This window comes from Coffea eugenioides, chromosome 11 (assembly GCF_003713205.1).
Source record: "Coffea eugenioides isolate CCC68of chromosome 11, Ceug_1.0, whole genome shotgun sequence".
Taxonomy (NCBI): domain Eukaryota; kingdom Viridiplantae; phylum Streptophyta; class Magnoliopsida; order Gentianales; family Rubiaceae; genus Coffea; species Coffea eugenioides.
In genome coordinates, this window is record NC_040045.1 from 48,244,882 (window position 1) to 48,383,836 (window position 138,955).

General features: G+C 37.4%; 16 protein-coding genes and 1 non-coding gene across 19 annotated transcripts; 10 read left to right on the forward strand and 7 right to left on the reverse strand.

Annotated features, from left to right (window-relative positions):
• Positions 1–6,905: 6,905 nt before the first annotated feature.
• On the forward strand, positions 6,906–8,527 carry LOC113751626 (zinc-finger homeodomain protein 9-like). The gene has a single exon (XM_027295696.1). The coding sequence runs from the start codon at positions 7,167–7,169 to the stop codon at positions 8,250–8,252; it is 1,086 nt and encodes a 361-aa protein (XP_027151497.1). The 5' UTR covers positions 6,906–7,166; the 3' UTR covers positions 8,253–8,527.
• A 7,857-nt stretch (positions 8,528–16,384) lies between these two features.
• LOC113754268 (mini zinc finger protein 2-like) lies at positions 16,385–17,186 on the reverse strand. Its single transcript, XM_027298647.1, has one exon. The coding sequence runs from the start codon at positions 16,951–16,953 to the stop codon at positions 16,663–16,665; it is 291 nt and encodes a 96-aa protein (XP_027154448.1). The 5' UTR covers positions 16,954–17,186; the 3' UTR covers positions 16,385–16,662.
• A 12,476-nt stretch (positions 17,187–29,662) lies between these two features.
• On the reverse strand, positions 29,663–31,381 carry LOC113753430 (myb-related protein 306-like). The gene is made up of 3 exons (XM_027297575.1): positions 30,926–31,381; positions 30,659–30,788; positions 29,663–30,548 (listed from the first exon to the last, which is right to left on the reverse strand). The coding sequence occupies exons 1-3, from the start codon at positions 31,056–31,058 to the stop codon at positions 29,837–29,839; spliced, it is 975 nt and encodes a 324-aa protein (XP_027153376.1). The 5' UTR covers positions 31,059–31,381; the 3' UTR covers positions 29,663–29,836.
• Positions 31,382–40,957: 9,576 nt separating this feature from the next.
• LOC113751407 lies at positions 40,958–45,692 on the forward strand. 2 transcript variants are annotated; one of them, XM_027295417.1, is made up of 5 exons: positions 40,958–41,411; positions 41,503–42,827; positions 44,348–44,761; positions 44,900–45,126; positions 45,343–45,692. In XM_027295417.1, exons 1-5 carry the CDS (start codon positions 41,293–41,295, stop codon positions 45,595–45,597), a joined length of 2,340 nt encoding a protein of 779 aa, XP_027151218.1. In that variant the 5' UTR covers positions 40,958–41,292; the 3' UTR covers positions 45,598–45,692. The 2 variants fall into 2 exon arrangements, with proteins under 2 accessions (XP_027151218.1, XP_027151219.1); XM_027295418.1 differs by lacking the exons at positions 44,900–45,126; positions 45,343–45,692 and having other exon boundaries at positions 44,348–44,401; positions 44,530–44,677.
• A 4,117-nt stretch (positions 45,693–49,809) lies between these two features.
• LOC113754295 (60S ribosomal protein L34-like) lies at positions 49,810–52,264 on the forward strand. Its single transcript, XM_027298675.1, has 4 exons — positions 49,810–49,972; positions 50,344–50,423; positions 51,773–51,882; positions 51,972–52,264. Exons 1-4 carry the CDS (start codon positions 49,894–49,896, stop codon positions 52,063–52,065), a joined length of 363 nt encoding a protein of 120 aa, XP_027154476.1. The 5' UTR covers positions 49,810–49,893; the 3' UTR covers positions 52,066–52,264.
• A 2,277-nt stretch (positions 52,265–54,541) lies between these two features.
• Positions 54,542–54,622, reverse strand: TRNAL-CAG. Its single transcript has one exon. It is a non-coding gene; the product is annotated as a tRNA-Leu (tRNA).
• Positions 54,623–55,734: 1,112 nt separating this feature from the next.
• LOC113754237 (protein FEZ-like) lies at positions 55,735–57,699 on the reverse strand. The gene is made up of 3 exons (XM_027298608.1): positions 57,460–57,699; positions 56,696–56,997; positions 55,735–56,582 (listed from the first exon to the last, which is right to left on the reverse strand). Exons 1-3 carry the CDS (start codon positions 57,638–57,640, stop codon positions 55,860–55,862), a joined length of 1,206 nt encoding a protein of 401 aa, XP_027154409.1. The 5' UTR covers positions 57,641–57,699; the 3' UTR covers positions 55,735–55,859.
• A 4,226-nt stretch (positions 57,700–61,925) lies between these two features.
• On the reverse strand, positions 61,926–67,095 carry LOC113753221 (protease Do-like 8, chloroplastic). The gene is made up of 13 exons (XM_027297322.1): positions 66,811–67,095; positions 66,536–66,675; positions 66,096–66,178; positions 65,876–65,974; positions 65,630–65,696; positions 65,087–65,162; positions 64,887–64,993; positions 64,197–64,374; positions 64,043–64,110; positions 63,772–63,851; positions 63,176–63,262; positions 62,954–63,061; positions 61,926–62,281 (listed from the first exon to the last, which is right to left on the reverse strand). Exons 1-13 carry the CDS (start codon positions 66,987–66,989, stop codon positions 62,156–62,158), a joined length of 1,398 nt encoding a protein of 465 aa, XP_027153123.1. The 5' UTR covers positions 66,990–67,095; the 3' UTR covers positions 61,926–62,155.
• Positions 67,096–68,647: 1,552 nt separating this feature from the next.
• Positions 68,648–69,471, forward strand: LOC113754181 (non-specific lipid-transfer protein A-like). The gene is made up of 2 exons (XM_027298535.1): positions 68,648–69,079; positions 69,235–69,471. The coding sequence occupies exons 1-2, from the start codon at positions 68,748–68,750 to the stop codon at positions 69,242–69,244; spliced, it is 342 nt and encodes a 113-aa protein (XP_027154336.1). The 5' UTR covers positions 68,648–68,747; the 3' UTR covers positions 69,245–69,471.
• Positions 69,472–70,451: 980 nt separating this feature from the next.
• LOC113751742 (NAP1-related protein 2-like) lies at positions 70,452–76,256 on the forward strand. Its single transcript, XM_027295857.1, has 10 exons — positions 70,452–70,760; positions 72,895–73,017; positions 73,119–73,169; positions 73,385–73,456; positions 73,588–73,701; positions 73,790–73,851; positions 74,476–74,542; positions 74,785–74,841; positions 74,924–74,968; positions 75,973–76,256. The coding sequence occupies exons 1-10, from the start codon at positions 70,635–70,637 to the stop codon at positions 76,033–76,035; spliced, it is 780 nt and encodes a 259-aa protein (XP_027151658.1). The 5' UTR covers positions 70,452–70,634; the 3' UTR covers positions 76,036–76,256.
• A 329-nt stretch (positions 76,257–76,585) lies between these two features.
• LOC113753814 (thyroid adenoma-associated protein homolog) lies at positions 76,586–87,171 on the reverse strand. The gene is made up of 4 exons (XM_027298063.1): positions 83,766–87,171; positions 82,029–82,282; positions 80,497–81,093; positions 76,586–79,185 (listed from the first exon to the last, which is right to left on the reverse strand). Exons 1-4 carry the CDS (start codon positions 87,078–87,080, stop codon positions 76,743–76,745), a joined length of 6,609 nt encoding a protein of 2,202 aa, XP_027153864.1. The 5' UTR covers positions 87,081–87,171; the 3' UTR covers positions 76,586–76,742.
• A 1,720-nt stretch (positions 87,172–88,891) lies between these two features.
• On the forward strand, positions 88,892–91,262 carry LOC113753431 (transcription factor bHLH47-like). 2 transcript variants are annotated; one of them, XM_027297576.1, is made up of 5 exons: positions 88,892–88,988; positions 89,324–89,434; positions 89,809–89,927; positions 90,251–90,378; positions 90,644–91,262. In XM_027297576.1, the coding sequence occupies exons 2-5, from the start codon at positions 89,382–89,384 to the stop codon at positions 91,058–91,060; spliced, it is 717 nt and encodes a 238-aa protein (XP_027153377.1). In that variant the 5' UTR covers positions 88,892–88,988; positions 89,324–89,381; the 3' UTR covers positions 91,061–91,262. The 2 variants fall into 2 exon arrangements, with proteins under 2 accessions (XP_027153377.1, XP_027153378.1); XM_027297577.1 differs by lacking the exon at positions 88,892–88,988 and adding an exon at positions 89,079–89,111.
• Positions 91,263–92,594: 1,332 nt separating this feature from the next.
• LOC113753094 (40S ribosomal protein S9-2-like) lies at positions 92,595–94,775 on the forward strand. Its single transcript, XM_027297184.1, has 3 exons — positions 92,595–92,736; positions 93,078–93,459; positions 94,337–94,775. The coding sequence occupies exons 1-3, from the start codon at positions 92,709–92,711 to the stop codon at positions 94,518–94,520; spliced, it is 594 nt and encodes a 197-aa protein (XP_027152985.1). The 5' UTR covers positions 92,595–92,708; the 3' UTR covers positions 94,521–94,775.
• Positions 94,776–100,709: 5,934 nt separating this feature from the next.
• On the reverse strand, positions 100,710–102,862 carry LOC113753736 (tubulin alpha chain). The gene is made up of 4 exons (XM_027297969.1): positions 102,591–102,862; positions 102,249–102,483; positions 101,705–102,075; positions 100,710–101,614 (listed from the first exon to the last, which is right to left on the reverse strand). The coding sequence occupies exons 1-4, from the start codon at positions 102,681–102,683 to the stop codon at positions 100,964–100,966; spliced, it is 1,350 nt and encodes a 449-aa protein (XP_027153770.1). The 5' UTR covers positions 102,684–102,862; the 3' UTR covers positions 100,710–100,963.
• An 8,462-nt stretch (positions 102,863–111,324) lies between these two features.
• Positions 111,325–119,828, forward strand: LOC113753865 (ABC transporter B family member 19). The gene is made up of 10 exons (XM_027298128.1): positions 111,325–112,157; positions 112,291–112,345; positions 112,995–113,170; positions 113,631–113,831; positions 114,374–114,633; positions 114,722–115,038; positions 115,128–115,351; positions 115,571–116,390; positions 116,528–116,769; positions 118,382–119,828. Exons 1-10 carry the CDS (start codon positions 111,909–111,911, stop codon positions 119,588–119,590), a joined length of 3,753 nt encoding a protein of 1,250 aa, XP_027153929.1. The 5' UTR covers positions 111,325–111,908; the 3' UTR covers positions 119,591–119,828.
• Positions 119,829–128,662: 8,834 nt separating this feature from the next.
• Positions 128,663–130,012, forward strand: LOC113753667 (transcription factor PRE5-like). The gene is made up of 2 exons (XM_027297885.1): positions 128,663–129,067; positions 129,514–130,012. Exons 1-2 carry the CDS (start codon positions 128,945–128,947, stop codon positions 129,670–129,672), a joined length of 282 nt encoding a protein of 93 aa, XP_027153686.1. The 5' UTR covers positions 128,663–128,944; the 3' UTR covers positions 129,673–130,012.
• A 2,566-nt stretch (positions 130,013–132,578) lies between these two features.
• LOC113753348 (binding partner of ACD11 1-like) lies at positions 132,579–136,223 on the forward strand. Its single transcript, XM_027297479.1, has 5 exons — positions 132,579–132,774; positions 133,272–133,437; positions 134,188–134,263; positions 135,288–135,401; positions 135,634–136,223. Exons 2-5 carry the CDS (start codon positions 133,322–133,324, stop codon positions 136,063–136,065), a joined length of 738 nt encoding a protein of 245 aa, XP_027153280.1. The 5' UTR covers positions 132,579–132,774; positions 133,272–133,321; the 3' UTR covers positions 136,066–136,223.
• Positions 136,224–138,955: the final 2,732 nt, after the last annotated feature.

The following is a 138,955-nucleotide window of genomic DNA, read 5'->3' on the forward strand; positions in this document are numbered from 1 at the left end:
TGAGTTATTTTTTAAAATATATTTTGGAATATATTTATAATTTACACATTTTTTGGGATTTTTTTTTTTCAAATTTTACACCACTCACCACCACCACAGCCACCACCCCCTCCCTCCTCCTTCCCCCTCTCTTCTTTTTTTCCAATGATATATTGTATGAATATAATGTTTTTTGAGTTGTTTTTGTTTGTGTATTAGTATATAGCATTATATATGAAAAACTTATTTTTAAAAAATTGAGAAATCCAAACATAGCAATGAAGTTGTTGGTCCTATAATTTCAAGAATTTTGGAAAAGCTTATTAATTCAAAAAGAATCGCACTTAATTTCTCTCGTTTTACAAAAACACGAAAAGAGATGTAGGAATAGGTTACAGATCATCACTAATCCAGCAGAATTTTGCGACAGCAAAATCAGAGAAAATGCGACTCTTTTTTTTTTTTTTTTTTGCACGTACGTACTTGTCCGCAATAGCAAGCGAGATATCTTTTGCCCTTTATTTTTGTTTCTGGGTTCTGATCTGTTGGAGCACCCCAACTTGTACAGGACCCATTTTCTAGAAATAGCAATACCATGTTGTGCTAATCTCAGAAGGAAGCATGAGACCATTTAGCTATTTAATGACGTTCTAGAATCCTCCCCGATACAACAAAGGGCACCAATAAAATTGCTAAGTTGGATACAGGAATAGCATCTATGACGCATCCTCTCGATTACCACAAATAAAAATGCAATTCTGCTGCAAGACAGCTGATTATAGGATTAACGAACTGTTGTGATAATTTGCGCTCCCATCAACATGACAAACTTCGCACACGACAAATTTGAAAGCAGAACATCCATGACAGGTTTCCTTTGTTGTTTGATAGCTGCTAAATCATCAACATTCTCATCATTATCTTCAGGTAGAAAAAAGAGCACGACGACAATTGGCAGGGATGTCTTTAGCATTCTATCAGGTGTTGGATATTCTGAAAGTGTATGTATGTATACAATAATATACTTGGAAAAACATATTAGCATTCACCGGTGACTATCGTTTCGAGATCTATATATGTTTACTCAGAAATAGAAAAATTGATCAAAATTGTAATAAAAGACAGATATTAGTATAAGGTAATTACAGTATACTTGGGGAAATTTGTCCCTCTCATAGATCCATTAAGCTGATTCGTTTACTCTGTAGTACCTCCCATGAGAAGGGGGTCGCAGGTTCTAATCCTGTGACCTTCTATCAAATGCCAGGTTATTGGCTTGTTAAATCTAGTGGATGCAAATGCGCTTGTCTAATTTGGAGGTGATTCGATCTCTTCCAAGTCTCCGGCAATCAGCACAAGCTAATTGAACGATGGGTGTTATTTAACACTTCCAAGTTCCGTGAGGTTGAATGTCTTGTTTGGAAAGGCTTTTTTTTTTTTTTATTTCGTGAATATATTTTTCTAATCATTTTTTTATTTTATATATATTAAATCGTCACATTATATTTTTTTTATAAAAATTTCAGAAAATTGCAATTCAAACAGAAAAATCTCTCTGTCTAGACCGTCTTCTGATGGTCAATAGTGAAGTAATTGTCTCCTTAAACTTAGAATAAAATCAAGTGCCGACCAAAAATAAAATAAAGACATTAAAGAAGCTGTTTGTTTTATGGCATTGATAAACTTGACCTCAATGAACCGAAGTTCACTTTATAAGCATGTTATGGTCAATCTAAAATAATTTAAGGTCACATGTCGCTATCTCTCTATTATATATAAACTAAATAAATAAGGTAGCCAGCTTACCGGTTTAATAAAACGTAGTACTAATACTCTACTATCAGTTACTTAATTGGTAGTATTACAACTAATTAATCTCATGACTTCTTGGGATTAGTATCAGGTCATCCGTAGACGATAGCGTATTTGCGAGTTTCAAGGTTTGGTTGGAGTTGGATACACACACATCGATGATTAAACCTTAGCTACTGGCACCTGCATGATTGGATTGATGATCTCACCCGACCCGCTGACGTGCGAACCTCACTGCAGGTAACGCGCACTTTTCACAATATTTTTGTGCCGTTGCTAAAATAAATTAATTACCACCTTCCTTGTTCAGTGCAATCAACCGTTTGCCTTTTCTTTTTCTGTTTGTAATTTTTTTCCTCTGAAGTAAGACAAGACCTTCTTAGTGTACGGAGGGCAGGCGTTCCAGATGCCCATATGAATCCTTTGCTTGAAGGCAGGTGTAGTTAGTACACACCACATTCCGTGTTTGGATTGTGAATTTTTACGTTTCTTCGTGAATCAATTTTTCAGTGATCCTCTTATCTCGCATATATTAAATTATTTTAATATATTTTTTAAAAAAAAATTATAAAAATAGCAATTCAAACAAGAATTTTGGTTATATGAACATTTTTGGTCCATCTCTTGTTCACAACTCAAGGAGTCTAATTTTCTATTGTACCAACCCCGTCCCTCCTACAATAGCCTTCACCCTTGATTGGCGGATGGATGCATACTGGAGCATAATATATTTGTGATGTAATACGTGTTATAAACCGTCTATTTTGGTTGAAGATTATTTAGAATATTACCATTATATATTTATGTGATGTAACGTATGAGAGAGATTATAAAAAAGTGATTAGAAAATGTGCTTACATTAAAAGAAATTTCTTCACAAGTAATTATTTGGAATCGTATAAAAAAAGTACAAGGAAACAACTCGAAGTTTTTAATTGGGGAAAAAAAGAAGTATAAGGAAAAGCAAATTCCAATAACAAAATTCTACTAACCACGATCTATTAGCAATTTTATTCAGTGGTTAATAAATTCAATATTCTAATACGACAGACTTTGATAAGTTAAAAAACTTTCGAAAAAGGAAACAACTAGCAGTCAAAGAGGAAGAGCGTTCAAGCATAAAATTAATTAGTTTTCGACACCAGGCTGGAAAAGATTTTGAAGGAAATTATCGTTTTCATCGAGTACAATCCTATGTGTTTGGATAACAGATTATTTGGAATATATTTTTTTAAATAGTGTAATATTTTTTTGATATGATATAGAATGATGGATGAAAAGTTTGTCGACGACGTGAGCAAATAAATTTTTGTTAATAATCCACTGACCTAACAAACCCACATGTACAGTTTGTTGCATGCTCACTCACAGATACATAAAATTAGTATTTATACGCATTCCCAGTCGTTTGTATCGAATTTGCCTTTCATTGTCATCGTCCCAGTATTGACTCATCCCTTCCTTGCCTTCGGTGGAGCAATGGCAAACTCACTCGGGAAAGCCATGGTCGTATTTAGTTCCTGCGTACAATCTGGTATCATATATAGATGTATAATCTGAACAAATTCACTTACCCAAAAAAAAAACAAAAGTATAAATTCATTTATTACAAAGAAAACCGTGTATCTTGTTAGCTAAATCCCTTTTGAATTGTTATATTCTAGAACTTTCTTTTTTGTAAAAAGTTACTGTAGCAACGTAACATATATGAGTTAAAAAAGGTAATTAACAAATATGATCAAGCAAAGCCGAGTAATTTTTACCCAAAAAAATTTCAATTCAAACATGCTTTTCAGAGAAATAATCATTGCATGAAGGGTCTCTTTATACGCACGACTCTACGTAACGCGATAGAGAGAATATACACATGGTTATGAATTTTTGACATTACCTGCAATTCATAATTGATGTTTCACTCTCTAAATCTCTTTACCCGTTGGGCACTTACAAACATGTATACATGTTTGGATCGACTATTATTTACAATAAATAAATGAATGAAAGATCTTTTAATCATATTATAGATATATTTTTAAATTATTTTTATTTTATATACATCATATCACACGATAAGATAAGATAGTGTTTGTAAGTGTTATTTAAAAGAAAATTAAATAATTTTCTATCCAAATAATAGTAGTACATTATTGTGCTTTAAGAGATGGTTAAAACTTGGATAGATCTGATCTTTATAGATTTGATCTTATACAAGTGATGTGACACGATTTGAAGCATTGGATCTATGAAGATCAGGTCTACTCAAGTGAGATTTGTGAATTAGGACAGCGTTTGAAGGAGTTGTTAGTACACAAGCAATTAATCCCAGCAAAACACGGAAGGAGCATGGTGAGTGATACGTGGCAGCTGGAAATCAAAGTTCAAAAGTACTGCCGCCCCACGTGTCGCCGCATAAGCATGCATTGAGCATACGTGGCTCGATTTCATCATGCTTTAGGAGGCTTAATTGCAGGTTATTTAATTAATGGCGAAGTACTCAATTTCTCATGCACTAAAACTCCAAAAAAGCTTACGTATGGAACACAAAGGTACAACTGCGATTTGTTGGAATACTGCTACCACTACACTTAAAAGGGCAAGTACAGTAAATATCAGGCTGCGATCGAATAGGAGCGCCACGACGTCGTTTCTATCACCTATTAGTACAGGTTACCGCTGCTGGTGGTGGTAGGAGTATCAGACAAAGCGTTCAACGTCTGAAAATTCTGCTAGCACGACCAAACCAAATACTACTCCATAAATAATGGTGGGGTGTTGGCGGGGGGTGGGGGGCATGGCGACTGTGTTGGTGCTGTCTTTGACGAATGCTGGACTTGCGGTGAAAAGACTAATGTTGCCTGCAATGTGCTCAGCCTTTAGTGCTTAGATGAAAAGACAAAATGTTGCACGCTGTGTAGAGCAGTGAGAGGTTATTTCGGTAACTTGAGGTGTTTAGATGAAGATTTTTGTGCTCAGTAAGAGGTGATCATCAGACGTCATGGGTACCAAAAACTGGGGGTGGACTTCTGGTCAAATTCTGCAAATGGTGTGGTTGAGTGTTACAAAGGGTCTGCTGTTTGCTTACTGCCAACTTTGACAAATTAAGGGCAGTAAATGCTGCAGACCTGCGTGCATTGTTTTCCAGTCTTGCCTCTATACTGAAAAGGTTTTTCAAGAAATTCAAAGGAGAATGAATGAAGAAATAAAAAAAAAAAAGGCAATAGTTTTGGCACCTGTTCGAACTCAGTAGTGACTATGAAGTAATGGATCCGGGCTGGAACGGTTATCAGAACAACCATTCCGGAAGGTGACAACCATTCCGGAAGGTGTAACATCATAAGGTGTAACAACAGAACAATAGCGAGTAAATAATATTTTTGTGGATCCCACACGACGTAAAAATCGAATTACAAGGAGTGATCTGAACCGCATAAATTTTTTTGACTTAATCATGGCCGTGAACCTTCCGAGATGAGACAACCGTTCCAGTCCCTCCTCCTGAAGTAATTGGTAATGAACTCAGCAATTTGGCCATGTTAGAGTACTGTAGTATTATATCTAAATTCAGTTTTTTTTTTCTTTTTTTACCCTTAAACTGACCTACCCTAGCTACAGTTTAAAATGAAGTTAGCCAGTCTTTGGAGGTTGACTGATTGAGCAGCAGAACTAATGAGTTGGCTGAAAAGTGTATGCACCCTTCACTACGACTGTCCAACTTTAAAATAATCCTTTTGTGGCCGGCCCAAACCCGCCCATTAAACTGCAAGCAACCGGCTTGAAATTATTACAACTATATATATGTTCGCTTCAAAAGTGGCCTTAAAGTTGATACTTTTTCTCATTTTGTAGGGCAGAGCATGTCATACCCTTCGGGAAAAAAAAAATAATAAAATCTCACAATGTGTGGTTATTAGAAAGAAAGCTATGCCACAAGTTACAATACTGTCCCTACTAAAAATGAAAAGTGATCATTGATAAACTACGAACACTCGTACTTCTTTGCAAAGTTAATTGAGGAGGAGGAAATCTTGAACAAATGCTAGCCTCTATTCTACTCTACATTTACTTAGGAGGGAGGAAAAAAAGCGAAAAAGAAGTCCAGTTTCCACACTAATAATCTTCTCCCACTAGTTTGATAAATGTGGTACTTAAGGGGCAAGTCAACTGCATTAGAGCCTAGATGCATTCCACAAGCCCATCACTCGCTCAAATCAAATGTACCAATCAATTCCCATTATTGAGACTGCTGAAACTCTAATAATTAATTATTAATTTATCTCAATTTGGATAGTAACTATCTTGGAAACTAATTTTTTTTTTTTGGGGAGGGGCGGGAGGGGTCAATTCTGTGAACATATTTCCAATTTCTTGTTTACCATCTCAATTCTGGTTCGAGTGTGTTTGGATAGTAAAATGTTCGCTGAGGGTTTGTTTGGATTGCTTCATATTTCCCCAATTTTATTTGCTTACATCATCTTTATAATTTCCAATACACCTTTTTATCTTCCCAATATCTTTTTATCTCACATACATCATATCACAAAAAGTGCTACAGTAAAAATATCCCAAATAATCCCAAATAACTTACAATCCAATAGTGCTACAGTACTATTTTGCTTGCATCGCAATTATATATACTAATTCTTAATCAGCTTTACCTTATGTATCACTGCTCTTTTTTATTTTCCTGTAAACATATTTAAAAATTGCAATCGACTCCAAAAGGAAATATGTGAAAGAAAGTAATATATGTCTTATTTCTTTCGTATTTTATTTTTCCCTTTTTAACCACTGAATTCAGAGATTATTGCATCACAGAAGACGAAATGGGGGTAGAAAAGATAAAAGAGTGGTATATTTATTAGACACGGATGAGAGAGCTGATGGCAGCAGGAGGAGCAGCATTAAAACTTATAGCAGCGGTTCATGACATGGGGGACGAGGAAGTTAACCAGAGATTAGAACTCGGGTTAAAAAAACAAGTGGTTAAGAAGGACGACCACAAAACCGAGATTTTTATTATCTACAGTCATCCATCCTCCAGCCAGCAGCATCAATTTCCATCATCAACCCATCCATAACTCCAAAAACACCCCTGCCCCCCACCCCTCCCCCCTCCCCTTCCCATAACCACAGCTCCCTCAGTCTTTCATTTCTTTTCTCTTTCCATCTATCTTTCCCCACCTTAACCCACTGAAGCTTAGCTACATCTCTCCTCCTCCTTTCTTCTTCCAGCTCCATGGAGAAAGCTCCACATCTTTTTCGTCCAAAACCCTAACCCTAACTCTAATCCTCAACTATCTTAAAGGAAAGGCACCCAAAAAAAAAAAAAAACAGACTAGCACTTGTAACTAAAAATTCTTCTACATGTTTGAGCCATGGACTTAACTGTCACTAATACCACAATCACCACCACTGCATCTGTCAAAACCCCCGAAGCTGAAACCGAAACCCCAACGCGGATCCAACCATCTAAGCCCTCTTCTTTCTCTAACGGCGTCCTCAAGCGCCACCCTGCTGTCCACCACCACTTCCACCACCACCACGCCAGCTTCAACAACAACAACAACCACCACCACCACCCACATGCTACCCTTCTGGTTACTTACAAGGAATGCCTCAAGAACCACGCCGCCAGCTTGGGAGGCCACGCCGTCGACGGTTGCGGCGAGTTCATGCCTTCCCCTACTGCCACTCCCACTGACCCCACCTCCCTCAAATGCGCTGCCTGCGGCTGCCACCGCAACTTCCACCGCCGGGAGCCTGAAGAGCCGCTCCCACCTCCTAACACCACCGCAGCTCTCGAGTACCAGCCCCACCACCGCCACCATCCTCCACCTCCGCTCCCACCAGCTCAACGTAGCAGCGGTGGACACAGCAGCCCCAGTTCTCCGTCTCCTCCGCCGATCTCCTCGTCATATTACCCCTCGGCTCCCCACATGCTTCTCGCCCTCAGTGCAGGCTTGTCGGGCCCGCCCCAGGACAGCAACATCCCCATAACCCCCACGGCCAACGCGGGCGCCGCTGTCACGGCTGGAAACTCGAATGGGAGGAAGAGGTACCGGACAAAATTCACTCCGGATCAGAAGGAAAAAATGCTGGATTTCGCTGAGAAAGTTGGATGGAAAATTCAGAAGAGAGACGAAGATTTGATCGCGGAATTCTGCAACGAAATTGGGGTGGATAAAGGGGTGCTCAAAGTTTGGATGCATAACAACAAAAACACTTTTGGAAAGAGAGATCAAGCTAACATTTCCTCCGGCGGGGCCAACTCCGCGGCCGCAGGAGCAGCAGCAACGACAGACAACGGCAACGGTATGGAATTCACTATCCACTACCACCACCAAAATCATGAAAACAACAATGACAACAAAAACGGGAGTCATAACCACGAGTTAATGCACCATAGTGATAGTGTTAGTGCTCATGTTGTGGCCACTAACGGGTCATCCTCTTCTTCTTGATCTTTTGGAATGGATGGATGGATGAAGGATGAATAATAAGTTTTAGTAGGTGATAGCTATCAGAAAGAAAAAGAGAGTGGAGACACTAAGCTGAGACTGCTACTGTTAGTTACTGCTTTATTAGATTTTCTTTTGTTCCTTTCTTCCCCCTATTTTGAGAATGTTGTTCTTAGCTAACGAACGACTAGCGATCCGTGAAAAAGATTTAGTAAAAGATAAAAATGGAGGGCTATTGTTCAATTGGGAATTTAAATTTTAAATTTTTCGTTTTGACACATTGATTTGCTTAAAATCCTTGCATTTTCCCACCTTTTCTTGGTTTGTTTTTTAAGTTTTGCTCGTTCTGGGGATTCTGCTGCTGCCTTGAGTTCAGTGACACCACTCTTGATTATGGTGGTTCTGTGGGGGAGGTGATGGTTAAAAAGTGATCCACCACTACTTCTTCCTTTTAATCTTCTTTGCATGCTCTAAGATGAGATTTGATTCCCTATCCAGCTATCCTCTGAACCGACTGCCAAGGGGTGGAGATTCGAGAGAGAAAACAACAAGTGTTTTAATGACTCTTGTCCGATTTTCAGTAGCAAAGAAACCAGCAAGCGGTCTAGTCTGAATTAGCTGCTGTTTGATTTGGAGCGGCAGTAGCATTACGGGCGCCCTTAGAAAACTATTATCGTCATCAGTCACCCCGATTACTTTTTCTTTTCAGATTTAATGCATAATACCGATCCGGAATGAAAAGAGAGAACTTTTTAAAAAAAAGTAAAAAGAGAGTCTCTTATCCTCAGCGCTAGTAGTATTAGTAGTATATTAATAACTTTTGTGGTAGACAATGATTGGGAAGGGGGGGGTTTAATTAATTAAATGGGGTTAATCAAATAATTAGCGGTTCCCAGTTGCAACAGTTCTAAACTTGGTGGAGAGAATCTCTTTTAATGTTTGTTAATTCCGACAATCTCTTTTTATGAACCTTAAACTTAATTTAATCAAGTAGTACTAGGCCACTAATTCAAGGGGTTGCTTAAAGTAAAGATTATGCATGATGTGGTTTTGACTAGTATTTGTTTAAAGCCCTTTTGTTTAATATTTAATTAGAAATCACACTCTATCCATTCCATTGGTTGTAGAAGAGATTATGTTGTTGCTAACAAAGACAATCAAGCCTTTGTTTAGCATTTCTTTTAGGACACTTGTTTCTTTCCTTTTAAGGGAAGCAATTCTTCTTCTACTAATTATTATGCTAGGGGCTAGGATTAGGCAGACGACGGAAGTGTAGTGTCTTGTCTGTCAACTTCCGTTGTGTGGGTTGTTTGGGTTTTGGTGAGGAGTGAAGTCAGTCAGGAATGTTATTGTTTTCTTGAGGTGGTGGGGGGCTCCTTCGCACAACTTGTGTCCGAGTTCCCAACTGTTTTAAGGTCCAACAACAACCTAAACATGGGTCTGTTCCCCATTTTAACTCAAAACGTTGTGGGGGGATATTCTTGAGATTTATACAGCTGGGCTGGGAACACCTATCGTTATCACGCACAGAGTACTAATTATTGTTCCTTTAGCCACTGCCAATCATCAAATCCTAATCGGGACCTAATTTTGTGGAATGGTTCCTTTAGTTCGTGAATTTTTCTCATCAGCAGCCAAACAATAATATTAATTGAGTGTGTTTGGATTGTAAGTTATTTGTCCAAATATATTTGCTTACATCATCATTACAATTTCCAATACACCTTTTTATCTTCCCAATTATCTTTTTATCTCACATACATCACATCACAAAAAGTACTACAGTAAAAATATCTCAAATAACTTACAATCCAAACATATTGATTATTAACTTCGAGATGCTAGTGCTCCTATTAGTTTGGTTTTGCCTTTTGGGTTCGTTTTGTTGATTATAAAAAATTTTCAGCTATCTTGAGGGATGTTGATGGCTGGCTGCAAACGCGAGATAGGGGGCCAAAAAAAAAAAAGGGGGGGGGGGGGGGCGTCCGGTGGTGGGGAGGATCATAGATTGGAAATGAGTTGTCGCGCGACGTGATAACGATTTGAGTATTGATCGGACCAAACATACATTGTCCCGGGGAAAAGGATTAAAGGACGACGAGGCACTAAATAGTAATGATAAAATAATATCTTGCTTGGATTCTCTTCGCCTGCCTGGGATTACAGCTTTTCGCCTCGATTATAATAATGTCACTGCATTATCATTCTTCACAGCTATGGAAACAGGATGGGGTAAATGGCAATTTGACAAAAAATCATTTTTTTTCCTTGATGTATTTATTCAAAGTAGGAAATTGTGCTAAATGCAGCTTCGATCCACGGATTTTTTTTTAAAAAAAAGAGAGTCCAACTCAAATATCACGGCTCGAGTGCTAATCAAAAAGCAAGAGATGTGTCCTTTGGCAAATGAAAGAATGTTTAAGTTGGATTTCAAAAAAAAAAAAAAAAAGAAAAGAAATGGACCACTCAAATAATTCTAGTCCAAACGCAGGGCTTGGGAAGCCACGAAGCTGGGAATGAATGGTAACAAGTTTTATATCCTTTAAAAGATGATGGTAATAATAACATTTGAAAGCGTGGCTTTGAAATTTATAATAACGAAATTTAGTACTAGTATAACTGAAAAGGGCCACGTGCCCCTCATCCGTCCCTGCAAAAAGAGCAGTGCACTTTATTACACCCCTTTGAAAGCGGTCCCCATTGTTGTGTAATTGAGTGAGACGCTAGGCACATACGTGGTTGCGGTCGCACCAATTCAATTTCCTCTCCGTCTTACAAAGGATGTATGAGTGGTACTTACTAGTTACTTTCACTATTTCAAGCTGGCGACTTGTTGTACATTTTCGTTGGTTCCCTAGGCTCCATTTCATTTCTGCGAGACTCCAGAAAACCTGTTAGTTTTAAAATACTACTATAGAACAATTCTCCCAAGTTGATTATTAACCGCCATTCATTGATCGCATCGTTTCAACATTAAAAATCAAAAGTTAAAATTTTAACTCTTCGAATGATGAAAATCTCGTCCTTCTAAATTTGTTCGAGGGCACTGTTCAACCATGTACTGCTTAAATCAATTTGATCGATGCATTAGAGCAGTTGATTAATAAACTTTTGAGTGAGTGCTTGGCAGTCACCACCACCACCACCGGGGCAAAGAGCTGGTGGCTTGATCCCTAATGTTCAGAAGGGAAGCGTATTCATGTTCACATGGTCCGTACAAAGCCGCCATTAATAGTTTTCGCCACTCGTCTAAGCACGGTGGTCCAGTATTCAAGATCTCTCTGCATCCAGGAAAGCTACTGCACGCTACCTAAATCACAAAGAGAGACAGCTCCCGATGGGTTCCATGCGCGTCTAATTAAGTGAAGTAATGTTAAAAACGTTTTTAAAGGCGCATTCTTATATTATTATTATTGAAAAGTTATGTGTTAAAAAGAAGGGGCCAAAAAAAGAGGAAAAATAGAAAAAAGAAAAAGCTTTCTTTGTCTAACCAAAATCGGAAGCAAATTTGATGATAGGCCTATTTTCGTTGTTGTTGTTGTTGGCCGGCCATGTGATGTCGCTGGAGATGATTCACTACCGCCGAGTGACTTTTATGTAACATATGCATGTATGGATTACGGACTTGAGCAGACCGCTCAATTCTTCTCTTAACGGTCGTTCACTTCCTTAATTTGGCAAATTTTCTTTTCAATTAGTGGACTTTGAATAATGTGGGTCTGTATCCTCAGGGAGGGATTAGGACTAGGTGCATAACAGCACGTTTTAAATTTCAAAAGCTCCTAATGATCTTGACCTCTCAATATCGTAATTAATGTGTTTCAAAGTTTCACTAACTCAAAAACTTTTTTATGGAATACGCCTAATTAATTACGATGACTTCTTTCACACGGAGGGGGAGGGGCCCTTCTCCCCTAGACTTTTCAAAAATTCCTCATAGACTATTATTATTAGTTCTTAAATTGTTGTTTATAAGTTTCAAATATTACTTGAAGGAAATGCTAATTTGTCTTTATGTAAATTCCTAAAATAAACAAACTCTCAGTTCAAATGCCTAATGAGCCAAACCATTTTATTAATTAACATTAGGAAAAAACATTATACAAATATAAAACAAATGACAAATTAAATGAAATTCAACCAGCTACAATTCTTATTTGTACACGATTGACTTAATCAGAAAAGAACTGTAGTCTAATTTTTATGTTCTGCACATGACTTTTATTAATAAAAAATATTTATTTGTTAGTTACTATTTATTGACTTTTTTTTTTTTTTTTTACTCTACTATTTGCATGGTTGCATTTGACAAGATCTACGAGGAACATGGCTTGAAGGAAGGGCATTTTTATATGCTTATCGTTGTCAACAATTAATGCGTTGAAGCAAGTATTTGTTGGTTTAGCCAGATTGGCAAGTAGCCCAGCTTCTGGTTTGGTCATTGGTGTTGTTTAGTTAAGGCCTTGTTTGGATTGCATTTTCTTGGATTTTTTGTAGAAAAATCACTGTAGCGATTTGATGTATGTGAAGAAAAAATGCAATTGGAAAATGTGATCACGAAAAATGACGCAATTTTTCGGCGAAAAATGGCTGTCCAAAGTTTACCGGCAGCTAGTGACTGCTTAATGAAAGAAAGATGCTTTCAGGAAACCCCGCCTCAGAGCGCCATCTTATAAGTTATAACCCCACCTCCATTTCTCATCCTTTCTGCCATATATACGCATATATTATATGTCTATGCAGCTATGTAGGAGTACTTGTTTTCTTCTACAGGAACCCTTTTATGTGATCAGAGTTGAACCCGGCCGTTATCTTGAATTCCGTAGGTAACATATTTTTTGTTTGTTGTTGTTTTTTTTGCTACCCGTCGACAATTAAGGAAGGTACAGCTAGCATATATACTTTGTTATGATGTTTTAATTATATATAAGGTAACGTAGGCATGGGTTGTGGGGTTTGTGATGGATTCGATCTGTCAAATATGTTAGCATACAGAGACAGCAGTAATATTCATACGACAGGAATCATGCATGCAGTCCTTAACAAGGTTTATAAAATGCTCAATTTAGTATAGCGTTCACGTGATGATTATGAACTTGTTCCGCACTTTGGTTGTCCAGAAAAGAGTTAGAAACTTAACTTCCTCATGATTCACGTGTTACAAATCAAATTCCCTCCTCTCTCTCTCTCTCTCTCTCGTATCCCAGCCAAGAGGGGGGATGTAATTGAAATAAAAAAAAAGAAAAAGAAAAAGAAAAAGAGAAGGGTACATATATAATTGTTTTCCGATAACCCTCACTGAATTTTCCACCGGAACAGAAGATGCTCTAGCGACAACGCCGACAGCCAAACACTGTAAAATTGTAGATGCCACATACCTACCTAAATATACACACACACATGCATCCGTCTAAATTTTTTAAACAACGCCACATTTAATTGTGACAAATTGGTAGGAGGAACCTTTGTCATCCACCCCACCAAGCCTTAATGTGTTGATGGTGGCCATTAACCCAAAAATATGAGTAATTTGTGTAGTCGTTTAGGCATTCAAAATTGATACAAGCACCCCCAAAAAATGGTTTTAAAAAACAAAAAAATGGGCTCATACCCAATCAATCAACTCAGTATTGATGGACACAATGGCAAATCAGGCAGTACCTTTTAAGAAAGTTTCTTGTCAACCGGCAGAACAAGAAAGTAAACGGACTAGTACTCTCTTCTTCTCTAATTCAATGAGACCTCAATATATGCAACATACTAAATTATATTCTTGAAGTTACATGAACTAGGAAAAATTTACGTGCTGTCTAATTGTCTTGGTACTTAATCTATCGATCATCTGGAATTCAAAAGTTGAATTTGAAAAGGACACACCCCCACCCCAAAGCCCAAAAAAGGAAAAAAAAGAAAAAAGAAAAAGGAAAAAGGTATGGTTGCGAACAGGGAATAGAATGTGTATAAAGATGTAATCCTTTTTTGACGGTCTCGTTAGTGCAGCACAACTGATGGGATCTTCGGGTCCTTGTCGAGAATAACAGATGCTAAAGGGATAACAATTGGCTAAGGGGATAATAAAGGAAAGCTAAAGGAATGAGAGTTTTTTATCCCCCTCATCTTCTGTCACAATATAAGCAGAACCTCAATCCGTCTTTCTCGAGATGCCTGTAAATCTAAAAGCACCCTTACGCTAACGATGGACCGTAGGCCCAATTTTGCATTGGGCTTGCCAGTGTCCATCTTAACCTCTCTGTTTTTAGTCTGACGCTTCGATTTATTCTGTTTCACATCTGACGGGTGATCTGGGCCTTTTTTTTTTCTCAAAATTTGGGGGAGGGGGGGGGGGGTGCAGATTTTGATCATGGTAAAATACTAAAAACTTAATAGATCAACAGATTTCCTTTAACAAAAAATGGAAAATGGAACCGACGGTTAATGGAATTTCCAATTTTAGACCAAGATTTTAGGTGAGTTGAAGATCCAATTCCAGATGTAGCGATACATATGTCCAAAGAAAACCAAGAAGTTTGCCAGACTCTTTCTGGCCCTGATGGCCCAACAACGTCGGACATTTTGATTGAGTGTCGCGTTTGGGACAATGGCACCCCTAATTAATTAAAGTCGCAAACGAAAAACACACTTCAAAACTCTCAGAGCCCTTGTTACAAGTTGCGAGTAGTAGACGAGATATTTGCTATTCTTGTATATTTTCTTGATCATAGTAACGAATGGCAATATACCAATCATGTAGTACTTATTTTGCAATGAAGGAATCGAATTGCGACGCAGTACTCTTTCTTGGTTTCTTTCATCCTTTGAAAATGAGAGCCAAGAAAAGTTACATTCACATATCCCGGCTGAGCAGGCGACCGATATATTCCTTGGAAGGAAGTCATGCGACTCCAGGTAACGAGGGGATCGTCAATAATGCATAATGAAGCTCCGAGATTCTCCGGCCAAGTTGTAACGGGAAAAACCATACTGTGGATTGTAAGACTCGGCCAGTGCATAAAGAGAATGAAAATGGAATTTGTGGTTTCTGTGCATCTGATCCGTGCGTAATGTCTCACGCTTATATCCCGGAGCTGGCCAAAGCCAGGAAGCCTTTCTCCGCCGGCATTCGGGACAAAGAGCAGCAGTCCAAAACGCAAAAACATACAATGGCCACAGTTTTGGGAGGATTTGACATTCACCTGATTTAAATCAACGCATACCTAATAATTGCTCCCCCCCTCCATACTCAATTACCTAACTTGGGCACTTTTTGCTGATCCATAGCACATGGCATATATTAAGCATGTTTTTGGAAGAACACAAACGTGGCTATTCTTCCAATCTTCTTGGTTCTTTTTATTCCCAAACTCATCCGTTTGGCACTACAGAAGCCCCACGTCGATCACAGGCACGTAGGGTAAGACTTGGACATTCAGTTGCAGAAAACCTTCATTACACGTATTATCGTATAAGAGAAATACTACTCCTGCAGGTTAGGTTACGCGTATTATCTTGAGAGAAAGACTACTCTTGCAGGTTAGGTATACTATAGTTGTAACATATCCAAGCAATCAGTTTTGTGGCCTAGAACTTCTAACACCTCATCAGCACAATCAGGAACCCACTCATCCTGACCACCAATATATATTTATCATCGTGTTTGACGTGCCAAAATGTCCAAGAACCATGGCAAAATCCAAAGCCACCCAACTCTAGACGTGACTAGCGTCATGGTCTGTGTCACCAAACATAGCCATGGTTAAAGAAGGTATCAGGTAAATGGCATAACAGATTCGCTGTTTGTTTGAAAAAAGGGACGTTAAGGATGACCATACGATACTAATAATTCATTAGTTAGGTCATCTCATAGTATGTTGTGGTAGTTCTGAATGAGATCAATCTTGTGTTGTTTCACATCAAGCATTCATGCAACATTCTTTGCATTTGAAGGATCAATGATCAATCGAAACAACTCAACTACAAGGAGAAAAGACGGGTTCTTTGAGCACAGATAAATTGTAGAATTCGATTCCATAGCAATTAAGAATCAAGGGAATGAACTCACGGGACTTCCGCTTAATCAAATTTCAAGGTACAACAAAAAAAGAAAATCACAGAATAAGGCAATCATATATATATGTTTCTGAACAAAGGACATAGCAAATTTAGCCCATGGCAATGCCTAGTTACCACCCACTTCACCCTTGGTAATAAACCATGAAAGGCAGTTTGACGATCTCATAATTTAGTAAAGACATAAAAGAACTCCTGCTTGTTTCTTGAGCTTCCACACAAAAACACAAACGCAGACACGCAATTCAACTCAACCCCTGGTTAACATAGTAATAACTAATAAAGCAAACAACAAACCATCAACATACTTGTATTTTGGAGATAGAAAAATATTAGGAGAGTTTATCTATGTACGCCCAAGCGAGGACGGGGAAGAACCTTCGCAGACGGCCTCGGTTTCCACTTCCCTTCTGTGGAAGTTCCTGTGACAGCCACAAGCAGCACAAGAGAGTGCAGCATTTGTCCCCTCCTCCCCACTAGCCATGAACTCCCTGCATCCATCCACAGCATAACCTCCAACGCCAGCCGCATGATTCTTCTGGCACTCTCCATATCTTACATTCCTTACCGTAAACGACGAATTCGTCGCGTTTTTTGAAGATTCATCTCTCTTTACCACCACTTGGCGCTTCTTCATGTCTTCTACCAGCTCTTACTACAAGAACCCTTATGGATGTATATGTTCAGACTACTACGGTGAATCAGCCAAGAACCCTCCTGCAGGATTGAAAGGAGATCAATTTAGAAGGAGATGTTCGCTAGCTAGTAGATCACATATACATAAATCTATTCTTACTTCTGGGGAAAACCCTAACCCTAGGGGGCAATGCTTATATACAGCTCATAAACCATTCTCTTTTCAACACCTTGTGGAAGAATTATTTTTTATTGGAAATGAATCACTGTATATTGACTTGGAAAGTTTCTGGTGGAGCTACTATCTGTCCACGTTTACCGTGGAAGGAACAGTTTACTGGTTTAACTACTGATACATCGAATCCCCCGGTTTTTAAAGCCAAAATGTTCAATACTTGCTAATTTTTATCAATAAAACGATTGGGTTTCAATACAATTTTTCAGGCTTCAAATCCATTAAATATTTTGGATTGATCTTATATACACTAAAAGTGCATGCACTAACGAGCATGGACTTATATCGTGCGTACAAGAATTGAAGTTAAAATTCAAACTAAAAATTAAGGGTATTTGAAATTAATCTGAATTCATTAAATTGCTGAATTGTTAGTTACTGAAATCTTAATAATTGGAAGCATTCTGCATTAAGTAATAAGTGAATAATGTATTACTTATTGTTTTCAGTAAGTTTTGCATAAACAATTCAGAAGCACTTAATTAATTAAGACGTTTTTATTGTTTTGTTATTAAACACATTTCAGCATATTAATACTCTATTTGAATTCATTAACATGAAGGGTTCAATTAAATTATTAAACACGGCCTCAATAACATGCATCCATATTTGTTAGTGTATATACAAAATTAACTCAAATATATATTTTTTTAATCACAACCACACGTTTAGGACCAAAAACAAGCAAAAGGGGAAACATATAATAAGCTATTCCGCCCTCACTAATTGATGGTGGAGCTCGTTCCAAGTCTACAATCTCCATGTGAAGAAGAAAAATTATATCCAATTACATCCACACTCACCACGAGTCAATTTGGCAATAATAATACTAATAATAATAATTTTTTAAAAAAAAAAAGGCGTTACTATTTTTCCTATTTCATATGGAGGGAGGGAAAATTGTGCCCGGAAAGCGGTCCCCTCGAGGAATTCTTTGCTTTGACATTCAGTTTCAACTTTCAGGAGATGTACGTGACTCGCCTTATCGCTATTGGCTACTGATCAAACTCTAAAAGATTCCCTGTAAAATCATGATCACAACTTTATTAGGATGGGGTTTATTGGGTTCGATCTTTACAATGAAAATTTGTCAGTTACAAAAAAAAAAAAAGCTTCCAAATGCAGATGCTACGGTTCAGCTAGAGGCACAAGATCTTGGCCTAATGCACTTAGGTTTAAGGACACAATGACCGATTAGCACTCCAATCGAAGCACTAAATCCAACGAATTCGATTCAACCTTTTCTGTCAGAGGCTATTTGTCATTTGCTCCGTCAATAACTCGCACTCTATTATTTTGATAACGATGGAAACAGTTCATACTCTGTTTTGGCGTAACAATTTTTTGGGTTAGCGATCCGTTGGCCTTCTAATTTTACGGAAACACCAAAATCTAACGTGGCCGTCAGTACCGAATGAATCGAAGTGGATGGAGATTTGTTTCTCGGGATGTGGATTATGTCCTTTGCTTTCTCTCTCTCTCGGTCCCAATCAATCAAATGTTTTGGGTAATGATGATGGCAAATATTCGCATGCATCATTGTCTTCAAAGCAATAACTTGAATCTTTTTCAATCAAAATTTTAATCATTCCGTCTGTAGTCTATACATATCTCTATTGGTTTTTTGTTTATCAAACGGTCGATTTTTTAAAGTATTAATCCTATTTTATTTTGTAGAAATTTGTAAAAAGAATACAGGAATAATAAGAATTTTTTAGGTCAAATACAATAATATGGAGATTTGGAACGCTAATTTCCTGAGTGTCATCGATCGATGAGAGCAAAAACACCAGACATTCGACTTGACACAGCTTTGATTTTAAATCTGTTTAATGAGTATCCAGTGACTAATTATTAAGTTGTCATTTAAGGATTCAGGTAAAATTAACTAAAGAAAATAATTATGAATAGATATCCGTATGATAGGTTAGATGTATATAAAATACCTGATAAAAATCCTTTAATTTGATGATAAAATGCAAATTTCACAAAAATTTCCGACAAGTGATAGTTGATGGTTGACACTACACACCAGCGGTCATTTCTCCTATGTGGCTATGTATGTCGTGGCAGAGGAGTGATCCCTGTTCTGCTGATTCGACGTCGGATCGACTTTCCAGGTAAACATGTACCATATTTATTTTAAGCTATGTACATTGACCGACTGATGCAGTTAACAAAGTCCACGTTTATTAGCTTTTTGGCGGCCTTCGATGAACTCATAAACTCAGCGTAAAAGCTGCTTTCGAGTATTAAGTCAATGGTTTTTCTTTTCCCCTCTAATTATTACTCCCTCCATCCCACTTTGATAGTCCTATTTTCCTTTTTCGTCTATCCCAAATTATAGTTCACTTTCCAATTAAAGAATATAGTTGTATTTTAATTTTTCTAAAATGCCCTTATTCAATGTAGTTGTTGTTACTATAAACCTACCCCATTTAATGAGAGTTGATTCTTTTTTTACCATCAATTCAAGTTCCCATAAAGTTGTACTCTATTTAATGTGAGGGTATTTTAGGAAAATAGCAATTTAAATTTACTTTTCCAACAAAGTTAACTACTTTTTCTTAAACTGTGTGAAAAAAGAAACAGGACTATCAAAGTGGGATGGAGGAAGTAATTACCGGGGTGAACTTTTCTCTCTCACTTTCTAGCCCCTTGTAGTTAGTTGCCCTACTGCGCATTCCAAAGGATAGCTCAAAGCATTAATAAGTAAATGCGGAGATCTCTGGGAGCTTAAAGAAATTCTGAACATACACAGGAAGTAGTAGGAAAGACTTCAAGCATGTAGTTAAAAGAATTATACTCCCTCCATCCCACTTTGATAGTTCTGTTTTCCTTTTTCGTCTGTCCCAAATTGTTTTTCGTCTGTCCCAAATTGTAGTCTGCTTTCCAATTTAAGAATGTAGTTGTATTTTAATTTTCCTAAAATGCCCTTATTCAATGTAAGTTATTGTTACTATAAACCTACCCCATTTAATGAGAGTTGATTCTTTTTTTACTATCAATTCAAATTCCCATAAAGTTGTACTCTATTTAATGTGAGAGTATTTTAGAAAAATAGCAATCTAAATTTACTTTTCCAACAAAATTAACTACTTTTTCTTAAACTGTGTGAAAAAAGAAACAGAACTATCAAAGTGAGACGGAGGGAATAATTACTGGGGTGAACTTTTCTCTCTCATTTTCTAGCCCCTTGTAGTTAGTTGCCCTACTGCGCATTCCAAAGGACAGCTCAAAGCATTAATAAGTAAATGCAGAGATCTCTGGGAGCTTAAAGAAATTCTGAACATACACAGGAAGTAGTAGGAAAGACTTCAAGCATGTAGTTAAAAGAATTATACTCCCTCCGTCCCACTTTGATAGTTCTGTTTTCCTTTTTCGTCTGTCCCAAATTGTAGTCTGCTTTCCAATTGAAGAATGTAGTTGCATTTTAATTTTCCTAAAATGCCCTTATTCAATGTAAATTATTGTTACTATAAACCTACCCCATTTAATGAGAGTTGATTCTTTTTTTACTATCAATTCAAATTCCCATAAAGTTGTACTCTATTTAATGTGAGGGTATTTTAGAAAAATAGCAATCTAAATTTATTTTTCCAACAAAGTTAACTACTTTTTCTTAAACTGTGTGAAAAAAAAAACAGCACTATCAAAGTGGGACGGAGGGAGTATTTGGTTCGAACACATCGAGTTGTGTGCATAGATGCATGTCATCGTTCATGCACCCAAAAAAATGTACTATAACTATGGTTACGTATGGATTAGATGTCTTTTTAGAGTGTTTTTCAAAAATTTTATCATAACAAAATATGTGAAAAACAACTAATGTAGATTATTTGTTTGAATTAAGTGTTTTTTCTAGATGTATTTTAGGATATTTTTTAAATTCGAATTTTAATGAAATATTTTTAAAAGTTTCACTACCCACCACCATCCCTACCTTCCTCCGGTGTTACCACCGACCTTTCGGTCCTCCTTCCATCTACAACCCTCTCTCCTCCCCTATCTGTGGTCACGCTAGTTGCAACTAGATATGATCGTGAGCAACACAACTAGAGAGCTCTTTGGTCCATCCTTCCCTCTCTCCCCTTACTCCTCCTCTCTGGTCACGTTTGGATTGTTTACGGCTAGCGCATTAGAGAGGAAGAGAGAGAAGAGAGGAAGGAGAGAGGGAGAGAAGAAGAAGAAGAAGAAAAAAGATGAACGCCCGTGGTAGTGGCATGTGGAAGAAAAAATAAAGTTCAAGGTTCATTTTATTTTTATTTTTTAGTGAATTTGAGAGTGTGTTTTTGGATTTATTTTTGAAGTTTGTTACTATAAATTTCACAGAAAAAAGGTAGTCAGTGAGAATAACTCTCAATCCAAGATGAGCCTATATTAATCATCCTAGTTTAACTAGGAAGAGGAAAAGAAAACGGCTCATTCAATAGTATAAGAGGAAAGCAAAGAAGGATTGATTTTAAATATATTGTCGATGTATATACTAACTTCTATGGATGCATATCATTTAATCTTGATTTGAATTTAAACTTCAAATTTTAACGCGTGATATGCATCCATATTCTCTAGTATATACATCGTGACTCCGTCAATATATACAAAATTAATCCTATTTCGAATACTAATTTACCTGTAGCTCTTTCAAAGAGAAAAAAAATTCCTCAGGCTTGGGTCCTTAAATATTAAGGCTGCTAGTTTTCGTTCTGATGCAGGTGCCAAAGTCAGAAATTAGTTTCATCAGGAATTGGGATCGTTGGTAGTGCAGAAAAAAATAGTACCAGATGAGAGTGAGGGTACAAGGTTTTGTTTTGGAGGTGACAGGTGCTAAGTGGAATGTAAGGGTACGACAGCCAACAGGAAAGCTGCAGGGGGTGAGTAACGCAGTTTGATCAGGACAGTAGTTAGTGGGGGTTAATGGTGATTAAGACAGGCAAAGCAGGTAGTTAGTCTGGATTCATGACAGAGTAGAAGTTTGACAGAGACTCACAAGCATGATTGTGCTTTGGGAGAATGATGAAAGCTGAGGGCAAATTTGCTTCTCACCAACCCAACCCATCCAAAATTTGATGCCCACAAGAAAAAGATTTTACCGTCGTAGCTGTTTTTGGGACCATTAATAGAGCATCTTAGGCTTCTAAACCAGCTTTTCCTTCTTTTGGTTTCCGGATAAATCTGATTTGACAAAACAAATCACTGTAACAGGACAATAATTATGGTCTTAATTAATTATGGAACTAAAGGCGGGGGAAAATGCTTACTTAGTTGTAGAAAGTTTGGCGTTGATTGATGCAACTTGACAAACAGGACACCCATTTCTGTATTTGTTTGTTCACCATATCGTGCATTCACAGTATGCATCACTTTGATGGCTTTCTTAATCCCGAAGCAAACAGTGATTGTGGACCAGCCTCAAACCATATCAACAACGACACAAGGCCATAATCTTCGAGGCCTCATCTAGTTTTCTCCTTTTTTTTTTTCCTTTTCTTTTCCTTAGTTTGAGATATCCTCGTAATCAAAGATAAGAAGATTGGACGACTGTGTTGTTTTGGCAACATCGATTTGCGTTTTTCGAATCAACATAAAAGCTCAAATTAATTAAAGCAGATTGCACTACGTACACAACAGAACGAGCAACATTTATCAGATGAAGAAGAAGATACCTCCTCCTATGTTTTTTATGGCAATCTCCATTCAGCTTGCAAATGCTCAAATGGTTTTACAATTGAAGAAGATACACAGACACAATTTGAATTAGGGCCAGAGAGCCCTGACAGATATGAAAGGAAACGACGCAATACTGATGCAGAGTAGTTCAGTTGCTTCACTTCTTCGCTTGGCCTTTCCAGGAAAATGCTGATTCGGGATATCGAATAGAAAATTATCTCGTTTTTTGTAGTAGTCGAACAGCAAACGCGGTTCACGAATTGGATCTCATTTGTAACAGCGGACAATGCTGAGAAAGCCCTGGTGCAACTCAAGAGCGTCAACCTTCTTCGATCTTTCAGTTATATCAACTAGTGACGACGTTCAGAGGAAAACCTTCTTGTGTTTTCTTTCTTGAGATCCCATAAAACCTTCTTGCTACTATATTAAAACTACATAATACGTTAGATATATTTTATTTTCTTTTTCTCTCTAATTAAACACACAGTGAAAAAATCGTTTTCCACATTGAATATATACAACCTACATATGAAATGCACACAATGCACATTCACTGTGTGCAATATATGAATTTTCTTGTCTTACTTTTATTGTTTTTATTCAATTGTTACTGATTATATTCTATCAGTTAGTCTCTGTCATAATCATCCATGCGGCCACTAATGTCACGGTGGTGAGAGTGAAACTGATCGTGGACTTATGCGGTTGCCAACAATCGCATCTCATGATTAAGGATTCAATCTCGGCTAGCTCAAATTCGCCAGAACTAGGCTATCCAATTCAAATTAAACAAAAAACAAAAAATTTTGAATGAACGACCCAGATTTGATCAATTTGAGTTCGACCAGTTAATTAGTGTTTACAGTGGAAAGACCTGTGTTCAAAGCTCAAAAAAAAAAAAAAAAAAAAAAGTACTCCATTTGTCGGAAGAAAAAAGAGAGCAACATATTAAATGTACTCTCTCCGGCCATTAACATTGTCGCTTCTGTTTAAGTAAACAAATTTCCAAAGCTCGCCTTTTCTTTTTCTTTTGTTAAGGAGAGATTACAAAGCTTACAACAAGAGAATTCTTGAGTCGAACTAGAAACTTCACATATGTCTTATTAATATCTCTACCAAATCTTTTTTATGTGCTTTCTACTTGTTTTGAAAATTTCAATTTTTTGTATGATAATGCTCGATAAAAATTATCCAACATTGAAATCTTTCACTGTGAAATTTTAGTTTAGAGAAAGTTAATCCTGCATAATTTCTTTTGGGTAGGAAGGGAGATTGCAAACTTTACAAGAAACGGAAGAACAAGAAATGTTTAATGATTGGAACCTCACGTCATCTGAAAATTGTACCTATCACCTAAGTTGGATCTTGAGTTTTAACTCCCAGAGTTAAAACTAGCCCAACCCACAAAAAGAACAACAACATCCAACAAAGGAGAGCACCTTAATCCATGGTGCATTAAGGCCCAGAGCTAAGAGTTTGTATCAATTCATTTGGGCCTAGTGCCTCACTCAACTTCCACTTTTATCCAAAGACAGATCTTGCACCTCGGGCTCAGGCCTTTGAGGGCAGCTCGCAGGCCAGCGGGCTGACTAAAGAAACAAATGACAGAATAGAAATTTCCATATATTATATGTCATCGTTTATTGTTTTAAAAAAAGCAATTTTAATAAATGCATAGGTGTTCTTAAAGAATGTTAAAAAGCTTATTTTGATAAGAAAATGACCACGTTGCTCCTTATATGCTACATAGATAAATTTTTTTGCTAATTAATTAATTTTTTTATAAAGATTAAATGGTGGATGAGAAAAATCAGAGTCGCATAGATGAATTTGGAAGTGAGATAAGAATAAGAAGAAAATAAAAAGACCATAAAAGGTTATATAATTTTTAGATAGTTTAGTAATTATGCTGAAATTTGAAGGGTAATTCTGTCTACATAAAATAATAGGCCAGAATCAAGATCCAAAAGCACATCACGGCTTGCTTCTTCTGATTACAACTTTTTTGAGCCCAAAAATTCTAAAATTAATTTTTTAAAATTAGTTGAGAGTATAACAAAATAATTGTTCAAAAATAAAAAAGCAAAAATCAATTGAGAATAAAGCCATAGTAAAAAAATGGGATTGGTAGTGCTTTTTGAACAACATATTTTTTTCCCCGAAAAGTACATACAATTTAGGATGGCAACGGGGGCGGGCACCCGCGGAGGGTCATTGGGGCGGAGGATGGGGCGGGTGGCGGGGGTATACTCCCCCACCCCACCCCCCGCCCCGTCACCCGTTTGAAATATATATGTACATAATTATATATAATATGATATTATCAATTATATTACTAATTATACATGTCTATTAATAAAAATTATTAATTGTTTATACTAAATTTATTAATATATTTATATTAAATTCCTAACTACACTTAATACAATAACACTTTTTCTAAAAAAATACAATAATAATTTAGTAATTATAGTTGTATCAAAAGTGAAAACTTGATTATTTTAGTTATATTTGTTTTATTATATTAGATTGTATTCAAATAATCTTTGTTTAATTATTTTTATGAGTTTCAATTGTGAAGTTACAATGAATAATAATTTGATGATGCGTTGATATTTTAGTACTTGATTATTTGCTCAAATTTAATTATAATTAAATTATATAATAAATTTTTTTTTAACTCCACGGGGGAAGCGGGGCGGGGCGGGGGCGGCGGGAATTAAAATGCAACGGGGCGGCCCATTGCCATCCCTACATACAATTTAGGATGTCAATGGTTATTTAAGAGTTTTCATGGTAAGCCCTATCATCTTTTTGTGGTATCACTTGTCTCGTGTTTTTTTTAAGCGAACAAAACATAAAAAGTCTTTGTTTATTTTGGTTGTTGTTATATTGAGAGGACAAAACCAAAATAATTATTTAGGGATGATGCATCCAGAATACTTTTGATTTGCAGTGATTTGACGTCATGATAATATACTATTATGGCAGCCCATTTTTTTAATGTATTTCAATTGGACTTTTTTTTTTTTGAGTAAGTGAGAGGTTTGGAACTCCCTGTTCTGGTATGAGTAACACCTAACTCATCCCTCCCCCTATCGGAGGGAAGGGGTGGTGGCAGTGGAGAGGAGTGGTGGAATGTGATAGGTGTTATATATATAAATTCTAATAAAGTTTTAAATTTTAAAGACACCCTAATAAATAATTAGAGTGAAATTTTTTCCTAGACAATGTTACAATAAAATGTTTTGGAAAACAACTAAAAAATCACCTAATCCATAGGGAGCCATTAATCCATAGCCGTTTACTTCCAACTCTAGTTTGGGAAAAATGAGGAGGAAAAAGAGAAGATAAAAAGAATGACAAATTATCCATTTGGCCCTTGAACTTTTAGTTTAAGTAAAATTAAGTTCTTTAACTATTTTTAGGCAACTTTTAGCCCTCAAACTTGTAAAATTGTGCACCCGTGACCCTTTTGGCCAGTTTATCCGGTTTTACAGCTGAAAAGTCAATTTACACGAATGGCAGTAATCGAAGCAGGAGGGCTTTTTTGTCCGCATATTTTATGCAAAAAAATAACTACTCCTCCGGAGCCTCCTGTCTTTCTCCTTCCTTCTAATGGGAATGGGTGAGCGATGCTACCATACCAGTAATCCACAACTACCATTTCAATAGGTCTGGGGATGAAGATGAAACTTCAGAGGAGGAGGACCAATCCCACCCCCACCTCCCCAAATGTAATAGCTGTCCAGTTTTCCACTACACAAACCCATAACCGAAAAACTAACATTCTAACAACACACCCGACCAATCCCCCCGCCCCCTCCGGCCGGAGGCGGTACTAATTTTGATTGTGATTTTCCAAAGAGTATAGAGTAGAGACTCTTTTACCGCTGCCCGCCTTTCCAATTTGTTCAATCATTGGATGATTTAGTACGCCTGCCTGTTAATTCCCACAACCAACTAACCCCACCACCGCCACCTGTTTCCGCAATCCGCTTCTAAATTCCCTTCAATCTGCAAGTTGTAATAGTAGGAGGGACTACAGTTGAGTAGCTGATTGAAATGTGGGAATGCAGCTGAATTTTGTTGATCCGGCTATTCTTGTTTCTCCTTTCCTGTTACTACAACTAGCAGTGGCAATCATTACCGCCATCGACAAATGAAGCTGCCCATCATCGGGATCTCACTTCTGCTAGAAAGGTTCTCTGGCCATCACCACCAACTAGGTTAGGAAATGGGAAGGAGGAGAAGTTGTTCTCTTTTTGCTTAGAATATATGTGGACAAAAATGCCCTCCCACTCAGTTTATTGCCATTCGTGTGTGAATTGACTTTCCGGTTGCAAAATTGGATAAACTGGCCAAAAGGGTCACGGGGGCACAATTTTACAAGTTTAAGGGCTAAAAGTTGCCTAAAAATAGTTAAGGAGCTTAATTTTATTTAAACTAAAAGTTCAAGGGCCAAATGGATAATTTACCCTAAAAAGAAAGGGGAAAAGGATACCTGAATGGAACAACGAACAAGGATGTGTACTGAACAGTCCCAAGCGTAAAGGGTTCACGTGCCTCTCACTTAATACAATTACAAGCACAGCAGGGGGAGGTGACTGGGTGACGGTGGTTAACATAACAAGGCCAATTCGTTTGGAGGGGCACATGCCTCTGTCGTCCTTGCGTTGCTTGTTTGCTGTAGCTGCCCATAGGCGATGCCATGGATGCGCCACCCGTAAGAGATATTGGCTGCTGGAAGTAGGGTCCCTTGCCATGTGACAATTCTTGAATCGACTCTTCAAGTTTAATACTTTCCCCTTCTCTGCTTGTCAGCGTCCATATCTCTCTCCATCTGGGTTTTCAATGCCTCTCTTCTCTGCTTGTTAATTTGTATTATTATTTGGGGAAAATTTTGTCAATTATTTTCTAAACACAAAGTTTCAAGTTTCTTTCATTTTTTTAACTCATATCACAAAAATACTCCTTCCGTCTCATTGAAAGTGTTGTACTTTCTATTTTGGAATGTCTCGAAACAATTATCATGTCAGAAAAGTTAAAACACCTTTTAGTCTCTTTTTCCAATATAACCCTTATTTCTAATCATATGCATGTTACTATTCAAATTTAAATTATGAATTTATGGGAATAAAATTAGAAAGAGAAGCATAAACATTACAATCAAACTATTATTCTTAAAAAATTGGATTCCCCAAATATGACTGAATAAATGGTACGATGGGAATACTAATTAAAAAAAATCATGTAACTTAAATCCAAATGGAATCAGTTACTTAACAACTAAGAAGGGGTTAAGTTAGTGATTAAATGTCTCTTAAATTGGTCAAGATGGTAGAGTTGGTGTCATGTCTTTCTGACCACTCTGAATTCAAATCTCTCCTAAAACATCTGTCTATCACACATGGTCTGCTTAATGCGTCTTATTCCTATGTGTGGTTGGCGAGTTTTCGTACGAAATTGAATTTATCTAGTATATACTCTCGAAGAGCGGCTGATTCTCTTATCAACAAAAAAAAAAAAAAAAATTTCCAATTAACTGTTGCCGTGAATTGACTCGGACCAATTGGCAAAGAGTGATGCTAAGTGTATGGTTTTACAGGTAGGATAACTTCCTATTGCGGCGCTTCAAGCCACTTCTTTTTTTTTTTTTTGCTTTTTTATGAGAATTCAAACACTTCACATGTAAGCATTTAAGGCTGAACTGTAGATGTCCAAGGAGATTGCTATCCACACATCCTCAAACAATAATCTGACAATTAATTAATTTTCTACAACCTGTCGAGCACTATTAAATCAAGAAAACAAGAGTCCATCCTTTTCAAATTAGTAGTACAGTACTTCTTTGAAACACTACAACTCCTTTTCAAATTAGTAGTACAGTACTTCTTTGAAACACTACAACTTGTGAGTTTTCTTTTTTTTTTTTGTTGGACGTGGGGATCAGATACGGATCAGCGGCCTAACAAGTTTCTGTTCAAACCCGTTTATCTTTTTAAGCTGTAAATAGATACGATACGAGGCATGGAATTAAGCAGAGTATATAGGCAGAAAGTATAAGAAAGACCATTTTGTCCTCAACTAATACATCAGATAAGACGCAAAAAGGGCATTCAGCCACTGCTTTTTCGTTGCTTATTTATTTCTCGCCTGGTTTTTTGAGTGTTAAGCTGAAACTGAAGCCCACAGCTCTCCATCCTCCATTTGTTTTGGCTTCAGTATTTACTATTAACCGCTCTCATATTATCAGTTGGGTTAAAAAAGAAGAAGATCTTGGTGCTTCTAGTTTTGTTTCATCAGCCTGTTCGTCTTCTTTAAATCAATACCAGTTTGTAACAGATGGTACTAAAAATAAAACATCTTCTACTAACTCCAGGTAACACTCACAATATTCTATGACCCCTTTATGTAGCGTTCAATCTGCCCTCCTAAATATATACAAACTTTGCCATTTCAGTAACCCTTTCAACATAAAGTAAGTGCCAATCTGCCTACGAATTCAACCTGCCGTAAAAGGCAAGTACCCTTTTTTTGTTTTGGCATGTCAAAGTATGTATACTAACAAAATAAAGTTTTCCTTCTGAGATAGGATCAATCATCGTTTCAAGAATTAATTGTTGCAGATGTCTATTCTGTCGAAGAGGGTGACATTCCATACATGATAAACCTAAATGGTTTATATCCTTTTGGTAAAATTTCCTTTCTAACGGTAAAAGGTAAAAAGTAAAAACTGTTAGCAGGTGCAATTTGTATAATCAAGAGCTAGAATTGTATTCACTTAGCATAATTAGCTTTTACACACGAGTTTCAAGGCACAGAAGATGATTCACTAATAAATCTCTTAAATCTGTAACGGGCGGGCAACACTAGGACTCAAAAAAAGCGTTCAAATGTCAATGCCTAAAATTAACAAGATAATGGTAAGAGTTAATTCTCAATATCTCACCAAGAATCAAAAGGAGAATTCTTACTACTAAAACAAATTTGCAGTTTCATCGAATGAGAAGTTAGTCAAATCATCTTTCCCGTCGAGCAGCCAATTCTCCAACAACATAGAGAATGGAACTTGTGCCCCACCTTGGTCCGGTTTGCTTTCCCCTTGGAAAATGCTGGCCTCAGGAGAGGTGGATTGAGAAAATTCAGAGGTTGAAGACTCGAAAGACTCAAATCCAAAAAGGGACTCAAATGCTTCGGATAAATCTATTCCGCTTTTGCTCTCGGCACTAGGAGTCCCATCGCTGGAGGTACAATCCGTGGCGGCATTGCAGAACGATTGCTGAGTGCTGGAAGATTTTGATTGCTCAGATTTACGAGGTGAAGGATTTTTGACCCAACCCTTGAGCAATCTTGCTATATTCTCTGTACTTGATGCGTAAGTAGACGATCCTTGGCCAGGTTCTGTGTAAGACAGATGACCATCGCAGGGCTTGGAATCAGGCGCAGGGATAGATCCCTCCAATGACAAGGCATCGTGCAAGGCTTGTTTGGCGGTTTTGATATCAGTTTGGAGCCTTCTTTCCCACTGGCCTTTAGAAATGGAGTGGGAAGATGACAACGCGTTTCTTGGGGAGCTGCTGTCTGAGCCCGTTTGAAGCTTTTTAAGCTTCTTCTTCAAATGGGTGTTCCAGAAGTTCTTGATATCGTTGTCCGTTCTCTCAGGCAGGTAAGCAGCTATCGCAGCCCACCTGTACCCAAACCAAAACACCAGTTTCATATATACATTGAACCCAAACGCTCAACGACGTTATCATTATCGTCAGTAAAAACGAGAAGGGCTAGAAATTTAGAAGCATACTTGTTCCCTAAAAGGGCTTGAAGCTGAATGATCATTTTCTCCTCCTGATCCGTGAAGTTACCCCTCTTGATCCCAGGCCTCAGATAGTTTGTCCATCTAAGCCTACAACTCTTGCTGCATCTACGTAAACCTGACGGGTCAAAATCATGTAGCAAACCAAACTCAGAAATCAGAATTCTGCATCCAAATATTTTAGAATTTGTAGTAAAAAAAAAGAAAGAAAGAAAGAATATGTGAGATTAATGTAAGCAGAAGAGATGAAGAAACCTGTGTTAGCAGGAACAGCCCTCCAGTTGCCAGGACCATGTTCTTGAACGTAAGTGACCAACATTATATCCTCCTCGGGAGTCCATGGACCTTTCTTAACTCCCACCTTATCACAGCAAGGAGGTCTACCCATCTCTCCCTCTCCCTCTCTCTATTCACCTTCCCTTTGTCTTGTAGTCTGTGATACCGTTTGATGATCTCTTCCTGAGATATCTATCCCTCGGTGCACCCTAAAACTTTGCTGGACTTGGGGCTGTGTTCTTCTCTATTTTGACAGCTATTTCTGCACCACTAGTCGTGATCCGTGCTTATTTTTCTCTTCTTGGGAAAAGCTGAGACAATTGTCCAACGCTAAGATTTATTGATCTGCAAAGCATATATAGAAAAAAAGGAAACCCCTCCGCCACCTCCTAACTATAAACGCTGACCTAAAAGAAGCAAAGGGTGTATTCAAAGAGTCAAAAGGTGACAGCAAGCAAGAGAAAGAGCATTTACTGCAATGGCCTATCTATCCATCCATCCATCTTAGCTAATGTGCTAAGGTCAGCAGCTGGGTGACTGTCTGTAGCTCCTCTTCTCTAATCTCTGCCTCACCAAAACCGCGTAGCATTCAATGTGCTGATTCATTATTTATGATCCATTACTGCAATTCACCTTGCTAATTATGGTTTCCATGCAATATTAACCAACTTCCTTAGTCACCTATTCGTATGAACTACGTACTACTGCTAATGAAAGTCGATTTCTAGCTAGTAATAGAATAGTTCTCCTACAAGTTTCAAAATCTTTTTTACGAGCAACTTTCTCAGATTTTTATCCCTTTTTTTGAGTAAAAAACATTAAATTGCTTTCATTAATAGGTGCAGAAAAGGTTGTACAAGAGAGTTATAACTAAAACTATACATTTAAAAAACTCTTTTACAATTTGTGCATCACGAATCATAATGATCAAATTGGTTGGTAAACTAGTAAAGTCGACGGTGATCGAGGATGATGATGATATCTATCCTAGTAAAAACAAGAAGATATGGTCATGATGGCGGTGGTGAAGATATATATATATATATATAGATATACACACACACACACATTATACTGATTCTATGATACACACACCCACAGATATGTATATATATTTAAGTTGATTCGAGATGTTGCTGGCTGGGCTTGGGATGAAATGATTGTATGCTAGGGTATTGTAATGTATGTACGTATGTTCAGGGTTCATCACGAAACATCCTGAACTTTGAGGAGGATTGATCAAAGACATAAAGATGTTTGGGTCAGATGGAGGAGGGGCGACTCGTCGCCAAGTCAACCACAACCAATCAGATGACAGAATACGTTTCTGTCTAAAATATTTCGTTTCATCATGCCCCATGCATGTGGGCCAATTGAATGAGAATTCCCGTGTGGCGACCAAGTCCTCTGTTCATGTTTCATTAATCCTGCGGCTCATGGAAAAGGACCGATTACCCTTTGAGAAGGGATAATTTTTCAGAAACCTCCCTTTCAAGGTTTCTAACAGTTTCACTCCGATGCTATAAAAATATCACTCATCTCTCCGGACAATTATGCGGGACTCAATACTTAGCTCGCTAATATTGAAACCATTATTATTTTATTTTTTCTTCTGAAATTATCCCCTCTGGAAAACATTAGCCTAGCTGCAATGATCCAACACGAGCAGATAGTCAATTATGAATAATAAGCGAATGATATCAATTGAAACTTTGGATACCAAACATGCTTTGGATGACTTTGCATCCCCGAAAGTTGGATCCAGGTAAATTCGATTTACTTTATAGGTATGAAGGTCCGTCCAATTCAAATGCTATTTAAGGTCTTGCCACTATACTGTTTTGTGATACAATTTTTTTTTTCTCTGGGTGTAGTTAAGATTTTGCCGGGAAAAGATGGCGGTATTTTTTTGTTACAATAAATGTCTTTTTTCTTAATATTAACGGGTCTGAACGTACGCATGTTATATGTGCAAAACCAAAACAATACAACAGAGTTATATTCAATTATTGAAGGATTATCTTGGAACCACTGCCTTCTTAATTGTGTAACACTACTTATTTTCAAGGAAAAAGAAGAACAATTCCATATTGATCTAGAAAGAAGAACACTTCCCTTGCATGATTTTGAATCATGACTAACTGCTTCAATTCCTAAAGTTCAAATACGTACTAGGTAACCACTGGGTCCGAAGGTTCAGTGGCCAAGGCTCTCGAAATCTTTTTTACCATTAAATTTAAAATTTGAATTTTATATATGACAACTGAGAGTGAAAAAATAATAATAATAAAAAAAATGTTGAACTACTAGGCTTGTGTATTAAAAAGCCTCTTTTTTTGGCCTCTCGGAAAATGAATTGACAAACCATGGAAATCTAGGTTCCTCCCTTCCGAAGGAAAACGCTTCTGTCTGACCTGTTCAACATTTTGTAATGAATTTATTGGGTTAATCAGGACCCAGGAGAGACTTCAGGCCCACATTCATGCAAACTCCAAAACTCCTTGAAATCTGAGGGGGATTAGCAGCCAGTAGCAGTAGTATCATCCTTCTTTTATTGCTTTTACATTTTTTTCTTGGTGTGCTGTTAACATCTTTGAGCAGCATAATGATGAGTAAGAATTCCATAGTTGTGATGCAGTACTCCATTGCCTTGACTTGCTGAGATATTCAGCCCCGCTAAACTCCACGCAATCCAATGCTCCGTCGCCTTCTCTTTGAAAGAAATACAAGTAGTATTTTACTACTAGACTCGTAGTATTTCATTTCATTTCATTTCCTTTCCTTTCTTGAACACATAAATAGGTTTATATGTCCCGCGTCACGTCAACCACCACCGAATGATTATGATGCTGCTACGCTTCTCCTGCACATGGCTCATGGCACCCGATAGAAATTGAAATTGGACTTCATCGAAAACTTTCCAAGTTGCGGCCTTCTGGCTGGCTAATCTATCTATGGGTGCGTTTGAATAGAAAATTATTTTAAAATATTATTTGATATAACATTGTAATATTTTCTATGATATAATATACATGAGATGAACCGGAAGGTTAAAAAAAATAAATTATAAGAAATGGTGAGAGGAGAGAAAACCCTCTTAGCATGTGTGCACATTAAATTGTGGTCCATGGAAGCCTATGATTAGGCATGGTGCCCCAAGGGGCTAATGGGACGAGGTGGGAGGGAATTTTTTCCCTCCATTTAGAAACGGGGCTAGGTATATCCCCCGCTTCGCCACCCGCTAAAATATATATAAATAAATATATATGTATATAATTATATATAATATTTAATTTAATTAGTTACAACTTATGATAATGATATTATTAGTTATATGTATTATATAATGTATATTAGTATATGTGATATAATTGATATTATCAATTATACTAATAATTATATATATCTACTAATAGAAATTTAATTAGTTATACTAAATTTACTAATACATTTATACTAAATTTCTAATTACACTTAATACAATAACACTTTTTTCTCAAAAAAAAAAAGCACAAGTACAATAATGAATTAATGATTGTATTTGTGCCAAAGTAAAAATTTGACTATTTTAGTTATATTTCATCATGTTGGATTGTATTCAAATAACTTTTGTTTGATTGTTTTTGTGAGTTACAATTGTGAAATTACAATGAATAATAACTTGGTGATGTGTTGATATTTTAGTACTTAATTATTTGTTAAAATTTAACTATAATAAAATTATATAACACATTTTTATTAACCCCGCGAGAGAAACGGAACGGGACGGGGAGGGGGGAATTAATAGGCAGCGGGGCGAGGGACGGAGAGGAGTCCTTTGCCCCAACCCGCCCAGTTGCCATCCTTACCCATGATGCGACTCATGACCTTTCAATGTTGCGCCGAATCATCGATCATATGCTCTGAAACTGAAACCTACCCTTCAATATGTGTTCTCTCTCAGAAGATATGTTGTTTACGGAAAATTTTTCTGGATAAGAAGGAAACCGAAACAGTTTCGTGCCACGATGTTCCACCAAAACCACATCTGGGATAGCTTTGAAAAAAAACGTATTGCACATCTTAAAGCAACAATTGTCCGAGATTTAACGAGTGGGCTAGAATATGCTTGAGCATTTTGTAAACTTTTGTCAAGTGTCTTGTCTGAGGCCGAGTCACGGGCTTCCTCTCATGATATCTAATTGGGCTAGTAAACTTGTGGGGAAGACAGAGAGCTACAAAAGAAGATGGTCCATTTGTGTGTTTGTATCTTACAGGAACTGGGCCGGCCGAAAGCAATAAATCCTTGAAACGCTCCCGGATCTCACCGCAAGTTCTAAATGATGAAAATGAGACACGCACCAGTACGACTAATACGCGTAAATTAATAAGAACCGCCAAGATGTGAAGAGGGATTAGTTTTTGTTGAGTTGAGTTTATTCCACGTCGATTTGTAAAAGAGTCAGAGTGCTTGATTAAAATGGATGGAATCTAGAAGCGTGAAAATAAGACCACTCGGGTGCCCTTAACTTGGACTTTGACCTTTGTATTGTCTTCAGAAAGTCCACAACGTGACTTGCAATAAATGAATGTTTGGAAATATGTGTGCACCAATTTTATTTGTCTCCATTTCAATTTTCTACGATGACTAGTTCATAAAGGAGGACATGCAATGAAAGCCTTCTGTATAGTAAACTAAACTGTTGCCGTCGAGGAGTTTGCTTACAAGGAGGTCGGCGTCGGCTTATTAGATACTCCCACCAGTACCAGTAATTCTGATTTCTCGTTTATTTTGTCAGTAGTAGTAGACCAGTAGCACAAGATTTGCCGTCTTTTTTTAGTCTCAACGCTGTCGGTTTTAACTTTTAACTTTCCCACCCCTTTAAGCTACCAATACTAGGCGGCAAGTTCTTCGTCAATTTATTATCGTTTTGTTTTTGTTCTTGACTTCGCGTGATGCGTGTCTGCTGCTGTAATCTTTTCTTCTTTTTGTTTTTTTTTTTGGGAAATAGTAGCGTAGCTTCTCCTTTAGTCTGCTGGTATTACCGTAACACGTCTTTAGCCGAAAAAAAGAACACGATATTATAGGAAACGCGCAAATGTGGGTCGACAATCACATATGATGTGGGAATTATCAGTTTCTGGGTTTTTTTTTCCCTCACATAAACTGCCTGCCTTGTGCCTACCAACTGATCATCTATCTTAGAGCTGGCAAAAAAGTCCAAAACTCAACAACCCGTTCAACACGTCCATTAATTTTAAAGGATGGGTTGGGTTAATTGGATTATGGATTTTGTTAGGTTGGGTAAGAACAACCCAACTTATTCATTGGCGCAAGTTGGGTTTTTTATTTGAGTACCCAATACCCAACTTATTTAAAAGTAATTCAAAATAATAAATACAAGATTCAATACACATATGCCTAACTATTTGCATTTATACATGTGTTAATAATTCATTGATTAATTTGTATTCAAAATTCTCATATATATTTTCAATCAATTTTTTAAATTTTTATTTAAAAGAAAAAAAACTTGAAATAAAAATTCATGCTTATTTTACTTTTATAATAATAGTTAAACTTGCTCAACTTCTATAATAATTTATTATGTCTTTTAAGACTATGTTGTTTTCCTCCCTTTTTTTTTTCTTTTTTTTTTAGTTGTTCTCAAGTTGCTACTTGCTTTTGTTTGTTAATATTTCGTGTACGTAAAATAGAGTTTTAAATTTATTCTAATTGCATTATTTTTAATATTTCGTGATTGCTTTTGTTTGTTAATATTTCGTGTACATATAATATTGTACAAATTTCTTTTTTAACATTTTAGCATTATATAATTTCGGATTCTTCAAATTTACAAACAAAAGCTTACTTTGTATCAGCCTAATTTTTCGCTAATTCAAAATAATGCGATCCCGATGTGGTAAAAATGTCAGAATAGTTCATGAATTCTCCTCTCATTTATTTCTTAAAAAGTTTGGGATTTTCCTTAATAAATTTTTGGGGAGTAATACCAGTACTTTTTACAAACATATAATATTTTCTACTTTATATCAAACCTGTGGTAATTCTAAAAGATTAATATGACCATAGCATCAAGTATAATCCTGTATGTTCTAATTAATCAGGTGATAAATTATCTAACTGTATCAAATCAATAAAAAAAAAATACATTCTAATATATATTACATGTATATAGATCATGATATTAACTTCGAATCAATATAGTTGATTTGCATGTTCTATTTTGTTTTGATTAATTATAGCAACTTGGGCATGGTTAGTCCAACGATTTCATTTTGTCTAAAGCAAATACCTCTAATCTTCAACTTCATGAGAAGCTCACAATCAGTAAGACAATTAATTTTCCTCTTAATTAGCGAGTCCAAGAACCAAAATGCAGTAATGTCTCCAGTCATTTAATGGAAGAAAGCAATTTGCATATTATCCTCGTAATGGAGTTCTGATGCATGGAACTTTCACAACAGTTTGCAAAATTTCTAGAGTCATGAATCATAAAATTTTTGAGAATATAAATACTAAAGTACAAACTTATTTCTATAATTTCAATATTAGTATACAACAAATTATATGTTTCTTTCTTACATTTTAAAGTATAATATAATCTATCATTCAATAATTTAAATACATAGAATATTACAATTTACAATAAAGCAATATGAATAGTAAAAGTGTTAATAAGTTGTGACAAAAATAAGTTTCAATCAATTAGCAGTATTAAAAAGTACAAAGTAAACATTTTTTTTAGCTAATCTATTTAAATGTACAATTTATTATCTAAAATTCACAATACAAGCAATATAAAATAGTATTCTATTTATGATGTGTTTTCAAGGACCTTAAGAAGTGAGTGTGTGTGTGAAAATACATTTATGTATGTGAAAATGTGTTTATATGTGTGAAAAAAATCTTTTTTGTATGTTAAAATGTATGTGAAAAAGTTTATGTATTAAAATGTATTAATTAATATATTGGGTCATGGGTTTGAGATAACTTAATATGATCCAACCCAAAATTAACCCAATCTAAAGTTGAACGGATTGAGTATAATCCATTTAAGTGAAAACGCAATATTAAAGTTAGACGGGTTGGCAGACATATTCTATCTAATCCACTTAAAGAAATTATTGGACCACACATTGCTAATAGGAAATGAAAACTGATGGAGCTATTTCCATCTTCTGTCTTCCCTTTGTATTGTATTTTTAATCAACTGATCGAGACTCAACTGAAGTTGTGCTCGTGCTTATGTCCCCGTAATTTGTGTGACAAGTCCAGAGGCACAATGTTACTAATCAACCCAATTTCTCATGCTACAGTACGACCGCTCTGGCCGCAACAGTTAATTTCCAAGTACTTTATACCTTGGACCAAACTCTCGTCGTTTTCCCATTTAGATCTTGGTTGAACTAAATATGGGATGATACTACTATTAGTCACTAACATGCAATCACAAAAAAAAAAAAATTTTTTTTAATTGCCAAAAAATTCACCCAAAATTCATAAGGAGATTTGCTAAATTTTTTTCTTTTCCTCTCGAAAGTTGAATCTCCATTTATTTTCTTGTAGTTGAAATGCTTGTAGCTGGGGTTCCTCCATGCTGATACAGATAGTGAGTTTGTTTGGACAAAGGAAATTTGGAAAAAAAAATTTGGCCTCACAAATCCCAATCACCTTTTTATCTTCCCAACCACCTTTTTATCTCACATACATCACATCACAAAAGTGCTACAGTAAATATCTCAAATAAATCATCCAAATAAACTCTTATCCAAACAAACTCACTTGTGTTTTTTCCTCGCTTTGTTTTGCTTGGGTGGGTAATAAATGGGAATAAAATTGGATAGGGATTGTTAGTTTTTGAGAATGATTTTGAGTTTGTGTTATTATTTAGTTATTAAACGATTGTGGGAACTGTAATTCAAACGGACTCTTAAAATTTTGCAAATGTGATTTGCGTGGTGGCCGGTTATTTTCAATTATTTGGATTTTGGTTGTTGAAGTTAGTGGAGTCACTTAAATTTGAATGCCCCAAAAGGAATAAGGGTTACTTAATAATATATTTGAATTAAAATAAACATAAAATTGTAGAAAAAAGAGAATGGAATTTTGGAGGCTTCTGATAGATTAAAAAAAAAAAAAAAAACTCTCCCTCCAATAAGTACTACTAGAGGTGGCAAAATGGGCGGGATGGGTGGGATTTGCTTGGGTTTAAGATGGAACCGAGTCATATGGGTTTGGGTCCAACCTTACCCATATATGTTTTGGGACTAACTTGGGCGAGATCACTTTGGGATCGGTTTAGATTGATCCCACCCAATACCCAAATCTATTTTCTACATATTTGTTTCCTTTAATTTATTTTTTATTTTTTTATATAATTTTAATATTTTTTATTTATTAAATTTCTTTTAGTTTTATTAAATAAACATACAAGTGCTTTATACTCAGGATTATCACAAAAAATTGGATTAACAAATAAAGAAAAAGATAGATACACAATCATGACTATAAAAATTGTTAAAGATAATTTTTGAATCTAAGACTCCGTTTGGATTGGCTATTTTTTCAAAAAATAAGTTTTTCAAATATAATGTTACAGTAATATACAATAACTCAAAAAACATCCCATCCATATTAGTATATCAAATATTTCAAAAAAATTTTATAGTAAAAATTTTTCATATACACTACTATAATAAAATATTTCAAAAATACCCCCCAAAAATAGTTAATCCAAACGGAGCCCTTGCTATTTGAGCCCAATGGGTACCCAAGCATTTTCCAAAATTTCCCATCAAATAATGGGTACAATTGGGATTTGTCCCATTTTAAACCCAATATCAAATTTCAATACCCATCCGCCCAAAGTCTCAATGGGCATGGGTAACCCATTGGGGTTTGGGACAAATTGCCATCTCTAAGTATTACTATATTATATAGATATGGACACTAATGAGGTTAAGTAAAGTGAATGCCTAAAACTGCAGAGAGTTTCTTCTTTTCGTTTTGGGCACGCGATTTTGTTTTCCAAGACTAAAAACTTGCTTCGACACTCCTATTTGACCCATTTTATTCACGAAAATTATCCCAGTCTTAACTAATTACACACCGTATGTAGATAATACGTACAAACTCAAATTTACATCTTCCGGATTCTTTTGTTCAAAACTCAAAAACACACAGATTTGGGATTTCGGAACGAAGTCAAGGGTGGTTGGGCAAATCAAGTGGTCTACTATTTGTATTGCATTTGCTGACAGGAGAGATATCTGAACTTTGTCTTGTTCTCAGGAATTTTAAAAAAAAGGAATGCACAAAAATTAAACGCGAGCTCCAACCTTTTTTTTTTTAAAAAAAAAAAACGAATTGAACGTTCACATTTTTGATACTGTGGATGTGGCTTTTTTTTTTTTTAAAAAAAAAATGGAAAGTCAACTAAGTGATAACTGGAAAAGGAATGTGGAAGTGACTGGTCCATCTGCCGGTACTATAATCTTGGAAAAGGACGTAGTGGTAAGTGCAATAATCAATGCAATGAAACCAGGCAAGCGGTCCAGCCCTTGGTGCCCACCACAAATCTCAAAAACCAATTATGTCAGATTGACGTAAAATATCAACATTTTAATTTACCAATCGCCCCCCCCCCCCCGCCTCCCCGGGGTCCTGCCCCTCCGGAAGAAAGTGTAAAGGCGTAAACTTTCTAATGGACCCACCTTTTTCATTTTTCTCATCTTTCTCAGATTTATCATTGCCCCCGCTCCCCGATAGCTATTAACTACAGAGAATAGAACAGAATCTTCTATTCCCTTCAATTCTCCTGGTGAGACTGAGAGCATCATAAATAAATGATATCCCCTGCTGCTAATATCATCCGTTCATAATTGTAGCAGTTTCTCTGGTGAAGGTGTCACACGACTCACTAACAAAGCAACCAAACCTCCCTCCCTCGGCGGGTGTTCTTTTTTTTTTTATTATTTATTTATCTTTTCGCCTAGGCCTGGTCGCTGATGGGTAACTTTCTTCCCCCCTGAATATTTGCTTTCAAATCTCACCAGCCCTGAAACTTCTCCAATTAGGTCGGATTTCAATGTCTCCTGACTCAGATTTTGATGGGAATGGTTGAAGTTTTTTGGGGATACGGGGTTTCTGGTTCTTGTTTATAGGTATCAAGTCCGTGTCCGCTCTTGAATTATTCAAAGGAGCCATGAGTTCCATGAACTACTCCTGCTCTGTTTCCCCCGGTTTCTTTGCTTCCAACTGAATTTACTGATTGATTTAAAGCCCATGGTGACTGGCCTGGCGTTTACATCCTTTAATCGCGGTCCTCTTTCGAACAGTGATCATGGGTGCTTTCACCCAATTCCTGTACAAAAAACTCGTTCTCCTAGTGGGATCCTCTCTATTCTCTGTGTCCAGACTTCTGCTTCCTCTGTTCAGCTTCATCAGCCCTTTTCTCTTCAGGTATTGGAATACTAGATCTTTAGTCCCCTTGCTTGTTTATCGCATAGTTTTTTCATCGATTAACGTGATTTCGTATTGGATACCATTACAGGTTGCATGGCAATGGCAGCCCTTTGAGGCAAAAATTTGAGATGAATTCAGCCGAGATTATCGACCAGAAGGATTTCAAACATGTGCCGTCAGAGCCTACATTAGAGCCCCAAACAGACCCGGAGCCGGAGTTGAACGATGTTGGATTTAAGGAGCTAGAGACTGGATCACATTTCGAGCCGGAGAAGAAAGCAAAAACGGACGAGGTTGGGTTCACGGAATCCGAGGCTGATTGTGAGGGAGAAAATTTTGACACCTCTTTCACTTTCAGATTCCCTACTTTTGAAGAATACATCAGTAACAGTAAGAAAGAAAGCGCTGAACTTTTCAACTCTGACCAGGTCTCATCTACGAGTTCTAGTAAGTCCGATTTTTTCATGTCCTCCGAGAGCTTTAACGTCGAAGAAATTGATGCTGCTTCACATAAGCATTTCACCGTGGAAGCTGCAGAAACTTTTGAAGTGCAATCAAAGAAGAAGCCAGTTGACGATGGTCCGCGTGATGAAGAAAAATCTGAGGAAAATGAGGCCACCAGTTGTATACCACAGGAGACCGGCGATTATGATTTTCGCAATGAGATTCGTTTTGATTACACTGAGAGAGACTGCGTGATCGTAAGTGATGGCCATTCAGAGTCGATCAATTCTGAGCCCGATCAAGTTTCAGTCACGAGTGACTCGTACAACGATGGCTTTCTGTCCGACGAAGATTTTGGACAAGAATACAGCAGTGTTGTTGATCTCGAAGCCTCGATGGATGTCAATGGCGAGAAAGTCAAAACCACACGCGGTGAAACGGCAGACTTTGGGGACAAAGATGGGGAATCCGACGATTTTGGTGAAGAAGATAGTGACATATTGGGCGAACTTTCGAAGCTAGAGGGAGAATTACTTGAACAGGATCTGGAACGTAATCCAGATGCAGTGGCGTCGCGATTTTTATCCGAGGATGATTTTCGTGAAGATTCAATGGGGGCCGAGGCCGACCAAGATGATAAGCCATTGAATGGTTCTTATGACTCTGAAAAGGCGACGTCCAAGGATACGTGTGACTTTGAGGATCCAAACAAGTTGGAGACATTGTGGGAACATCAAGATTTGATTGAGCAGTTGAAGATGGAGCTTAGAAAGGTCAGGGCGACTGGTCTGCCCACTATTCTAGAGGATTCTGAGTTTCCCAAAATTACGGAAGACTTGAAGCCCTGGAAAATTGACGAGAAGTTCCAGCGTGAAGATTGCATGGGCGAGCTCCACAAGTTCTACAAGAGTTACAGGGAGAGGATGCGGAAATTTGATATCTTCAATTACCAGAAGATGTATGCAATAGGTCAGTCAAATTCTGCGACATCTTTTCTTCTATTTTAGAGCTTTTTTTTTTTTTTTTTATAAAAAAAAAACCCTAAGGAGTTTCTTAGATTACTGGATTTTATAACAATTCATCATGGCCATAATTGCATTTTTATTCCTCTTGCTTTTCGTAGGTCCTTTGTGATTATTGCCCAACAGCCAATTAGCATCATAAGTCACAGCTGGTGTTATATAGAGTGCCAATTAGTGCTAATTCATTTTCATGAATAACGTTACCCACCGGCTATCTTTCTCATAATTCCGACCATGACCCACAAAATCAGGTTAGTTGGGGTTTTTTTTTTTTTTTTAGAAAAAAAAAACCCTATTCTCTTTTAGAGTTTCTTAGATTACTGGATTTTATAACAATTCATCATGGCCATAATTGCATTTTTATTCCTCTTGCTTTTCGTAGGTCCTTTGTGATTATTGCCCAACAGCCAATTAGCATCATAAGTCACAGCTGGTGTTATATAGAGTGCCAATTAGTGCTAATTCATTTTCATGAATAACGTTACCCACCGGCTATCTTTCTCATAATTCCGACCATGACCCACAAAATCAGGTTAGTTGGGGTCCCTATAAACGCAAAACTGATGGGTCTTGCTCAGTTGCAAAGCATATTAGTGAGATGACAGAACCAGCTTTTCTTTTTAGGTGTAAAAAGGCTTAACTTGTAGAAGAAACGTATACTGACTACTAGTTCAATTGACAATCCGTGCCTTGTGAAGTAAAGTGATTTCCTTTTGCCATAGGCGTAGTCTGAAACCTCCTTTTGCCAAGGAATTCCCATGTTTTCAAGTCACCTCATAAGATGGTGACGGCCTCTTTTCTGGTTGGGCTGCGGATGTTTGGTTCAAGAAGCAATAGACAATTGAATTGAGTAATGCATGGAGAGCTAACCCATTTTTGTCCCTCACTTTTTAAGTTAGAAACTGGTATTTGCCTTTTGAATTGAAATTTTAGGCATCCCATTTTGACGATGTATTCATTCGACTGAGTGAGAAGCATGCATGCAGACGCAGTTACTATAATTTACTCTGTTATTTTTTAAAAAGAAACTGATTTGTTCCAACCACACATTTGTTTTCTAGCTCTTTAAGTAATCGACCACCACTGAAGTGGCTCAACGCAATACCCAAGTTGTCATCGTCCCTTGAACCAAACCAAACCATATCATTTGCCTTCGTCTAAGCCTTTCCTCCCTCGACAATAGGACCCTGAATCTAAAGTCTTATTACTTTTTAGCAGCAAGAGACATATCATGTTCCCATTTTCCTAGTCATTCGGTGGTGAGGGTTGTTGTCCAAATAAAAAGTAAGTAAAGCATTGAAAATCCATGTAGTAATTAATATTCATAAATAATTTTTAGCTAATGAAATCTTAGAACTAAAATAATACTGAAGAGCAGAGCATCTATGATTTTGTTCTTTTCCCCTTTCTACACATTACCCCAAAAAAAAAAAACCAACTAACTAATACAGTGGATTGGATTTACAGGTTTTCTCCAGCTGAAAGATCCGCTTGAACCAATCTCAAGTCCGAAAACTTCAGGTCCAATACTCAAATCCCTTCTTTCACAAAATTTTTGGCAACTCAAACATAAAAGCAGTGAGAATGAGCCAATGATAAAGTTTGTGAAGGAATTGCAGAGTGATCTGGAAGTGGTCTATGTTGGACAGATGTGCCTTTCGTGGGAATTCCTACATTGGCAATATGGGAAGGCCTTAGATCTCTGGGATTCTGATCCACGTGGGATTCATCGGTATAATGAAGTTGCCGGAGAATTTCAGCAGTTTCAAGTGCTCTTGCAAAGATTCGTAGAAGACGAGCATTTCCAGGGGCCAAGAGTTCAATGTTATGTCAAACGTCGGTGCTTACTTCGAAACCTTCTTCAAGTTCCGGTAATCAGAGGTATCTATAGAATCGCTATAGCTGATTGCAATGGCCAGTGAACTCTGTTGTATTTGTTTCATTGTTACTTGTCGTTTCGAGAAAATTTGGGTAATCGCATCACACTCAACATGCATGTCATGTATTCTGATACTGCAGAAGACAACTTAAGGAAGGGAAGACGAGGAGAGAGAGCCGAATATGTCATCACGAGTGACATGATGGTAGAAATCATCGAGGAATCAATAAGAATTTTTTGGCGATTTGTTCGAGCTGATAAACATTGCAACAGCGCAATGTCTAAAGGTCATAAAGGAGCACCTCCAGCGCTTCAAAATCCTGGCGACTTGGAGCTTCTGATGGAGATCAAGAACATCCTTCAAAAGGTTCTTTCTGCCTTTAATAATAAGTATTCATTCTTAACTATACTTCAATTGCATGAGTGCAGCTTCATGGATTGAAATCGTAATTTCTGGAGAAGATGGTTTGGATTCTGAATTGAGTATTAGTGGCTTAGCGGATGTTTTCATGAATTGATCCATGAGGTTGCGATAGTAAAGTGGTTCTTCTTTTTTTTTTTTGGCCCCCCCTTGGGGATGCAGAAGGAGAGGAAGCTTAAAGACGTGGTGAGAGGTGGAAATTGCATTTTGAGGAGACTTCGCAAGAGCAGAGAAGATGAATCAGATCATGTTCTTTACTTTTTCTCTCAAGTAGATTTGAAGTTAGTAGCTAGAGTCCTAAATATGTCAAGACTAACAACTGAGCAACTAGTATGGTGTCACAGTAAATTAAGCAGGATTAGTATTGAGAGTAGGAAAATACAGGTAGAACCCTCATTTCTGCTGTTCCCTTGCTGATAATAATTGCTGCTTTATTATGTTTGATGTAGAGGAGAGACACTCTCAGAAAATTTACGTGGGGCTTTATAACCACACATGGGTTGCACAGATGGCCAACTCTACTGGTGGATGCAAATTACGCAACAAATTCGCAAAATAACACCCCCCCCCCTTTCAGCTAAAAAAAAAAAAAAGAGTGTCAAGAACTGATACTCGAACAATTTCAGAAAAAAATTCCAGCTTTGAAAGTACGGATAGACTATTAATTTGTACAATTTGAAACTATCGACTCAATATCGGTTAATTTCGTGTAAGTTGCCATTTATCTTCCTTAACTTTGATGATACCGTGGAGTGTTATAGATGTGATTTGAACGCTTCTTTACAGAACGACGAGCACACAATGAGTACTCCTTCAGCAATTTCATACATGATTCTTAAAACAGGTAGGTGTTCATATAGTTCTAACAAACCTTATGTCAAGAAGGTAGTATTTCGATATCGAAAGTGTGCAATTTTCAGAAATCAATACGTGTGGTTTTGCTCGAAACTTACTCAATAGGAGGTACCAAGTATCATTTCATTGTCATTGTCATGGTTAGCAGGCAGGCTAACACATTGTTAGTATTGGCAAGCCTGGAATCATTACTATTTTGACTCGGGTTTAAAGTTTTCTGGCAAGTTCCTTCAGAAAAAGTTTTCTGGCAAGTTGTGAAAGTTGATTTCTCAAGTCAACCTAGTACCGCTGATTCTTCTTCATTCACATCCAACCAATGCCCATGGGATTCTTCCTTGCGGGGTTATGCTGCAGACCTAGTCAACGACACAATTACATCGGCAAAGCTTCATGCACAGAATATCTTCCTCATCTAGAAGCTTGCGCGAGAAAATGTGTCAATCAGGAGGGGACTCGAACGGTAGGCAAAATTGTAGAAAACCGTTTTCGTTTCCAAACTCACCAACCCAGCCCCCAGTGGCGGGGGGACACACCACGCCAACCTCACCCCTTCTTTTTCTTCCCCGATCATGGCCTTGTTTGTATCGTGATTTTTCACTAACGAAATTTTTTTTTATTTTTTTCATGAACATATATATATATTTTTTATCTTACACACATCATATCGCTACAGTACATTATTTCATAAAAAATCCTAAAAATAGCAATTCAAACAGGGAGGGTCTTCTGATCGGGCGAATCTATGATTTGAACACACTTCAATATGTTTAATTCAATTGAATGCTAGTTCTTCTTCTTTTTTTTTTTTTTTTTTTTAATGTATACAGCTTTTTGATCAACCTCACACATTGACATAGTGTTAAAATTGATGCTTTTATTTTTTTGGGTCAAATCTTAGCCCGTAAGCTTCCTAGACCCTTGCAATCTGAAACCGTCCCGATCCTCATTCATGTCAATCACACTTATCTTGAAGGTAATTCTCTCTTGTCAATTATCTTTTTAAGAATCTGATTCAGTCTAATTCAAAAAAAAAAAAAAGAATCTGATTCAGTCAAAGGCAATTATCTACCGTTTCTGTTAAAAAAAAAAAAAACAAAAGAAAAAAAGTCAAAGCGAATTGACCCAGACGATAAATAAGGCCCAAAAAGGCAATTGACCCAGCAGCCGGCTCCATGAAATGGATGCCCTTCTGCATACAAATGGCTGGGCAAAAAGTTTCTTGGGTCTTTGCATGCGTAGCAACCCGTAGATAAAGGATCGTTTACTATCTATCCACCAAAAAGAACGCATCGCTCTCAAAAGTGGAGGGTCCATGCGTTGATGGGGTTTGCACAAATTATACCACACAACTGTTGAATTCGAATTATGTAAATTCAAAAAAGAACAAAACAAAAATACTTAATTTTTTTTATATACTTCAGGTATGAATGCTTGACTTTAATTCAAATTTGAATTGAAAATTGAAAATTTACATATTTGTAGTACATTCAACTATCATGGTGCATAAATCATCATCAGTGCATACAAAATTTAATCATGTCAAAAAGAATTTTATATGATTTTAAGTGCTTTTGTGTCAACAAATCATTCGAATCCACATGCTAGTTAGCTACATTGTGCATAATATTTATATAAGGCAATGTTGTAAAATTCGACATCATAAATGTTACCTGAAACTCCATCCCCGATCCCCACCTCCCTCCAAATATATATATATAAATTTTTTTTTTGAACAACACAAATATTGAGACCGTACCCTTCTTTAGCTAGACATCTTTAGGACGACTAAAAGCCGGGAAGAAAAACCAATAATGTTAACAAATTTGGTTTAATTCATTTTTTCCCAATAAAATCAAGAGTCGAAAATTCAACCTAGCTTGCTCGGTCTTAACACCGTTACCGACTAAATCGAGATGTCTACCTGGAAATTTGGGTTGGCTAGCAAATGCTAGTTCTTTGTATTTCCTTTTGATCTCTTCAATCCAGGCAATTGGAAACACAAATTTCGTGACATTTGTTAGTGGCAGAAAGAGTTGGGAGGGAGGAAAGAGGAATTCTCTTTAGAAATTGACCACGTAATATGTCCGTGACATATTCTTGCTAAAATTCGACTAGAACGACGAGTAGGGATCAAAACTGATAATTGTTTATTTGTTAGAGACTAACATCGCTTATTTTGACTATGAAGGACAAAATTTTCACATTAGACAATTGGTATAATTTCTCCTTATTAAAAACAATTTTACAATTTAAATAGGTTTAAACGAATGTGACTCTAATCTAAACTGTCAACTGTGAAATTCAAATATATTGTTTTCAAAATTTAAGAGCCAATTTGGATTGTACTTTTTGGAGAGTTTTTAGAGAAAAATTACTATAGCACTTTATTTTTTTTGTAATATGTGATGTATCATGTATGTGAGGAAAATTGGTAATTGAAAATGTAAAAAAAAAGAACAGTGGTTTATTAGAAAAAATTTATTTGCTTGTATTATTAACACATTTTTCAATCATCTTTTTATTTCACATGCATCACATCAAAAAAGTGCTATAATATTTTTTATAAAAAATAATCTCAAATATTCTATTATCTAAACACACTCAATATTCTTACGAAAACCTAAAAAATTTTTATACAAAGAAATGCAAGATCAATTGCACATGACCCAAATTGAGGAACCAAAAACCTCCCTCGGTAATTGCAAGTGCAACCGCAACTGCAAGGCCTCCAATCCTGGAGTTGGGTTTGGGTTCATTTAAAATACTCAGAATAGAAGGTCTAAATTGTTGAATATATGAGTTTATAGGGGCGTAAAGTGAATTAGCCCCGAATTAGTGAGTCATTGAGAGCGTGGCTTCCGTACAGCCGTTGGATGTAGGGTTTTGCTGTGGGAGAAAGTCCATATAAATACCATATCTTGCATTTCCTCAATTTCTTTTTATTTCACATGCATCACATCAAAAAAGTGCTATAATATTTTTTATAAAAAATAATCTCAAATATTCTATTATCTAAACACACTCAATATTCTTACGAAAACCTAAAAAATTTTTATACAAAGAAATGCAAGATCAATTGCACATGACCCAAATTGAGGAACCAAAAACCTCCCTCGGTAATTGCAAGTGCAACCGCAACTGCAAGGCCTCCAATCCTGGAGTTGGGTTTGGGTTCATTTAAAATACTCAGAATAGAAGGTCTAAATTGTTGAATATATGAGTTTATAGGGGCGTAAAGTGAATTAGCCCCGAATTAGTGAGTCATTGAGAGCGTGGCTTCCGTACAGCCGTTGGATGTAGGGTTTTGCTGTGGGAGAAAGTCCATATAAATACCATATCTTGCATTTCCTCAATTTCTTTTTATTTCACATGCATCACATCAAAAAAGTGCTATAATATTTTTTATAAAAAATAATCTCAAATATTCTATTATCTAAACACACTCAATATTCTTACGAAAACCTAAAAAATTTTTATACAAAGAAATGCAAGATCAATTGCACATGACCCAAATTGAGGAACCAAAAACCTCCCTCGGTAATTGCAAGTGCAACCGCAACTGCAAGGCCTCCAATCCTGGAGTTGGGTTTGGGTTCATTTAAAATACTCAGAATAGAAGGTCTAAATTGTTGAATATATGAGTTTATAGGGGCGTAAAGTGAATTAGCCCCGAATTAGTGAGTCATTGAGAGCGTGGCTTCCGTACAGCCGTTGGATGTAGGGTTTTGCTGTGGGAGAAAGTCCATATAAATACCATATCTTGCATTTCCTCAATTTCTTTTCGTTTTCTCATTCATTGTTCTACTTACACTCCGAGAGAGGAAGACAGAGAGAGGTGGAGCTGGTGGATTGAAGGAGATGGCGCAGAGGCTTACGTATCGAAAACGGCATAGTTATGCCACTAAATCCAACCAACACAGGGTCGTCAAAACCCCTGGTATTGGTTCTCTCATGTCTCTTCCTGTTCCAAAACCCTAGCTTCAATTCTTAATAGCATTTCGTTCGTTTTTTTTGGGTTATCGGTTGTCTTTATTTTTAATTTAATTTTGGTATGTTAGCCGTTAACCTACTGATTTAGGTATAGAATTGGTGATACTGATAGAGTGATACGCTTGGTTTTGCCTGGGTCCCTACTGATTTGGAGTACTAGATTGGGGACTGTCTTTAGCTTTTGACGTAGATTGGGGTTATTTAGATCCGAAGTTATTTGTTTTTGTTGACTGCAATATGTGGCAACTTATAATTTCTTGATTTTGTTAATAATGGAGTGTGTCAGCTAATGTGAGTTGTATATGAATGGGAATTTAGGGGGGAGGCTTGTGTATCAGAGCACCAAGAAGAGAGCCAGTGGTCCTAAATGTCCAGTTACTGGGAAAAGAATCCAAGGGGTACGCCATTCTCTTCCCTTCTTCCTTTGATTTCCATGTTTTTCTGTTTGCGCGGGTTAAAACGTGGTCGGTCACAGTTATGCTTCTGGTCCCATAATGTGCCTTTGCACACCTCTTATCTTTTGTGGTCGTGTTTGAATTATAAACCTGATTCTGTTAGTTGGGCTGGGGGTTTGACATTGACCGTCTGGCTAAGAAGTGTTGGAAATAATCTCATGTTATGAGAGATGATTATTTCAAGCTAGTGAAAGGTTTATTGCACAGATATCTTTTTTTTTTTTGAAGGGGGTTGCGGATTTGTGAATCAGTATGGTTAACCTGAATGGTACTAAATTATGATTGGGCCTTATGTTTCTCCAGCTCTTAATATATTTGTTTTGTGAACCTTTAATTGGTTGAGCCACAGTTGTGATAGAGTTACTTTGCATAAAAAAAAAATTAAAATCACTCCTTAAGTTGCAGAAAGATTATTTACCACAAATCACTCTTAAGGCAGATCAATACGAGCCTTGTAGTTAAAAACATCCTCAAGAAGTTGAAGATAATTATAGCTAGTGTGCTACTTGTAAACCTCGTTTGGTTTGGACAAAACCAAGACATGTATAAATCTCAATACAAGACTAAGTCCTTCATAAATTTAAATAGCCTGTGCTGAAATGGTAATTTCCAGATGCAAATTTGAGTTATATCCATTTATTACTTCTGCATTATATTTGTCAAGACCTATTGCTGAAAATATATTTGTTGTCTTTATTGACATATCTAATTTCTAGGTTCAGTTTTTGATGTGTTGGGTATTGTTCTAATGTATTTTAAAGTGGTATTTACTGTTGTTAGACATTGTACTGATTGGGTTATTTAAATCATTTTTACTTTCACATGCGTGCATTTAGGAAGAGTGATAAAAGCTTAAAATGAATCTGGTATCATGCATGCTGTATCAGTTTGATCTTAAGTTGTTGAGTTTAACGATTTTTCGAAGTGTATAAAATGTATGAGATTTCGTGTGAAAAATTGGATATTATTCAGCTTATTATCCTACAACTGAAGATTCAATAAGACATGGAATCTAGCTTTCATTTTATCTGAACAATCCGTGAAGAACTACTGCAATTGACATTCTAAGACTCTCCATGGTATGATGCAAATCCAGTTATATTTGATTACTCTGTATTAGATAGCTTTTGACATTCATTGTTTGTGTGTTTCATGTTACCGCGTTGCTCCTGGTGGTAGTGTAATCATGCAAAGAATCTAGGGCATTTTTCATGTTTCTCTTGTGAAACAATGTCATTGATAATGTCAGACTGCGGTTGGTTAATTGTATCTATTTCGCTGTACTCTTGTAGATTCCTCACTTAAGACCTGCTGAATACAAGAGGTCCAGATTGTCCAGGAACCGTAGGACAGTTAATCGTGCTTATGGTGGTGTATTGTCTGGAAGTGCTGTCAGGGAGAGGTCTGTTATGGACATGTTATTATATACTCCTATTTCTTCAGAATGGTTGTACAAGTAACTAATCTGATTCACCCCTCTTCTCCTTGTAGGATTATCCGTGCTTTCTTGGTTGAAGAGCAAAAGATTGTGAAAAAGGTTCTGAAAATTCAAAAGGCAAAAGAAAAGCTAGCTTCGAAGAGTTGAAATGGAACAACTATTTAGCCGCAGTTGTTTTGTTTAAGAAAAATTTATGATATGTTTCAAAGTTTTATCTTTTGTGATGACGATGAAGAAATGTTCAATGATCGGTAATGGAATAGTTTGAACAAATGCTTCTTCAACTTTTGTTTCATGCTTCCGAAGTACAATTTATTCAAGAATCTTGTGGTGTCTATTTGTCTGATGTCTCCGAAGTTTGTTTTGCGAAAACTAAGTCTGGCTAGAAGATGCTTGAGTACTCGGGGAACCATTCTGGTGATCACAAATTATTCCGACTCCTGGGAACACACTCAATTTTGGGCTCCCGCTTGTCCGAACGTATGTAAATAGAACAATCGACATAATCCCATCTAGTATTCTTTCTGATCCGCCATTTCAATTAAATACATTTCACGTGATTTAGCTGCTAAATAAGGCTCAAATGTAAGACTGTCAATGAGGCTGGGCCAACTTGAGTTTGGCTCGTTTGATTCGAGAAAAAGTTTGATGAGCCGATATTTCAGTAAGTCAGTGGGCCAACTTGAGTTTGGCTCGTTTGGTCCAACTTGAGTTTGGCTCGTTTGGTCCGAGAATGAGTTTGATGAGCCGATATTTCAGTAAGTCAGTCTGAGTTTGGACTTAAAAAATTAGTTCGAATTAAATATGAGTTGAGTTTGGACGTCATTAGATTCAAATTTGATATAGGCCCGATCCTTTAATTACTTATACATAATGATATATGTATATATAATATTTATATTTTGATATTATATATAATTATATATTCAAATATATTATTACTAAATACTAAATATATATAAATTACAAAACATAAAAACACGTCTGAAAACTCCTCTACTAACTTTCTTGAGTCAATATTGGTAATGCTTAACTGAAACTCTTAACTTTTCTGATTGGTTGAGTAAATTTTTATGTTGGTATAATATTGGTTGATTTCTTTTTGCTCCAAAAATACAAATCATCAAGCATGTTTGGATTTTAATTACAAGGTTATGAAGAAATTCCAACCTTTGAAGATGTATTGACTTATGATCACATGTTTTATTACTATTTTTTCATGTATTTTGAACAAACTAGATATAAATATTGTTGAAAATTTTTTGATTTATGTACTTTTTAAGAACTATTACTCGTTCATATCTAATTTTAATGTTGTAGTCCTGCAAATTTTAAATTAATTTCACAACTTAATAATTATAGTAATTATATTAAGAAAATTGAGGAGTAATAAGTGAGTTTGAATTAAACCCAAATAAGGCTTAAAATCAGAATATTTTATGAGTTGAGTATGTTCTTCACATTTATTAGGGAAAAATGCACTTTTCATCCCTAATGTTTAAGGTGTTAACCAATTTCATCCCTAAAGTTTCATGCAAAACACATTTTATCCTTGTAATTTTATAATTTTGATTAATTTCATCCTTCAAGTTTTACGCAAACACATTTCATCCTCATAATTTCCTAAATTTGGCTAATTGAGGACAATTGGTAGATTGTCAAGCAATTTGAATGGGATAGCGTCACTTGATCACGGCATGCCTATTAGGTAAAAAAAAAAAAATTGGATCAACAAAAAGCTCAAAAATCTTTTCTTAATTCACTTTCTCATTTTAATACAAAAAAGACTAAGAAATTTTTAGCCACAATTACTTTCTTTTTAATCACAATCGAATAAGAAGATCCAAAGAAAATGAAGTCAGTGGGAAAGAAACAATCCCACTATAGCCAATTGAAGAAAAATGTCAAACAGACCCAATACAACTAATTGGAGAAAAATATTAATGCAAAAGAATGAATGGTTTGGATTGTCATTTATTTGCAAAATTTTGTTTTGTTGCATCATATACTTGTTTTTCAATCATCTATTTATCTTTCAATCTATTTATTTAGTTTCAAATATATCATATCACAATTTAAAGGGAAAAAAAAGAGATAGTCTCCTATCCAAAAACACTTGTTGTTATTTCTATACATTAATCAATAATTGAATTAAGTATTAATAATACAATTATTAATGGGACATGTGATGATATTATGCCTAAATTTGTTAACAATCCTTTAATTGTCTTTAATTGGTAGGAATTGTAAAACTATGAGGATGAAATGTGTTCTACATAAACTTTAGGGACAAAATTGGTCAAAATCACAAAATTATGAGGATGAAATGTGTTTTCTATGAAACTTTAGGGACGAAATTAGTGAACACCTTAAACATTGGGGATGAAAAGTGCATTTTTCCCCATTTATTAATCCGAAACTAATGGCCCGAAACCCAAAAATATTATAAATTAAATGAAATGAGCCTGAACTTGTGAAAGTTTGGCTCATATGGCCCGATTGACAGGCCTACTCAAATGCTAGGGGCTTTGAGTCCGCTAATGGTGTCTGCGGATTAATAGTAGATGTTATTAAACCCAAAAGTGGATTTTATGTCAAGATTTTGAACCAAAAGTAAATTCTGTGTCAAGAATGGGATTCGAACCCATGCCCTTTCGGACCAGTACCTGAAACTGGCGCCTTAGACCAACTCGGCCATCTTGACTTATGGCTGTTGGTGTGCGACAACACAAAAAATGTCTTCGACCGTCTGTTTAGATAAAACGGGAGGATTTGGCTTTATTATGGTGAGCCACCTGTTTAGAGTTAGACCCACAATAGGGGGGTTTGACCTTTCAACACTTTCTACCCGTGGAAAAAGGCCAAATCCCGGCTCTGAGACCAACTCGCCCATCTTGAATTTCTGAGAAGTGCTGGACTTGCAAAATACACTCAACATAGCGTTGGTGAATAACCGGAAACTGTCTTAATTGATCGTGAGTTTTGCACTTTTTCTACTGTCTAACTTTAATTTGCTGAAGTGGTCAGCCAAAATGAAAAGAGGATCAGGTAGAAAACACTTTGGACTTCATGATGAGATGCTACTAATCATAAATTGAAGTTGAAGAGCATAATGCGACTTTTTCAGAAGGATCATTTGGTCATAGTTGACATCAACTCGGTGACGACACAATTAGAATTAAATGATACTCCTATAGTAGTATACTTGTTTTATAACTTGAGTGTGTAATAGAGATGTAACTCTCACGTATGTCAGAGAGGACCCGAAGCCCTATCTGTATAAGGTGCCTGAGTGTCATTTACTACTACTTGATTTACTACATAACCAGAAAAAGAAAGCAATATTTCACCAACTTATAAAGTAATTCGTTAGTTGGCTAACTGCATATTGCTCTGAACCTTTATTTATGTTTGGTAGTCGGTCAGATGCCCTGCTTCCCCCGACCCCTTTAAGATACGTTGCTGTGTTATGTGTTTGATACCTCATTCACCGTTAACCTTTTTAAACGTTCTTCTTAAACTAGTTTCGAGACCTTGACGACCCCTTGTGCAGAATTCTAACGGCCATCATATTTCTTGATTTGTTTAGAAACAGGCGTAATCATCGAGTAATTATCGATGGAAGTGATTGAGATGAGAGTCGCGGTTGCAAGGTTCAGTAATTTGCTTACTTTCTACAGTTTGCATCAATGACAGTATAAGAGCACAACAAAATGGACCCGTACTAAATTTAATTGTAAACTAAAAATAAAGCTAATGAAGCTACAGCATAAAGGTAGCGTCTTTTCAAATTTATAGACAGAGGAGATAGCTGAAGCCTGTACAGTAGTTTGGAATACAGACATAATTACAAGAAAGGGAAAAGAAAAAATTTTCTATGGTAGGGGATTGGATTAATACATTATAAGGTAAAATAGTTTCTCTTTATCAACAAGGCAGGATTATGTATAACACTTGTTTGCGGAGTAGGTAGTGGATATTTCACTAGGACAGTTTGGAGAGTCCCATGGCAGATTAGGCTTCCATACATCAGGTAGAGTTGAAGGCAAACTGAAAGGGAAACCAATTGCTCTCATGTTTTCCCATTGATTACTTGCATCACCGTCCCTTGGATCTTTTCTGAGCCCTCCTTCATCGTTTTCAATGCTTATACCTTCTTGCATATCTGGTGATGGGTTCATAGAAAAGCTGTTGAAATGGTGTTGAGATCCTTCAAATTCGATGCTTTCTGAGGTCTTATTGACATCCCCCAGGAATGTAGGGGAAAGGTTGAAAAGCATTGAAGGAACATCAAGCGAACACTTGTTTGGTGGTCCTGATATTTCCGAAGGTGGAAACATAAAGTTACAGGGGATATCCCCATTTGGACCAGCCAAAAAAGATGGTTTAGAAAGCAGTCCATTTAGGGGTTTGCACGAAGGGATGTTTAGGGCAGAGAATATGGCGGTAGAAGCCGATTGTAAGTCATTGTTAGTGTAGAGCTGCATGGTTGATCCACTTTCTGTAGCACAAGATAAATTCTCTGAACCATACTGAGCATATTGTGCACCTTGTGGGAAAATGTCTGGGGATGTTTCAGATACTGGGGCCATCCAGGTGTGAGAAAGAGCTCTATGAGCGAGCGAGCTAGTTTTCTTGAATATCCTGCAAATGGCCCATGAGTCCTGCAGATTCAAGGAGAAAGTGGGAATTTAGCGGAGTATCACTTGCACAGCAACTATGACTCTAAGTGGGTTTTGAAGGACAAGTTGGAACATGAAAATTGAAGTGAGCTTACATGCAGAGAAAGGTTTTTGTCTGCGAGCTTCTTGGGCGGTGCTGATTCCGAAGTAGTAGGAAGTCGAAACTCATGCATCATCCAATCAGTTTTTATTCCTTTGGCAGCTCTGCCCCTGTAGAAGACTAGGGACTTTTTCAAGCCGATGCATTTGGTGCCATCCGAAGAGTATATTGGCCTATCAGTCCCTGTGGCTTTCCAAAATCCAGCTCCTGTGACACGGTTGGGCCGAGCACTATTCCTATATTTCCGATCTCTTGGGCAGTAGAAGTACCACTCCTTCTCCCCACTTGATGCCAGCTCTGTTGCAAATTTGAGAGGAAAAGTAGTTTAATGGGTAACTCATTGCAATACACATCATATTAGCTTTTGAAAATGGAAGTTGGGTTGTAGCGATCGAGATATTTGTAATATTTCTGTGAGATGAAAAATGCAAGAGGATTTGTGAGCAAAATATCATTTTCTGTGACACGCAGTAGCGACTCGGAGAAGTTTGCTCTCAGAGAACTGGATGGCAGGTTGATAAGAATAGGGATTTGTAGCTGTAGATTGTAACTGTAAGACCTTATTCATGATTGCAAGAAATAGGATATAATAACATGAAAGGAACGAAAAGAATATCACTTTCAAGTGTGGAATTGAATAAGACGAACGAGGACAAAGGAGTTATTTTCCGTGTTCATTAAAGAATTCAAGGTGATAGAAACAAGGAGAAGATTAATTGGACTTTGAAGGAACCGTGATGGCCAGAGAGTTCATCTTACTTGGAAGATCCCATGGATCATATTTGTAGATATCCACTTGCTTAATCAGTTCAATGGGAAGTGATCTCTGCTGAATCTTTCGCTTCAGATAGAATCCAACAAGCTCCTCATCCGTGGGATGAAATCGAAAACCAGGCAACATAACATCATCGATCTTATCTCCATCGCCCTTGTCGTCCATGCTTCTGTTTCTCCTTTCCTTGATCTCGTCACCTAAACGGAAAACTTAAAAGAGGACTGAAAAAACGTTGGACAAACTGGGGATTGAGTTTTAATATGGTCCGTGTTCAAGATAGTTGAACCAATATTGAGGCCGTAGAAGTCTCAGTTAAGTATGTGCATCATACAAGTCATTTGCATGGGACAGTTGGTTCGAAGCCATTGTGTGCTTCCTGAGAAGTGGTTCTGCCTCCGAAGCTTCGGCCGCCTTTTTTTGGGTGGTTGTAGAGGAGAAAAACCCAAAGTCAAGTTGATGGACTTTCAAAGAAGCTCTCCCCCCTTTTTGAACGCAGGGGGGTCCGTTTAAATCCAAATTAACGATCCCAAAAAGACTACAAGATGATGAAATGTGTGTGGAAATCTGCTTTCACACTTGACGTGCTCTTCCATTGGATGCTTCTTCTGCATATAAATTTTATTTTATTTTATTTTTGCCCCCCCATCAAGACAAAAGGACAAAGCAACATTCTTACATCATTTGTTTTAAGGACTTTAATATCCTGTTTGCTTGAATAGTTTTTTGGATAGCCGTATACTGATAAAATTAATCACATCTTTAATAGCTGAGTATCACTATTAATCATCTACGCAGATCCTCTGTGGAAATTCCTGCGAAACCCTCACAGTTAAATTATCATGTCAGGATTGTCGGATCAAAATCAGTCGGTTTTTGTTCCGTTCTTCTCAGAACTTTCTGTTTCTTCATTCCCTTCTGCCCCATATGAAAACGTCACCTTCAGTGTGGATATGTGATCAGATTCGTCGAGAAATTATTAAACATTTGACTATCAAATGGCCGAGTATTGTGAAACCCGCTGGTAATTTAAGTGGGTTTGCAAGCCTGTTGGTAACTCGTCAGGGACGCTTAGGTGCGCAAAGGGGAAATATGATTGCAGCCTGCATTAGATAGTTTTAGTGAGCAGTATTTTCTTTTATGTTTTGTCTTTGATTATTGTCCCATGCACCAATGTTCTTGGATTGGAGAGCATCTCTTATCGTTCTCAAACGGTGACTCGGATAAGAACAATATACACGATATAATTGATTAAATTTTATGAAGGCGACTTGCTTGTTGGATTGTTAAAAGTCTAGGAACTGTAAGAGGTTCCGCTAATTATGGCCATTGCGTAATGCACCTGCGAGTATCAACCAGCAGGACCTCAACCGGAAGCCAACAAAGGAAATCAGTTCTACCTCTACGAGTCCGGAATTTGAGTACACTTTAATCCTTGCAACCACAAAAACATAGAGTCTTGAAATTTCTCGAACACTACCTAGTATGGAATTGGTTACCATATTATTTTCCCTAATGTAAATTTATGTTTTTTTTTTTTTTTTTTTTTTTGCGTTTTAGGTCTTTTCCATCATGTATGTATTAGTGAGAGAGACTCTTTGATGGTAGACAAAGCAGAAAGCTTTAACTAATATGACCTGGTGAAAGGAAAAATGAACCATATAACCACATCAACGATGTTGGCTGTGATTAAAATAGTTACCCGCAGGCTTGGCTGTAAGAGGTCTCCAGGGTATCCTAGAATTCTTTCAATTTCTTAAGGTAGCTTTCTTGTATAATATTCTGGGATTACAGATTAATCCTTGCTTAAGGTAGCATTCTTGTATGTATTTAATGGAGATTCTTGGTTCTTGTCTGAACTGATTGTGGTGAAAAAAATCACCACGTCTTCAAGATTTATACATATTGCAGAATCACTAGCTCTTCGAAAGCTGCGTTTATCTAGTAATAGTTTTCTTCTAGGATTCAAAACGAAATCTCTCGCTTAGATATTCAATGATTTTATACCCCACTACGAATTTGGGATAGTTGAAAAAAAAAAACTGTAAAAGCTTCTCCTGGCTCAATAACTCGTGCTAAGAATATATAATAAGAGATGAACAATTTGTAAGCAATGGGCATCCCAATTTAACTAGAGACCTGCTGCTCAGTGTCTTCCATACGCGTTGAATCAGAGAAACATGTTGTTACACTAGCAAACCACTTTGGTTTCTCCTTTTATAAAAAGCTCTTCGGAAGTATTCTGTTTATGAACCTTCATCATAATCTCTTAAAAGCAACCATAATATCAAACTTACGTGTTAATTTACCATTCAAAAACCTTATCTTCTGGGAAAGACTGTGACTTTAATGGCTTCTTTAATTAGAGATTTCGCACATTCCCATCATAGCAGAAGCTGATTCAAAATTTTAGTTCCCATCTAAAAGATAAAGAGTAAAACGCATGAATGCAACATGTGATAATTAAATGATTTGTTGGTATTACTATATCAGAAAAGACAGAGATAAAAAAAAAATGCAAGTCCTGATGAAGATAGCAGTTTTGTTGTCAACTACGCCCCTAAAGATATAGTTAATGTCCGTGTCTGTTTGAACGTGAAACTTCAGATCCTTTGCTCAGTGATTAAGGCATTCCAAAACGACAATAAGGAGCTGATCAACCCTAGCTTGACAACAAAATGATGGTAGGCTAATTAAGCATTAAAGAAAATCCCCACTTAATGATCAATCTTATGGTGCTTGAGCAGTCTAACATATTTTTTGTTATTGTGTATGGGTGGTCTCATTTTATCGAGACCCCATACTGTCATGCAAACAAATGTCCATGCAGGTGGTCTGCAACACACACACACACATATACATATATTGATTCGCTTGCATGCGGTTGAAAGTAGCTGGGAACCCATTAACGTCAACACAGATACCATTACCCGAATGATGGAATCTCGGAGACAAAACCACTACAAGAAATAGTACTTAGCAACTAATAATTCTCACAAGGATGCTATTAACTAGGATAACGAGATACTGTATGATAACTAGCAGTAGTAATTAGCAAAAAACATACATGTCGAGACCTTAATGAAACATAGTATAATCTCGAGAAAATTAAGAAGATCTCGACTTCAAACTTGCTTCTACAAGCACGCAGATTTTTAGTCTAATTGCGATGGATCGAAGGATTTGCTTGATTTGATAATGAGCTAAGCTTCCACACAGCACATCAGTACCATCTCGCCAATTGAAGTGAGGTACTTAGGACCGAATGTGATATGAATTGAAAAGCTCACCCTTCTATCTTCCCTGTTGTTTTTCTTTTTGTTTGTTTTTTTAATAGATGATGAAAACTCTTTTGTCAAAATTATTATGAACTGTTCAGGCGTTAAACTGACACACAGAAGATGGTGGTATATTTTAACATTGTTATGGTATTTTGTCATCTCTTGCCCCATTAAAGTCACCACCAGAGACTAATGCCAAAAAAGATTTAAGCCAATTTAGATTAAAAACAAAAATTCATTATAAAACAATTGTACAAAGAAGTAGGAAGCACCTATTGACGTTAACCTCGGCAGCATCCCGGTACCAAAATTCCTATTCACATTCGTCTACATGGGAAGCTGCAAAGTGACCTTACATCCCTCGCGGAACATTCCATCTTATTGTGGACTTGTGGTACACGAATTTTTTGCAGTTCCCATCCTGTGGATCCCTAGACACTGGGAACTTTTGTTGTTTAATTAAAATGAAACCTGTAATTATTACGATCGCCTGACAGTCCAAGAAACCCTGTCTTTTTCATGGATGAAGTATGCAGAAACAGGGAGAACGTTTTGTTTAATATCATTGTAGTTGTGAACATTCTCAGTTAGGACTTGAGCGACCAATGCCGAGCAATCTCAGGTTGCTACGCCAGGCAATCCACAAATATATACATATATATATATATGCGCGATAGAACTGGGCAGTTTCTCGCAATACTTGAGATCAATTTCAACCGCATATCATCTTTCGTCTGTTGTCACAAAGAAATTATTGAAAGTTGCCTAGAAAGTAAATCTAAAGCCCTAGCACTTAGCAGCCCGATGATAAACTACTCAGTACTGGTACTGATGAGATTTTGACGAAACATATGAAAGTACTTGTTCGATTGGCGAACTTCTGTATGTGATACAAAAGTAAAGTTAGTTGATCAGTTTTCCCGAAGGAAAACTGCCCAAAAATTTTGCAACTTCTAGAGAGACTTTTGTTTGGAACTGAATTTCGAATAAATGATTAATGGGCTTGGCTTAGTTTTACAGCCAGTCTTGACGGAAGTTTTCAAAATACATTTGCACTTGCCAACCATAAAATTTTCCTAGTGCAGATACCTGACCGACGACTGCCAAATATATCGCAACTCTTTGCTACGAAGTGGACAGAAAAGAAAGTGAAAGATGAACCAGCTAGAGCCTAGAAGTCGATAACCGGAGAAATATATATATAATTACTCATTTACACTTGCAAGTGTCGCTACGTTAAACAACCATGTATGGATTCCATTCCCCTTGCAAAAACGAAAATACAAGTTTCTTTTGTCCAATCCGCTATGGATCCTTTACCATCAATGGTTGAATCAACAGGAGCAAATATAAGTTATATCGATCTCTACGTACTGGAAAACTTGGAAGTCACAGCTTTGCATCAAGCCGTCTCCTCTAGAACTAGAGGCAACTCCACAGTCTCACTGCCTCTTCGTATTTGCAGGAGAACTTCATCTCCGACATTATAATCATCTAGCACTTTATTTAACTCTGACTTACTCCTAACCTGCAATAAGAAAATGGATGAATACGTGTGAGAAAATTCATAAGGATAAATTGAAAAGAAATTTACAAGTTTTTCAGCATGTCCTTTTGACTTCTCTGTGTGTTGTCGGTAACATAATTGCACATCTCTTCACCAATCATTTCAACCCAACAAAAAGACTGACACAAGTAGCACTCAGAATAGCAAGTGAGCTAAATTTAGGTACTTCCAGAACCTTTTGTTTAATCACAAGGGTGCAAAGGAAAGACCGGAATTTTAAGGGGATCTCAGCTTTAATTGGCATTTTAAACTTGATGCAATCTCAGAAAACTGTTACTGTTGAGGATCACCTTACATATATTTTGCTACAGCACTGATTTCATGCTTGAATGCAAGCATCTTCCTTTCCTTGAATTTGTGCTTCTATTTCACAAAAACACAACTCCAGAAAACTGAACTTGCTCCCTTCTAAGTAGTAGTAGCGAGCAACATTTTTCTAATAGAATTGAGCTTTTTCAATGCTCAATTCTAGCCTCACTTATCTTAACTGCACTAACAACATTTCTAGTAGTAGGGAGCAACATTGAAGAAAGAGCTCAAAGGTTTTCTGTCCACCACCACAATTATATCACAGAGAATGATGTTTGCTGACAACAATCATAATAGGCCATAGAAAATCAAACAGATACTCACAGGTTTTTTGTCCACCGCCACAATTATATCACCAAGAATGATGTTGCCAGCAAAGCCTCTCGATGTGGATACAAGACCTGCCTTGGCGGCAAGACTATTTTGAGGTACCTAAAGCATAAAAAGGTGAATGAATCTAAATACAAGTGATTTTACAAACAATAAATGAAAAAAAAAAAAACATTGTCATAATGCTGTCAGCAATACACACACACGCGGACACACCTGCAAAATCAGAGCTCCATTTCGAACATTGAGTTGATTTGCAACTGGGTCTGGAGCAAATTCAATATTTAAACCAGCTCGAACAACCTGGCATGTTCCACAGAGAAACGTTGAACTAGAATTTATATATTCTTTGCACAGCTATTAATTGTTTTTTCTCAATGCACACTTAAAATAAAGATATCAATCTGAAGTTGATAATGATTCTTGGGGGAGGAGAGAGAGAGAGTTATTCAAAATACGAAGAACAAGAGAATCAACTTTCTATTTTCACATTTTCAATTCAATTTGTTAGGTCCTGAAGAAAAAAATCTTGTCCCTCCCAATTGTCATACTGAGTATCTTCAGATTAAATTTTTAACAGTCTCTTTTCTCTTTCATTCCAGATGCAACTTGAGGAAAACAAATTTAAAACCTCTTTTCACTTTCTCTCCACTTCTTTTTCTTTCTGAAGACAGTGGACCCAAAGGCTCGTCAGTGGAGCTTAAGAGTTCCAGCAAACAATTAGAAGAGTCATGAAACAAACGAAAGGAAACTAGATTCTCATGAAGTAGATTGCAGTATAAAGCATAAAGTGGAAGAACAATAATGTATACTTTGCCACGTTGAATAAGCTGAGGCACTATCTTCGACACAGTAGATGCTGGGATTGCAAACCCAACACCAGCAGATGTCCCTGTCCATAAACAAGTTGAACGTTGATACGTTTGACAAGTCATTTCAAATTGCACTGAAGACACAATATTGTTTTCAGCTTTTTCCAAGTCATTCAAGGAGGCAACAATAAAAAGTATTGTTCCCCTCGATCAACCAAATAAATAAACAAATAACTAAATGCAGAATTCAAACTGCTAAGGAGAAATATGCCTGTCTGAGTAAATATTGCCGTGTTAATCCCAATTAAACTTCCTTTTGAATCCAACAGAGGACCTCCACTGCAACAATGAAAAACAACAACTCTAGACTCAATGCCAGTTCACTTATTTACTATTAGCATATTGAATGAACTGATAACTAGGACCTGTTTCCAGGATTGATGGCAGCGTCAGTCTGGATTCCATCACCAATAGTAACTCCAGTTTGACTAAATATATCTCGATTTAGACCACTGATGACCCCAACTGTAAGTGTATGATCAAAACCAAATGGATTTCCAATGATATGTAGGTTTTTAACTAATCTAGTTGATAATTTAGAGGCTACAGACATCACAAATTACCAGACACAATTTTCTAATTTTCTGAAGATTAAGATTAACTACTGGAACTCAATCAGACATTAAAACTGGAGAATATCAGATATTTTTCTGCGGTAGACTGATAAAGAGACAAATCAGTCACTGGCACTCACAGAAATGGACAAGACAGCTCTCCTGGTTGTTAAAGTACTGTGAAGTGGGAGTTAATTATCAGATATTTTTCTGCGGTAGACTGATAAAGAGACAAATCAGTCACTGGCACTCACAGAAATGGACAAGACAGCTCTCCTGGTTGTTAAAGTACTGTGAAGTGGGAGTTAATTTGTGGAAAAGCATAAGCAAATCAAGATATGTAGGTTTTTAACTAATCTAGATGATAATTTAGAGGCACAGACATCGCAAATTACCAGACACAATTTTCTAATTTTTTGAAGATTAAGATTAACTAATGGAACTCAATCAGACATTATATCTATTTTTCTGCGGTAGACTGTAAAGAGACAAATCATTGGCACTCACAGAAATTCTCCTGGTTGTTAAAGAAGGATTTTACCTTTAATACAGCAAGATCCTTTGCTCGGTCTGCACCAATCAGCCTGCCCTCAAAGTTCTTTTGCACTCTTTTGAAAAGAAAAGGAAACATTAGAGAAACAGGATGAAGTTAAGTAAAAATGCAATCCACTTGACAGTAATATCTAAACTGTTTTGCTTACCCTTCTGAAGCAAGAATATTGACTCGTGCAACAACTTGTCCTCGGCTTGGGTTTCTTGAAAGAGAATTGCCAATCACTGCCAAGAAAGGGCAAGTTACTTGGATTTCCATCCTCCACTAAGAATCCAAAAGAAATTGTTCAACAGCAACACTTTTCCCATATTAATTATGTATGATGAACACAGATGAATGATAACCTAAGCACTGATCCACAATGCAGGAGTTATTATCACTTTCATGGCATCTCTCGTAAACGTAGTTGTTTTGCAGGGATAAACTGCAACTATGAAGAGTAACCTGGTAAAGCAACTTTAATTACAAGAGACACCTACAAAAAGACAGATTATATGCAATGCCTTCCAGCAAATAAGTGCATGCACAATCATACCTAGGAAAAAGGTGATTTAGGAAAAAGATCTTTTCCAAACAGGCAACATGGCAAAGGATCAATTGGCTCACCATACAAAAACATGGAGACACACATGGCATGCACAGCCAACCACCTCTCAAACAAACAGAGACAGAGACCATCACAAGCACTTACCATGATAGTTAGTGACAATGTGCCCCAGTCCATCCCAAACAATGCCAGAACCATTTCCCTCAGGGACCTGGCATTAAAAAGCAGTGCTATAGGGTTCAGCTATTAGTAAGTTAACAAAAGAATATAAATTGAAGAATGAAGGAAATTGCACGGTTTATGGATGCTGCGTCACTTAGAGAGAATTAAAAAAAAAAAACAAAAAGAAGAAGAAGAAAGAAAGAATTCTAAGAGAATCAAGAGGAATACCTCAACCACACCAGACAAATTAAGTTGAGGACGAAGAGTTACGTCAAAGATGTTGACCACTGAATAAGTATTCTTCTCAAAGAGTTGCACAATTCTTTCCTGCCAAGTACAAATATCAATTTCACCACCTGTCATGAGAATATCCAATCTACAAAGAATAAATTTCAAGAATTCCCCAAGGAATTGGCACAGAGAAAATTTAACACAAACTGAAATAGACCTCGGAAGGAAAAAGTGGCCCAGAAGGAAAAACAGGTGGTGTCACTTGTTCAACTGTCACTGATGGATCCCCCAATGCATATGCTTCATTACAAACCAACATCCAAACAGGATCAGAAGTCAACGTAAAGTTTTACAAATAAATGCCCAGAAAGACTTCATTTTGTTTTTGATGACAATGCAAATGGTGTCCTCCAAGATTGTACATCTCTACACAGCTCAACCAATAAATCTCTATCTCATGGTACTGTAGGAATGCTATTTATTGTAACTTGAAAGAGCCCAGCCCATATTATGTTGCATATCAAGGCATCAAGATGACAAATGAGAAATGCTGATCATTGACATGAACTTGGATATATTCATATTGATTTAGAAAAAAAAGATGGTGAAAACTTGATATTTGTAGTAAACCAATTAAGAAAGCTGAAATGTGCGAACCTGAGAAGTACCTTGAAGGATGATAACCCAAATACATGGATAGACTAGCAAACAAAGTCCGGCGTGTTGTGACGGGGAAGATTTTCCCCACAAGGCGCCCACTCAAATCTTTGCACTGGCCTTGTTCAGTTTTAACAGCCCTGCAAAAAACACAAAAACAGAGAAGCAAGAAATCACACACGAGTCAAATAATGCCCACTAACAACACCTATTCCCCCCCCCCCCCGGGCACAAAAAAAATATAAGCTGAAGTGTCTTCCCGAAATGATGCTTACGGAGAATTTGGAGTTTGAGGGTCAGAAGAGGCAGAAGCCATAGCGGCGTCATCTGAGGAGGGTTGGTCAGAGCAGCAAATGGACGAAATGCCGTCAAAGCAGAGCTCTCGGCGGCCCAAAAATGAAGTTTTTGGAGGTGCTGCGGGTTGATTGGCTGCTGTTAATGTTACCATCTGCATTTTCTAAATTGGTTCAATTCACGCCCCCACCCCACCAATCGGGAGTAAGGCTTTTTGAGTCGCAGAGCCCAGTGGAACAGAGCACCGGCAGCAGTTCAAGATAGCCTGGCAGTTCAAGAGTTTTCTTTCTACCACTCCTCCCTTGCTTTACTTTCCTTTTTATTTTTCAATTATTATTTTATTTTTGGACCCGATCCGAAAAGATGTGGAATGCTTGGTTTGGGCTCACCGGTCGACATGAAACTCTACGACATCACAACCTCCACAGCCCAAATTGGAAGGGCAACTGCAGAAATGGGCTGAGACAAGCCGACTATAAACTTTCAGTAGACATTGGCTGGCATAGCCCAATTATAGCCCATGGTTCTATCAATACTAGATGTCTTCGATTTACCGAATGTATTGTGTACAGCTACTTGGATCTTTTTCGTAATTAAATTTACCACTTAAATTTAATGAATTCAGATTTTAACATATTTACAATCGTTTGATAACTAAAAGTTAAGCATTTGAATTAACTAAGTAGCACTAAATTTTCTAAACAAAACTTATTCCTAAAATTAAGTGATCACTTATCACTGAATGTGATATACACTAAAATGTATTAAATTTAATACTTAACAATTCAATAATTTAATGAATTCAGATTTCAGATTTTAGACTTCAGTTTTATCAAACACGTCCTTGATTTGGCAAAAGTCTCGTACATTCGGACTCATACATGTAATTTGCAGGGTACAGAGAAGCAATTTTAAGATATGGATTTGAGAATTTAATGTATACAAAACAACAGTACTGTTAACAGACGAACAACGACTGCTCAACTTTTATCATTCTCAATACAAAAACAGTTCCAGAATTACTGGACTACTTCTGCTTTGGAATAGGATTAATAAGAATGAATGTTGCGTTGCATTACCAACTCTCTCTCTCTCTCTCTGTTGATGGCAAAATTTTGGGTCATCTTCTGATAAAACTAAATAAATTGTATTTTTTCTAGTTAGGTTGTTGCTGCAGATTTAAAAGTACGGGTGATTTCGAAAAAATGACCCTTCATTTATGGCTCGTCCCCTTGAGCTGATAGTTGTTGTGTTGCTGTATCAATTTGCAATGAAAGAAGCTAAACAAAAAATTATTTCATAACTCTCAGCGGCAGCATAACATCAGTAGATCACAAAAAGATGAACTCCATTGCCGATCGGTCATGTTCAAGCATTGACTCCTCAGTGCCCTGACGACTACCCTGCCCTTGTTCTTGCCATGTAGTACCTATATGATCGATACCTTCACGTGCCCTTACGGTCATCATCCTTGTCTACCTATCGAAGAAGACAGTGGTGTGGGTGCCTGGCCTCCTGGGTAGACAGATGACTTCGTAGATAGATGACATGCGAGCCAAACTCTTAACACAAGGGAAAAGCGATTTAAACTCTCTTCTATCTCTCCTTTTCTTTCCCAACAACTGTCACCAGTCTTATATCCCATTTAATTGCATGCAAGGTCAAGGTGTAGTGACGGGCCACTTTTCTCATGTCATGACCGCTTCCAGCCGCGCCGACACATGTGAAGTCGCAGATTGGATTCCTATTTCAGGAATACTACTAAACCATGCATGCATCCCAGCAGGTTAATTTACTGCTATAAATAGCCTGCAACATTCTCAATTCCTAGCAAGAAGCGAGCAGTGTTTGTTAGTAACCCCTCTCACTCGAGTATATTCCGCGCAAATCGTATACTACTAGTTGATCCGGCGAAAACATGATGAAGGTGGTTGCAGTGGTAAGTCTTGTTCTGGTGCTAGTCTTGGTGGCAAGGCCAGGTGAAGCAATCACCTGTGAACAAGTTACCCATGAACTTGAGCCTTGCGTGCCGTATCTCACCCAAGGAGGCACTCCATCAAGTTCATGCTGTAGTGGAGTGAAAAACTTGGGGAGCATCCCTACCCAACAAGATAGGCGAACTGCATGCAACTGCGTCAAGTCTGCCGCCGGCCACTTCCCAAATCTGAAGCCGGATGCTGCCACAAGCCTTCCTGGACGCTGTGGTGTCTCCTTGCCTTTCCCCATCTCTTCTAGTACTAACTGCAACAGGTGCTGCGCTTAGTGTTTCTTTTTGCTGCTTTTGGTTTTGATTTGGACCGTCATCATTCTTTTTTGATGCGTACTACTAATATAGTACTGTAATTATTATTACGTTTTCTCGCTAACCGGAATTTGTCTTTTCGTCTCCTGTGTTTGATTTCCAGCATTCCTTGAGATGGATACTGCGAGAGATATGATGGATCATAAATAATTGGAAGGATGCTTGGGCTGGAGTCATCACCGTAGCATACGTTTAGACCTTACTGATTACCACTGCGGTTATGTGAAAGTTCCAAGTATACCATCCACTCATAGATTTGCTAGATCAACTCATGTTGTGCTTATTTTGGGTTTTGTTCCCTTCAATAAAACATACTATTTGAGAGAAATATTATTGTCTCTATTAATCTTATTATTCTACTGCTCTCCCTCTCCATCAAAAAAAAAAGAAGAAGTGGGGAACTAACGATTAATAACAGAATAGAGCTGAGTACCGAAATTGCATAGTTTGGCTTCTTGATTAGCATGCCTGCCAATGACTCCACGATATATACATAGGAGCCATCTTTTATGCTTGATTTTGAAGGAGGACGCCTCAAAGCATACTACAAAAAAGTCAATACGGATTTAAGGATCAATTAGCATTCAAATACAACGCCAACGGGAACTAAAAATGAAATAAGTCAGAAGAATATCTGAAAACTAAGTCAAATCTAAACAATAAAGAATCAATTGAAGAGGCCATAACATAGAGGACTAAAACACAAGTCATTATTTTTTTTTTCCGAAGGAATCATCCCGACAAAACTTACAATTACTATTGATCCTTTACTGAAAAAAAAGAAGAAGAGATACTATTACATGATTATACTATATGATCATATAAAGAGGCGAAAAAAAACTCCAATGAGTATGCTAGGATATATTATATCGCCCTTATGTTTGAAAGAGGTAGTTACAATCTTAGAGTTAGACATTCGTAATAAAGATTATTTTCTAACTACTAATTAGATTTATCTTATTAGACTTAATTCGAGGAACTGATGATGTTGTTGGTGCTCATTGTGGGTTCTGATATCTTCATCCTGTTGTTTTTTTATGTTAGCATAGTTTTTGCGCCGTTCTTTTGTATTAACAGAAATATGCACTTTTATCATCAAATGCATGACAGATTATTCGAATTTGAATTTGAAATTTAAATTATATATATATCATATATCCAACCACGATAATGTATACACCTTCAGTTTTATGCAAGATTTACATTATATATATGTCCAAAACCTTTCATTGATGGTAAGAGAATGTTTGTGACCATAAATTAGCTTCGATTGAGTACTAGCAGAGCTTAGACACAAAATGGTGAACAAGTAACTTAAAAACGTTTGCCCACATATTTTCATTTAATTGTTGTCTCTGCCCTCGAAAAGAAGTTGGACTCCCTTCACTCTGCCGCTTCATACAATCCCCACTCCTCATTCCACCAATCCAATCCAGGGGTTGAAGCTTAAGCTTAACTGCCTACAACCCGCCTAGGGTTTCCTTTCATTCTCTAAACAAACAGATGGTGGCTGAGCGAGGAAAGAAATCCAAGGTGGCCGCTCCAGCGGAGGAAGACTCCGATCCCATTGATGGCGAGCTTGTTCTCTCTATCGAGAAGCTTCAAGAAGTCCAGGACGAGCTTGAAAAGGTATATTTTTTTTTTCCTTTTGCATAATTTATACTAAACGTTTCTAGTTTTCTATTAGAAAAAATTGTCATCATTATCGTGAATGAACCAGTACTAGTTTCACATATTGGGATTTTGTTCGTGGAATTACTAACATCTGCATGGTCATAGATGAGAGCCACTAGGGTTTTTACGTCAATACATTGGAGGGTTGGGTTGAGTTGTGGACGGCTGATATTTAGATGCTAGAGCTTAAGCAAGTACAAATTGGTCCTTCTATACACTCATCTGTTGATAGCTGCAGATACAAGAAGCTCCTTGCCTTGCATTTGCTTCTTCTGATAGTTTTTAATTAGATTAGCAATATAATTTTTATTACCCCCACCTCCAATTGTTACTTCTCCTTATCCCCTCCTATCAGGCGAAAGGTACTTTTTAGTTTGATGGAAACAGACCACATTTTAGGTTAATATTCTAATGAATACTTTTCCTTTACTTGGCAAAATTAAAAAAATTTGATTTTAGTTTTGGTCTCCTCTGTTTCCCATCTCCCCCTACATATCTACTTAATTTTTCTTCCTCTCAATTATAACTTTTCTAGCGGTTTATTTCTACAAAAGGTGATCCCTGTTTGCCTTGCAAAATGTTGTAGTGTTTCGGTGCAACGAATGGAAATAAAGAGGAAAAGGCTTTGTATGCAGTTTTATTTTTGTTGGAAAGGATAATTTTTGAAGACACAGAATTATGCACGTGAAAATCTTCTTGTACTCCCTCCGTCCCACTTTGATAGTCATGTTTTCCTGTTTCGTCTGTCCCAAATTGTAGTCCACTTTCCAATTGAAGAATGTAGTTGTATTTTAATTTTTTTAAAATACCCTTGTTCAATGTAAGTTGTTGTTACTATAAACTTACCCCATTTAACGAGAGTTTATTCTTTTTTTACCATCAATTCAAGTTCCCATAAAGTTGTACTCTAATTAATGTGAGGGTATTTTAGGAAAATAGCTACCTAAATTGATTGTTTCAACAAAGTTAACTACTTTTTCTTAAACTGTGTGAAAAAAGAACCAAGATTATCAAAGTGGGACGGAGGGAGTATTTGTTTTTCCTTGATCCTTGTACAGATGCTAGTTAATATGTTGACTTCTGTCTTCTACAAGGAAAAATTGTTTGTGGAGTGGGCGAGTACTTGATAATGTTTTTGTAGTTGTTGCCTCATTTTTTTGGTGTTAATCAAGGTTAATATATGAGAAAACTGATGTAGTTCCTTCCTGCTAACTCTTACACTGTAGATGTTAGCAAAGATATATACATTAACTCTTTTTTGCTGAAATTTGAAAGGATGAATGGTTGGACAATGATGCTCATAACAGATGTGAAATTTTTTCTTCCCTGAATTTGCACATCTGAAGGAGCATACTTAAACATGTTGACCTTGCTTTTTTTGACTTGACATCCACCATCCACCTGTTCTGTGTGCCAATAGTATGTTCTCCTGAAAGTGCAAGTTATTTACAATCACAAACCCGCAAGATTTTTTGGCCTGAGAATTTCTATTTGCCTCACTATCTCCAACAAAAGTATGGCTGCATTTCCTGGAAAGAAATCGAGCATTCATGGAGATAGCGATGAGGAAGATCCTGTTCAGCGTGCTGAACTTTCTGCTAAAACTAAGAAAGTTAGGGATGTCCAAGATGAGCTGAAGAACGTTTTTGGATCCCCCTGACATACATCAATACATGTATTTATGCATGCATAATCGTGTCTTGGATTGGATCCTTTTGCCTTTCCATCAGGTCTTCTTTATCATATTATGATCTGTTAGACAGGCTGTTGAATTATTTCATTCTGTGTAGATTTTTGTAAGTAGATATATTTATGTAGACATACAAAGATGGGAATTGTTTATACATGTAGCCAGTTAGTTTGATCTTGATATGATGTATGTGGACCTGGAAATTTTCTGGCAAGTATATATGCTGATATGGTAAAGAATTGACACCCAGGAATTAGGAAAGATGGCTAAATAAATAAGGGAGACAGAAAAAAACAAAAGTTGATTAGACACTTCCAGATGAATTCTTCTCTTAATTCTTTCCTGCCTGGGATTCTTTGCGCGGAAGTGGGGCTTGACTAAAAGACTTATTCTTTGCAGGTAAATGAAGATGCCAGTGACAAAGTACTGGAAATTGAACAGAAGTACAATGAATTACGGAGGCCTGTTTATGTCCGAAGAAGCGAGATCATAAAGACAATTCCTGACTTTTGGTTGACTGCTGTGAGTTACAAAGCCATCCCTTTTCTAATTTCAATGAAGTTGAAACTTATTAGGGGATCCTTTTAGTTATTTATTTTTTATTAATTTACTTTTTCCTGCAGTTTTTGAGTCATCCAGCGCTTGGTGATCTGTTGAATGAGGAGGATCAGAAGGTATGCAACGTGCTTAGAAATTTAGTGGATTGGAAATTTTTGGTTGGGAGTCCAAAGGATTTTCCTTTCAGTTTACCTTTTGACTTGGGCTGATTAGTTTGCCATTCAATTTACCCTCCTGATATAAGCATAGGAGGATAAATTTATTTTTTCTTGACCATCTTTAGTGAATGTTAGCCACTGATTATTTGGTTGTACATTTATTTCTTATGCAGATTTTCAAATATTTGGATTCGCTTGATGTGGAGGATTTTAAGGATGTGAAATCGGGTTACTCAATTACATTTGTGTGTTTCTTCTTTTACTCGTGAAACTTTCATCCTTCAGAAAAACAAATGGACAATTGACATTGCAGGCTGGTTATTGATCTATGTATTGTACTTGTATTCTTACCTGAAATCTTGCTTTTGATCTTCAGAATTTCAAGCAAAACCCATATTTTGAAGATACGAAGCTGACAAAGACATTTATCTTCTTAGATGAAGGAACAACAAGGATAACTGGTACAGCTATCAAGTGGAAGGAAGGCATGGTAATAATTTGAATATATATTCCTTCTTGGGCAGTTTGAATCCTTTATTGTAAATAATTTTGAATTCTACAACTTCAAAAAATTGAAGGGGGCTGCAAATGGAGGCAGTCATGAAAAGAAAGGAAATAAACGACCAGCATCTGATGACAGGTATTTTCTGCTAATTAATGCATTTCTATTCAGATTTTTCCCTAGACTCTATATCAGATGATTGGCTTTTTGGACATGGAAAATAAATACGCTTTGTGATGTTAGCATCTTCAACTTATAGATGACCACATGGAGCTAAGGATAATAATTATCCAACTGTTAGGAATTTAGGGAGATGTTACGTCATTGTTGCATGCATGTTTTAGATTGTAAAAGTTGTTTAATGTATAGTAGATACATATTGAGCTCCAACTGCTGATTATGCTTTTCATTGACCATGGTGTTGACTGACATTTTAGCTTGAATAGCTATGCTTAGTATTCTAGCTGAGCATTGACCAAGTGAAAATCTCTTCTTTAGAAACTGCAACTCAAGTCCGGACTATATTTTAAGTCCAATTGTGATTGTGAAGAGGAAAATCTTCATGGTCTTCCAATTGTTAAGCACATGCAAATCTGCATATATGCTTCTCACCTTTATCTTGTTGTGACCATCTGATGAATTGATGTCACTTACCTGTTGAAAGCTATAAGTTATCTACTAAAGGTCCTGTATGTTTCCCTTAAACTGAAAGTATGATCTAGAGTTCACCATTTTTTTTTTTTTTGGGCATTGTCAATGCAGCTTCTTTAGTTGGTTTTCTGAAACACAACAAAAAGATACGCTTGAGGTAGAGGGGCTTAATGATGAGGTAATTACTTGTTGAATTTATGAAGCCTTTTCACATTCATTCTCCATACAATTATAAGAACTTTATTAGCTATTTTTGTTTGTGGTAAAATGTAGTAATATATATGGTTGACACTTTTGGCTGGCTTTCAAGTTGTTACTTCTAATGATCACTTTATTGTGATCTTTGTAGCTCTAGATGAATAAAGAAGTATGGTTTCTTCCCTGTTCTCATTCTATCTGTCATCTACTTTAAACATGCAGGTGGCAGAGATAATTAAGGAGGATTTATGGCCAAACCCTCTGAAATATTTCAACAATGTAAAATCCATTTTGACTGTTCCTTTTTTCTGATTTATAGCTCTTTCTCCTTGCTTACAGAATTCATATTTTGATTTGATAGGAAGCTGATGAAGAGGATTCCGAGGGAGAAGAGGATGATGAAGAGGTATAAATCAACGCTTTTGCTTTTTTACATTTTGTGGAACCCATGGAAACAGGCAGGCACTTTAGAACCTAGAAAAGCTTCTCATTTACTAACTCATGCACCCTCTCTCCTGGATTTGACTAAATTTTAGTCCCCCAGTTCCAATTTTATCAGTACCATAACTTCTATGGATATTCATCCAAGAGTTGAGATTTGTTTCTTGAGTTGGTGATCATTTAGTTACGAACTCAGAGGACCAGGTTGACATATAACACCAATCTGCTTTCTTTAGTTTTCACTTTCTTTTATAATAAGCTGCCAATATCCATATCAAAGGCCACTTTTCTGTTATTTGATGTTGTCATATGGATGGTTACCAATTTACTTGTACCTTCATGACTTCTCTTCACTTTTTTGTTCCAATTCTGACATCTGTTGTGTTTTGTAAGAAGTACATGCTAAGTAGTAAATAAGAAACGGATTTAAGTCTCTTGGGTCTTATCTTTGAAAGCAGAGGTCAGATAACTCTGGCTATGGTGGCAATACAGAAGTAGGAGAAGTTCTGGTGTTTCACTTCCTGTTAGCTCTGTTTCGTGGTATTTGGTGCATGGACTCCTTTTTGTTTTTGAGCTGTAAATATTGGCTTCTGTGCTATTTGTCAACTGCTACAACTGCTTGTAACATTTTTCTATAATCTGTTACAATTTAGTTCATTTTTTACGGCAAATGATATTGGCACTCCAAGAAAAGCTCCTTGCACCCTATCTTCGCTTGTCAGTTAATGAAATGACACAAAAAACCTATAAATTATTTAAAGAGACGAAATTGCCCCTCTATGCATTTACTATGCCTTTGGGGGCAATTTTGTTATTCAAATAGTCAAGGATTCTAGGTTATGGGTCTTTTTGTCACTTTAAACGAAAATGAGCAAGTGTGGAGTGCCTAGAGTGCAAATATCATTTGCCTTTTTATTTTCTTTCCTTTACTGCCCGCTTCTAATGTCTATTTCCTCATCTTTAATTAAGGGAAAAGGTGATGATGATGAGGAAGATGATGATGAGGATGGCAACGAGGAGGATGACACTTGATAGTTATTTTTGCATCTCTCTTTTGTTGGCATTTTGCAAATTTGTAATGGCAAGCACAAATTTCAGTTATTTCCGACTAATCACTTGGGAAAATTTTTATTACTGTAGCTGCACGTACCTCCTGCAGAGTTCGCTCTCTTCTGCTATGAAGAGATTTACACAAGTGTAGTCATGGCCTTAGTTATTATATGCAAATGTTCTGTTTAAGGTTTCTTAACTTATATCCAGGGTCAAAAACACCAAGGGTAGAGGTCCAGTGGCCTTCCTGAAATACCAAGAAGGGTACCAATTTGATCGGATGTGATGTCTCATGAACACGATTCCATTCTATTATGTGGTCTAAATATCCACATACTACTGTAGATGGGTAAATAGGAAAATACTACTGTAGCACCTTTATTCGTGATTTAAATTAAAGAAGAAGAATGGTTGGGCAGTGTGTGTAGGAAATTTTACCCAAAAAAAAACAAAATTGGAAATCCGCCTTGAAATGGAGATGGCGCCGAGTAAAACAGAAAAATGCAGCAATAAAGAAATCCCTGTGTGTGTAATTAAGAGATATTCGCGGAAATTATAGAGTAAGTTATACATGTATTAGATATGTAGCAAACTCAAAAGGTCTCTACAACTTTGGGAGGCTCCTAACTCCCAAAAGATATGGCTGCGATCCCTTTGCGTACAGATCATGGAATTAGAATTACAAAAGATTATACTTCACACCTAAGGAGAAAATAAGGATTGAAACCTTCCCAGTCGGAAGAATTTCCTATCAAGCTTTTGTTCATATCACTAGCAGTTGCGCCGACCATTTTCTCATGTGAATCAATCACTAACAAATATAGGTTGCATATCATCGGGTTTCTAAGAAATGGACGCAGAGTCCTGCCAAGCACAGAAACTTCATCTAGCATGGACTTGCTCCTCTCTTTCTCCCCCTCAAAGATACAATTTGACAGGGCAAAGAAGGCTAGTAAATTTCCATACAAGGGTAAAAATGCATCCTTATGGTTACCGGCGCCACCAATCCAATCAACTTCCCGTCGGCCAATAGAGTCATTGGCAAATGATGTCAAGTAGTGGCAAAATCTCCTCCTCCAACCACGTAAAAGGTCCCTTACCCTGTGATTGTCAGAGGAGTTAGCTGCCCAAGATTTAGAAATTGGAAGCTTCTCCAAGTGAGAGCAACAAATCTGACAGATCAATAGCTTTTCTTCATGATGGTTATCAATCTCCTTGTCAAAAACACGTCTCACAAGGTCTCCTCTTGGCACAACACTGACCACAGAGTTTACAGCATTAAAAACATAATTGCAGAGACTATCAAAGTAGTCAATCCAGTGACCAAAGATTGAAGAGAGATGGTCAAAACTCATCTCAATAACCTTCTCCACTTGGCTGGGAACCAGTTCAACATTTTGACACGTTGTGGATGTAACACTCTTCTGAACATCAAGGGCAAGCTTCCTTCTGAGTTCCACATCTTCATCCTCCAAAAGTCTTACGCATGTCAACCATAGATTCAGAATCTTATGGCCATATATGTTCACAACCTCCTCTACTTTGAATTCTGAACTAGGATTTTCGCCTGGAATGCTGTTACTGAAGGCTAAAGAACCAACTATCTTTGCATGATCAAGTAAACCAGATGCAACTATTGATTCTGCAGCTGCGTTCCGCATATTTACAGGCTCTGATGCAGAACTGTGTAGTTGTATTAGTTCAACAAAATAATTGATGCAATCGTAAAACTTGGAGAGTCTCCCATCAAGATCATATCGGCTGGATATGGCTATCTCTTCCTTCTTCATGTTAGAGCAAACAAAGCTTGAGAATATGCTAGCAAACTGCTTTACACATATCCCCATGCAGCAGATGAGCACTTGTCGATTCTTTGAATGTCTAGTGACCTTGTACATGGACACTAACTTGTCCCAAAACCACCACAATGAACTGCGATCCACACCAATTGATCCAAGGCTGACATCTAGTTCACCTTTTTCTTCACATTCCAACATGTTCCACATGTAGATAATTTTAAGAATGTAATATGTGCATTTATGGTTATTCTCGGTCGCTAGAAGCTCCACTAGTTTTTTCTGGAGATCAATATTGTACAACAAATATGTCTTGATCTCATGAGAAGATGAATTGCCTCCTTCAATTTTTAATCCTGCTGATTTCAGAAATAAAACTAGCCACTTGAAAGTTGCAAGACGAACTTCGTATGATGTGTCAGACATGCAGCCTCTCAGCCTTTCCTGAAATCTTGAGAGAGCACTGTCCAAATCAGATACTCTTAACAAACTTGAAGCAGTTGAGGAACATGTTCCAGGCATCAAAATATCCTCTTCAGCAATTTCCTTAGACGTTTTGTATAAGCAATTGAAATATGACACTGCTGCTTGTTTGCGAAGTTCTACAATAGTTGGATCATGATATGACAATTTCTGAGGTTCTTCTAAATCCAAAAATTCTGAAGATAACTCCCATACGAGGTTCCAAATAGCAGCAATACTTCTGCTCATTTGACACGTTGTTGCAACACTGAGCATGTTATCCAGTACCCCAAGAAAGCAGCTATTCAGGATAGGGCAAGGGCAGAGTTGAAACTTACCAATCCATGAACGTATTGCAAGAATTTCAATCAGATCCTTCAGAATTGCATCTTTTTTGGAGGAATCAGCAAGGCATCTACAATTGTTATCGAGAAGCGTGTTCAACTGCAGCAGCATCCCATGAAGTGAATTAAAAGTATGGCAAGTACCATTTTGTGTGTCAATTGAGTTGGATGCATCAGAAGAGACATTCCTTGTGCAAGGTAACTCAGAGGCAATATTAAGCAGCACAATGGGCAATTTCTCATTCGATATCAGGCCCGTTAGAGCTCTGGAAGCAAGAATTCGGATACGGAAATTGCTTTGGACAGAGCACTTCCTGATGAATGGCAAGAATATGAAAGGGTCCAAACTGTCCCCAGCTTCACTTGTAACTGCTGAAGGTTTTAGCCGTGACAACAGAATCAGAATTGGGCACAAGCTTGGGTGCACAAGTTTTGCCAAATTAGATCCTTGTTGTCCAGAAGACCCATCCAAAAGCGACTCTGTTGCAATTTTAAGTTCATGAAATAGGAAAGAGTGCAGTGTAGGGTACCTGTAACAAAAAGCAAGCAATTAATGAGATATCTTAGGACATTGTAAGCAATTGTGTACAATCATATAGTCTTGATAATGGAACTGCAAAAATAGATTGCAATAATGGTTCAAGCTTGCGAAATTCTTTTTTGACTTTAATCTGCAACTCTTCAAAATAGGAAGAATTTAAAGATCAGTTAGCAGAACCAAAAATAAAAAGAGATAAAAAATCTATGGACCCTAGTAATGTAATTGGAATGCTCCAAATTAACTAAAAGGATGAAAGAAATACTCAAGACTTGTTCCAGCACTCACGCATCCACATGTAAAAGGTATAGGCACTAGATTAGCAATGCCAAATTCTAGTAATGGAAGAGAAGACATTAAAACCAGAAGGAACTAGGGATGCAAAAGTTCTATGCTGGAAATATCAACTAATTAACTTGTGAATGATAAAGGAAGATGCAATATGCAACATAAGAACCAACTGTTTCAAAAAAAACATGATTAAGACCGTGCTTTCATGTAATTGCATTAATCACTCTCTCTGTCTATCCTGGTTAACAATGCCAGCCAGAAGTATTTCAGAATACCACTTCTACCACTCAAAGCTCATGACTGTTTCAAGAATTTGATTTCAAAAATCAAGTTTCAGCAAAGGACTCATCTAACTCAGCAGATTGTATCCCCCAGTTTCCCTTGCCAACTACCCAAAACCAATCCCCACCCCCAAAAAGACGCACCAACTAGCCAAACAGAAAAACAGAAGTTACTGAAAACAACATGTTGCTAATTCAACACACTCCTTTCCCTGTCGACATCCGTAGGATCAGCATAAAATTAGGCAAAGAATGCAGGTATAATATTCCCACGAAATGGTAAGAGTATATACATTACTGCAATATCAAAAATCAAGTTTTTGACCAAGTTGCACACACAAAACATGCTTCTCTCCTGCACATACACAACTGCTAAGCAATTCCACTGGGTGACCAAAAAAACCATGCACATCATGGTTGATCATACAGTAATACACATAGGAAAAACTTTGACACCTTCACTTTTCCTCCATTGTGATATGAAGCATTTCAAAGATAACTATCAAACATGAAAAGATATACAAAGGATAACACAGAGTTTATTCAGATTCACAAGTATGTTGTTGAAATGAGTCTTGATTACACTTTTCAAGAGAAAATGTACCAAGACCACAAATTTAGTAGATAATCTAGCTGCTGGTTTCAACATGTAGACACAAAAGATTCGAAGGAGGCAGAAAAAAGTGTAACAGGACACATGAAGGCATAAAAGTCAAATTTTCAAAGCATACCTGTGAAAAAATTCAAGCCCTGTTAGAGCACGCCTTTCTGATTCTCGTTTCTGTACATTAAGGAATCCAATCATGCGACGAATCAAAGCACTATATGCAAGACAGGCACTATTCCGCACCTCCCAGTACGGCGAAGAGAAAGAGCGTATGGAATAAATCAAAGCCTCGGCTGAAAAGCCTGATGTATCAGTTGCCAGGTTGCTATCATTAAAAGCGGCTCTAAGGACATTGAATGCATGGACAGTTGGGACAACACCCTCATCCCGGATCTTTGAGATTTTCTCTTTTGCATCCATCCCAAGGGGCATAACGAATTGACCAACTTGACTTGAATTTGTCAAAAGGGCATCAGCTGAGTCATTAGTGCAGTTGCTTGCTTTAGTCTGTTCCAGTAAAGACTTGTTGGCTACATCTAACAGCCATCGCAGTGCCCTTGGCAGAAGTCTCTTTGGGGAACCCTCGGGCTCTGCAAGGAAGATAGCAGTAAATGCAGCTGGAATACCAGCACTTCTCCGCAGTAGGTCATCTACAGTTTGTCCCTTTGTCACTGTTCTTTCCATAAGTTGTTCCATCCAGGATTCTGTTAATTTGCAAAGTCTGTGACAAGAGAAGCAACATTATGCAATAGACTCAAAATGACCAACTTAAAGGATCCAAAAGTTGGCATAGGGGCAGAAACTTAAGACTGCTATTACAAGTAAATCCTATCCTGTTAAATCTCCATTAAGGTTGTTGTGAAGAAACAGCTCAAACAGCTTCCAACTCACATTTCAAACTTGAAAAAGTTAAGTTTTTTAACTTGTCAAACAAACAGGCAAGTTAAAAGCAAAGAAACAAGGAAGATCTTACAGATGCCAGTCATAGGTAGACAAGTAACAGACTAATAATCAGCCCTGTAGCCAAATAAAAGACCAAGTTTGTGGTAATTGTTACTGTGCCTAGGAACAAGATTAGGAATGTATAGCTAGCTGTGTACATTGAATGGCAAAACATTCAAAAAATAAAGGCACTCAAAAATATGCAATGGATATTAGCCTTGACAATAAGTAGCATCAAATACAGAAACACAACCTAAAGTTCGAAACTACTATACTAATGTATTTGTTCTGGCAAATGTCCTATACAAAACTGATTAAGGAAAACATATTATTTGATGGTCATAGATTTTTATTAACACTTACTTACCTCTATATCTTAATTAGCAAAGAAGCATGCATTAATTCTCAGTTCACAAGGAGTTCATTGACATTGAGAACAATTTTCCACAGGAGAGAGATAACTAATACTAAGCAGAATGGTCAACAAAAACCAAATAGTTCAATAAGGATGAGAACTCTTCAACCAAATTCGGCTTTTTAATTCATTTCATATTTCCACCATATTCCCTAGAATCAAAGTATTACAAAAGTAGCTCACAAGATGCCATGGGTTGTAGCAGTTAACAAAGAAAAATGACTCTTCTTGACATAATTAAACATGACACCACAAAGATTGATAACCGCAAAATACTTAGGAGAGCTCAATGAGCAAACCTCGGATTGTTCGAACAAAGTAAACGATTGCAAAGAGCAGTGAATCCAGCCCTTGTTTTATCAATTGCACCATTATGCTTCATTTTCAGAAGGACTTCCAAAAAGTGGCTTCCAATTGTCTCAAGTTGCTTCATATCAAGCACCCCATCAGACACTGATACATAATCACCATTGCCATCAAAAGCATTAGACTTTGATGCATCCACAGTAGGCAAAGGAATTTTCCGTATTATAGTTCCCAAAAGAAGACTTACCTGAAACAGCAAAATATATAGATAAGTGTTCTTATAGTCATTTATTTAAGGGTTATTATCACTTTACCCCCTTAACGTTTGGTGCCACTATCACTTTCCCCTTTAATGTTATCTTTTAGTCACTTTACCCCCAAAACTAACGGTCAAACTTAACGGAGTTTGTTAATTAAAGTGAAAAGACATGTTTAACCCTTAAAATTATTATTACCTTATCCCCATAAAATATAGTCTCATTATCAATTTACCCCTACAGTCATTGTTTAGGCAATTTATCCTACCATTAAACCAACTTAGCAAATTAAAAAACTTTAGAAGAAAATACCCTCCTCTTCGCATAATAAAAATAATAAAAAATTTAGAGTGACTCTTCTCCTTTTTAGTATCAAGAAAAAAGGTCAAACTATTAATTTCTTTCTTCTTGACAATCTTATTAATATTGAAAAAAAAATAGAAAGATGGAGAGGGGGAGAGGGAGAGAGAGAGAGAGAGAGCTCAATTCTTGTTTTAAAAATTACAAATAAGAAAGAATTAAATACTTTTATTATTTTAAAATTAGTTCACTTTTTTGTTTACCGCCAAATTCCAATCCTAATTTCGACAACTTTAAAGTAATACAATAATGTTAGACTTTTCTTTATTTTCTTTTTTTGCAAAATCTAATTTTTTGTCTCCTTCTTTCCTATCTCTTTTTATTTTTCTAGTATTAATAAATGTGAAAAAAAGAAATTTGAGAAAACCCTTTTTATTTTTATGTTTTTCAATCTCTTAAAGTGAAAAAAAAGGAAGAATAACCATTCCAACTTTTTTATTTTTAAGTATATATAAAAAAAAGGTTACTATATTTAAAAAATTTTCACCATACTAGTTAGATAACGATGAGGTAAAATGCCTACAAAATAATGTTAGGAACTAAAGTGATTGTATCACTATAATCTAAACAAATAAAGTGTTAATAATAATGTAGTAATGCTATAAAATAAAAGGGTATTTTTGTCCAAAATTTGAATTACTTATAGGGGTAAAGTAACTAAAAGATAATGTTAGGGGGTAAACTGATAGTAGTGATATAGTTTAAGGGGGTAAAGTGATAATAACCCTTTATTTATTGGGCATCTAACTATTCCAACTATAAAAATGGCAAAGTTTAGTCCTACCCCTTCTTTCCCAGAGTCAATGTTGAAGTAGATCTATTAAAGATTATTATGAAATATATAGACAAGAAAAGTTTTTCTGGTCATCTATTTATTGAGCATCTAGGTATTCCAATTATAGAAATGGCAAAGTTTAATTCTACCCCTTCTTTCCCACACTCAGTGTTGAAGTAGACCTATTGATTACTACTATGGAGATTCTATGACGCTTATTTGATGACCTTACATCAAAATAAGAACGAGTATCAGCAACAACAAGGGCAGTGACATTGCCAGTTTTATATGCATTTCCAGAACAAACAATATCAATGCAGAGAAAACTCCGAAAATACCTCTTTCATAGCAAGCCAGCAACCAACCATAACAATCTGTTCTGATGACCTGGCATCTTGCACAAGCTTCTCATTCTCCATCACATTTTCCACTGCAACCTTAGACATAACTTCCTTGTCAAAACGATCATCATCCACCATGTCCTCCATGTCTTCTGGCAAATGCCATGCATCTGCTGAGACTACCCATAGGGCGAGAGAGGTTATTCGCATAATTAATTCCAATAGCTTCTCCAATACAAGTTTCATCTCAGCAATACAGCACAAAACGGCTGTGGAATTCCAATCCAGTTCCTCAAATGTATATCGAAGAGTAAGCAGGACACCATGAACAAAGCTTTTCTTGCATGCTTCTGAAAGATCCTTCTCACCATCTTCCACAGTAATGAGCAACCAATCAACCAGCGACCTCACATATTCTACTGCAGGCGAGCGATGTGTAAGAATTTCAAGCCTGCGATCTGGCAGCTCTACCTGGCCATGACAAGAGACAAAATCAAGTGACAATTGAACACTCCAATTAAGCTCCAAGACATACTTTCTAAATATAAGACGTAAAGTCAGAGCTCCAGCATCACATTCTCTCACACGTGGACTGCAGACTAGCTTCTTTGCCCATATAATTGCTACTCGGATCTCATCTGGACTACAAATGCCAGGAAGCGGGGTAGGAAAATGCAGTAGAATACGAAACGAATTCTCTCTCAAACGATCCCAGCTATCAATAATCGATCCAACCAGTAGCAAGGCTGAATCAGCTAAAATAAAGCCCTTACTGTAAGGATACAGACTTGTTTCAGAAGAAAGAGCACAATGATTTTCTTTTGATGGTGGCATGACAGACCAGACATTCAACATTACCAATATAAGCTCCATGGCCATTATCTTCCTCTCATAAGGAGCAGAAGGGTAGCAAGAGAAGAAAAAAAAGTAACTCAACCACTTCATTAGATTAAACAGATCATCTGCCATTTCTACTACTATTTCTCTGGTTCCATTTCTGGATGCAACTCCAACGTTAGCTTCTGACCCATAAGGATACCAGTTTCCCTGCTTGTATTGTCTCTCCAAGGCAGTTCGAACACGAGAGAAAAACTTCCTAAACATACTGGTCCATTTCATCTGAAAAGCAGTAGAACAACATCTCATATTCAATGGCACAGCTTCCTTCAGCAGGCTAAGCTCCAAAGAGGATGGAAGGCTTGCTGTCTTTGGGTTTAAGAAAAGAAATTCTGCTGCATCTGTGCGAAGTGACTCATCAGTATGGCTAAGTGCCAAAACTAGCCATTTGACTGGGATCGTAACTTTAATTCCCCTGACACAGACAAACGAATGCATATCATATTTTCTATTATTCTCTGAAACTTCGAAAGATTCAGAAACATAATCAATGTCACCTTCAATCAAAGCAATCGAACGAGAAACCCTGAGCAAGGAAACCAAAATGGCCACTCGCTGTTCCAGCCCTAAATACATCTCTGTATAATGGAGCTCAGGATAAACTATTTCAGTGTCATCCTCAACCAGTTTAACACCAATAGAAGCAAGCATCGGAAATAATCCATCCACATCCAGTTCAAGCAATATCGGCAAAGCATAAGTATTCACGTTTGAGCGTAGCTTTGCAACTCCAGAAGCAAGCCCATACAAGAAAGGGGGCAAGCAATCACCTCGGTATTTAGCATAACCATTTTCAATACCATCACTACACCAACATTCCTCGCGCAAGCACTCAAGAAAGCACTTAAGAAATGTTGTGGCAGCACAGCAGACATCATCATCGACATAAGCCTTTGTTGTTTCGAATAGTATGTCAGGACTCATAGCTAGGATGGTTTTCGCTCCCAACCTCTTTGTCAGGGAAGCCAGAGGAACATACCTCCCCTTGCAGCGGGGTCCCAGGCAAAGAAGATCAGATGCAATCTCCCGCAGAAACAACTTAATTTTCTCACCACCCTCCGCCCAAAGAAGGCTAGCCTGAATGTCTAGGAAGAGGTCAAAAATCAGATGAACTTGTTTGACTGTCTGACTTAAGGGATCTTCCAAATTATTCCATACGGTCCTCAGTATTCTACGCCCCATTTGTTCAGATAGCGGATTATAAGATTCTGCAAAATCACCAATATTACTTTGCATTGATGTTTTAATCTGCTGAAAGCAGATCTGCATTACTGTTAACGCATGAAAATTAAAATGACTATCTGTAGGGTTCTCGCAATAGTTACACAGCTCAGGCAAAATGCTATCATAGAGTATGGTTTTTATCAGAGTACTATCCCCAGATGCGCTATCATTTTCGAAATCACAAGTCGACACAACAAAACTGGAACTAAGAACAGTTCTTGAAACTGCAGTAAGAATACCCCTAATCAAGCAAAGTCGACTGAGTGCTGTAAACTTGGAAATTTCATTGACCATATCCCCTTTATAGGGGATTTTGCTATTCACATCCTGAAATTTAATCTTACAACTAATGACGGAAGTCTGCATAAAAATGCCTTCCATGATAAACAAGCCGAGCTCTTCAGGACTGAGGCATACCTGCAGAGCCGCACAGAAACTCACCCCAGCCGCCACAAAACAGTCCCTTGAGAATGCCAGCGACTTCAAAATGCTCAAAACAGTCACAAAAACCATTGCTAAAAAGCCATCCTGACGTTCACCTCCATCAGAGAACTTGGTGGGAAAACGCTGAAGCAAGTAATATATGCAAGAAAGAGCCTCCTGACACTGCTCCATGACGAGAGGTGAAGGCCTAGACCAATCATTGGTCTCTGAAACCACGGCATCCAACCCAGAAACCACATCCAAACCCACCAAAACCGCACATTCCTCCACAACCTCAACTAAATATCCCAACTTGGGGGTGCTCATCATAGACAACGCCGCCCGCGAAACGGAGAACCTCTTTCCCTTCCCATTCCCATCTCCACCTCCATACTCCTCACAAAGTTGCCGAAAGCAGTCTTTCAGAAGACCATGAAAGTGCTTCGCTTTTGCCAGACCAGAAGCTAAAGTTCTGTGCAAAGGCAACGAGTTCTCGAAGAAAAGAATTTCCAAGTAGAATTTCGAGGCAAGAACACTTGTGGCAGCGTCGGCGTTTGGATTTGAGAGCAAGTCAGTGAAAGCTGAAACTACGTTCTTGGCGTGTTCGACTTGGGAATAGGTGGAGTTAAGAGAGGAGAGGTGTTTGAGTTGGGAAAAGAAGGGTAGAGAAGGTGTTTGATTTAATGCGTCAATGAAGTAAGGAGGGAAGACGACGGAGCTGTAAGTGTAGCGGTGGCGATGCTGAATGGCTCTCCATTTGGCGGACATGTTTTAGTCTTGACGGGGAATCAAATTGGATAATAGAGTTGTATTCTTCCCAAGTTCACCCTGCTTTATATTTGTATTGCAGTTTGCAGGACGGCGGGGGAGGCTTCAGCTTAGTCACGGCGGGGAGGCGTCGCATTCTTGCTAGGGTATTTGACATTCCATTTTGCCAAAGTGAAAAGGTCCCAAGAATGAATATCGAGCCAAACGACGACGTACTATGAGAGAGATTCTTCAAACGGGCACTGTTTGAAGATTCTTTTATGGTCAACGAGGAGTCTCGCTCTCGAAACTCGCAAGGCATGCATGAGGCATGGTGAAGTAATAAAATACGCACAGTTTAGCAAGACTGCTTCATTTGCCTGCAAATATTGCAGACCCAAATCCCAAAAAAAAAATGTGCCAGCCTCTCCTGATTATCCATCATGAATGGCAAATGTATAATCGTATCAAGGTTCGAACCTTGTCTCCTACAAAAATTGTCACAATATGTGACGATTTTCATTGACCAGTTTCGATGGAGTTTCTATTCACATCGAGTCCCCTCCCCCTCCCCCTAGAATAGGTTAGTTTAGATTATAGGAATTCCATCGTATCGACAAAAAAAAAAAAAGTATAATCGTGTCTATTCAATCTGTGTCGCCCATTTAATTATTGAATCTCATTTTCTGTACTATTCTCTTCTTTTGTGTGAAAACATACACTAATTAATGAGAAACCAGCCTTTAGCCTGATGGCATCATCAAAACATTAAAAACTTGATGCAGGTGGGAGGTCAAGATTCACCAATTGCTACACTAAGTAGCTCTGTTTAAAAAATTCAGATGGGTCCGGTGATGGTTCAGTTTCATTCAAATTATCTTTGGTCTCTTCAGTCCTTTCCCTTCTTTTAGAATGTGTTATGCAACAGTTATCGTCTCGCAAAAAAATACACTAATTAATGAAAAGCATGTCTTTTTGAGGAATTAATTTGATGCAAGAATGTATGGGCTTTGTTTGGATGGAGCATTATTTCAAATAATTATTTGGAATAATTACTGTAGCACTTTTTTGTGTATGTGAGATAAAAAAGTGATTGAGAATATAAAAATGTGTTTATGATGCAAGCGAAAAATTTTTTTGAAAAAATTTAGTATCCAAACATGTTTTTTTGGAAAAATTTTAGTTTGGAGTATTTACAAGTTACACCGTTTCTGTTGACAAGGGTTTTATACATGGATATCATGTCCAATCAAAACGCATCTCAACGATGCATACAGCGTCAATATATAGAAAAGACTTAATTGATATGATGTTATCAAATCACTTCAAATACACAGAGCAAAAGTCGAAGGTTGATATTTACAGGGGCTTGATGAATGCAGTTCATTGCAGCAATTAAAATTCTCCATAGTGAACTGAATCAATGCTCGAAAAGATTGACCTTGCAAAATTATACGGTGGGCTTCACCTCTATTGAGTCTATTCACATCAACAGGAGAAGAGGCTTGCCGTGCCAAGTGAAATTAATCAATTACTCCTGCACAAAAGAGTTCATATGATCTCGAACTTGACTTGGGGTGAAATATGTAAAGCAAATTTGATTTCCGAACAAGTAGTAGCAGCAGCTACTGGAAAGAAAAAAAAAACTCATTCTTTACCGTACACCATGCCTTGGGAGAGTGTCCTTTGCATTTTCGTCAAAATTCAACTCATGAAGGAAAAACTTATAAACAAGAAGTCAAGTAGCAAGGCCATCATCGTCAAAGACAATTGAGACAAAGCTTACGTGGTCGGGTTGGACCGCATGTAAGATGAAGGTGGCAGCCACACGCCGTCGCGTGGAGAGGCGACTCCATCCCCTGTTTCTACCGTGCAACTCCGCCAATAATTTGCTTGCCCTCTCTCTTTCATTCTCCACTCAACCACAAGGTACGTGTGTGCTGTTTGTCCGATAAAATTAAAACCTACGTTCAACTATTCTTGCATTTTCTTTCTTTGTTTTTTTTTTTTTTTTTTTTTTTTTCCCATGATCCGACGACTTTTAGAAAAAATGTAATTTTTTATATTTGCCGTGTTTATTATCAATTATACTTTAATACTTCTAAAGACTGAAACCTGTTTATAGTAATTACTTATGTATCGGCTGACTTTCCCTATACTTATTTTTTCTGTTACTTAGTTGAAGTTTTTGCTCTTGTTTCTGTTTTCTGCTGCATTATCTTGGTTTTTTTTTTTTGCTTCTGTATTGTTTGGGTTTATAGCAGGTTATAAAAAAAGGTTAAAGGCTATTGAATTGGGTTTAAGTGACCTAGAGACCAGAGTATGGCTTCAGAAACTGCTATTCCAGACGGTGACGAGGGCAATGCAGTCCATAGGTTTGTTTCCTTTAGCACTTTTGTTCTCATTTATGTATGATTTAACTACCTACCCCGTCAAATTTTTTGGGGCAATCATTAGCTTTTTGTATCATGAGTCCTTTTTCCACCTTAGTTCTTGAGTCAGAAATAGCATTGCTTAGAATGATTGGGCTGCCTTGACATAGATCTGGGAAAGCTTGTTGAGTTGCACCAGAGAAGGTGCATTTTTACTGTGACAATTGCATTCTATGGAACCGTAAGCATAATATTATGAGGTTCCCCGATATTTATGCAATTGTCATTCAGAATCCAAGTGACTGTTATCTTTCTGGGAGGATGTGGAACCTGTTGACCTCATTTTTGTGGATCTTTCTTGAAACAATTTGCATCAGGCATTCCTCCAGCAAAAAGAAGCAGGGGAAACCTTCTAAAAGAATTCATAAAGCAGAGAGGGAGAAGAAGAAACGTGACCACATGAACGTCCTATTTGTAGAGCTCAGGAAAGCTATTGGTATAATTCTCCTTCCTCCTGTCTTAGGTCTAAATTCTGTAATGTTGTGCTTGGTGTATAGCATAACCGACGTCTTTGATTGTGTTTGGATAGGAGATTATTTGAAATATTATTTGGAATAATTACTGTAGCACTTTTTGTGATGTGACGTATGTGAGATAAAAAGATGATTAGGAAGATAAAAATCTGTGTTAGAAATTGTGTTTGTGACGCAAACAAATAATTTGGAGCCAAATACTATTTGGCTATGTTAGTTTCTTCATTACAAACTTACTAGGATTCTCAACTTCCCTTTAATTACAGGTTCCTGTCTTTTTATGCAGAACCAGCTCAGCTGTCCAGTGGAAAGGCCTGCATTGTGAATGATACCATTCGACTGCTTAAGGATCTACTTGCTCAGGTTTACAGTCTCAAAAAGGATAATGCTGCTCTTTTATCCGAATCTCATTATGTGAGCTCCTTCAAACTGAGCTTGCTTTTGCTTAATCTGAAATCCATTTCTATTCACTTTACAGAACTGATGCAATTCGATGACTGAGTTAATCTTGCACGCTTATGAATTTGTATTGCTTTCTTGGTTACTTTTAAGCACCATGATAAATTTTTTGAGCAAATTTTTTTTTTTATTTCTACTGTGTTTGTGAATGGCAACGTGGGGATTCCAGATGGCAATCATATTTGTTTGATGACGTTAATGTTTCATGATTACCAAACAGGTCGCTGTTGAGAAGAATGAGCTCATTGAAGAAAACTCCGCTCTCAAATCTCAGGTGGAGAAGCTTCAGAGTGAGATCACAGAGAGGACTCAATCCCAGTCGTCAGTGAACTTAAATATTTGGCCTTCACAAAGCCCCATTGCTGCTTCAGAACTGCAAGAAGATAGTTTGAGACTGCCTTCCACTGATCACCAACTACTATCATCTTCGGTTGTTGCTCCCATCTTTGTTGTGCCTTTACATCATGATTCTCCTATTTACCACAAAGGATCCCAAAATGATACAGCGGAAGATTTTCAATGCAATGCTTCTCTCTCCAATGTGAAGAAACCGCGTCCTCGCTATCCATCACCTTCAGATTCATGGCCATCTCAAATACTTGACGAACAGCTAAATGGACGTGAGATTACTCAGTAGTGATAGTGTTAGCTCTGGCACCAGCGGCAGCTGAGATCTGGAACTTAATTAGTAGTGAGTAGCATGTCTCATTGTAAATACTGATGTTTCTTGAATTCTATGTCTGAGACGATCTTTTTGTAAGTTGTAAGCCTGTCTGTAATGGATCTGAATCTTAGTCTGCCATAATAGATGTGTGGAATGCCATGTTTTGTGAGTAAAACTGTACACAATAACAGATGAAAATTCTAGCGAGGTTGATCTTAGATGATCAAAATGTGCACTCAAAACAAAAAATAAAAGGTTAATGATATTGCACCTGGTCTATTCGAGCTGAAGAATTTGGTGGGCGGTAAGCCTAGAGGATTACATGATATTGGGGATATTCTCTGTTAAACTAAGTAATACTGGAAGATAGCTACCCTTTGTTTAAAAAAAAGGTCGTTCCCGTTTTCATTGAATTAAGTAGGACGGTACGAAGTTATCAACAACTAACAGTAGTGACATTTTCACAATTCATGCATAAATATGATATTGAATGAAAATGTAGCTTACCATAGCATGTTTCACATCGATAATGTACAAAAAATATACCTTCTTCGTATCATCTTTTTTTTTTGTTTTTTGGGTGGGATTGAAGACTACTTGTTTATATGAAAATGTTATTTTCATGTTATTTTAGCCTTACCACCACCAAACTCTTCAAGAAATGATCCTTCAAAAAACCTTAAGCGCTCCTTCCCCTCTTTTACATTAGATACAGTGTAAGGAGTGCTTTTGATTTTTTAAGGAGTGCTAATATCATTTCCCTACTCTGAGCTGGAAAAAAGAAATTTATCAAGAACTAGGAGTTGACATTAGATTTGTAGTACTACAATAAAAATATTGTAGTGCTAATATTGTAGTGTCATCTCCTTCCCCTCAGGGGAACAAATGTATTGTTGTGTTCTACACGCCTTTGCTTAATTGTTTACACAGCTAAGATGTATATTGAGACACTAAAAATTAAACATGATCAATATATAGTTTAAAGAAACATGTGCAAACTTGCAAAGGTTACGGTACACAGACGATCCCTTGAAAAAAAAAATGTAGCTTACCATAGCATGTTTCACATCGATAATTTTTTTTTTTTTATTCGAATGAAGACTTTGTTTTGCACAACAAAAAAAATGAAGACTTTGCCTATAAGGGAAAAGTTTATGGGCAAAAGTTTAATGGAAAACCAGAACAAATACATTATGGTTTTCTTACAAGGAAAAAAAAGTGCATTAGTAGTTCACTAGTTAATGTCTCAACAGTTGATTTCGAATTGCATTTATGAGACAAAATATTTTACCATTTCAAAAACCAGATAATAAGATGGGCCAAGCCATGTTGTAGTTTATTCTGATAATTAATAGTTCCTACACTGTTAACAGCCAGTACAAAATTGTATTATTATGGATCGGGCTTGGTGACATGGGCTGCAGCCCAATAGGCCTAAAATAAAATAAGCCAGGAAATCTTTCAGCTTTATGCTAGGGTTTGTGGGATTGGCCTCCGAAGTGAATACTGAAATATATAACGAGGAATCCAACCAATAGCAGAGTTGTCTGGCTGTGTCTTCCTCGGTTTCACTTCCACTGCCACTGACGACGGCGAGCAATCCCCCGGCCCAGTAGCAGCCATGGTTCACGTCAGTTTCTATCGCAACTGTATGATCTCTCACTGTACCGAACTCTCTTTCTTTTTGATCGCGCATGTTATTGATGCGTTTCATAACTGTGATCTGCCCTATGCTTGTATAGCACTTCTCTTAACTAGATCATATCTTGATATATGATACGTATGACCCTTTCTCTCTTATTCTGCGAATTTTTTTGGGTTTTTTTATTTTACTGATGCTGTTCAATGTGGTTCTTGTCTGCATAGCTTTTGAGTGATGCAATTTTTGAGATATTTTTTATTGGATTAATCTTTTCTGCTTAGTTCATTTGGAGTGGATTGTTTTTCAGATTTGTTTAATAGGATACATATTTCTCCCCTCGTATCTTAGATGGGAAGACCTTCAAAAAGCCTCGGCGTCCATATGAGAAGGAGCGTTTGGATGCTGAGTTGAGGCTTGTTGGAGAATATGGACTCAGATGCAAGAGGGAGCTTTGGAGGGTCCAGTATGCATTGAGCCGTATTCGTAATAATGCTAGAATGCTTCTAACTCTTGATGAGAAAGACCCTCGTCGTATCTTTGAGGGTGAAGCCCTCTTGCGCAGGATGAACAGGTATGGACTTTTGGAAGAGAGTCAAAACAAGCTCGATTATGTCTTGGCTCTGACTGTGGAGAACTTTCTTGAACGCCGCCTGCAAACACTCGTCTTCAAGACAGGCATGGCCAAGTCAATTCACCATGCTCGCGTGCTCATTAGACAGAGGCACATCAGGTATATACACAGCTCACGAGTACTTCGTCAAATTGGATAAGTGTGTTTTATATCTCTTCATTTGACTATCGATGCTGGAAGATTGCCTTAATGTTGCTTAGGTGTCTTTTGTACCTTCACATGTGAATCCAGAAGTTGGAAAGGCTTATTTGATATTGCTCAGTGATTTTGGAAAGACTTTAGTTAATGAGAAATGCTTCTAATGAGTTTTTGATTTATGAGGTATAAAAGAATGCTAATGCCCTTTGCATTGCTATATACACTTGTTATCCTTCAGTGCTTCTGCTTGTGGGCAATTTGGATATATAATAAGACATTTTGGGTAATAATTATATCTCCAGAATGATGGATAATTATAAGGTTTGAGAGTTCTGAGCCTGCCACATGCTCATGAAGTCAGTTCTATTGGAAAGGTATGGAGCAAGGATTGCTGAACACCTGAAAGAAAATTTTCCAAAATGAATTAAGTTAACCTTGTCGAACTATTGTACCATAAATGTACAGTGCTTTTGTAATCTGAGGTTGTGTGTGTGGATAATCATGCATGGAGGTTCTTTTTGGTCTAGTTCAGTTAATTTCTTCATATTAGAGGTTAGACTAGGTGCTCCTTGTTGAGGTTGCTTTTTCTGTGACTGAAAAGCTAATCCAAAAGCAGTTTGTCTAACTTGGCCTGTATAAAATTGACAATGGAAGATTCAGGAACTCAAATATGCCTCTTTTGGTTTATAAATTTGCGTAAGTTCAATATCAGTGTTTTAATTTTGTGTCTTTTGGTTTTACAAATTTGCTCAAGGCTCCTGGATTTTTGGGTTATAGACTTGCATTATTAGGAAGCATATGGTAAAATGCTACATACTGATTCGTTTAATTCTGTCAGGGTTGGAAGGCAGGTAGTTAATGTTCCTTCATTTTTGGTGAGAGTTGATTCCCAGAAGCACATTGACTTTTCAATCACCAGTCCATTTGGTGGCGGGCGTGCTGGAAGAGTCAAGCGTAAGAACCAGAAGGCAGCTGCAAAGAAAGCTGCTGGTGGTGATGGTGATGAAGAAGATGAAGAGTGAGCCATTTCGTGTTAGATGCCTTCTTTCTTTTACCCTCCAGAAGATAGCCATTACATTTACATCTGACTGCTATTTGGAATTTTGTCTTATTAGATTTTTCAGAATCTAGTTTTGCTTCTTAGTAACGTGGATTATTATTATTGTGGTTATGCTATCGATTCATTCAGTGTGATCCAGGCTGGAGTGGGTGCTTTTCCACCCTACCTTTTCATTTTTTTTAGGTGTATGTCTCGTTGTTTCTGCGTTTCATCTTCAGTTATGGGTCTTTTAACTTTTAAGCGTGCAGCTTGTTTTTCTCGTCCTGAAAGGTGATCAGATATTAGGTATTCCAACTCCCTCTCCCAGGCTTCCCTCCCGCGAAGGAGAAACTTTTTCAGTATTCATCAACAAAAGCAAATCAAGCGAAGCCTGGAATTAGAACTCGAATTCGATTTCTAATGGTGTAGCAATACACTTTTTGAAATAATGGTGAACTAGCAGAAAAGGAATCCTTGAGTAGATAAGTAAGGAGTTTTCTCATGTACGTTCGTATCTGTGTTGAGAGAAAAACGGCTTTTCTGAAAGGGCGCAAGATAAATCCAAGGGACAGTTTTTTGGTTAAATTATGTACTCCATTTATTTATGGGCAATATATTTTTATGCTCCGATAATATATATATATATATATATATATATATATACAAATGGGTGTGAATGTGTGTCATGTAATTCAATTTTAAATTTAAAATTCACATTTTGCATAAGTAGCATATGTTTATGTTTGTTTCTATAAGAGCGAGTTTAACTGTGAATTAGAGGAGGTTTAAGTTTTTGCATTGCAATAAAAATTTGAAAACCGTACAATAATGCTTTTCTTGGTCTAGAGGTAAATTCTTCCTCCTCTGGTCTCCTTTAACCCAGTTGAGTATGAGATAGGGTAAGTACGAGTTATCACATATAGATATCCTCCATTCACAAAAATAAATAAAAAAATGAATGGCGCGGGTCTTGTTTGAGTCCTATGAGGACGTTGACATGCGATAAATACCCGATGTGGCAACTCACGTTGGTTGGCGTACGGCGATGATTTTGTGATACGATGATATGTGAGTTTAACACGTGTAATGTGAAGACTACAAACTCCTACCCTCCCAGGACCCAGCCCAAAATATAGGCCCATCTCCTACAGATGTCTGCGTCTCTTGAAATTGAGAGAAGAAGTTGAAGCCTAATCCAGCTTAATATTTCACGCAGGCCACTAATGGTCTCTTCTGAGACTCCCAAGTCCTAACCCAAACGGGAAGGGTGTCCACTCACTGTCCAATACTCTTCCAAGGGTGAATGCATGAGAATTGAGATTAGGCTCGCTGGCCACGATCCCTCGCGCTCTTAATTACGTGCCACGTGGACTGAGTACTTCCTAATCCTCGCCTTGTCGCGCTGCTAAGTGCTATCCCAAGGGGCACGTGAGAATCGTGATTTACTAATTTCAAAAAATAAAATGGATGGGGCTTGTCTTATTGTACACGTACGTCAAGGAACATCCCAAGGCCCCCTACACATCAAATATATTATGGGGTATCAATATCACACGGTACATAGCCATTAGTGCCTGACTAAATTAATACCTTTTTTTTAACTACTAGTAGTAATATCTAAACAGACCTGGTGCTTAACCGCATGGATCGTTTAGAAAAAAAAAAATGCATGGATCAGTGAGTGTCCTCAATTGCAGAAGTTTCTGGAGTTGAAAATAGCTTCTGCTTTTTACTTGAATAAAATGTTTTCGATTTCAGATGCAAGGAGAGCATTTGCAACTGTTAGTGTTTGACAAATATCAAAATCCAAAATTATTAATTTCATCTATTTATGGCTTAATATTTTTTTCACTTTCTAAAATGCACAGGTCTTGTCATTGATATAGACAAAATACTCGAAACCATGTAGTTTTTTATTAGGAATACAAACAAGTCGAACTTGATCGAGTAGTTTAAGAGTTTATTCGATCAAAATTTGAGTTCGAATTCGTATTTGCCTGAATTCGAGTTTGAGTTTGAGCATTTCAAACTATTTGACAAATCGCGCTCAAATTTAATATGTGAAATGAGAAAGATATGGCGGTTAATTGAGCTATTCGAAGTTTACATAGTATTTTTTTTGAATTTTTTATTTATTAAGATGAAGTGTCTATTTTATCTCTTATTTAAAATTATATAAAATATAAATTTATATTTCTTAGATTTGATTAAGCTCAATTAAACTCGTAATAAGTTCGATTGTTGTTGATAAGCATGAGTTCGAGTTCGAATTCAAGTAATGCAAAATAAAAACAAATTTGAACTCAATCCAAACTCTTTGTCTTAAGTCCAGCTTCAAGTACTCCTTTGCTAGTCTTGATAATATCAGTAGTATTAAATTTCCCCATGCGACGCAAACACGTGATGTATGAAGATGCTTTTTTAACCGTCCGAGACACTTGGCCGAGCGAAGGAACATGCAGAGCATAATACTGACCAAAAATCATATGAATAGTAATGGCATCGAGCGGACCATCCTCCGCAAGTGAACACCATCAACACCACATACACACGCAGATGCATCCGAACAACGCCGCTATTTGGTATTCCTCCACCTAACCCACACGTCCCCTCCCTCACACCTAACAGTTAACAGCAGCCTCAGGAGTTCCAGTTTTGTAGTATAATTTTAAATTAGTACATGTAATTTTTGTAACTTCTAATATACTAACAATTTGGATGTGAATTTAAATTGATCAACTTAAACAACTAAATTGACGATTTTATTAAAATTGTACACGAGTAACAATAAGAATTACACAAATTGCTTCGATTCAACCTTTAAAGCTCCTTCTATTCGAGACATACCCTTCTATCATATATATATATATATAGGATAATTCTAGAAACCTCCCATAAGATTTTTGATAACTGCACGTGGCTCCCTTAAGGTGTCAAAAATTACACCTACCTCTCTTATCCATTTAAAATGACAATACTAATCTTAATATTTTAATAAAACTCTCTTGTTGCCATGTTTATACAATGGATGGATTTCATAATTTTTTTCTTTTTTTCTTCTTATTCATTTCTCTTATATTTCATTAGAAGTATAGAAGAACTATCAACGTTGTCGCTAAATTTATTTAGATTAAACGTTAAACCAGTAATTTTTTTGATGACTTTTTATATCATCCATTTTTTTTAGCTCTTTTTTTTGTATCAAAATCAAGAATAAATCAACAATAATTAAAAATAAATGGCCAAAAATCACTACCAAACTATGGTAGTTCCATTACTAAACTACTACATAAACTTTTATTTTTAAAAAATAGTCCATAAACATAAAAAACACAAAATAATACTTTCTTCTCTATCTTAAAAATAATCTATATTCCCAATAAAGCACTATAAAAAATATATATATTTGATGCTCTTTTTTTTTTTAAATAATTGTGTCAAATTACTTTACAACTATTTAGAAGAATGAATTGAACTTTATAAGATAAGGGCATATTAAGGTATTCATTAAATTTTTGACCTTATTTTAAGGTTTGGTTACCAAAGTGTCAAATCAAGGGAGGTAAGTGTAATTTTTAAAACTTCAAGTGAACTAAGTGAAATATTTAGAAACCTCAAGGGAGGTTTCAGAAATTATCCCTACATATATAAACACATTAGGTACGTCAGTGTTGCGTAAGATACACTTAAATACACACACACACATATATATATATATATATATATATATATATATATATATATATATATACCAGAGACTGGAAGAGAAGAAGAAGGCAGGAGCAGGGGTGACATCAGAAGAGCGGCATAGTTTTGTTGCTTGTGAGAGCGTTGCCGTGCATGCCGAAAATTTGCTTTTAACTAATTATGCAGTAATATTGATCAGAGTTAAGGACTAGTAAATATATATATTCATGAGAAGAGGATGATGATGGTCAAGAGGACGGTTTGCCGTGTTGGAGGAGAGTTGGTGGACGCAGGTCAGGAGGGCGTGGGTTCATCGTCGGAGGAGATGGACTGTTCGCCTAGATCAGTTCTGCTTCCCATAACCAAAAATAGAATATATAATCATATAGCAGGGAGTCATAGTAGTAGCAGTAGTAGTAGTAATAGGTACGGGACGACCACCACCACCACCACATCCAGAAACAACGTTGGAGACGGATTCAGTTTGCTGCATAGCCAGATAAGGAGGATCAGAGATGAGGATTCCCACATAGGAGAGGACATTCATGCGGATGTGCTTCTTAACCTGTTTGGTTGTTCTGATGATGATAATAATAATAATAAGAAGCACGAGGTTGGCGTTGTGATGGAGCTGTCGAAGCGGCCAGCAGCCTTGCCGGCTTCACCTCTCAGTACTGGAAACAATAGTACTTCTGCCGTCCGTCCAGGCTGCTGACTAAATCAAAACTTTAGCTTTATGATGTCTGGTAAGGTTTGTTTTCTTTCCCTGACTTTGGTGCCTGATTTTGTTTCACCCTCCTCTGCCTCATCTTAATCGTTTGTTTTATCTGACAATTTCTTGTTCTTTTCACATAAGATTTTTTTAGACAGAAAACCAAAACCTTGGACGAATCCGCGGTTTCGCGGGTTGCTTTCACCATCTAATGATCTGGACCAATAGCCTGCTTGAATTTTCAATTGATTAATTAATGAATGTCAGGTTAATCATTACTTTCTAGCTTCCCTTTAACAAATCATCATCAAGAAGGTTTAAATAAAAACTCAATAATCTCTTCTTAACTCCTCCTGAGAAGAGGCCCAACATTTCTTCAAACATCCCCAGCTGCTAGCTAGCTAGCATAATCTTTTTTTCTTGTCTTATCTTGAGTAAATCAATGATGATTTTGTGCTCTTCTATGGAGAATTGACGCATTTCACGGAATTTCGTAGGTTCAATCGATACACTCAGGCGGTTGGTGGTGGAAGGAGAGAGAGAGAGAGAGAGAGGTGATTGTGTATGTAAATGTAATAGGCAGTAGAGAGGTTATTTACTATCTGTACAGTTTTGGTTTTAAACTGAATGATGCTACTATTGCTATTGTACAGTTTTAAATATTAGTTCTCTGCTTCAATAATTTTGCCGTAAATTTCAATGCACTCCTAATGAAGGAAAGCAAGATTAAGTGAAACGGAAGGCAGTTTCGTCAAATCTTGAGAAAGCGAAAGGCTGCCTGCGGTAACACTCATTTCTTTTTTTGAGTAATGGTGGTAACAAGTAGAGTATTATACCTAATATATATGCTCTGCCAGCAGTGCCCATGCGGGTGCTGGCATTATTGTATTTTCTTCCATCTTTGGATTTGAAATTATTCTGCCACAACCTCAAAATTTTCATCAAAAAAATACACCACTGCTAATAAAAAAAATATACACTCTTGCCACATACATTTTGCAGCAAACGTAACGCTTAAGGAGATATCGAGTCCTTTTTGCTTTTCTACTTATAGCCACCACATTGACATTGAGTGTATGATGCCCGCGGCAGGGCTTCCCCTCTCATTGTTGCAACCAATTCATTCCAACAGCTAGAAGAAGAAGAGCTCAGCGTGTTTCCCATCTTCGCTGTCATAATTAGCTACCTAATTGCAGATACCCAACATTTTGCTTGAAAATTACGGCTGGATCTTCCGAGATCTGCTTTGCTCTTATTCTTCTTATGGGTGTTGAATTATAATCATCTCTTCTTGTACACTTCCGACTCAACAAATATTCATAAAAAACCCAAGTGCAAGTGCAACTTCAAACTCTTCTGTCTCCTACTTATGTTGATCTTTTTGCTTGTAAAACTAAAAAAATTTCTCTCCCAGATATAATATGAATTTTCTTTTCTCACCAAATATATGTAACTTTCGTTATATAAATCTCTACGCAAGCTGTTGTTTATTAAGTTCTAAAATTGAAGTAATTGACCCGCGCACTGGCTCGTAAATTCCAAAACCCGTTCTCAAAAATTTCGAGTAAACTCAAGTTTTTTGAGTAAAATGAACACAACTCAAGTTTTTTGAGTAAAATGAACACAACTCAAAAATTGTGGCACCAGTAAACTGTCATTAAAAAGCTTTATGAATTATGTTCTTGAAATCAGCATGTTGAATTGACATAGCTAATATATATATACCGAAATGACTACGATGAACAGAAGAAAGAAGTAAAAAGAACAGGCCAATTACTACTAATCAAGCTCAATAGAAATTCAAGAACAAAACAACAGTGAAACACAGTAAACCAAAATAGAAAGTACCAAATCCAGATTTAAGAATGAGCCAAAATCAACACGGCAATTTGTTCATACCAATGAGAACATTGGTTTTTTAATTGACCCACAAACAAGGAACCAAAAAAAACAAAAAAAAAAACACTAAATCATTTAGCAGCACTCATTAGCACCCCTCAACCACAAACATGAGCTCAAACTTGTGCTCAATCGTCGTACTCATCTTCCTCACCTTCAGCAGACTCCGCCCCAACTTCCTCATAATCCTTCTCCAGAGCAGCCAAGTCTTCCCTAGCCTCAGAAAACTCACCTTCCTCCATACCTTCACCCACGTACCAATGCACAAAAGCACGCTTGGCATACATGAGATCAAACTTATGATCAATCCTAGAGAACACTTCAGCAACGCTGGTGGAGTTGGAGATCATGCACACGGCTCTCTGAACCTTAGCCAAATCTCCACCAGGTACCACAGTCGGAGGCTGGTAGTTGATACCGCATTTGAACCCAGTTGGGCACCAGTCAACAAACTGGATGGTCCTCTTGGTCTTAATGGTGGCCACAGCTGCATTCACGTCCTTAGGCACCACATCGCCTCTGTACATCAGGCAGCAGGCCATGTACTTGCCGTGGCGGGGATCACACTTGACCATCATTGAGGATGGCTCAAATGCAGTGTTGGTGATCTCCGCAACGGAGAGCTGCTCATGATAGGCCTTTTCGGCTGATATCACGGGTGCATAGGAGGAAAGCATGAAGTGGATTCTTGGGTATGGGACCAAGTTAGTTTGGAATTCATTCACATCGACGTTCAAGGCTCCATCAAATCGCAGAGATGCGGTCAATGATGAAATCACCTGAGGTACAACAAGGTTTGTTTCATAAATAAGAAACACGAATTTTGCTTGACAACGACTAATAACGGAGAGTGCAGACCAAGTGAGTACCTGAGAGATGAGGCGGTTAAGGTTGGTGTAGGTGGGCCTCTCAATGTCAAGGGACTTGCGGCAGATGTCATAAATGGCCTCATTGTCGAGGAGAACGGCAACATCGGTGTGCTCCAAAAGGGAGTGAGTAGAGAGAACAGAGTTGTAAGGCTCAACCACAGCGGTGGAGACCTGGGGAGATGGGTAAATGGTGAACCCAAGCTTGGATTTCTTTCCATAATCAACGGAAAGCCTCTCGAGCAACAGAGATCCCAACCCGGATCCGGTACCCCCACCCACGGCGTGGAAGACCAGGAATCCCTGAAGCCCGGTACAGTTATCCGCAAGCTTCCTAATCCTATCCAGGCACAGATCTACGATCTCCTTCCCAACTACATCGTGATTTTACGAACTAACAATTAAGATCCCGAAAATCGTCTAATAACTAAAATAAAATAAGAGCCTAAAACTCATAACAGATCCAGAGATTGCAGAAATGAAACTATAAAACTAAAACGAGATATGTGTGTTTGACATATATGGCACTAGATATGACGTTACATACTTGTGTAGTGGCCACGGGCGAAGTTGTTGGCGGCGTCTTCTTTGCCGGAGATGAGTTGCTCAGGGTGGAAGAGTTGGCGGTAGGTGCCGGTTCGGACTTCATCGATGACAGTGGGCTCCAGATCGACGAACACGGCACGAGGAACGTGTTTGCCGGCTCCGGTTTCGCTGAAGAAGGTGTTGAAAGCGTCGTCTCCGCCGCCGACGGTGTGGTCGCTCGGCATTTGTCCATCAGGCTATTCCACAACACCCAAAATCAAACCAAAGATGAATCATTTCCTTGAACAAAAATGAGAGAAACAGCAGATCTGAAATATAAGAGGTTAGATAGAAGGCAATTTACCTGGATGCCGTGCTCGAGGCAGTAGAGCTCCCAGCAGGCATTTCCGACCTGGATACCGGCCTGACCAATGTGGATGGAGATGCACTCTCTCATTTTCGCGATGTTTTGAGAAATGAATAGGAGATTTTTGGAAGAGAGGGAAAAAGGAGGAATGGAGATACCAGAGGCGTATACAAAGACGTCTCTGGATCGTAAGAGTGAGAGACCTCCGAGATCTGGGAAAGGAGATGAAGGAGAGGACTTGGGGTGGTGTGGTGAGGCAATGCGGGAGGGAGTTATATATATAGACTGGAGCGAGTAATCCAAGCCCCAATGGCGTGGGTAAGATTAGGGCAGCAGGCGAGGGGCAAAACTGAAACAATTTTGTTTGAACGGCTCCAAAATGATTTTGAATTTTGAACTGATTTTCCAGCTGGCGTGGGGGTGGGGCGACGTTTCGGATTGCTTGACGAATTACGACCGTTGCCATCTGCTCTTCCGAGATTTCAGTTTAAACTTCCGGGGCATTTGGGCCTGGGCTACACACGGTTACGTGTGAAGGGCTCTGGATGATAAATGAGTGTGTGATGTGCGATGGATCAAGTCCAAACAAGTGTACCTTCCTCCTTTTGTAGTGGAGTAGTTCTTCTATCAACTGAGAGCTTCATTAGGCCCAACCGGCGGTGCATGCATAACCAACACCCTATCCAATCTCAAAACCTCCTGAATTGAGCATGCCAACCTGCGAGTCCAGGATCACCTAAGAAAAGTGAAGAATCCTTTTGTCTTGTGCTAATCTGAAGCCCAAAATCTCAGCTCGCTCGACTCATGCGTACCGTTTGCGCTTCTTTCGCTAGTGTACTCGGACCATTCGGCTGGGAGAAAATCACAAGAGAAATCTTTGAAGCATTTCCCTGCTAGGAGTAGTTGGATCCATAACAAATCCAACATGTCTTTACTACAACTGCATTTCACGCTGGACCAGATCCATATAATGGTCCTCCAGCCCACCCATCTACCTGTAAACTGAATGGACTGCAGCCCTTTACAACTTCTGATCTGGTCCAAGTTTCCTCTAGAATTGCAGCTGATGATAGCAGGTCTAGTCACATGTGTTAGAATTAACATTACTGAAAAGTTTTGAGTTATAATTTGTTGGTCTTATATATATATAATGTGTTATTTTCCTTTAAATCATGTCTACAGCGGGTGAGCAATCATATCATACTAAGGCAGACAAAAGCGATCTCCGTATCCAAGTGCTATCAAATTGATGATATGAGTTTGGAAGCAAAGCTGGCAAATCCAAATACACCAACGCTACCAGTAATTTAATTACTCTTTTATTATTGTTTATAGAAGCAGATTGCTGTAAGTTGACTGGAAAGTTCGAAACCCCATATGCTAAAACTATTTTGTTTGGTTGGTGGTCCAATACTCCAGCATTTTCCGCTCCACGCATCGTCCAGCCCTCCCGCTATACCTTTTGCCTTTCATTGGTGCGTGCTGCTCTTTTAGTTTTCGAGACCTTTTCTTAGTAGTTTTCGTGTTTTTCATTGCCTCGTGGTTCCCTCATGCACAGTTGCACTCTGCCGCATTGATGGGCCTCTACGTAATTCTATTTAAACCGATAAAAAAAAAAAAAAAGGGTTCATCGCAGGTGCATTTTAAGCGTGTTGGGATAGAAAATTATTTAAAATATTTATTGTAAATTTTTTATTTTTATAATTTTATATACGTAAGATAAAAAAAATATTTTTTGATATAGATAAAATAATATTTTAAAACAATTAGTATCCAAACATGTTCCCCCCTCTTTCCTCCCCATTCCTAAGAAACTAAAAGCAAAGGAAAGAATTTTAGCAATTTGAGAACTATATATATTTCTGGTTGGGGCCAAGGGGAATATATATGTTAGTACTATTTTTCTTCACAATAAATTGCCATTATGGTAAGTGACTTTCAAAGAAAGAAAGAGTGTAAGTGAGAGGCTCGTATATTCGAACCTTTCCCCACTTGCATTGAAAAACAAAAGAGTGACTTTCAAGATGGGAAATAAGTTTCAATTTTAATTATATCAATATATAATATGTTTGTTTAAGGTCAGTCCGTATCAGTTAACCGCCAGTTTCATAGACTCCTTGTATGGGTTTCATAATTAAATATTAAAGAATAAGTTTTCATTTATCTATTATTATTAAAAGTCCATTGTTGTGAAGCTGTTTTTTTTTTTTTTCAAATTTATTGCTGTTTCCCAATGCAGCATACCCATAATAATAATAATGATTGCGGAATTTTGAACTAATCTGCTCCTATGACGTTGATCATGGTCGTCGAACAGTAAAAAGAAAAAAGAAAGAAAAAGAACGCAATGGTTATTCTTCAAATCGTCATTGCGGGTTGGGTTAGAGGACGGAGAAGCGACGGCACAAAGTGATGGAAAAGAAAGAAAAATGCATCATGTTTGCAGATGGACGAAGCGTAATTTTCAGGGGCATGTCACATGCCTACATAGTAGCCTACCAGTCCCTGCTGTTAACTAAATTTAAACCATTCCTAAATTATTCGCGAAAATGGATCTAATGTCTCCAAAAGCGCCTACAACCCAACCGAAGCCACTTCATTTTTATTAATAAATCTCATTGCTCAAAAACAAATAACAGGCCTATCGTTCCCATTCTACACTTTCTTGACCAAAGCACCTTTCGATGCTGAAGTCCCAATTTTTTAAGGGCCGATTCCAAACCATAGTAAGTTAAGTTGTGAGCTTCTTTTTGCCAAACGCTTTAGCAGACCATGCGTATTTCCTATTTAGTAACTGTTTGATCTGACACTCACCACTTAAGATCATTCAATCTCACTTTCCTGATTGTAAACATTAGTGGCAGCGATTTCGCTTTTTTCATTTCCGTCGTTGTTTTCAGGACTTCTAATCAGTTGAATCTGGACGGAGGGATATATCGCTTTCTAGGACGCGAGCATTTGATTTGATAGTTTAACCATTGTCTGCCAATAATAATGTACTAAAACTGTTGCAGCTGCCGAAAAACGTAATTACAACAGGCTAGAAAACGTTAAATTCCCTGTCAACTGACGATGTTTAGGAAGAATCATGGGATTTCCTCCTACGACACTTGACCTATTTGTCAGGAGGAAGAATCATGGGATTTCCTCCTACGACGCTTGACATTTTCCTGGGAGATGCTAGTCCCAAGCTATACCTAGATAGCCACGTTGTTTGGCTGCTCATGATCGTGCTAATAAGGCTAGCCGCATCTAGTTATTAGTAGTATTTATTATACTGCTAGAGCAGAGGAGTATGCATGATTTTAGTAATCAAGTTCTGATTCGTAACTTTTTTTATCAGAAGATTAGGTAGGACTTGGGAGGAAGGTGGTGAAGCCTTTATATGCACAGATCAACTGGTTCGCGAAAGCCGAAAGCAAAGGTCTGCTGTGGATGGCAACATGCACGATGGGAGCACGACGCTGCATTTCTTGAGAAATTTCTTTTCATCTTTACGAAATGAAAAGCTTTGGTGGGCTAGGCTGGGGAAAAGCAATGGAACAGCAATAAAGCTCTTCTATTCATTTTTTTTTTCTTTCCTCTTTTTTTTTTCCAGGATATAATGCTGGGGTCTGTTGTGCATTTATTTATTTTTTGTTAAATACTTGCAAGGAAACAAAGAACAGGAAAAACTTTTAAACATAGCATTTGGAATCGACGTGATGAGCATGGTCTTCCATTAGACGAGCAAGGAATCGTATTAACCTAGTTGTGCGACCTTTTACATTTCCATTTTCCTTCTCATTTGCGAATAATCATGAAGAACCCACCCAGGATGAATTCCGTTAACTCATGATCAACAGAATAAATTCCAGAAGGAAAAAAAGAAGAAGATTTTACTAAAGGAAACAAATGGATCACATGGGCAAATTTGCTAGTTCGTGATGGATCACATGAGCAAAAAAATGCTTCCATGGAATGAAAGCCTATTTCTTTTGGACCAACATTTCTGCCAGACAATTATGGAGGAGAAAACTCTCTCTGTTTATTTGTACCCAGGCAAAAAAAAAAAAAAAAGGAATTTTTTCCCCCGTTTGTTTGGTAGTATTTAGAAGGTGAGACTAATTGGTAGCTAAGCCTCGTCGGAGACATGAAATGAAAGCATGAGAATGTAAATAGCCAAATGATAAAGAGGGAAGAATTAATTGAGTGGAACCACCAGGCAGAGGTCACCAAGCCTAAGTAGATGGGTTTTGGATGCACATGGTAGATTCAGCACTCACATCTCTCTTTCTCTTTCTCTCTTCCGCGATGAAAAAGATGTATCGAAGTTGGGATGGATATTGGAAGGGACAGGAGCCCAAAATGCCTGCTTGATTTAGCCACCTCAACCACCCCCACCGCCCCAAACCATAACAAATGGTGTTATCTTGATTCACGTCTCTGCATGAAATTAACAGGCTAATAATAATATTCTCCGTTGATTGATTGTTTGGCATCATCCAAATCTAAAACAGATGGGATATCTCTTCGGTGTCTCAAAATTTATTAACTTCGGGAGGTTCCTTGCGGAGGATTGGCTCCTTTTTTCATATTCAGCATAATAAGGCTGGGATTTGGGCAGACAAAACAAAATACTTTCTACCTCTTGACTCGCGTCGTTGCGTACGAGGGTCCATTGTTCGTCTACCAGAGCAACAATTCATAGTTCAATAACAAAAGTGAATGATACGTACACATCAACTATAGGTTTAAAGAAAAACGTTGTGCATGACAAAGCAATGCCGTTATTCAGCACATTGATTCGAATATCTTTCCCTAAAAGTTAGTTTTCATACCTTAAAAAGTAATATACATATCTATATATATGTTGATCGGGTCTTGAGTTTAAATCTCAAACGTGGCAAATTTAGTCTAATTTTATGTAAGTATTTATTTGACTAATGTTCTGTTTGATAACCTAGTTCAGCACTTAAATTTAATAGATTTAGATTTTAACATATTCAAATCGTTTGATAACAAAAATTGAACATCTGAATTAATTAAGTGGCAACGAATTTTTTATGCAAAATTTACTCTCAAAATTAAGTGATAAGTTATTCATTTATCACGGAATGTAATATACACTCAAATGTATTAGATTTAATACTTAACAATTCAATAACTTATGGATTCAAATTTCAATTTTATCAAACACACCTTAAGTATAATTTAGCTGTAATTGATGAATTATATGTCGAATTCACATGGCATACCACATCCTAAGTAAGTGCTGATACATTGGTGACGCATGTAATGGTGATACATGTATAAAAAAATGTTACGTTATTTTTTTAATAAAAAAATATCCAAAAATAATCTACTATCCAAACATTTCCAAATATATGCATAAATCTTTAAAGGAGCCTCCCTTTATTTGATTGCTGCTTTAGCCGAATTTAACATCTTACGATACTTTTAAAAGGTTTAGAAGCTTTCATTATTGCCAATTTCAATTGCACCATACAATTGTATAAAAATCTCAATCTCTTCTAAATTCTAAACATATATAGCAATCTATGTGTAGCTACCTTAAATGCAGAGCGTGATGTTAGAACCAAAATGGTAACGTGCACATAAACACCGGTAATGCATACATGCACAATGGTGTAGAAAGTAGAAACAACAACAATCTGACATGTACTTCTGGACAAAACTCAAAAATACTATTGCGTTATAAGGCAAAAAAAGAGGGGGGAAAAAAGACCCAGCGCGAAGCGTGGGCTCCATTCGACAATTGCAATTGTAGTTTAGATGCCCCTCATCCCTACAAGAGCACGAACAATTGGTCAATGCAAATAACTCATGTGGACAGGAGGGTAAAAGTAGAAATCAATTTGAATGAAGGGGCCTTTCAGAAAATTAAGTCTTCAACAGGGACAATATATATAAATATCTATATGTGTGTGTGTGTGCGTGTGTGTTATATTCTTTCGGGTATTTTGGATGATCATAATATATTGCTTTTAGGTTAGTTTGTATATTTATTATAATGAAATCGAATTTATTAAAGTTAAAACTACACATCATTTGACAAGTCACTAATAATAGCTATAACGAAACAGCAATGTAATAGTACAGCTAGCAATAATGGAAAATAATCTAACCTTTTCCGAATATGGGTACTATGAGGAGGATTTTGAAAAGACAATCATTACAACAGAGAAGAAGTTTAATCACGAAAACCTAAAACAAAAAAAAAAGTTTAATCATGAAAGTGTATGGCTTAGTAAATATTTAATTAAATAAATAGAGAATGCTTTTGAGTTTTCATTAAAAAAAATTTAATTAAACGAAGAAAACCACTTGTACATTTTGCTGTCAAACGAGTATTTCTTGATTGTTTTGAGAATGTTTTCCCAAAAAAAAAAAGAAAATTTACCATCAAAGTCCAGCTGTTTGCTTTAGCCCAGTTCACACACCCCTGGTCTTGGAGGTGGAAGCCCCTTTTTTGTTTTGGGAAAAAAAGGCAGGGGTCTTGGACTCACTTGTTAGTTTTCTTCTGGTGTAAATTATAGAAAATCTCCTTATAGTTTATTCAAGGGTCATAAAATCCCCTATCATTTAAAAGCATTTAAAACAATTTTACAGCAGAAGAAGGCCGTGATAACTTACTCAATAAATTAAGGAAAAAAAGAGAGAGAGAAGGGTTTCACAATGATCATTGTGCGGTTCCACTTTTATTGAATCTGAATGTCCCGGAAGTATCATCGGGGCGATAAATTGTAATGAAAATACGGGCCTTGCTCTTAAAATTTTTTTTGGGAAACTTTGGGCCTTGGTCTTAATTGTACCAAAGTAACATTTCTATTTAGCTTCAAGGGAAAAAAAAATTAACATTTCTTTTTTTTTTCTCCCTTTGAAAGCACTTATCGTATCGCTTGTACCTAACAGATAATTACCAATTTTCTCATACATGACCTTTTCTTTTTAGCTCTGGTGTCGATATCAATAGATTTTTTTTTAAATTCCCCAGAAATACCATCAATATCTTCACAATTTATTTTATTTATAGAAGAAATTTAGTATCAATTCTTAACTTTGTAAAAGAGACGACAAAAAAAAGGCCAGAGTATGAAAGTTGAATCGCAAATCTCAATATTGGCCCCCCTCATCACTAGTAGGCCTGTCAACGGGTCGGGTCTAGACCCGGATCCGGACCGGATCCGTGAAATTATTGCGGGTATGGGTAGGGATTTAATTCCGTTAACAAAAAACGGGTCGGATACGGAATATAGTATTCCGACCCGTATTAGACCCGGATCCGGATATAAATGAATTAATAATTTAAAAAATATATATTTATCAATATAATTTGATTAGGGTGATGTATTTTAATAAAGTTAATTTGATTTCTTTTCTTATTTAGTTTTTTCTTTGCATTAGTTAGAAATTAGTTTACAAATATATTTTTTTCTCATTTTTATTAGAAATTATAAATTTTGGTAAATTTGTTCGGGTAGACCCGGATCCGGATCCGGACCCGCCGGATCCGGATCCAGAACATAGAATAAAAGACCCGTCGGGTAAACGGGTCGGATCCGGATCCGGCATAGTAATTCGGGTCCGGGTCCGGAATAATGAATTCCGGCCCGGACCCGGCCCGTTGACAGCCCTAATCACTAGTATGTTGCACTATAAAATCTCACTTTGTAAGTAAGTTATTTTGTTATGATCTAACTTATTTTCCATTTCCTTTATAGGTCAACCGCATTATTCTAAGCCACTAATCTGGAACTTGGAAAGGGAGCACAATATTGGACACTATCTAAGATAATAATATGCATTTAAATGGAATAATTAGTACAATTTTCCAATATGATTAATTTTTAAATGTGATTGCAATCAATGTACAGTAGTTTTATGGTGAAATCAACATATCCAGGGTATGAATAACAATAGTATTAGTACCAAATAACGATTAATGACACACGAATAATGGAATGAACACTAAGGGTGCGTTTCATAAAAATGAAGTCTGAAATCTGAAATTTGAATTCATTAAGTTATTAAATTGTTAAATATTAAATATAATACATTTTGAGTGCATACCACATTCAATGATAAGTGAATAGTTTATTACTTAATTTTGGGAATAAGTTTTGTTTAGAAAATTCAGTGTCACTTAATTAATTCAGATATTCAATTTTTAGTTATTAAATAGTCTAACTATGTTAAGATCTGAATCCATTAAATTTAAGTGATGAACTGAATTATCAAACAGGTTTTAAGTTAAAACGAACTCACATATAATAGTACTTCAATATAGAAAACATCTATAATTACTGATAGTGATAATATGTACAGTTCCTTAAAATAAAAAGGGATGAAGATAATATGTACAGCAGTTGCGAATTCAACTTTCTATTCCTCGTTGAATTCCAATTTCCAACTAGGCAAGAACAATAAACATGAAAAATAAATAAATAAATAAATTGGGTACTGCATAGAGTGGTACAGAGTTTGGCAGAGAGCACAGTGCTCAAAGCAGCGGAAGTAGAGATTTTAAAAAATAAAAAATAAAAAATGAAGGGTCAGATTCGAGTTAACCAACCCTGACCCCAAAGAAAAAAAACCGGGACCAAACGCAAAATTTTAACCCCCGGTTAAGCGTCTCTTTACTGCAGTCTCCTCCTCAATGACTATAAGTAAAGTTGTAAAGCGCGACCCCCAAGTCTCTCGTGTGCCTCCACCATTTCCCCATCTTCCCTATACCCACCACCAATACCACTTCCTCCTTTGACTGCTAGTCTTACTAAATTCTACTTCCAGCCCCTCCCCGCTCAGGACTCAGGTGGCCATCACTTCCTCTTTCCGGCGAACCCAAGCTTTATTTCTCTATCCCTTGGTCGGTCTGGTGCGGCTGCTTAGTTAATACTCGCTCGCTCATTCTATCTATCACCTCTTGAAAGAATACGTGACCGACAGCTTGTCAGTTCTTCCTGGCTCTCTGCATTGAAGAAAATTAAAAGGGAAAAAAAAAAATCCCTCTACTATAGTACGATACAAACAAAGCCATCTCCTCTTCTCTCCCTCTTTCAGATCTCTGAGTCACGTTTCTTCATCCATTGCACTGTACTTCTTCTTCTTCTTCTTCTTTTGATTTCTTAACATGGTGGTAAACCAGTCTCACCATGATCACCACCCATTTACCTCCCAGCAGCTGGTATAGACGATTCTTCCTTCTCAACTGGTGACTGACTGACTCACTCACTCACTGAGTGGTGGGTTGTTGAGAGCTATAAAACTTCTCAAGACTTTTAGAGGGGTGTTTTTTTGGTTTCTGTACAAGCAATGGCTGAGAATAGTGAAGCGATAGCGGCAATGCCTGAGGCGGAGAAGAAGAAGGAGCAGAGTCTACCATTCTATCAGCTGTTCTCCTTCGCTGACAAGTATGATTGGTTTTTGATGATCACTGGGAGCCTCGGAGCCGTTGTACACGGCTCCTCCATGCCGGTTTTCTTCCTGTTGTTCGGCGAGATGGTCAATGGTTTCGGCAAAAACCAAACTGATTTACATAAAATGATCCATGAAGTCGCCAAGGTTCCCCAATCTCCTCCCACTCCTACAAGTTCTTTCTTTTTTAAATTATTATTATTTTTTGTTTTGGGGGATGTTGCTTAATACTACTACTACGACTATGAGATCTAAATCGCTTGGTTTTTGAACGTTGCAGTACGCTCTCTACTTCATCTACCTTGGATTGATTGTGTGCTTTTCATCCTACGCCGGTAAAGCTGCTTCATACTAGTCCTTTTTTTCCAAATTCTCATGCCTTTTCTTCTCTTTGTTGAAATTACTAATAATTTTCTTGAAACAAAAAGGAAAAAAAAAATTATTGCTGTACAACAATTCTACAAGCACATTTGCAGATGCAAAAAGTTTTTTGAGTTTCGCGTAGTCGTAGTCGTGGCCGTGGGGTGGTATTTTGGGGCAGTAGCAGCATAAAAATAAGTGAGTAGAGTACAACTAGTAGTGAGCCAGCCAGCCAGGTCATTTTGGATCAACGTGGAGTTGGGTTTGCACGTGGCCCGTGGACGGTCCCCTGTCTTTTTCCCCTCTCATTTGTCCATTTCCTCAATGTCACTCTATTTTTATAGTATTATCCCACTATCTCTCACATCTCTTTCACTGCGCGATACATCAAAATTCTCAATCTTGGTTTTCCGGGGGGCTGCAGTATATGGACAAAACAATCGTCAAAAAAGGAACTTAGTACGGCCATCTTCACGAATTCGAGTTACTGATTAGCAGTATACGTCTAATTCTATTTTAGCTGGTGATTAAGCTAAGCTCAGTAGCGGTAGTAGTAAATACTAATTAATTAGCTTGATGGCCAAATTCTAATGGCGTGGTGAAAATTACTTATGCATTAAACAGAGATTGCTTGCTGGATGCATAGTGGGGAGAGGCAAGCTGGAGCATTAAGGAGGAAGTATTTGGAGGCGGTGTTGAAACAGGACGTTGGATTTTTCGATACAGATGCTAGGACTGGAGATATTGTTTTCAGCGTCTCAACGGATACCCTTCTTGTCCAAGATGCCATCAGTGAGAAGGTTCTTTTTTTTTATTATTATCATTATCAATTTCTCTCTTTTCTCATTTATTTCTTCTCCCTCTGTCTTTTAGTAACGGTGTAATCTAGTATTGCACTCATGTGTTGCACTCGCATTAAAGAGGGATACATGGATGGTGTGATCGATGGGTTGTTGGTTCTCAATTAATGCGGGACCCTTCCCAGAAATTAATTTCATTCTTACCTTTTGCTGGCGCATGGTAGCGCCTCTCCTCGATGCTGCTCCCTTCATCTTCGGCATCCACTCAGGGGGAGTTGAAAGCCATTAAGAACAGCGAGCATGCCCAATAATCATCATCCATGTTCCTGTTTATGTAACATAAAATATTTATGCATGGCTATAATTCGAAATTCGCTTTAATGATTGTGCTATCAATTGTCGTGTCGAAAGAGACGGTCTTGATTTCTGTAATTATGTTTCTGCATTTGGGATTTTTCAGGTGGGAAATTTCATCCATTATCTTTCCACATTTTTGGCTGGTTTGGTGGTTGGTTTTGTGTCAGCATGGAGGCTAGCTCTGCTGAGTGTGGCTGTGATCCCCGGAATTGCTTTTGCTGGGGGTTTGTATGCATACACGCTCACAGGTCTAACATCCAAGAGTCGCGAATCTTATGCCAATGCCGGTATAATTGCAGAACAGGTGAGCCAGCTTCCCGCCTTTGGCCTCTGAACATCTTGTAGGATTTAATTATCTCCTGCCTCCTTCTGAATTAATTTTGTACATTTTTCTTTATGCTCCCTTTGATAGTTTGGTTTTTGTATTGGTCCCTCATCTTATCTTTAGCCATAATAGTAGTTAAATCACTGTTGTAGAGGAATAATGATCTTACATGTGCTGCTATCTAAAAGTTTGTTGACCTTTCCTTAATTTAATAATTATAGCTTTTTCCCTTAGTTGGCAATTGGCTTTTACCTTTAAAGCTTTATCTACACTGAGCGTCATTTTAACCCAGCTCAGTTTAGCTAACGTCAAGCAGTATAAATGACTAAATTTGACAACTATCTTAATAATCAATGCCCCTTTTTACTGGTTTTGCTTTTTAGCATTTAATGAAAAAGCTTAGTTTCACTTTTTAAATACTTTTACCATATACTTGGACGGGTGAATTAGTTGGATTGGTCACATACATGACTATAGTTGCTTTATGCTAGTATCTTCTAACTGATTCGCCATTTGCGTAGGCCATTGCACAAGTTAGGACGGTTTACTCATATGTTGGCGAGAGTAAGGCTCTCAATTCTTATTCAGATGCAATACAGAATACTTTGAAACTCGGGTACAAGGCAGGAATGGCCAAAGGCCTTGGATTGGGATGCACCTATGGAATAGCATGCATGTCATGGGCCCTGGTGTTTTGGTATGCTGGAGTTTTTATCAGGAATGGACAGACTGATGGGGGAAAGGCATTCACTGCTATTTTTTCTGCTATTGTTGGGGGAATGTAAGATCTTAAATTAAAATGTCTAATACCTGGAATTAGTATAATCGAGTAAAATCATCAATGACCAAATGCTTGATTAAATTTTCAGGAGTTTGGGTCAGTCGTTTTCCAACCTAGGGGCATTCAGCAAAGGTAAAGCAGCTGGATACAAATTAATGGAGATTATGAAACAAAAACCAACAATATTGCAAGATCCTTCTGATGGGAAGTGCTTGGCTGAGGTCAACGGGAATATTGAATTAAAAAATGTAACCTTTAGCTATCCATCAAGACCTGATGTCATGATTTTCAGAGATTTCTCTATTTTCTTCCCTGCTGGAAAGACGGTGGCTGTTGTCGGTGGTAGTGGTTCAGGAAAGAGCACTGTAGTCTCCCTGATAGAAAGGTTCTACGATCCTAATCAGGGTAATCAATAGATTATGTCATGCAAGGTTTTGACCAATCTTGTGCTATTTTAAAATGCAGTTGTACTTAGTTCATTGGTCATCTGGCAGGACAAATTTTGCTGGACAATGTGGATATAAAGACGCTGCAATTGAGATGGTTGCGGGATCAAATTGGTTTGGTGAACCAAGAACCTGCACTCTTTGCTACCACCATACTTGAAAACATTCTCTATGGAAAGCCTGAAGCAACAATGGCTGAGGTGGAGGCTGCTGCAACTGCTGCAAATGCTCATAGCTTTATTACCTTGCTTCCTAATGGGTACAACACTCAGGTTGAAAGTCACATACAACTCTATCCAAATTCTCCTGGTATTTGATAAACATACAAATATGATTCATCAACCAGCGTTGATAAACCTATTTCAACTTGTGCTAAAAGCACAAAAGAAATAGAAGAAGAAAATCAGCCATATGAAAATTGCCTCATGTTCAACAAATTTAAGTTCATTATTCTTTAATTTTTAGTTTGTGAAAGTATCCTTAAAATGTAGGTGGGAGAGCGTGGCATCCAACTTTCTGGTGGTCAAAAGCAGAGAATAGCAATTGCCAGAGCTATGTTGAAGAACCCCAAGATCCTGCTGCTTGATGAAGCAACAAGTGCCCTGGACGCGGGTTCAGAGAGCATTGTTCAGGAAGCTTTGGACCGTCTCATGGTTGGAAGGACGACTGTTGTCGTTGCCCATCGCCTCTCCACCATAAGAAATGTTGATTCTATTGCAGTTATACAGCAAGGCCAGGTTGTAGAAACTGGAACACATGAAGAACTAGTTGCCAAAGCTGGGGCATATGCTTCATTAATTAGGTTCCAGGAAATGGTGGGCAACAGAGACTTTTCGAATCCATCAACCCGTCGGTCTCGCTCCACCAGGTTAAGCCACTCGTTGTCAACAAAGTCGTTAAGCCTCCGCTCTGGCAGTTTGAGGAATTTGAGCTATCAGTACAGCACCGGGGCTGACGGTCGAATAGAGATGGTATCAAATGCTGAAACAGATAGGAAAAATCCAGCACCACACGGGTACTTCTGCAGGCTTCTTAAGCTGAATGCTCCTGAATGGCCTTATTCAATAATGGGGGCTGTAGGATCCATTCTGTCAGGATTCATTGGTCCAACATTTGCCATTGTGATGGGCAATATGATTGAGGTTTTCTACTACAGAAATCCTGCTAGCATGGAAAGGAAAACGAAGGAGTATGTTTTCATTTACATTGGAGCTGGTCTTTATGCTGTTGTTGCATATTTGATACAGCATTACTTCTTCAGTATCATGGGGGAGAACCTCACTACAAGAGTGCGGAGGATGATGCTTGCAGGTAAATTATGAAATCATTCCTAATATGACCGAGTCTTGTATATAACCTGTTTAAGAAACGTTAATGTATTTGATTTCATCTCTCACGGAGGCCTTGAATATCATTTTACTCATTAATTCTCTCTCAAAACACGTCAGCAATCTTGAGGAATGAAGTTGGATGGTTCGATGAGGAGGAACATAATTCAAACCTATTGGCAGCCCGCTTAGCCACCGATGCAGCAGATGTAAAATCCGCCATTGCTGAGAGGATTTCGGTGATCCTGCAGAATATGACGTCACTGCTCACTTCGTTTATGGTTGCCTTCATAGTGGAATGGAGGGTCTCACTGCTTATCCTGGCCACCTTCCCACTTCTGGTCCTTGCCAACTTTGCTCAGGTAAATCAATTCCACATTCGTTAATGTCCCTCTGCGTGTGTGTGTGTGTGGTGGCATTCATTGGTTTTCTATCCAGGGATCCGAGGTTTTGATTTAGGTGTAAAGACTGTGGGAGCTATACCATGGTTCTTGTTTTAGGTGGAATATCTAATCGAAGAAACAGCGTAGGGCAATTAAAGGATTCACCTAACTTTCGAAGGCCCGTGCCCGTCAAGGCATCTCGGAATAAGATTGGGGATAAAAAGATAACGATGTATAATCTCATGGTTTTGTCGGATGTTAGTAGCTGTGGGAATCTGTAGAATCCAATCTCACCTTTTTTCTTCTTTTTATCATTAAAGGACAAGAGCGTGAAAACTGAAAACGACGGGGCAATTTGCTGGGTAGGATGGCACGTGCTTCCTCTAATTCTGGTGCATTAACGCTTCCAAATTCACGAACGCGCACACACAAAATAATAATAATAAAAAAATTCAGAAACGCTAGCAACAAAATAATCAACAACCATGCTGCGATTATAGTTGGCCAATCCAAGAATGACAATAATATCCAGATTCTATCTTGTTTCAACCCAGCACCCCACTTTCGATGCATCATCAGTAAGTCTTCTGTCTTTTTCGATTCGCTTCTCGAGGCCATGGACTTTGCTACCTCTTGTGATCCCACTCAAATCTTTAGGTTGTCCGCTTTCTTCTTTTCTTTCTTCACCAATCTCTGTTAGAGTCACGCCACGACCGAAGTTTTGAGAAGAAGTAAAGGTTGAAACGAGGAAGGGGCCATTCAGCATATGGCTGATACGAGGATTAATCGCCTTTTGCGTCCGTTATTAATATCATTTAAGTATTGAGATATTTTTCCACCAAAAGAGAAAAAAAAAGGGTTTTGAGACATTTTAAGGAGGCCCGTTTCTATTTCCTGGTTAGCCTTTCACGGGATAATTTGTATTTAACGTCCAGAGGGTGTCAGGAATCGTAGTGCAAGGCCATATCAGGTCTAGAGGACTAGCGTCTTTAGCTGCCTGCATAACCGACGCGGAGGAAAAAAAGAGGAAGATAGCATCCTTGTTTTTGTTCTGCATGCCTGTCCTTTCAGATTTTCTTTGAGCTCAATTAAAGAGCTTTTGAAGCTGTGGCCCGCTTTCTAGTACCGTATGCTTTGCAGCAGTCATTCATGGGCGTTCCATGGTTACCATTTGCCTGCTTAAATTCGCGCATGTTACTCGAACAGTAAAGATTCGCTGCTTCTCCTGAACGTCTCTGAATTTTTGTGATTTCTATTCCTGCTTTCTGGAAATCACATTTTGCCTGGGTTACTCATCAGCTATTGAAAGTTGGGTACCTTTAGCTTTAGGAATCAATTTCTCCTATTAAAATTTGGTAGTCTGAGCAATTGAGATGGCAAGAAGGGATTTTGACATGCTACGCTCAAATGATACATAATAGAAACTATTGTAGCACTGAACTAAATCAGGTCAATGTTGGCCATCAATGGCATGCATGTAAGAAAATTGTAGAGCCACTTTACGAAAGCTGTCCAACTTATGTTCTATCAACTAAACTATTCTAATAAAAAAAAATGTATAGTCTAATTTGATGTTTGTTACACTAAGCAGCAACTATCACTCAAAGGATTTGCTGGAGACACTGCAAAAGCACATGCTAAGACCAGTATGATTGCCGGTGAAGGAGTAAGCAACATTCGAACTGTTGCGGCATTCAATGCTCAAGAGAAGATTATTTCCCTGTTTTCGCAAGAGCTCCGTGTTCCGCAACTCCGTAGCCTAAAACGCAGTCAAATCTCCGGTCTTCTGTTTGGTCTTTCCCAACTTGCTCTTTTTGCATCAGAAGCATTGATCCTGTGGTATGGTTCCCACCTTGTAGGCAAAGGTGTCTCCACCTTCTCGAAGGTCATCAAGGTGTTCGTGGTTTTAGTCATAACAGCAAATTCAGTTGCTGAAACGGTGAGCCTTGCCCCTGAGATAATTCGGGGCGGTGAAGCTGTTGGATCTGTGTTTATGATCCTTGACCGCTCAACAAGGATAGACCCTGATGATCCTGATGCTGAACCTGTTGAATCAATCCGTGGTGAGATTGAACTACGGCATGTTGATTTTGCATATCCTTCAAGACCGGACGTCAATGTGTTTAAGGACCTTAACCTCAGGATTCGTGCTGGCCAAAGCCAAGCACTTGTTGGGGCCAGTGGCTCAGGAAAGAGTTCTGTGATAGCATTGATCGAGCGATTTTACGATCCTACCTTTGGGAAGGTAATGATTGATGGGAAAGACATTAAAAGGTTGAACTTGAAATCCTTGAGACTAAAGATTGGGTTGGTACAGCAAGAGCCAGCTCTCTTTGCTGCTAGCATTTTTGATAACATTGCTTATGGTAAAGATGGTGCAACAGAATCAGAAGTAATTGAAGCTGCTCGTGCCGCTAATATGCACGCATTTGTCAGTGGATTACCTGAAGGGTACAAAACCCCAGTAGGTGAAAGAGGAGTTCAACTCTCAGGAGGTCAGAAACAACGGATCGCTATTGCACGGGCTGTTCTAAAGGATCCAACAATACTACTACTGGATGAAGCCACGAGTGCTCTTGATGCCGAGTCAGAATGCGTCCTACAAGAAGCACTGGAAAGGCTAATGAGAGGTCGAACCACTGTCCTGGTGGCACACCGGCTGTCCACCATACGGGGGGTAGATAGCATTGGAGTCGTGCAAGATGGACGCATTGTAGAACAAGGCAGCCACGGCGAGCTAATTAGCCGGCCTGATGGAGCATATTCTAGGCTCTTGCAACTACAGCACAATCATAATTGAAAAAGCTGATATGAGTATTTTTTTTTTTTTTCAATCATCAGTTACATGTTTTCAATATCAGTTATATGGGATGGTTTGAGAGGGGTATTGATCATGCTCTTTGTCCTATTAACCATTCTGTTCAGTTTTTCTTTTGGTTTTGGAGGATGATCGTTGTAGATATGATAACTAAGAACTATCGCTCCATTCCCAATGGAGAAGCACTTTGTCAAAATATTAGTTGTTTATCTGTTCGTTACCTTTTCTTTCTTTCGCTTTCGCCTTTTAATGACACAGTTCATGCGTGTTTCTGCTTAGGAGTTCTTTTCAGCTTCAGACAAGAAAGGGCCACATCAATCCTCTGAGCTTGAGGCCGACATAAACAAATTGGACTTTGTGGCAACGACAGATAAAAGATTAAATAGACGCCCTTTTTATTTGTTGGAGACACATATTCATTTCATCAAGATGGATCTAAATATTGTAATGAAGAAAGAATAGCACGAAGAATTATTAAAATGGGAGTTGAAGTAAAGTTGAGAGCTGTGTAAGCAGGAAGACTTCATTCTTCTCACCTTTTCACATGGCACGAGGCTTCTTACTTCTATCCCGCCCCTCCATCAAGAACTCTAGCTCTCTCTGCGCTGCTGTACAATCTCTAGTAAAGTCTGCTGGCCCAACCCCATCCCCAGTTTCTCCTTGGGGTCTATGCCACCATTAGTTGTACTTTGATTTGTCAAAAGAGAACTTTAAAAAGCCCTCCACAATAAGGGAAAGGCTGGCCCTTCACCTATTTTACAGTCCACAGCTGGTCAAGGCAAAAGAAAAGAAAAATGGGTACTTGGGGTACTATATGGCAGCAGCAGGAGTGTAGGGCCGAAGCAAATGAATCTCCTGGAAAACTCACATGCTGGTTTAAGTCTTTACGATGGGACCCAATGCCCCACTCGCAAATTGGCAGTTGGCAGAGGACTGAGGACTGGAGAGAGCTCAGTGCCTCTGTCGAGTGGTCCAGAAGGAAACCTGCTTCTCCATGGAGTGGACAGCATCAAAGGTAGTAGTTAGATGAACTAACATGATCATCATCCCGATTTCGCCAGTGATCATAGAATACCAGCACCAACATGATAATGACTAAACAGGCATTATGATGCTCAGTTGGAATAAGTTTTGTTGGTAAGATCATCTGTCATGGATCACAACTTGCTCTGATGTGAAAATTGCACGTTATTACAGTCCTAGAGGGGGAAAAAGATGAAAAATCACAGCGGTAGTGCAGACTAGTATCTTTGTCATCATACCAATCCTCCTCTCCCCATGTGAATTGGAAGGAAAATAAAAATGTTGGGGTATGTTAAGTGGCGGATTAACGTGGAATTCGTCGTTATATTGTTAGATTTGGGTAATAACACAAATCAAAATGGCATATATATATATATGTAGACACACACACACACATCAAAATACCATGCTTCCACTTGTTACATATAATGATAGAAAGATATTGTACTCCGGAGTCCGGATAGAGCTTAATCGGGACGGAGGTGTAAAAGTAGCGGGGAAAGGTCGCACACTACTTTGCATGTTGATTGTTGACACTTGAATTATTGGAGAAAATGATGGATTGGGACAACCAATTCATGAGCGGAAACAAAGGCAAACAGAACCCAATTTGGACTTCACTGCAAGAAAGGGGAAAAAAAATTATTATACGTACGTAGATTGCAGAGAAGAAGAGGTCCCTCGTCCTTTTTACTCTTGTTAGATTTTTCTATCAACGATTCTTGTGCTCTCTCCCATTATATCAACACTGCCCTTTTCCGACCCCCGACCCTCCAATTCTGATGTGGGGAAGAGATGAGTAGAGTTTATTTTGACTGTTGGTCGTGGGAAAAAAGAACGCTTCCTCTGTGTAGTTTTCTGTCTCTCCAGCTTCGGAATCCTGCACTCTCCAGTCTTAATTTTCAGACCGTATTTGTTTGTTTTCTTCTTGTGAACCGAAATAATTGTTCTTCATGATGAATGCTGTTACTCCAGAGCAACGTAGAGAATTAATTTTGCTGGGGCAATTCAGAGCAGCAATTGGCTGTCATGTAATGGACGAATTTTACAATGCCTGGACCTCTGAGAGAGGGAGAATAAAAAGATGGTTTAACCATACGAGAAGGACAACCATTTTCACTTGGGCATTTCTCCCTGTTTGACTGTTTTCTTCTTAAAAGTTGAAAGCTCTCTCTTTCATGTTGAAACTTCAGTCTTTAAGAGATTCTACATTCCATATATTGAATAGCTAAACAAATTTTTCTTGGTTAAAAGAAAATTTGGTATTTTATCTTACCTCTGCCACTGACAGTTTCTGTTTTGTAAGACGAACAATGAACTTTTTGAACACGACATGCAGATAAAAGGAACCTTGATTTTCATGCAACGGATCTTCTGTCTCACACACTCTGTGCCACTCTTTACTATATTGCTATTTCTCCTATATAAACATTATGTTTTAATTCTTTTTTGTTTTCTTAAAATTCAATAACTATTAATTGAGTAAAAAAATAAATACAGCAATTTTAAAAAAGTAATATATAATAGAAAATTAAAAAATATAACAGAAAATTCATAAAAAATCTCATTACTAGCCACTCATTCTAATTTGGGTGCACGCCCACGGGCTACTGTGTTTGTAGGGGAACAATCATCTTATTTCACATTCTCTTTTCTTTGCCCTTTTCTTTTACATTTTGCATCTTTCCAGCTCTATAATTCTTTGCCCCATCGATCTCAGCTCTGCTCCAATTCCATTCTCCTTAATCCTCTTCATCCATATCTCTATCTCACCCATTTGGTCGTCACCTTCCTTTCCTCCTTTCTTGGCCATCCTTAATTTGCCCCCAAATCCCAAATTAATTATCTTCTCTAGGTGATTATGTCCCTCGTAACCAGAGCTACGCTCTTTAATGGTTAACCTGCATCTTCCCATTTTTTTTATTTTTTGAAAATAGTAGTCAATTATTTAGACATGTACTGGATATAGAAGTTTAAGCAACTATGGTGATGATTAAAGGGATAATTGGGTTGGCTTTCCCGTAAGTTGATTCAATTGCTTATTGGATATGAAAATTTTTCTTGTAATAATAACTAAAGATTGGTTTTCACTGCCAACGTCGAGCGACCAGATGGATTACATCAGGGGAAAGGAGAAAAGAGATACCGGGAGTCGGGCAATAGGTAGAATCTAGTGGAATAGACAAATATTTTGGGTCTTTGAATAATTAAGGAACTAAATTTGTTAAATTAGTGAAATCCGTCATCCCATTGCTGTTCTTGCCTTTAGCGCGTAATAGTTACCAACAATTTGGAGGGCTTTCAGCCATCTAATCTGCTGGACTCTTTCATCGGCCCAAAGTTAGTGTTTCGCTTCAGGTGGACAACTCCAATATTAGGTGCAATTCTACAATGTGGATTCATTGTTTGAAACCCAAGCGAACAACTGGAGTTGGGTTTGTGAGATGAACGAAAAAGATGAAGAATAATGCTATCTATTGGCCCCCAAAACCCAATAGCTTTTCTTCTATGAACCTTTTGAAATTTCATTTCCTCGCCCAACAAGCAAAACAAGTAGTCATTGCTTGCGTCTTCTGTCGAGAAACCAATATGGGTTGGACTTGGAGCCTCCGAAAATGTGACGGTGGCAGAAAGGGGCGGTTCCATGCAGGAAACCAACAAATTCCAGATGGGCTTATTTCTGGTAACGGGAATTATCCTGTTGCACTCACGGGGTAAAAACGAAAGGGCTGCGTCGAGTTCGATCGGTCAGTGCACGCAGCCATCATATTCATCACGGAATAAGTAACTATGGCTAGTTGACGGAAGGTCAATAATGGTGCAATCAACCAGATTCGTTCTACTGAGAAACTAATCATTGTCATCCTAAAAGAAATTAATTTCACGTTTCGATCTCTAGTAATACATTGTAGTATAGACGCCCTGATTGCGTAACGAGTCTTTCTAACGAAAGATTAAGATAAAGTTCAGATGTTGTTGCAAGATAAATTAACAATTGTTATTGTGCGCATTCACATGGTGGAGTAAGACCGATTTAATTGTATTGACGAGTGCTCACTCAATATGCATTAGGGAAAAAAAATCTAATGAAATCAGTGTTTTCGCTACTGCTTAACATAGGAAAATTTAGAAAAAAATGAAATTAGGATTGCAAACGAATCGAGCCGATCGTGAGCAATTCGAAGCCGAACTCGACTAGATTTCGGTCAACATCGAGTTCGAGCTGAACAAGTTGAACTCGAACTCGAATTCGAGTTTAAAGATATTCAGCTTGTTGACTCGTAAGCTGACTCGATTATATATATATTATTATTATTTTAATAGTAAAATTACATATATATTCATATTATTTTATTATTTATTAAGAAAAATATTATTTTTATTTATTTTTAAATAAAATAAATATTTTTTATTTTTTTAATCACAAACTCGACTTGAATTTGAGTTGAAATCGAGATCAAACTTTACATTTTGAGCTCGTTGAACACGAGTTCGAATTCGAATTTTATAAAACTAAACTGAATTTCGACTCGATTAGGCTAAATCTCGATTCGACTCGACTCATTCGCACCCCTACTTATACATGGGGTAATAATGTCCGAAATAAAACCTTAAACAAGCAAGACTGGTACAACAATCATACTTTTAAGTGAGGAAATTTTAATGGGTGTATAATGAATACTTATGAACATATCTAAATAGTAGAAGTGACAAAATGGATATATGATTGATAAATGGTTTTAGTTAAATGGATAGTGGATCAAATTGATCCAATCCAATTAAAATCATTTAATAAATGGATCTAAATGGATGTCATTTAAATGGATAGTGTAAACCATGATCCATCCATTTATCCATTTACTCTCCCAAATCATAAATTTAAGATCCAAATGTTTTTTTCCAAAAAATACAAATCCCCAAAGTTCTATCCTTAATCACCTAAAACCTTTTGGTAATAACAAATGCTTGTACTACTACTCTATTTTAGTACTTCATAAAATTAGTTTAGTTCCAAGAAAATTTAACTGATGTGGTCAATTTAACCTTTCGTCATTACTTTAAGTATCATTTTGTAAAGTAATGAACAATTAAGAACTTGGCTATATTTTTATAACTTTTGAATGAATTGAATACGGCTTTACAGTGAAAAGAAGTTTACGTTCCCAATTTTTTGCACTCCTGTTCAAGAGTGATGTCTTGAATAAAAGTGGAGTTCTAATAAGAAATCTTATGTTATTTGACAAGTAAAATATTTTCATCATATGTGCACGTAGTACCTAAAAATGTATGAAACTCCTTATTGTACCATTGATATACAAGCTACCTTATATTACTTAGTAAATTAGGTGTCTTTTTTTTTGGATAGTTGGGTTAGGTGATAAGGGGAGCGGGATTGCAAGTATGAGGATTTGGGAAAAAAAAAAGGGTGTCATTTACATATCTTAACTAATGTTGCGGGGATACTCGTTAGAAAAATTCTTTTTATAAATAAAAGAATTAAAAAAATAAAAATTATTTTGACACTGCATGATGCATTCTCGCTTTTTCTTTACTTAAGAATATAAATGTTTGCAATCATTACTACATTAGAGTTTACTTAAAAAAAACAAGAGTAGAGACTAAAATATAATTTTGAAAAGGATGGAAGAAGGCTAGGAACTAGAAGCAAATAAAATGCAATTAATGTTATTGACAACTTGGCATGTGAGGAAGTTATGAAGAAAAGAATAGATGGTCCCACAAGATTTTATCTCACATTTTTATAAATGTGTTTTCTATTTTTTAAGTTAAATGGATGTATATGGATAAGATGGATAATCCATTTAAATCCACCAATATAATTGGATTTAAATGGTTATCCATTTAAAACCATTGAATTTATATGGATCATCCAAATCCATTTAAGGTTGGTTTATATGGATGGATTGGTGGATATGAATCCATTTTGCCACTTCTACTAAATAGCATATAAATATACATGTATTAATAATTATTATTTTTCCTTATATTCATATATATATATATTAATTACACTATTTTAAAAATTTAACACTTGAACTATATCCCAATAAATCGGGTGTAAGTTAAGTGGCCGAAAACTGGTGTGTAGACAGCAATAACTTAATAGGAGTAGGAATAAATTGTAAGAGATGACGGATGGGTTTAGACAGAAACGAGGAGGGTGACCCGGGTGTAATAAGGTCTGAGGAGCTGGGCCGACAAAAGCACGGGTGTTAAATTAGGTTTGCCTGTAATAGAAATCTCTTTCCTAAATAATATAATGTACTGCGCCACGTGTCATGTCGCTGACGGAGGGGGGAAACGCATGTGACCAAGGGGACTGCCAACACACTCGTGCTTGTGTCCCTAACAAGGAGGAAACACAATTAATTGCGAGCCTTTCGCAAACCTCACCTTTCTAGTTGCTGCTACTTTGTAGCTCGTACTCCTCCCACACAGCCCATCAATTTCTCTCCCATCACGTGTTATCAATTTTTAGTCTTACCACTCATGTGCATCTCATGTGATCATTTCCTTTTTTTTTTTTTTTTTTGTTTGTTCTTCTAAACATTTTGGCCTTCTCCGCCATCACATGGGATCTCGATGCCATCGCTTTTCAATGACGAGTCAATGCCACTTCTATATTTTTTATCAAATATTTAATCTATTTAAATTATCATGCTCTCTTTAATTCTTTAATAATTTAAAAGATTTGATTTAATTCAAATTTTCTTTAGCCTCGTATGATAAACGAGACTGGCATTAGATTTGGTATCGAGGATCCCAATTGCTCTGCTGCAACAGCTTTTGCAAAATTTCTACTGCCTGCCTCCACTATTCTGTGGCAGCTTCAATCTAACGTAGTTGGAAAACTGATTATTGTAATTGGAGAAAATTCCATGCTTTTTTAAGCATACCATTCTTTTAGCTTGTATTCTTAAAGGAAGGTACTAGTGATTTGCTACGTTTTAAACAATTAAAATTGTTATGATGTGACGGTCAAAAAATAGTTATCTTATACTAACCAACCGTGGACTGAATATTAATAAATTTAACTTGAAGATATAATACCTAAGAAAAATGATAAAATCTCTTTGTAATTGGTTGCAAACTGCTTTCAGCCTTATATTCTGATTTTTCTTTTTATAGTAAACTGGACCACAGCCTATGAATTGACAACCACAATTTAGCAGTCGCAAGTTTTTCCCTCTAGTACCACTTATTTAACCGTTCTTCCTTGAGTTAAAGTTCTCGTACCTTTCCAGTTAGTTGACTTCTCCAACCATTCGATTTAAACTATTACGACGAGTAACGAGTGCAGTCTGACAGTAACTATTACTCTTAAACCGATGAACAGGAGGAGTTGCAATTGTCTAATGAGTGGCTGTTTCATGGTTGTAGCTGTAGCATTAATCAATATAGCTGCACCAGCATCCTTGTCAATGAGCAACGAGACACAATCTTCAAATGTTCAATTCTAAGATATTCATGTTCTACTGTTCGCCTCACAAAACATTATTGAAATGCTTTTTCTGTTCTCTTCTGTCAATTCTTTTCCAATGCTCAATCTCTGTCTGATCTGTATTCTTTATCGTTGTCACATTAAAAGCAAAATAAATTCCAAAATTTTGTAGAGAACGTCATCGTTCCTAGCTAGGGTTCACTTGACTTGGCAGGTCACAGAAATGCCTTCCTTTTTTTTGGTTTCACGGCAGAGTAATTCCGTGTCGGAGCGCAGTTATTGTATCCAGCTTGACAGTTCAATCGATTGATCAACTCGGTGAACCAAACATCTTGCCTGTCTAGATTATTGTCTAGATTAGTGATTAAACCGTCAATAATTCACTTGTTCAACCGAGAAAATCTCACAAATTTGACCCTTCAATCACTAACTCAATTATTACGTTATTTTCAATGACTCCGATATGAATACAATATTTTGTTATAGTATAATTTAATAATCAGCCCAACAGGTGAAAATAGGCGGTTGAACCACTGAGCTCACTGGATTGATGAGTTTAATAACCATGCGCTGTAGGTCGTCGAGTTGAATAAATAGACAATGGGTTTTATACGTCTTGAATGTATCGCCCGGCAAATAACTCTGTACGTACTGGCACATTTTTCTGCCGAATGTCGGTTTAACTAGCTAGACGTGAGTAGATTTGTTTATGACTCCGCCTTTTAAAATCTGCCATCGGATCGATTACTTGTGTCATCAAAATCCATGTAATCATTCTGGCTAACTAGTCAACAAAGTTTTCATGCACGCAAGGCAATTGAGTCGAGACTAGTTGCCGATGGAGAAGGAAGCAAATTACACGGATGAAATCTCGGGGATAAAGTGGATTGGCGTGCCAGCGAATAGTAGTGACGATCATCTCACAACACGTAATTTGCTAGCTGCGATGTTGAAATAGGGGAAGAGTGGTGGTATATATTTTGTTTCAGTAGCAGAAAATTCTTTTTTTGTCCGGCCGGTGATAATAAGCAGCCTATAGTTGTAGTGCTGCTAATATTGCTTTCACCGGCGGAGAGAGTCTCTCTCTCCCTCTCTTTCTCTCTCTGTGAGTGAGTGAGAATAACTATTAAGATGTGATGAGCGTAGAATGATCACATGGTCTTGTATATTGAGACATACACATGAAGGTCCACTTTGTTAGTACACACTAACAAAAACCATTTGTACCAATTAAATGTAAAAGGCCACTTGAGAGAGACACACGGAGTTGAAATCAAACCCCAGGTTGGGAACAAGCGTAAATAAAAAGTTGGAGTGGCCCCTTTCGTCCTCTCCTTCTCTCTTAAAAATAGAAGCCTACGCCACTGCTTTCTCCGATGCAGTTGTCTTCTTCACATCCAACATCGCTGTCTTAATTTGTTATTGTTATCGTCCTCTCCCTCTCCCCCTCTCTCTCTCTCTCTCTTTCAATTTTCCCCCTCTACTACCCTTCTTGTTGTATTTGTGGTCCTTTCCCATTTATAACTTTCTAGTACTTCATAGTTCATTCCTACTACTCTCAACCCTCATCCGGCCCCTATATCTCCTCTGCTTTTTTCCAGTCCTCTACCTTTAATTTACTTCTATTTATTTCTCGTTTCCCTCCCCCGCTGTCTGCTCCTCTAAGTATATAGTGTCTTGTTCACTGATCCATCCTGCAACAAACTTCTTCCACTCTACTCCTTTTTCATCTCCATTTGCTCCTTAATAATCATTAGTGATCGACAGCACTTGAAGTTCCTGTAGGAGTCAAAATAACCAGCTTAAAGAATCAAGTTTGGAGCCTCTTATCTCATACTTATAACATAAGCATGTCTAGCAGAAGGTCAAGGCAATCATCGGGTTCTTCAAGGATCACGGATGATCAGATAATTGAGCTTGTCTCCAAGTTACAACAACTTCTTCCCGAGATTCGTACCAGGCGCTCGAACAAGGTACGTAATTCATTCGGTTGTCGCAACTTCACTTCTTCTTTCTTTTGTTTCTTGCATGTTATAGTTAGATAGGAGTACCATGTCTTCTCTTTTGTTAGTTATACCAATTATACGATGACACAACTACGTGTGATATTCTTGTAATTCCAGCGTTTGAAGTCCAATAAAAGCAATACAGTGTGTGTGTGTGTGTGTGCGCCATTTCCCTTTAATTCTACCGACGTTGTCATGTGTACTTTGACAAGTTGTATGGTACAACCAGAATTGCACATGTAGCGTTGAAGAAGAGACTTATTATGATTAGGTGATCCACATATCTTGCCAATGTTAAACACGTGACACGTACATTCCTGGAAGATTAAATGCAAAGATTTGGCAACCGAGTTCATGATGATGAATTTTGAATCTTGAATCTTGAATATATATATACATATATCTATATATAGGCATCGGCGTCTAAGGTTCTCCAGGATACTTGCAACTACATTCGAAGCTTGCACAAAGAGGTGGATGACCTCAGTGACCGTCTCTCTCAGCTACTGTCGACAATTGATGCTGATAGCCCAGAGGCTGCCATCATTAGGAGCTTATTAGCTGAATCTTGACCATCTCCTACGATCGATCTCTCTATAATCATCATCATCATCATTCCAGTACGTAGCCTGCTCTTGCTATGCCGCCTGCTTCCTTATCAAGAGCTAGAGCTGAAAAGAATACATATAGATATATATATATATATGCATTACTTATGTATGGTACTTGCGTTATGAAACTTAGACGTTGGATTACGACTCCAAGTCCTAGTCCTGGCTCTGGTTAGCTAGTTCTTGAAATCTAAGCTCTGTAAAAATAAAAGATGTTGCTGTACTTGTACATGGCAACACCTTGCACTCGCATGTATGTATGTACCTAGTAAGCTATATTATATATGAAGTTTTTTTTTTTTTTATGTGTACTTCATCTTTATTTTGTAGTAAAAAATGGCAGGTTTTACTTTTAATTACTGACTAGTGACCACGTAACTTAGTCAAATAGTACTAACACTCGAGGAGGAGAGGGGAAAAACCAAAGAGACAAGAAGAACGCAAAAACTTGCAATGACGAGATTTAGGGGATGGTAGAGAGCGAAGTCAAGGTCAGAGGCGTTGGATCCGGGATGAAGTGCGCCTTGATTGAATAAAAAATTAGTCACCGTGAAATTTGAGTCAGTACGTTGCGTTGTGTGTTCTCAGGGAAAAATCTAACAAAACGAGCAGTATAGTACAATCTCTCAGTTTTCCATGCATCTCGATCGGGACCAGCTAAGCTTGCGGGCTATTCCATTTTGTCTTGATAAGTGATATGACTAGCTAATGCTAATTATTTAAATTAAACTTTGCTGCGTTTGTCAACGACTGATACAAGACGGCCGGTGGCTGGATTGCCATGGTAATGACTCTAATCTGCATTGTTTCACCTTGCCGATTCTTTGCTTCTCGCACTTGTTGACGACGTAGAGCCACTTTATGAGAATTGGCTAGTTTTTTTTAGAATATTAAAAGCAGTTTCAATTTTTGCATCGAAAATTTCATCAGCCCAAACCGCACGTGCATGCATGCAGTCCTTCGAGGCATCAACCGGTTTTAATTCGATCACTAGCTAGGAATTGTAATGAACGGTTAACTTTTTTTTTATGTTTCGGGAACAAATTAATTCTCCAGGTTAAATAGTATTTTCTTTTTAGGGAGAAATTAGTGTGTTTAAAGCAACATTTCGACGTTATATTAATGGTAGGTAATCATGCATGCAGATGCAGAGAGAAGACGAATTAAACACGCATATATATATTAATTGTAATTGTAATTGTAAGTAAGTAGTAATTGTTTTCTGCAGCTAAGAAGATGAAGGGACTCCAGATTCATATACTACTAGCTAGCATTAAAGATCGAGCATCCTCTGGCCAATTCCTGAATTCATTACCAATCATTATCGGGTATAAAAATCCCCACACAATGCACGCATGATGGTCTTGGTTTTGATTGAAGAGGTGATATATATATATGGCGAAAGGTGTTCGGGAATGAAAAGGCGTGAGTCCGTAGTCCGTAGACATTAGTAATCAGTTGCGCCCCAGCAGGAAGAGAAAGTGACAATGGTTAATCTCATATCTCTCTCTACCTCAGATGGGATCTCACGTCTTTATCAAATCGAGACACTTGTTAATCACGTTGGCCCCCTGCTGATTAATTAACTAATTAATTTCTGAGCTTAACTAATTAAAGACACTGATAATACCGTCGGAATCCATCATGGCTACCTTAGGGGAGGACAGACGACCAGCAAGTACGTCATTTGGTTTCAACCGTTGAAAATGATTCCATTCTCCGATCCGGCCTTCCTCACAGTAGCAGAGATAGTGATAGAAGAAGATATATATATATATATTGGAGGCTGGACCAGTACCTTTCTTTCTTTCTTTCTTTCTTTCTTTTTTGAAAAAAAAAAAAAAAAAACTTTTACCACATGCAATAGGAGTAAATGATGCGTAAAAGATTTGTTTTTTAGTAGTTTTGTTGGAAGCAAGCAATTAGTGCGGGATACTGGAGATAACGTTGATCCATATAATAGACATCATCAATGATCAATTAATTAGGACGTGCCTCTCTACTCTTTTCTTATGTGCTGCTGCTGTCCCTCCACTCCAGAAGAAATTAAGAAAAAGATGAACGACTCTAAACTTGGTCAAATTAATAGTAGTATGACTTTCTACGGAGCCTAACAGAGGAGTATTAAACATATATAATTATTCTTTCCAATTCCTCCAATTTTTTAGAAAGTGTGTATTTTTGCCCTTTGGAAAGTGGCCTGTGTTGGACTCCGCAAGTGGCCTGTGTTAATTAAGCAATGAATCATCAACTAATTGAATTCTAGTGATGCGATTGACTGACTCTGTTTGAGATGGAAGAGATTAGGCTCTAGACTCTAGCGGTGGTGAGTGGTGAGTGCCAAGTATTTGCTTGCCTTTTTGGTTTTGGGCAGTGGAAGTAAAGGTTAGCAGCCCTACAACAATACCAAGACAACTTTGGAGTGAGCTATAGCTGCACATGTTGTCCAAATCATTTGTCCTCCAACATTCACGGAAAGATTATTATAGTATTAAAAAAAAAAAAAAAGTCCCGTACTTTTAATTTTTAGAATGTTTTGAAATATTTATATAATTTTACTAAAGTCAAAGAAGAAATCACGATTACTTTTTTGACTTCTTTTTTCTTCAATGTTATCCCCGTTACTTTTATCTATATATTTCCTACTAAATTCAAATAAAATTTGATGTTACCAAAGCCATCATTTTCAAAGAGTTGGAATCCCTGAAATGCAATAAACAAATAATTTGGGACGACCATGTTTGGAAGAACATAGATGGGCTTTATATGGGCAAACTCAGGGTGGGCCAAAATCTTTCTATTGAGTTCTCGTTGGAGCTCCCCCATGCGATCTTTAAATTGTGGGCCTGGGTTGAGTTTTGTTTCTCATTTTGCGTCTGAGATGGATAGCGGTCGGAGTGCGGAAGAGCAGGGGAACTTTTAAGCGGAGTGGGTTGGATTAACCGTCGCAGTCACAATTCATTCATTCCACAACCGGATACCCTCTTCTGTGGCTCGGTGCGTGACTGTGTGCCCGCCGGCGACGTTTGTGCGTTTCGATTTTCTGGTCAGAACAAGGTCAAGGTAAACTCGTCTACCTATTAATTATTAAGTAGTATTAGCGTATTCACAATCCAGTCGCGACCAAGGCGATCGCTCTTTTTTCCCGGTTTTATTTTATGCGGATGATGATGATGATGTAAATAACTTGTGTTTGAACTTCTTTTTTTTTTTTTTTTGAAGTTTTCAGGTTTAATTTCAATTCGTATCTTATTTAGTACTGCGTTTTAGGCCCAGTCTAGCTTATGTGGAGTCAGAAGGCTTTGCATTCAATTGTACTGTAGTTAAGTTACCACAGGTTAACAACCTTTTTACTTGCATAGATCCCCTGCAACTATTATGAGTTTCGCATGAAAAAAATTGTTTGTTGACCTTGAAAATATTGTGGTAAGCTGTTAGTAAGACATGAACGATTGTTGATTCACCAGTTTAGATGAGCTTTGCTTAGATGTTAGTATGAGCTTCTGATACTTTGTGGTTCCTTTTTTTCTTTTTTTTAACCAAAACAAAAATGTGTTCAGAGTTAGGTTGTTGGAAAGCTAATGCAGAGTGAAGTTAGGGCGTGAAGGCAATGCAGCTGGTTGGTCATATTGTAGAAGTTACTGGCCTTTCTCCCAAAGTAACAGAGAAGGAAGTTCATGAATTTTTCTCTTGCTGTGGTGAAATCCTCCACATAGAATTTTTCAGGTGACGTACACTTGTAATGTGATTTATTCAGTGATAAATTCTCCTCTTATGGTGTTCATCTATGGAATTGTTCGGAAGACCAATTCTATATGATACATGTACTCAAGGTTTCTTTCATGTGCTATAAGAAAATATGTACGGAGTTTGTCTTCAGAATTAGTATCTGTTGTTTCATAAAGAAAAAAACAAGTACTTCCTATGCAGTTCAAGAGAGATCTATTGCTGTCTATTTAATCAGCATGAGGTCACAAAATTAATATCCTACGAATCATATGAGCTTCACAAGCATGAAAAAGTGACTGTATTGAGGCTGAGTTTTGTGATGATGGCTGCAGGAAGCAGGAACGGTAAGAAGAGCTTCCTATAAGTTTAAAACTCATTTTCCCGGTGGCGTCTTAACATGCTAAATGCTTTCTTTCCTTGAGGCATTTGGTCATGTGCAACTGAATTTTTTTTCTTTTCTGTTAGTGTTGTGGATATCTTGATGGTCGGAAGACATGATCTGCTTACCTTCTGTATGGATCACAGTAGATAGTTTCTTTGTTAAATTAAGTATCGCAATGGAGGTTCTTGGTGTTGGTACTTTCCTGAATGACAATTCCAAATGCGTTTATTTGTCTACTGTAGTTCATTTTTCATCACACTCTATTTCTTTTTCAATTTTCTCCTCCCAAAATCTCCCCCGTCTTTAATTCTTTGGTAATTGGATGCTTCTGTCATCTCTGTAAATGGGCTTCTGGTCATACACAGGCATGGAGAATACACATGTACTGCATATGTGACCTTTAAAGATGCTTATGCAGTGGAGACTGCCATATTGCTCAGTGTAAGTCTCTGCCAACACCTTTTCTTGGTTTTTCACGGTTACAGCTTTTGGGATACTCATTCTTTTTTCTGGAGTTGCACTCTTTCTCACTTCACGATCTTTAGATTTTTACAGACTGATGATCCAATCACAGAGTAGTTGACATGTTCATGTGCTGTGGAATAACGTGTACATACAGATTTATAGACACTTGCCCACAAGAGAAACAAATCTATGAGATGGAATCTTTCTTGTAGAACTAAGGTCTCTGACCTTGGAGCATACTGTTAAGACTTGATTTAATGGCAATTAGGAAGATGCATCTAGTTTGGAAGTGTTTTTTGTGATGGACTCCCCCCCCCCCGTTTTTTAATGAAAGCTTTGAAGATGATGATCTGAAGATATTAAGGCATAGAGTAATGCCAAGAGAGATGTGTACTTAAGTTCCTATCATTCAGATGCACATAATGACAACTTTGGTACATGACTGCACTTTTATTTTTTTTATATGAATTCAATGGCATTTTGGAAACTTTGGCCTGAGTTTTAATACTGTACAGAATAAAGATGAGGTATTATTTTTCTCAGTTACTTCTGTCAGAGGTTGTTTCAATTAATTTGTCACCAAGATGTTGGCTGAAACATGTCCAGTTATTAAATTTCTGAGCCGCCTTATTGTTTACTGGAAACTGAAGAAAGTGAAACTATGTTCATGTCTATAAGATGTTTGGAACTCGACTCAAATAACATTATCTGGTATCAAACTGTATGGTGTTCTGAATACGACTTCTTTGCTGACACTTGGGAACTGTGTGGCACTGAAGACTATTTCATAAGTTAGTTAGCTGTTTTAATCTATTTCTTGTTATTAGGGTGGTGATAAATGACCTCAGCATTTGCATCAATAGATTTGTCTGCGAACATAAGCAATAAAACACCATTATGAGATATATTCCTCCTGTCTTTCTACTTGCTGCCAACTTAAGCTGTCGGATTCGTGCAACTGATATTTTCAGTCCATCAATTTTTCCTTTTGGTGCTTCAGGGAGCTTCTATTGGAAACCAATGCGTGTCAATATCTCGGTTGGAAACATATGTGGATGAATCTTTTCCTCAGAATAATCATTCATGGAAGGTGGATGATGGAAGTAGTGCAAGGGTATGTAGTTTGTTTTCTGCAGGTTGAAGTTTATCTTTCCTATTCACCAATTACCTTAAATGGTTACGAAAGTATTTACAGAGGAATGCAAACAAGAGACTGCATTGACAACTAAAGTTATCTCTGACCTTGAACTCCTCATTTTCTGGTTCAAAGCCTGAGATAAGAATCCTTTTTATGTTTTGTAAAGTTGAATCTGTGAGCTTTACAAATTTCTTAGTCTTAATTCCAGGAGGACAACCATGCGGATCAGTTTGTATATACACCTGGAGAAGCTGTAACCGCAGCACAAGAAGTAGTTACATCCATGATAGCAAAGGGTTACATTTTGAGTAAAGATGCCCTTGCAAAAGCCAAAGCTTTTGATGAGTCCTATCAAGTCTCATCTACTGCAGCGGCTAAGGTGGTGGAGCTTAGCAACAGAATTGGGCTGACTGATAAAATTAATTCAGGTGTGGAGACTGTCAAATCTGTAGACAAGAAATACCATGTCTCTGAGACTACGATGACAGCTGCATCATATACTGGAAGAACAGCTGTAGCTGCTGCAAATGCTGTGGTTAGTAGCAGTTACTTTGCCACGGGAGCTCTCTGGGTTTCCAGCGTTCTGGACCGTGCAGCCAAAGCTGCTGCTGATTTGGCTAATAGAGGTGTCAGAAAGTGACTTTGAGCGATCCAAGAGTGTGATTTGTAGCTGTAATGTTGATGTATGTCTAACCGTCATCTCGATCTTTATGTTGATGTGGAAAGCTATTACAACTGTCACAGAAATTAGATTCCTATTATGTGATCTGAAGCCATCGTGTAAGTTGCAACGCCCTAGATATTGTGCCGGACACTTGGTTGCAATAATGGCTGAGCTATGCCATTAAAAACCACGGTCGTGAGGGGTCGAGATTCTCTTTCTAGTTAAACATGTTTTAAAGACTGCAAGGCATGACGTGCCTCCACGAAATGGGCCTTGCTACCTGTTTGATGTGTGAGCATCTAATGAAGTGGGTGAGAGAACAATCTCGATCAAGTGCCCTCGCAGTCTGGCATCAGTTAGGGGTGGGCGCGGGTCGGGTACTTGTCCTATTTACCATTTGACTGATCTGACATGCACCTTGCGGGTCGGTCATTTTCTGATCCTTACCTGCCTCGCATATCAGTGGATATCCGTCGGGTCAGCGGGTATCCGCCCTCCCGCTCCGTTTATCCTTTAATTTTTTTAAAAAAATGATTTATACCAATTTAATTTTATATTTTACACATTCATCTAAGATTTAATATTTTTTTTTTCTAAAAAAAGGTTTCCATCAAGAAACAAGCATATGAAGAGAATATAAGATAAAGGAAGAAAATTAAAAGAATTCAAAATCAATAAAAGTTTGAAATAAGTAGCACAATTTTTTATATATATGTTCCATATTAATTAAACTTTTTTCTATAAAATATAAGATCATGGCCTCTACAAATGAATCTTGTAAATAAGCTATAGTCTCTCATATTTGTAATGTAATTTGTTCAATAAAATTACTTATTTAGTTCTAACTTATTATTTTATAGTGTGTGTATAAAAATAAAAATAAAAATAAAAAATATATATGCGGGGCGGATCGGGTACCGGTGAATTTTTAGTTATGTGACCCTAATCCGTCCCGCATCTTAACGGATACCCGAACCTCTTTTGACCCGATCAAATAATAAAAATCAGATATCCTAATTTTTGGATCGGATCGGATCGGATATGACGGGTTTTCGGGTTAGCGGATAATTTTGCCCACCCCTAAGTTAATCACCTTTAGTGTTTGGCCTTTCTTGGTGATATATGCATGTTTATAAGTTGTACACGAACAAGTGATATTTTCTTGGATCTTTCTGTGAGTTACTTTTACCTACGAGTAAATACATGTTTCTTACTTCGATTAATTAATTGTTTCATGTACATATGGATGTGAATTGGGAGGAGATATAAGTTTTATTTGTTCTTCATTGTTTGTTCAGCTAGTCAAATTAAACTACAGGCTACCCTCAAAAAAAAAAAAAAAAAACTACAGGCGGCTGTCCAAAGCTTCTTGTTGCATTTATATGCAAAATGGCAAAAACCTAAAAAAATAGCCATTGTTATCCAATACACTAGCTGTTAGTCTAGTTTTGTAGAGAAGAAAATCAGTTACCACTTATTTTGTGTTTTTTGGCTATTTGCACTTACTTTCCCTTGCTTGCATTAATATGTTTTTTATTCATTTATAATACAACTTATACACATGCATAAAGAGCATTTGTGAAATAAAAGTTCTATCTCTTTCCTGAAAATGCTTTTTTAATGGTACTTTTTCTAATTTGGATTGAGTTTGTTACCAATACTACTTTAACTTCAGAAGATGTTAGTATAATTTTACAAACCTTAAGGGAGGTCAATGAAATTATTAAAAACCTTTAGGGTGATTTCTAAAATTATCCCAATTTTCTATCCAGGAAAGGAGCCGCCAACTTAGTGCCGGCGACATTCCGTCGCCTTTGAACTGCCAAAAATTCCTGAAACGAAACGTAAGACTAAATATACCTTATAATAATTGTCAGACAACATTTTTTTTTTTTTGCGCCGTAGAATGTCAGACAACTTCTATCTATTATGGTCCTTAGATTTTCTATTAATTAATTAGCTCAGCTGGTCCCTGACCCAACTCCCAATTCCCAACCACTACACGGCTGCCGACCATTTGTTACAGACGAACATCACAATCAACTGCTTCTAAACACATTAATCCCAATCAGAGTCCACTCCAGCCTACGATGCCTTGCCTGCTAGTGATCTTAGTACCAACTATTTATTGGGAATGTTGATAATCTACATGCTAAAAATCGTGCTAATTCAGATATAAAAGAACCAGTATACCATACGTATATTATATATTAAGCTAAGATTATAAAAAGAACGTTAGACCTTAAATCCAATATTGCATGGCAGAGAGACCTAGACCTTAAATCCAATCTCTCTCTCTCTCTCTCTCTGGGTGCGTGTGTGTGTGTGTGTGTGAAAGCTTCGACTCTTAAAGTATTTGTGTTGTTGTTCCATCATTTCCTCGCTGTATCTAACAAATTTACGAAAAAGGAAGGACAAGGCCTGAGAATCAGCGAGTGGGAGTAACAACTAACAAGGAGGAATGCCAAAAAACCTTACATGATTAAGTTAGGCTGAAAACGTAATGGGCCACATGTACGTGACAGGATTGAGATACTTACTAGTTCTTCTTGGTCTTGACGTGATTAAGTTTTAGCTGGTCATTGTTGGCTTGCGTTTTGGATGTGGTGACCGACACTTACATATAACCAAATCAAAAATTTATTTGCCGTCATTAAGAGGATAAGAGACCCTTCGATTTCATAACCTAACAAGCTTTAGGGAGGTCCTTGGGATTGGTTCGGATGGTTTCGGGTTAGTCTAGTTAGGTCTCGAGGTCGTGTATTCGAGTCACCTCTCTAACGTTTGTGTATCCTTGAAACAGGCATAAAAAGATTAGTCTGATAAAATTAGAATACACCCTATATTAAAATAATAATAATAATAA

Excerpts from the sequence above, each read along its gene's own strand:
- LOC113753865 (XM_027298128.1), top strand. The coding sequence starts at position 111,909 with ATGGCTGAGAATAGTGAAGCGATAGCGGCAATGCCTGAGGCGGAGAAG. Across the intron at positions 113,832-114,373 it reads CCGGTATAATTGCAGAACAG|GCCATTGCACAAGTTAGGAC; the intron begins GTGAGCCAGCTT and ends CCATTTGCGTAG. Across the intron at positions 115,039-115,127 it reads GTTCTACGATCCTAATCAGG|GACAAATTTTGCTGGACAAT; the intron begins GTAATCAATAGA and ends GTCATCTGGCAG.
- LOC113751626 (XM_027295696.1), top strand. The coding sequence starts at position 7,167 with ATGGACTTAACTGTCACTAATACCACAATCACCACCACTGCATCTGTC.
- LOC113754237 (XM_027298608.1), bottom strand. The coding sequence starts at position 57,640 with ATGGACGACAAGGGCGATGGAGATAAGATCGATGATGTTATGTTGCCT. Across the intron at positions 56,998-57,459 it reads TGATCCATGGGATCTTCCAA|AGCTGGCATCAAGTGGGGAG; the intron begins GTAAGATGAACT and ends AATTTGCAACAG. Across the intron at positions 56,583-56,695 it reads ACAAAAACCTTTCTCTGCAT|GACTCATGGGCCATTTGCAG; the intron begins GTAAGCTCACTT and ends TTGAATCTGCAG.
- LOC113753221 (XM_027297322.1), bottom strand. The coding sequence starts at position 66,989 with ATGCAGATGGTAACATTAACAGCAGCCAATCAACCCGCAGCACCTCCA. Across the intron at positions 64,994-65,086 it reads AATATTCTTGCTTCAGAAGG|AGTGCAAAAGAACTTTGAGG; the intron begins GTAAGCAAAACA and ends TCTTTTCAAAAG. Across the intron at positions 63,263-63,771 it reads AGCTTATTCAACGTGGCAAA|GTTGTTCGAGCTGGTTTAAA; the intron begins GTATACATTATT and ends GGAACATGCCAG.
- LOC113753667 (XM_027297885.1), top strand. The coding sequence starts at position 128,945 with ATGTCTAGCAGAAGGTCAAGGCAATCATCGGGTTCTTCAAGGATCACG. Across the intron at positions 129,068-129,513 it reads GTACCAGGCGCTCGAACAAG|GCATCGGCGTCTAAGGTTCT; the intron begins GTACGTAATTCA and ends ATCTATATATAG.
- LOC113753814 (XM_027298063.1), bottom strand. The coding sequence starts at position 87,080 with ATGTCCGCCAAATGGAGAGCCATTCAGCATCGCCACCGCTACACTTAC. Across the intron at positions 82,283-83,765 it reads GCTGGCTTGCTATGAAAGAG|GTAAGTCTTCTTTTGGGAAC; the intron begins GTATTTTCGGAG and ends TTGCTGTTTCAG. Across the intron at positions 79,186-80,496 it reads GGGCTTGAATTTTTTCACAG|GTACCCTACACTGCACTCTT; the intron begins GTATGCTTTGAA and ends TTTTTGTTACAG.
- LOC113753736 (XM_027297969.1), bottom strand. The coding sequence starts at position 102,683 with ATGAGAGAGTGCATCTCCATCCACATTGGTCAGGCCGGTATCCAGGTC. Across the intron at positions 102,484-102,590 it reads GCCTCGAGCACGGCATCCAG|CCTGATGGACAAATGCCGAG; the intron begins GTAAATTGCCTT and ends GTTGTGGAATAG. Across the intron at positions 102,076-102,248 it reads CGCCCGTGGCCACTACACAA|TTGGGAAGGAGATCGTAGAT; the intron begins GTATGTAACGTC and ends ATCACGATGTAG.
- LOC113751407 (XM_027295417.1), top strand. The coding sequence starts at position 41,293 with ATGGGTGCTTTCACCCAATTCCTGTACAAAAAACTCGTTCTCCTAGTG. Across the intron at positions 41,412-41,502 it reads ATCAGCCCTTTTCTCTTCAG|GTTGCATGGCAATGGCAGCC; the intron begins GTATTGGAATAC and ends ATACCATTACAG. Across the intron at positions 45,127-45,342 it reads TCAAGAACATCCTTCAAAAG|AAGGAGAGGAAGCTTAAAGA; the intron begins GTTCTTTCTGCC and ends TTGGGGATGCAG.
- LOC113753094 (XM_027297184.1), top strand. The coding sequence starts at position 92,709 with ATGGTTCACGTCAGTTTCTATCGCAACT. Across the intron at positions 92,737-93,077 it reads CGTCAGTTTCTATCGCAACT|ATGGGAAGACCTTCAAAAAG; the intron begins GTATGATCTCTC and ends CTCGTATCTTAG. Across the intron at positions 93,460-94,336 it reads ATTAGACAGAGGCACATCAG|GGTTGGAAGGCAGGTAGTTA; the intron begins GTATATACACAG and ends TAATTCTGTCAG.
- LOC113754268 (XM_027298647.1), bottom strand. The coding sequence starts at position 16,953 with ATGAAGAAGCGCCAAGTGGTGGTAAAGAGAGATGAATCTTCAAAAAAC.
- LOC113754181 (XM_027298535.1), top strand. The coding sequence starts at position 68,748 with ATGATGAAGGTGGTTGCAGTGGTAAGTCTTGTTCTGGTGCTAGTCTTG.
- LOC113753431 (XM_027297576.1), top strand. The coding sequence starts at position 89,382 with ATGGCTTCAGAAACTGCTATTCCAGACGGTGACGAGGGCAATGCAGTC. Across the intron at positions 89,435-89,808 it reads GAGGGCAATGCAGTCCATAG|GCATTCCTCCAGCAAAAAGA; the intron begins GTTTGTTTCCTT and ends AATTTGCATCAG. Across the intron at positions 89,928-90,250 it reads AGAGCTCAGGAAAGCTATTG|AACCAGCTCAGCTGTCCAGT; the intron begins GTATAATTCTCC and ends CTTTTTATGCAG.
- LOC113754295 (XM_027298675.1), top strand. The coding sequence starts at position 49,894 with ATGGCGCAGAGGCTTACGTATCGAAAACGGCATAGTTATGCCACTAAA. Across the intron at positions 49,973-50,343 it reads CAGGGTCGTCAAAACCCCTG|GGGGGAGGCTTGTGTATCAG; the intron begins GTATTGGTTCTC and ends ATGGGAATTTAG. Across the intron at positions 50,424-51,772 it reads CTGGGAAAAGAATCCAAGGG|ATTCCTCACTTAAGACCTGC; the intron begins GTACGCCATTCT and ends GTACTCTTGTAG.
- LOC113751742 (XM_027295857.1), top strand. The coding sequence starts at position 70,635 with ATGGTGGCTGAGCGAGGAAAGAAATCCAAGGTGGCCGCTCCAGCGGAG. Across the intron at positions 74,842-74,923 it reads CTCTGAAATATTTCAACAAT|GAAGCTGATGAAGAGGATTC; the intron begins GTAAAATCCATT and ends TTGATTTGATAG. Across the intron at positions 74,969-75,972 it reads GAGAAGAGGATGATGAAGAG|GGAAAAGGTGATGATGATGA; the intron begins GTATAAATCAAC and ends TCTTTAATTAAG.
- LOC113753430 (XM_027297575.1), bottom strand. The coding sequence starts at position 31,058 with ATGGGTAGACCTCCTTGCTGTGATAAGGTGGGAGTTAAGAAAGGTCCA. Across the intron at positions 30,789-30,925 it reads GGCTGTTCCTGCTAACACAG|GTTTACGTAGATGCAGCAAG; the intron begins GTTTCTTCATCT and ends TTGACCCGTCAG. Across the intron at positions 30,549-30,658 it reads CAAGCCCTTTTAGGGAACAA|GTGGGCTGCGATAGCTGCTT; the intron begins GTATGCTTCTAA and ends GTTTGGGTACAG.
- LOC113753348 (XM_027297479.1), top strand. The coding sequence starts at position 133,322 with ATGCAGCTGGTTGGTCATATTGTAGAAGTTACTGGCCTTTCTCCCAAA. Across the intron at positions 133,438-134,187 it reads CTCCACATAGAATTTTTCAG|GCATGGAGAATACACATGTA; the intron begins GTGACGTACACT and ends GGTCATACACAG. Across the intron at positions 135,402-135,633 it reads ATGATGGAAGTAGTGCAAGG|GAGGACAACCATGCGGATCA; the intron begins GTATGTAGTTTG and ends TCTTAATTCCAG.